Below are 144,179 nucleotides of genomic sequence, written 5' to 3' on the forward strand. Positions count from 1 at the left end.
TTTTGATATATCACCAGTCTTCAAGACATCTTTCAGATTCACCAGAGGGAAAAGGGGATTGCCATGACTACTTACATGTTAAAACTTCTGGGATTTATTATAATATTTCTGCTACTATTTCTAGAAAGTTCCAAATGTATTATGATAAAAACTTAGAAATATGTCTTTTTGGGTGGTTCTTACTGCCAAAGTGTAATTATTCCCTTCCATATGGAGCTCCAAAACATAGTAACAGGGAGCATTTTACTGACATCTGGCTTTATTTTTGCTTGTTACATCTTCCAGACCCCACCCTTGGTGACTTCACATAATATACATTACACATATCTTACTATACTGTGAGAAGATTCAGAAAAATTGCTGTGACAACTAATTAGTATTTACTTAGCGGATAGTACAACATTAGCATTTACTTAATTCAAGAGTAGTCTTGTTTAATTTAAGGCTGCACATCCTATAATTATTATGGGCTTTTAAATTTAGGTACTTATTGAAATTTAAGTTTAAATTGCAATATCGTCATGTTTTCACATGAATTTTAAACATCTTTCTACATGTAATGAATACCATATTTAACAGTTTTACCCAGGTTTTTTTTCAGATTTTAAAGTTTGTGGTTAAATAAACATAATCCAATAATTTATTTCCAATAAACTCTTAGGATTTGTTGCATGATTTGGTGGTCTATGTACACTGATAGGTTTCATAGATGATGGCAGAGCACTTGTAACTATATTGAATAGAAACTGTCAACACAAACTTATGCTTGTAGTATGGTCCTTGTCAAAGCTGCTGCCTTTGGGATTTTTGCTAATCATTAATGCAAAAGGATCTTGTTTTTGCCTTCAGAGGAGATCAGTGCAAAGTTAATGCAGAACATCTTACCGACTGTGGGAGCAGAGGGTGGTTTTAAACTACTGCAGGGGAAGAAGCCAGTTGCCTAGTTGAAGGGTAACACTGTTTATAATGCATGTGGTTGCTGTTGTGATAAGCCTCCAAAGAATGTGTGGAGGAAGGATAATGCAGGCCAACTCTGATTGCTTTTGGAATGTGGCAATTTGTCCTTGGTTATCGTTGGTATTTAACATGTTTTGATAGAATCGCTTTAGATCTATCTGAAAACTGCCAGTGATCTGAGAAAACCCTATAGCCTACCACAGTTGGTTAGCCCACCCTTTCAGTGTAGACTCCTACTCACTTACTCCCTGCCTGTCTACACTCATTCTGTCAAATTCACATTGTCACATGTTCATGTTCACATACCTTTAAGGAATGTGAATCTTTATCTTTCTCCTCTTTATCTCTCTCTCTGTCATGAGTGCACGATAGAGACAGACATACAGGCACACACAAACATACACACACACACACACACACACACACTCTCTTAGCTTTTCTTCCAAGGCATCCAAGATTCTTCTCTAGTTAGATGACACTTCTTGTATGTTTGTGAAGAACCATAGTCCTATAAAAATATTCTAATTAAATTATTTTTTCAAGGGCCTAACTTGATGAAGAACCTAAGGCTATCAAGAAACCATTATCTCTGCCTATAAGTGAGAGCTGAAATCTTTTTTTTTTTTTATTATACTTTAAGTTTTAGGGTACATGTGCACAATGTGCAGGTTAGTTACATACGTATACATGTGCCATGCTGGTGTGCTGCACCCATTAACTCATCATTTAGCATTAGGTATATCTCCTAATGCTATCCCTCCCCACTCCCCCCACCCCACAAGAGTCCCCAGAGTGTGATGTTCCCCTTCCTGTGTCCATGTGTTCTCATTGTTCAATTCCCATCTGTGAGTGAGAACATGCAGTGTTTGGTTTTTTGTCCTTGTGATAGTTTACTGAGAATGATGATTTCCAATTTCATCCATGTCCCTACAAAAGACATGAACTCATCATTTTTTATGGCTGCATAGTATTCCATGGTGTATATGTGCCACATTTTCTTAATCCAGTCTATCATTGTTGGACATTTGCCTTGGTTCCAAGTCTTTGCTATTGTGAATAGTGCCGCGATAAACATATGTGTGCATGTGTCTTTATAGCAACATGATTTATAGTCCTTTGGGGATATACCCAGTAATGGGATGGCTGGGTCAAATGGAATTTCTAGTTCTAGATCCCTGAGGAATCGCCACACTGACTTCCACAAGGGTTGAACTAGTTTACAGTCCCACCAACAGTGTAAAAGTGTTCCTATTTCTCCACATCCTCTCCAGCACCTGTTGTTTCCTGACTTTTTAATGATCACCATTCTAACTGGTGTGAGATGATATCTCATTGTGGTTTTGATTTGCATTTCTCTGATGGCCAGTGATGATGAGCATTTTTTTATGTGTCTTTTGGCTGCATACATGTCTTCTTTTGAGAAGTGTCTGTTCATATCCTTTGCCCACTTTTTGATGGGGTTGTTTGTTTCTTTCTTGTAAATTTGTTGGAGTTCATTGTAGATTCTGGATATTAGCCCTTTTCTTACAGCATGTGTTAAAACCTATGATAAAACTACAGGTAAATGACAAGCTTCTTGTGTGGTAAGAGATTATTAATTTAGAAATATCCTGATTAATCAAGGATGGTCAATGAGATTTTTTCAGTCAAGAAATCTAGTCAGAATGTAGGAAATATTCTGCATCTGTGTTTTTCAGTTTTGCTTCTTGGGAAAAGTGAAGACTATTAATTGTGACCTTACAAAAGACAAGTGCGCATTTTCCTAGATAAGTTGTGTGAAGGTCATTGAGACCTTCCTGCTGAAGAAGAAAGAGGCTTAAACAGATAGTACTGAGAACCACTGATTCTCTTTGAAGCCTCAAAGTAAAATCAATTTCAAGTTTTGTTTTGTTCATTAAAGTTAAGAGAACGATCAATTTTAGACTGAGCCAAGAATGAAAACATTAAAATACTAGCTATTGTGTAACTTAACTGGGATGGGAGAGTAGACACAGAATAGTTCCCAGATTTGTCTTAATCCAGTGGTTTCTGAACAGTGTGCCAAGGCACCCCGGGGTGCTGCAGCAAACTCACAGGAGGGCTGCGGGACGTTTTACATTTTCCAGCAAAAGACAGCAACCCTCGATAACTTTTGGTCATAATGAAGCTTGAGATAGTTCACAGTTTCCTCACTGATCATGCTACGTTGTTTTTGCTCATATCGTATCTTTATAAAGCTGAGTTTTTGGTGATTTCTAACTAGTTAATAAATATAATTATTAGACATTTCTTTTGGTCTAGGAGTGCTTTGAAAAAATTACTGAAATAATAAGGGTACCATAGACCAAAAAGTTGGGAACTTTTGCTTTTACTCTGTGTGTGTATGTGTGTGTATGCAAACAAATTTTGTTAGTGATAATTAATATTTATGTATTTATTCTAATACATAGTTTTATAGAAACATTATTGGTAATTTGGGATACTAGACTGTATTTTCCTTGAATCTATAAATTATGTTTATAGGAAGTCATTCTGATTAGATTATAAGAATTTAAATAAGTAATACCATTTACCAGGTGGCAGCTTAGCCAAAGTACATACTATATCCAGTGCTTTGGTTGTAGAGCATTTCTCAGCATCATGGCTCAGAAGCGAGACCATATCTGCATTCCTCTGATTTTCTCACCCAGTTCTTGAGATTAAAAGAAGCTTAAATTTGCCCATTTGAATAGAATGCTCTGTTTTCAGTAAGCCCCATTGAGGGCTACTCTACCTTGGGATCTCGTATCTTTATTGCCTCTGTGAAGTAGACAAGAGTTAGGTTAATGGGCTAAAAACCAAAGATGAAGAGAGAGCTTAGAGGATGAAATTTAGGGAGATCCCAAAATTGTGTTTACTCAGAGTATCAATTTTGTAATTATTTTCCAAAATTTCTGAGTCCTAGGGCTGGCCAGTGAGTTAACAATTTCACATACTTTAATCTAATTAAAGTATCTTGTTTGCTCCCAATTCTACCAACTATTCCAATTCCTTTGGTGTGCCTAAAAGGGGAAATTTATAACCTAATTTCTATTTCTTTGTGTGTTATGGCATTTGGACAGAGGCCATGGTTTGCAGACCTGTCAAGATGATAATAACTTTCATCTCTGCATTGGGAGAATGTTTGGAGCTCAATGTACACCTACCAGTTTCACATTGCTTTCAATGAGAATCACCTCTAAGGATTTGCTCAGCTCTTCTTCTACCTGCATGGCCCATTACCCTCTTCTCAGCACCCCGTTTGCTTACTCAATTATGGCTGTCACATGTGATCTGAGCACTGCTGAAAAGCGGCATCCTTTTCTTCATGACGCCTATTAAGTCTGTGTAGGTGGGGAGCAGCTTCTGAAAACCTCAAGGTGGGATGCTCCCCACAAGCCAGAGATTGCAAGCACTGGTGTAACTGTGTTCTTGTCTTGACATTGCTAATATCTGTATCCAGTTGTCATTCCTCAGCTCTCTAGAATTCTCTACAAAGACATTTATTTCATTTAAAATATATTTTTTTTCTCCTTGAATTTCCTATACACAAGACTCATGCTACATTTGAGGCATCCCTTTCTGTAATTGGATCTTAATTGACAGCTAGTGCTAGATGTGACTTATGGAAATAACTTACAGAAGTTACCCAATCCTTCCAAGTCGAATAGTTTTTAAATGAGATTTTGTACAGCTCAAACTTATAAAGTAGACAAATGCAAAGTTGGCCTGCCTCCAATCAGAGCATGCGCCTAAAGCCTCCCTCACTGACAATCCCCCTCATTTTCTTTTCCAAAAATCTCTCTCCTTCACCTAACAAAGCTAGGCCTTAGGGAACACCTTTAGAATGAATTGATTAACATGATATTGGTAAATTTAGAAACAGAACTCATCTTTTGATTTTCAGGAAAATGTTCCATTTATTAAATGCATACACCATCCCATTCTTAGCAGCTAAACTGATAATTCAGAGTTAGGCATAGAGCAGAGGTTGACAAACTGTAACAGCAGGCCAAACCCAACCCATCACTTGATTTTGTCAATAAAGTTATATCAGAATATGCACATTTATTTATGTAACATTTATGGATGCTTTCATGCTACAAAGGCAGAGTTTAGGAGAGACTAGATACCCCACAGAGCCTAAAACATTTATTTTCTGACAATTCAAACAAAAAGTTTGCCAGAAAAATATTTCCTGGGAGTCATGTGCTCAGCACTCTACGAGCAAACAGTTTATGATAACCTACAACTTATGAATCACAAATCAGTAATTTAAGATATCCAGATAACTGGTATGGTTTAAATCCAGTTTTTCACTGTTTACTCTTTTAGAATACATTGACATTTAAAGTTGATATTAAACTTTATTTTAATTTTATTCCTTTTTTCATCTAATAAAATTTCCGCATTTTCAGTTTACACATCAAAAAAGGTGAAAATTTTCCTCTGACATTCTCAATTTAAAAAGAGTTTTCAGATTTTGAATGCGTCCATATGATGTGAAAGCTACTCTGTACCAAGGAAGGAAATTCTCTCTTCCCCAACTCAGGCTTTGAATAACTTCAGATCAATGTATGAGCAATGTCCTTGCTTTTATCTAATATGAAGAAAGCCAGTGTGCTCATGGCCTCTGAAAAGCTTTCCCAGTTGGCCCAAGATGAAATAAACTCTCCTTAAAGTAAAATAAATGGCACCCCACAAAGCTATTATACAACACATGCCATCAACACTGTCTTCCCATTTTTAATAATACATCATAGCAGAGAAAGAAGCTAGTAGAAGAATCAACTTCTCCTAGGGAGAAAGATCTGAAAGTGATTTTACTCCTATTTCTCTTTTAAAGGAGTTCTCCCCTTGGGCCCTATTCTTTAAGAAATACAAGTAATAACAATCTAAGAAAAGGTGAAATCATTTATTGGCCTTCTTCAAAGAATACTGCTTATTTAGTTGACTTAGCAAAATATTTTAAATTGACTAAGGTCTTGAACAAATGTTTAATTTTTTTGGTGGGGGAAGGGGGATCTCAATGATAATTTCCATTCCGTAATCTTCAGCATGTAAAAACTGTCAAGTCATAAAATATTATAAAAATCCGGACTTACCTTTTTTTTAACATTGTATGGCCTAAAAGAAACTATAGGAGATAATAGGAAATTAGAAGGCAAGAAAATAAAAGAATGCTGCCAAAATAGAAATAAATAGGTTATTTGGTGGATAGGTATTACTAGAGAAAATTCAAACATTATGTTGTTGTTAATCAGTTATGCTTGTTGAATAAACAACTCTGCATAGTACTCTGTTAGCTATGTTAGCGCAATATTCAGAGGGGGGTGTGTGTGTGTGCACGTATATGTATGTGTGAATTAAGAGACATGTAATGTGTATTGTTCACATGTTTGACACACTCAGTGACTATAGCCACAGCCATGATTTTAGGCTATTTGGAGATTTACCTTTATCCCACTCAAGAAAATATATCTAGAAAGTAAGAGTGACTTTACTATAATAGTAGCCTCGGTGTATTCTAGCATATCATCCCTGTGGTAAGAGGACTTTTCTCAGTTGCACCTGGTAGAAATCTAATGCCAAGAGAAAATTTATTGCCCCCATATAATATTAAGTTGGTACAAAACTGCAATTACTTTTGCATCAACCTAATAGAAAAGCACAGACGTAAAACTGAGTACCTTCTATTTCCCTTCCTCTGTCAACTCTTCTTTCCTCAGTGTTGGTTTTATTCTCAAGTATGCTTTTTCCACTTGGTGGCAAAAAATGGCTCTGGTAGACCCAGGCTTGTACAGTCTTTGGTACCAATGATCTAAAAGGAAAAGAAGTCCCTCCAATCACAGCATTTAGTTTAATACTGAAAGTGACTCTAATTGATCTTGTGTAGCCAGTTTCTCACCCTTGGACTGATGAATGTGCCTGGGGGTCTGAAGTAGCCCATCACATGCCCACCGCTGCAGGTGCGGAGGACAAGTCCTTTTATTGATAGCAGACTCAAAAAAATGGAGGAGTTTACAAGATGAAAAGGATTTTGTGCTAGAAGAGCAGGGAGAGATGGTGGCAGGCAGAAAGCACAGATTATTTCTTCAATTTTTGTACTCGAACTACTGTTAGAAATAAAATCTTCATGGCACCTCTCGTAAGTGACCATGGCACATCAGTTTGTCTTGACATGACAGCCGGGCATAGTTATTTTAGTGAGCTTTAAAACAAGGGCAAGACAGTCCCTGCCCATAAAGGTCATTGGTCAATTCTTAGAACAAATCTCTAGTAGTTCGTATGCTTCTTCGTTGACTTAAAAATGTCAGGGAGGGAAAAATAATTTAGATAGTAAATGGAATCCAAAACTCCCTGAGATTTAGACTGCAACATTTAAATTGCAGGATGTCTCATATGCAGCTTTAGTAAATACTGATTTTTTTTATGAAGACTGAAGAAATCACTAACTTGACCTCATTTGTTTTTTGTTTTCTCTATACTATCTAAACTACAAGAATGACTGCGGTATAATTTCTTAATGTTCTTCTTCATGTTTTTGGAAGAGATTTTCCTAAAGATGTAATATGTTGGATGCTTTTATGTAGATGTTATCCTATTGAACTGTTTGTACAAGCATGTGGACCAGTTTAGCCTACAATGACTCAAAAACATTTTCAAGACCTTACATATAATTTATACTTATATTGAAATGAGTATAATTTATATTATACAATTTATATCCTCATAAAATTCAGAAATCCAAAAAACAATGAAGATCCATGCTTTATAGGGAAAGAAAAAAGTGACTAAATTATTTCCAATTTGGTTAAATCAGGAGCCTCCAATTCATTTTAATTATGTATCTATGTAAGTAAAAATATTACATATCTAAATGAGTAAAAACATTATGGCTATGTATCTCAATATAATCACTTTAAAATTTATGAATTATAGAAATACATATTTTAAATATAAGTAAAGCTTGATTTCTTTCTTATGTTTTAAGATTAAAAATAAATATAAGCAGATGTTCTTTTTCACCCTTGTAGATGACCATGCATACTCTGTTTTAGACACCACTGATTTGAACAACTACAAAATAAGAAGAGAAATAGATGCTATATACTTTCACGTGAATTTTGGCAACATGGTAAATTTACTTTGCTTTGGCAGAAAAATTATAGATTTTGATGGGCTGACTTGGTTTCTGGGCTCAGTGTGGTTACTTCATGGAATTAGCCTTCAAAGACTTGTCAATACAGGACATGACTCTATGTGTGTATCTACATGAATTTGTGCTTTTTTTCTTGGTTTTCCTGATTTTAATCCTGAAATTGGGAATTGTATAGGAAAATTTTGAGTACCTCACCCTCAGAAATATTTCTGAATACTCCAAATATTAGAAAGCAAGTTCTAAGGCTGGGTCCTAAGAAGTGTGAAGAAATTGACTTCATTCTCTTTCACGTCGGCAGCCCTCTTCTCATAGGCGTTTCCCGTTTGAAACTCACTACTGTTGAGTCCTTCAATCAGTTGGCTGCCTATTAGAGTATTTTGGAAACACAACCTACCTTCCAGGTTATGTTATATTTGGAATATGAAACCTAGAATGCCTGAGTAACTTCAAGATTTAAAAACAATGATGATGGGAATTGATACATTTCATTACAATCATCTTCTATTTTTCCTTAAGTCTTCACTGGAATTAAGTCATTTGGAACACGTGAAAATTTTCAAATTTTGGGTTAGGGATAAGGGAGGGAGTTTGTACAGACACAGAAAGGACAAAATATCCCCCCCGAGACTTGGTTTTAGCACATATTGTGTCTTTTAAATCTTCTCACTGCCCAGGTCTGACCTATATGTCACAAATGATTTGAGAGATTAATGCTGAATAAATATCTATTCAAGCTATAACTTGGCTTGTCTTTCAGATTTACATCATTTTATAAGTTCCTAAATGTTAAAAAAATCTTCCTTGTTTAGAGTTAAGTATGAACATGCATTGTCCTTCTGAAGAAATCATTTTCGTGAATTTAAACTTATTGAAAATAGAATACTTTTTGTCTGACTTACTAATAATAGATTTGCCTAGAATTGTTTTTCTCTGCTTTAACTAAGGTCTTGATAACACAAATTCTCATAAGATTATAAAATTAGAGAATTAAATAAGTTAGGAATGACCTTGAAGAGTAATTTTATCTGCTCTAGGCAAGAATATACTCAAACCCTTTCAGAAAAGGTGAAGATACAGTCTGTTTTTAAATTCCATCACCTCTTAATTCCAGCAAATTGGGAGGCCAAAGCAGTAGGATTATCTGAGGCCAGAAGTTTGAGATGAGCCTGTGCAGCATAGGGAGACCTCATCTCTACAAAAATAAAAAAATAAAAGTTTTTATCACCTTGTAGTGGGTTAAATGGTGGCCCTCAAAAGGATATGTCCACGTCCTAATCCCTGAAATGTGTTACTGTTACCTTACTTGAAAAAAAGAACCTTTTCAGATAAACTTATTAAAGACCTCCAGATGAGGTCATTATCCCAGGTTATCTGGGTGGGCCTAAATCCCATGACAAGTGTCCTTGTAAGAGACAGAATAGGAAACGGTATAGACACACAGAGAAGAAGGCAATATGAAATAAAAACAATACAACTTCAGTTCTGTCTCCCAGCATCCATTTAACATTCATTTAGTGTACTGGGTAGAATTGGGTACTCCAAAAAGATGTGTTTAATTCCTAACTCCTAGTCCCCGTAAATGTGACATTATGCTTATGTGGAAATAGGATAGGATTTTTACAGATGTCATCAAGTTAAGATGAGGTCATACTGCATTGGGGTAGGCCTTAATCCAATGACTAATGTTCCTTTTTTTTTTTTTTTGAGACCGAGTCTTGCTCTGTCATCCAAGCTGGAGTGCAGTGGCTCAATCTTGGCTCACTGCAACCTCTGCCTCCAGGGTTCAAGTGATCCTCCCACCTCAGCCTCCTGAATAGCTGAGATTACAAGTGTGCACCACTGTGCCAGACCCAGTGACTAATATTCTTATAAGAAGGAGGAAATTTGGACAGAGAGAGGAGGATGACATGTGAAGATGAGACACACCCGGGAGAGTGCCACAGGAAGAGAGAGGCAGAGATTGAGTGGTGCATCCTCAAGCCAGAGAACACCAACGATGACTGGCAACCAGCAGAAACTAGTGAGAGCCATGGAACGTATTCTTCCCCAGAGTCTCTGGAGAGGGCACCGCCCTGTCGACATTGTGATTTTGGACTCCTGGCCTCAGAACTGCGAGATGATGAAGTTCTGTTGTCTTAAGCCACCCAGTTTGTGGTGATTTGTTATGGCAGGCACAGGACACTAACGCAACCTCTCCATTACTTATTTAGGAAAACTTATTATTTCCCAGTTTTGCCTAAGAGTAGCTCTGGGTTATTGTTAGTTTTAAAGCTGTCCCAACATGAAAAAGAACACATAAGCAAAGTGACTTTGACTGTGGAAGAATCTTGGTAAACTGAGATAATGTTCTGTTAACAAACGAATCAACTTCTTTTACTTCCTGCCTCTCCTTTTTGTTCTAAGACAGAATGAAGAAAGGGACGTTAGAAAAGAGAAACTTCATTCTAGCTTCCTTATTTTTCAACAGTTCTTGTTTGTTTGTTTGCTAAATTTGCCTCCTGTTTTCTAAAAGTTAAGCTGATTCTTCCTTTATTCTCATGCTCAAAATTAATCATGGCCTTGCACTTCACATTTCTCTAAAATATTAGTTACCACAAAATGCTATTCACATCCCAAAGGTTTCAAACTATGGTGTAAATAAGAATCACTTGGGTGTTATTATAAAATGTGAATTGTTTGAGCCCAATATCCATGAATATTTATTCATTGAGTCTAATGTGAGGCTCAGAAATTGGTTTCTTTTTTTTCCACTCTGTTTTTTTTTTTTTTGTTTTTTGTTTTTTGTTTTTTAAATCAACTCCATGAGTCTAATGCTGGGGGGATGGGTCGCACTTTGGGAAACACACTTTAGTCCATCCTGGCTCGACTGATGGCAGGAGTCCTGAGGAAAAATCAAAGCATCCACGTTTTATGTCTTAATTTCTAATTCATTTTTTCTTCAATTTCATTTCTATAGGAAAGAACTTTTCTTCTTCTGTGACTCTGAAAAGCAATGTTGATTTCTAAAGTTTTCAAGATTCCTTAGCTTTTTGTTCTGTTTGCTTGACAGTTTTACTCATCTGCCCTTCTAAAGAGTTGAGGGGGAGTGGGTGGAGACTGCCCCTCCCTGTCCCTAGACCTCCCAATGATCTGCACAACTCCCAATTCCTCTATCGCCTCTCCTCTCTCTTGCATTTCCTACAGCTCATTCTTCCGAGCAACCCATGACCACGGTATGTGAAACTCACAAGTAATAACCAAATAATCACTAGGCACTTTTGCTATTGTTAGCTCAATTTATAGTAATCAGAAAGGTTAGCTATTATATCTAGCATTTTATTTACTTTTTAATTCTCAGTGTTCTAGGAACTGTACAGATACCTTCTGGCAATAGGCAGGTTCAGAGATTCATAAATACTTGCAGTTTCTTGACCCTTATTGGGAATCCTAAACCCCATTTTGACTTCCAATTTTTAAAGGAAGATGAATTTTTTATTTAGATGCACTAGGATATATTGTTTCAGCTGGCTAACATCTGGATGCTTTCTCAGCACATGCTGAAGCCGACATTTCTAGCATTGAGTAGTTTGTTTCAGGAACACGAAGAGCTCGTTATTTACCATTGCTATTTTCTTTGACTCTAGAGAAAAGTCAGTGCTACAAAAGTATAAACTCAAAGGGAGAAATGAATTAAAGCTGATAGAGTTCAAAATGTTGATATTCTGATTATTATCTCCTGGATTCACCCTAAAATAATTGTTTCTTTTTTGGAAAAGCATAAAAGAAAGATGAAGTTAGATTAATTTTATTTCTATTTATATAGACCATATATATTCTAAATTTTCCATTTTTTAAAAACCTCTTGGAATCATAGAATGCATCACTTGACCTTGAAGAGACCTTGGAGGTTATGGAGTTCTGCCTCCCACACAGCTCAGAAACATCCTCTGCTCAATCTTTGGCAGGTGGTCCTTCAGGCTGTCTGCTTAATGGCCCCTATTTGCAGAATGCTCTCCCTGGACAAAAACCAGCCCTTCTTTGAGTTAGTTCAAAATTAAGTTATTAAACACCATTAATAAGATGAAAAAAAGGGTGCAATTAATCATTCATCTGTTCATTCATTCACTTTTCCACCTGGTTCCAAAGGAGATTTAGTATACTTTATGCTGGAAATGGTAAAGGATGGCGGGCTTTGGAGTCAGACAGACCTGGGCTTGATTCCTGACTCACAAACTTGTTTCATGACATTAAGCTAGTTGGTTATATTTCTAAGCCAAATTTTCCTCATCTGTTAATGGAGATTTTCATAATTGTACTGACTTCATTGAGTGATTGTGAGGATTGAATGCATGTTGGGAAATTAGTAAATAATTCATGTTAATCACTATTATGATTTAATAGTTTTTAATAACTTACTCTAGCAGAAAGAAAACATGCCAGACCTTAACAATATACAGGGTCTGCGCGTGGTGGCTCACACCTGTAATCCCAGCATTTTGGGAGGACAAGGTGAGGGGATCACTTGAGGCCAAGAGCTTGAGACCACTCTGGACAACATAGCAGGACTCAGTCCCTACAAAAATAAAAAATTAACCGGGTGACCGGGTGTGGTGGCCTACACTGTCATCCTAGCTACTCTGGAGGCTGAGGCAAGAGGATCACTTGAACCCTGGAGTTTGTGGTTATAGTGTGCCATGGCTGCTTCACTGCACTCCAACGTGAGCAAGACCCTGTCTCTAAAACAACCACCACCACCACCAACAACAACAAAACACACACACAAAATATACAGAGATGGTAGCAAGATTCATTTGCTAATTTGGGTGCCATATTAATTTGTTCATGCAAAGGAAATCTATGATGCTAGTCCACCTTTGGTGAGGAAGCAGATTTCAGAGAATGAGGATGCACAGGAGCCGTGGCCTATAGGATAGGCAGGCATTACTGAAGGAAAGCCTGGAGCAGCAGGTTTGTGTAAGACGAAGAAATAACACAAAAGAGGCCAAGTAACTCCTTCCTCCTCACATTCCTTCACCTTTTGGATTTTATTAAAATACCCATTGATACTCATATTTATACTGCAGTGAGGGAAAGAAAATGATAATCCCAGAATACTGGAGAACATGTGAATATTATAATTTATCATTGATATTACTATATTATTATTGTTACTATTATTTTGAAACGGAGTCTCCTCTGTCACCCAGGCTGCAGTGCAATGGCGTCATCTCGGCTCAGTGCAACCTCCGCCTTTTGGGTTCAAGACATTCTCCTGCATCAGCTTCCTGAGTAGCTGGGATTACAGGAACCCGCCATTATGCTGGGCCAATTTTTGTGTTTTTGTAGCAACGAGGTTTCACCATGTTGGCCAGGCTGGTCTTGAACTCCTGATCTCAGGTGATCCACCCGCCTTGGCTCCCAAAGTGCTGGGATTATAGGCGTGAGCCACCACACCCGGTCTAATTTATTATTAGATATTATATATGATACAGAATAACGAAAATGAAACATAATTTAGCTATTCATTCAGCAAATATTTATTAAGCTCCTATCTGTTGTAGTTCCTGGAAATGCTCTGGAAAAGAAAAATAAAAGAAAGAAAATCTATTTTTCACAGAGTTTACATTCTAGCAAGAGAGTAACAGAAAATAAATAACTACGTCATAGGCAAGTAGTACGTGCAGTGTCAGGGGATAGTGATGAAGGGTGGGACAGGACAGAGGTCTTTTTAATTAAGTGAGCAGAAACCCAAAAGTTGTGGGAGTGAGCTAGAGAAGATGAAGGGGTGTGCATTCCAGGCAAAGGGAAAAGGAAGTCCACAAGCGCCAAGGTAGGATTCCACCAGAATGACTGGAGTGGGGCACGAGGCTAGGAGTATGGAGGAAAGGAGTTCAAAGGGGCAGCCTGGGGCACTGAGAAAGAAAAGGGAAAATAAGGCTAGGAACAGAAATTGAAGCAGAAAATGATGCATTGTATATGGTGAAGAGACATTGGACTAAAGTCTGTGAGGCTTCTTTTAGGGAACTCTCATGACATAGTATCCAGATGTCAGATGATGAAGGTCAGGTCTGGGGTGCCATCAGTGAGAATGAAGACAAAGTAATGGATCAGAAACTATTCAGAAAAAGAATGAAGGGCCTGGAAAGTTGGACCTAGAGGATGAAGGAGAGGGCTAATCCAAAGACCTTCCTAAAGTCTCAAGTCTTAGTGATCGGGAGAATTCTGTCATGGTACCACTAACCAAGAGAAGAAAGCTAGGAAGGCAACCAGAATATTGAGCATGAGCATGGATATGATTGGCATAAGCTGGTGGCAGCAATTCCTGGGGAAATTTCCAATTAAAAGTTAGTCCTGTTTTGTGGTGAAAAGGGAACGCTTATACACTGTTGGTGGAAATGCAAATTAGTTTAACCTCTATGGAAAACAGCATGAGATTTCTTAAAGAACCAAAAGTAGATCTACTATTCAATCCAGCAACTCCACTACTGGATATCTACCCAAAGGGAAATAAGTCCTTATATCAAAAAGACACCTATATGCATCTGTTTATTACAGCACAATTGCAAAGACATGGAACCAATCTAAGTACCCATCAACCAACAAGCGGATAAAGAAAATGTGGTATATATACTACATGGAATTCTACTCAGCCATTAAAAAAGAATGAAATGTCCTTTTCAGTAACTTGGGTGGAACTGGAGGCCATTATTCTAAGTGAAGTAACTCAGGAATGGAAAACCAAATACCGTATGTTCTCACTTATAAGTGGGAGCTAAGTTAGGGGTATGTGGAGGCAGACAGAGCAATATAATGGACTTTGTAGACTCAGACAGTGGGCAGTGGGAGTGAGGGATGAAAAACTACATATTGGGTCCAATGTACACTACTCAGGTGATGGGCATATCAAAATCTCCGACTTCACCAATAAACAATCCATCCTTGTAATCAAAAACTACTTGTACCTCAAAAGCTATTGAAATAAAAAATATATTTAAAAAAGTTAGGGTACCTATTCAAAGATCCTGGCAATGAAAGGAGAGAAGGCACATGGTACATAGACAAGACAGTAGACAGTAGCATCACACTTCTCAGGTTGGGGTGGATGCAGTAGAGGGTCATGAAAAGGACTTAGAGGTGCTATTAGAGGTGGATAAATGTATGGCTGGGCGCAGTGGCTCACGCCTGTAATCCCTACACTTTGGAAGGCTGAGGCGGTTGGATCACTTGCGGTCAGGATTTCAAGACTATCCTGGCCAACATGGTGAAACCCCATCTCTACTAGAAATACAAAAAATTAGCCGGGCTTGGTGGTGCAGGCCTGTAGTCCCAGCTACTCCGGAGGCTGAGGCATGAGAATCACTTGAACCTGGGAGTCGGAGGTTGCAGTGAGCTGAAATCGCACCCTGGGCTGGGTGACAGAGCAAGACTCTAATTAAAAAAAATAAAAAAATAAAAATAAAAATGTAAGTGCAAGGCCTTTTGGAATTTGGCAAATAATAAAATCTAGAATTCTGTAATGTGAATGGGTGGCTTAATCATTTTAAATAAGGTCAATTTTGCTAAGAGGACCTAGGTTTTTTTTAGATGAGTTCATTATTTTGAATAGTTGACAAATATTAATCCAAAACCACAAATTCCTTTGTGTTTAATTTCAGGAGCTCAGGGAAGTAGAAATAGTATTTGTTGATAATTAGTTGTATTTCCATAAATATGAGTCAGAGAACAAATAATCTTACAAAAGCAAACTAAAAGGTAGAGGTGGTGAAAGGACTGGAGTAATATAGGGAAGATAAAGGAGATGACAGGCTACACAAGGCTCTGTGAGTTTCTGAGATCCAACTTCGTTTATTTCTTTGCTCAACAAATACTTGTTAATCATGTTATGATGTAATGGTCACTGTGCAGGGTTTTAAAGATTCTGAGGAAAAAGTAGAGAAATATAGCCCTGCTCTCATGAAGCTTCAGTCTAAAGAGGAGAGCAGATATTAAACAAATAATTAAACAATTAAGACTGAATATGTTAGCACATGGAGAAGTAGAGCATGAAAAAGGCAATCTCTATATTCAGTTTCATAACCTTTCTACGTAATGGTGAGAGTGAGATCCTCATGTACATTATCTGAGATTGTAATTTTTTTTTAAAGGACGTTACCAACTCCATCAGTGTTTTACACGTATGGTAACTATATACAACATCATTCAAACCAGTTCACTGGTGTTAATCATTATGCCAGATAATGGCACAAAACAGGACCAAAACTCACTTTCTTTAAAGGGGCAATGAGGAGAGGAATCAAAGCAAATAAAATGATGACAGAGACAACGATACATTTGTTCAAGAAGTAAACAGTATTTTTCCTATGATGAGATAAATAAATCAAGGCGTAAAGGAAAGAACTATTTAGAGAAGTCCAATAGAATGTAATTAAGACTAGTAGCATGAACCTAAACAGAGGAAAAACTGAGCTAAGTAAAGTACCAGCAACAATTTTCTAACAGCTAAGACAGATTATAAAAATCCTCTCAAGGGAAGGCACTTCAGCTAATGTGAACTGAAATATTAAAAATTAAAATGGAGAACATCCATGATATATATACTAGAAGAACTACGCCTTCACCATTAAAAGATAATTGAACAAAGACATCTTTTCTAGCTCTAATTCTTAATATTCTTGAAAACTTTCAAAGTTTTCATTTTTTTTTTCTTAAGGCAAAGAGCCCTTCTTTGTGATTGTGGTCTCTCATCTCACTTGAGGTACTTAAAACCCCAAGACCAAACATTGGCACAGCTCAGATCATATCCTGGTTTTAATCTGTTCACTTAGTTTCTGTCTTAAAAACAACAACAACAACAACAAGTCCATGGCTGAAAGGTCCAAGAGTTCTTTCCTAAAAGTTTCATTGACAAAAGACACAATTTAAATGAATATCTTCATTGAGCACCACAGAGGGCCAATCTGAGATACCCTATCTCCAAAGTGACTACGTCAAAAAGGCAACGGAACTGGCTCTGTCTGGGATAAGAAAGTGGACAAGGCAGAATTCTAGCTTCCATAAATATTATATGATTCTTTTAATTTGTAGAGAATCAAAATTCATTTGGCCTAAAATATTTGGATGCGTGTCTCAATTACTCTGTTAGTGTAAGCCCGACCTCCTTTCTGCTAGCAGAAAGAATTGGCAGATAAAGTACATGCTGGTGACTCAGTGTGAGGTGTTCTCTCCACCTTGGGGGGAAGAAGGGGGAGCAGAGAACACTGAAGCCAGAGGCACTGACTTAAAATGGAGCATCTGATCCTTAAAGATCCCCTGGTATTTGTTGTCAGAGATGTCAGCTGTATTTCAGTTCAGATAATTACATTTTGCTTGTCTAATGCCCCTAGCAATTTCCAGTGGGATCTTCATTTCCCATCAGAAATTGCTCTGCATGTGATGCTGTGCTTCATTAAACAACTGCCGCGTACTAGCTCACAGGTGGTGTTTGTTTCAGTGGTCACTGAAGTGATCTGTCCGCAGGCCCATGCCAGCCATACTGCCCAGACTTGAATTCTCTCCAGAGAAGTTTCTCATCCAAGATCCCCAGTAAAGAAAGTCAGTCAATCTTTAAGAAAGGGGAGTGTAGAAACGAATGACTACAGAGTGGGTTTCAAGAGGGTATGTTTTAAGAGGCTGAATTTCGACATGGCTCTTCAATATGTACTCCAGTGGACCAATTTAATCTGGGCTGTCTAAGTTTTCTCCTTTTTACAGGGATCTTAGGATCGATTAGTCCTGATAGAAAAAGTGAAATGATGGTAAGGTCTATAGCAATGAACTTTCATTTCAAGGATTCGGGAGAACTTGGATAATTAAACTGTCAGGGAATCCTTACACATGTTTTCTTTGTTTTACATTTTCTCAAAATAGCCTCAGCTAAAACATTTAATTTGATGGGAATTAAGGTGGAGAATCCAGATATAAACTACCCAAGGAAAGCACTGTGCTGAACCAAAGGCTGATAGCACACTTCAGGACTCTTCTATTGTTGTTGTAAATGCGTTTTAACTATAAAGTTTTCCATGGGCATGTCATAATCCAACCATAGAAAAATTTATAATTAAAAAAATTACTTTCATATTCTTTAACACAAGTAGGATGAGTTCTTTATAGGGTATATACAGTGGGGAACCCCACTGTTGTGATGGACACGATATATTGTTCAACGCTACATTAAAATGCCAACTTTTTATAAATGAAAATGACAGAGAAGATATTAATTGTGATTGTCAAAAAGATGGAACATTACAATTTTGTGATTTCACCTATTTTTAGAAATATAATAAATGCGGTAAAGAGGGAAAAATCTGGTAAATTACGGAGTTTATTTCTGTACTGGTTCATACAGATGTATTATCCTTTCACAATTTTAATAATAGTACTGTAGTGTATATGGAAGACAAGCCTATAATCATTGGTAATTTGTTTTGTCTTGTTGTAATATGAATATTGACAATTAAAGTAAGTTCATATTATATTGAATATTTAAAATATCAAATGATTATATATATTTTTATTGAATACACCAGTACATCAGTTGTTTTTACACAGGAGAAATCCTTCTTTCTTCCCATTTGCCAGGGACTACTGAAGGAAAAAGGAAAGAAAATAGAGCTTCTTTCGTCTTTATTCTGGGGTTTTCTGCAATTTTTTTAAAGAGAAAGGTAATGCATGTATTCAACTACATGTCTAGCTAAAATATACACTCTAATATAAAGTTTTAGAAGAGAAAAAAGAAACATACATTATTTATCTGTTTTATGAACTGAAAGAAAAAAAATCAGAAAATAGTAGCAGCAACATGTTCTCTTATCAGCTACGCAAATCCCCACCACCGATCTCTATTTTTATGCTTTCCAGACAACTTTAGAAGAAAAGTTAAAGTTGGTATTTCCAACTTGTTGCTGATGTGGTGAAGCTCGTTAGTGAAAAACCAAAATCCTAGTGTCTGAGAAAAGCATCACATCAGCAATGTCATAGGTCAGTCTCTCGGAATAAGTTATCACTTTGACACTTGTGATTTAACCACCATGCGAGTTATCTGAAACAATTTTTCACCATAGGGTGATGTCTTTTCTGGAATATCTTTCACATTTCTAAACTCTTATCATCCAGTTTTGCTTATTCTTTCATACATTTATCTCCTTTTAGCGCTAGAGAACCGTTAAGATGGCTTATATGAATACACAAAATAAGACAAGATTAAACGAAAACCAAATTACATGAATAAAGAAAATGGGCTCACAGTTAGAATGAGAATAGGAACAAAATCATGAAGTCAGGAATACGCTGCCAGGTAAATGCTGAAGGTTTCTTCCCTGCTGAAAGGGGGTCATGAATTTCATTTACACTTTTAGTAAGCAATACAAGGATAAAAGGAATTATTTGCTCAGGAGAATCCCAATTATTCTTGGTACTGAAACTGACAGTGGCCTCTCCCAAGAGTCCTCATAAAAGGGAAACTGCGATTTAATGAGTAATATCCTTGTAGCATGCTTACATTTTATGGAGAGAGTGTGGTCCAGTTTAGGAGCTACCTAGTTAGACCTAGATTTGAACAGGCTCTGTACTTTCATCATTGGCTCTGTAACCTCAGGAAATTAATTTAACTTATGAAGTCCCAGTTTGAGCATTTGTAAAGTGTGTCCACCTCATATGAGGTGAGGATTAAATGAGACAATGCACATGAGATGCCCAGCAAAACCCTGGTACCTGGTGAGTGCTCGATAAATGTTAGCTTTTACTAATCTGTGGTTACTTGGGGAGTGCAAAGGCACTTCAGTGTTAGCTCAAATAACTATGCATACAGAAGTAATTTGATGTGAAAACAAATAATATGAAGCATTGCGAAGTCCTGAATGTATATATTTGAGCTTACCCACGTGTGTGCACACATACAGAATGTTGATTTTTGTCTATTCCTTGGCCCTCTATTATATATATAGTAACTTTAACCTAGGCATCTAGTGTATGTTGAAGAAAGTTTAGCATTTATGTTTTACCAACTCCCAGGTTGGTTATGAGAACAAAATTTTGCAAAATAGGTGCCTTTTTCAAGTGCTGAGAACGGACTTGAGTTCCTAGAGTCAGCAAAGATGTGGATTAGGAGATAATTCAGACCAGCTAAGTAGACAATAAATGAATCCTATTATTGTTTTTTTTCCCCTTTCTACAAATCATTTCCTCATTTTAAGTAAAGAAGGAAATAGAAGGCTGAGAACTTTGGCTGGACATGGTTTTTTCAAAGCATTTCTCACAAGTGAGAAAAGGAACCGGGGTTGCCAGCTTCTGTAGGAAGAACTAAGTATCCACCACACAGAGATGAAAGAGGCACATTTTCCTAAGTATTTTTCTGTGATTGGAGTTTCAAAGAGTGATGAATTTGAAAGGTCAGCAGTTGATGCTTGTTTTTTAGTGTAGTTCTGGCTGGGAAATGGTATGATCAGAGAATGGAACTCTGACAAGTGAATTCTAAGTCTTCCACAGAAAGAACTTCAATAATAGCAAAAAAATTGGGCAGACGAGATGGTAGATCCACTAAATTTACTGAACAATCAATTTGGTATGCCAAAATCTGCCGATCCATTTTTGGTTTTAAGTCCTGAAACAGTATAACATGAGAAATTTCGTTAATATTCGTTTTCTTTTGTTTTCTTAGAGCATGAAGTAGCATAAAGATTATTCTGTATATTTCTCTTCTCTTTATCTTGCCTATGCCAGAAGTTTTACTGGACACGTTATTTACTTTAGGCATTTCCTTTAGGCCTTCTTTGCACAGTTTTAATAGTTTTCTGCTTTAAGAGGCTCCTATCCTGATTTCCTTCCTTTTGTATAAAGAGGAGAACATGATACAGAGAAAAAACCACTGTCTTGTGTTAGGGGACCTTAGGTTCTTATTCTAGCTGTGCCTCTAGCTGCTGGTATGATATTGTTCTCTTCCAATAACTTGTCTTTGATTGTTTCACATTTCTGCTTCTAGACAAACTTAGTGGTTATGCTTCTTAAAGTTTCTTTTTTTCAAATCAGCAGAAACATTTTTTGAAGTAAAAATTTTCCTCAGAAGCCCAATATGTAAATTAGATGAAAGCCAAATCCCCTTGTTGAAATGAGATGTCTTACTGTTCTAAGAGCTTCTCCATCCCTAAGCTCTGGCAGTAACCCCCTAGGGCAGTTTCTCAAAGCATAGTCCACGGAACACTGGTGGCCCCTGATGATCTATGAGTGGTTCATAGGTGTTTTAGTCATTTTAGACCGAAATGTTTTCTCACATACATTTCTTAAATTTGAAGTATAAGAATAATAATGATTTTTTGCAGAAATGTCTTTATGTTCTGAATAATTATGTTTTCAAGGATTGTATATGTGCTACAAGCTCTTATTCATTAATTTGTCTAAATAATTTATGTTCACATATTTCTGTATTATTGTTTTTGCTTACTGGTAATCCTGTTTTTGTTGTTGCTGTGATCATAGTGCTGTATATATTCCAAATTTGCAAAGTGGATCAAGGACTCAAAATACAGTTCACCAAAACATTAAAATAATAGTAAAATATTAGTGCAAATGCTAAATACAAAATAGTTTTTTAAGTACTAAGAATAAAGAAGATTTCAGTTTGATTATGCAATATGAATCTTTTGCTGCAGGGACAAGTGGAAATGTAAGTATGAGGAATTTATGAGAATAATCAGAAAGCAAAAGCTTGAGTCAGAGACAGGTTGATGAACGTTTAAAAACCAAATGTTATTAGCCCTGTGGGCCATTTGAACCTCGTCCTTAGTGTGTTGTGTGTTACAGAACTTTTCCAAATAGTGAAAGGAAACCATAGAAGGTTTTATGTTGTTCTCATAATTACGCAGTAAAATCTGACAAATCAGTTGTTTTCATAATGAGAAAAAAAAGTAACAAAGAGTATTGTCACCAAAATGAAGACTAAAGATAGATTCAAATTTTTAGTTCTTATATTAAAACCACATACAAGTTACATTCTAGCCAAAAGGTTTATGAAATCATTCTCAGAATTAGTGATAATATCATACTTGGAAAGAAGGCACAGTAAACATTTTAAATATTATTTTATCTCACAAGGTCACGGCATGTTCTGAAAGAGAAAGTACTACTATATGAGCATGAAAGTAGGTATTTAAATTGGATACAGGAGGGAGGAGCCAAGATGGCCGAATAGGAACAGCTCCGGTCTACAGCTCCCAGCGCGAGCGACGCAGAAGACGGGTGATTTCTGCATTTCCATCTGAGGTACCGTGTTCATCTCACTAGGGAGTGCCAGACAGTGGGCACAGGTCAGTGGGTGAGCGCACCGTGCGCCAGCCGAAGCAGGGGCGAGGCATTGCCTCACTCGGGAAGCGCAAGGGGTCAGGGAGTTCCCCTTCCAGAGGTGACAGACGGCACCTGGAAAATTGGGCCACTCCCACCCGAATACTGTGCTTTTCCGACGGGCTTAGGAAACGGTGCCCCAGGAGAGTATAGCCCGCACCTGGCTCAGAGGGTCCTACGCCCACGGAGTCTCGCTGATTGCTAGCACAGCAGTCTGAGATCAAGCAGCAAGTCGGCAGCCAGGCTGGGGGAGGGGCGCCCGCCATTGCCCAGGCTCGCTTAGGTAAACAAAGCAGCCTGGAAGCTTGAACTGGGTGGAGCCCACCACAGCTCAAGGAGGCCTGCCTGCCTCTGTAGGCTCCACCTCTGGGGGCAGGGCACAGACAAACAAAAAGACAGCAGTAACCTCTGCAGACTTAAATGTCCCTGTCTGACAGCTGTGAGGAGAGCAGTGGTTCTCCCAGCACGCAGCTGGAGATCTGAGAACGGGCTGACTGCCTCCTCAAGTGGGTCCCTGACCCCTGACCCCCGAGCAGCCTAACTGGGAGGCACCCCCCAGCAGGGGCAGACTGACACCTCACACGGCCGGCCAGGTACTCCAACAGACCTGCAGCTGAGGGTTCTGTCTGTTAGAAGGAAAACTAACAGAAAGGACATCCACACCAAAAACCCATCTGTACATCACCATCATCAAAGACCAAAAGTAGATAAAACCACAAAGATGGGGAAAAAACAGAGCAGAAAAACTGGAAACTCTAAAAACCAGAGTACCTCTCCTCCTCCAAAGGAACGCAGTTCCTCACCAGCAACGGAACAAAGCTGGATGGAGAATGACTTTGACGAGCTGAGAGAAGAAGGCTTCAGACGATCAAATTACTCCGAGCTACGGGAGGATATTCAATCCAAAGGCAAAGAAGTTGAAAACTTTGAAAAAAATTTAGAAGAATGTATAACTAGAATAACCAATACAGAGAAGTGCTTAAAGGAGCTGATGGAGCTGAAAACCAAGGCTCGAGAACTACGTGAAGAATGCAGAAGCCTCAGGAGCCGATGCGATCAAATGGAAGAAAGGGTATCAGCCCTGGAAGATGAAATGAATGAAATGAAGCGAGAAGGGAAGTTTAGAGAAAAAAGAATAAAAAGAAACGAGCAAAGCCTCCAAGAAATGTGGGACTATGTGAAAAGACCAAATCTACGTCTGATTGGTGTACCTGAAAGTGATGGGGAGAATGGAAACAAGTTGGAAAACACTCTGCAGGATATTATCCAGGAGAACTTCCCCAATCTAGCAAGGCACGCCAACATTCAGATTCAGGAAATACAGAGAACGCCACAAAGATACTCTTCGAGAAGAGCAACTCCAAGACACATAATTGTCAGATTCACCAAAGTTGAAATGAAGGAAAAAATGTTAAGGGCAGCCAGAGAGAAAGGACGGGTTACCATCAAAGGGAAGCCCATCAGACTAACAGCAGATCTCTCGGCAGAAACCCTACAAGCCAGAAGAGAGTGGGGGCCAATATTCAACATTCTTAAAGAAAAGAATTTTCAACCCAGAATTTCATATCCTGCCAAACTAAGCTTCATAAGTGAAGGAGAAATAAAATACTTTACAGACAAGCAAATGCTGAGAGATTTTGTCACCACCAGGCCTGCCCTAAAAGAGCTCTTGAAGGAAGCGCTAAACATGGAAAGGCACAACCGGTACCAGCCACTGCAAAATCATACCGAAATGTAAAGACCATTGAGACTAGGAAGAGACTGCATCAACTAATGAGCAAAACATCGAGCTAACATCATAATGACAGGATCAAATTCACACATAACAATATTAACTTTAAATGTAAATGGACTAAATGCTCCAATTAAAAGACACAGACTGGCAAATTGGATAAAGACTCAAGACCCATCAGTGTGCTGTATTCAGGAAACCCATCTCACATGCAGAGACACACATAGGCTCAAAATAAAAGGATGGAGGAAGATCTACCAAGCAAATGGAAAACAAAAAAAGGCAGGGGTTGCAATCCTAGTCTCTGATAAAACAGACTTTAAACCAACAAAGATCAAAAGAGACAAAGAAGGCCATTACATAATGGTAAAGGGATTAATTCAACAAGAAGAGCTAACTATCCTAAATATATATGCACCCAATACAGGAGCACCCAGATTCATAAAGCAAGTCCTGAGTGACCTACAAAGAGACTTAGACTCCCACACATTAATAATGGGAGACTTTAACACCCCACTGTCAACATTAGACAGATCAACGAGACAGAAAGTCAACAAGGATACCCAGGAATTGAACTCAGCTCTGCACCAAGCAGACCTAATAGACATCTACAGAACTCTCCACCCCAAATCAACAAAATATACATTTTTTTCAGCACCACACCACACCTATTCCAAAATTGACCATATCCTTGGAAGTAAAGCTCTCCTCAATAAATGTAAAAGAACAGAAATTGTAACAAACTGTCTCTCAGATCACAGTGCAATCAAGCTAGAACTCAGGATTAAGAATCTCACTCAAAACCGCTCAACTACGTGGAAACTGAACAACCTGCTCCTGAATGACTACTGGGTACATAACGAAATGAAGGCAGAAATAAAGATGTTCTTTGAAACCAACGAGAACCAAGACACAACATACCAGAATCTCTGGGATGCATTCAAAGCAGTGTGTAGAGGGAAATTTATAGCACTAAATGCCCAGAAGAGAAAGCAGGAAAGATCCAAAATTGACACCCTAACATCACAATTAAAAGAACTAGAAAAGCAAGAGCAAACACATTCAAAAGCTAGCAGAAGGCAAGAAATAACTAAAATCAGAGCAGAACTGAAGGAAATAGAGACACAAAAAACCCTTCAAAAAATTAATGAATCCAGGAGCTGGTTTTTTGAAAGGATCAACAAAATCGATAGACCGCTAGCAAGATTAATAAAGAAAAAAAGAGAGAAGAATCAAATAGATGCAATAAAAAATGATAAAGGGGATATCACCACCGATCCCACAGAAATACAAACTACCATCAGAGAATATTACAAACACCTCTATGCAAATAAATTAGAAAATCTAGAAGAAATGGATAAATTCCTCAACACATACACCCTCCCAAGACTAAACCAAGAAGAAGTTCAATCTCTGAATAGACCAATAACAGGAGCTGAAATTATGGCAATAATCAATAGCTTACCAACCAAAAAAAGTCCAGGACCAGATGGGTTCACAGCCGAATTCTACCAGAGGTACAAGGAGGAGCTGGTACCATTCCTTCTGAAACTATTCCAATCAATAGAAAAAGAGGGAATCCTCCCTAACTCATTTTATGAGGCCAGCATCATCCTGATACCAAAGCCTGGCAGAGACACAACAAAAAAAGAGAATTTTAGACCAATATCCTTGATGAACATTGATGCAAAAATCCTCAATAAAATACTGGCAAACAGAATCCAGCAGCACATCAAAAAGCTTATCCACCATGATCAAGTGGGCTTCATCCCTGGGATGCAAGGCTGGTTCAATATACGCAAATCAATAAATGTAATCCAGCATATAAACAGAACCAAAGACAAAAACCACATGATCATCTCAATAGATGCAGAAAAGGCCTTTGACAAAATTCAACAACCCTTCATGCTAAAAACTCAATAAATTAGGAATTGATGGGACATATCTCAAAATAATAAGAGCTATTTATGACAAACCCACAGCCAATATCATACTGAATGGGCAAAAACTGGAAGCATTCCCTTTGAAAACTGGCACAAGACAGGGATGCCCTCTCTCGCCACTTCTATTCAACATAGTGTTGGAAGTTCTGGCCAGGGCAATTAGGCAGGAGAAGGAAATCAAGGGTATTCAATTAGGAAAAGAGGAAGTCAAATTGTCCCTGTTTGCAGATGACATGATAGTATATCTAGAAAACCCCATTGTCTCAGCCCAAAATCTCCTTAAGCTGATAAGCAACTTCAGCAAAGTCTCAGGATACAAAATCAATGTGCAAAAATCACAAGCATTCTTATACATCAATAACAGACAAACAGAGAGCCAAATCATGAGTGAACTCCCATTCACAATTGCTTCAAAGAGAATAAAATACCTAGGAATCCAACTTACAAGGGATGTGAAAGACCTCTTCAAGGAGAACTACAAACCACTGCTCAAGGAAATAAAAGAGGATACAAACAAATGGAAGAACATTCCATGCTCATGGGTAGGAAGAATCAATATCATGAAAATGGCCATCCTTCCCAAGGTAATTTACAGATTCAATGCCATCCCCATCAAGCTACCAATGACTTTCTTCACAGAATTGGAAAAAACTACTTTAAAGTTCATATGGAACCAGAAAAGAGCCCGCATCGCCAAGTCAATCCTAAGCCAAAAGAACAAAGCTGGAGGCATCACGCTACCTGACTTCAAACTATACTACAAGGCTACAGTAACCAAAACAGCATGGTACTGGTACCAAAACAGAGATATAGATCAATGGAACAGAACAGAGCCGTCAGAAATAATGCCACATATCTACAACCATCTGATCTTTGACAAACCTGACAAAAACAAGAAATGGGGAAAGGATTCCCTATTTAATAAATGGTGCTGGGAAAACTGGCTAGCCATATGTAGAAAGCTGAAACTGGATCCCTTCCTTACACCTTATACAAAAATCAATTCAAGATGGATTAAAGACTTAAATGTTAGACCTAAAACCATAAAAACCCTAGAAGAAAACCTAGGCAATACCATTCAGGACATAGGCATGGGCAAGGACTTCATGTCTAAAACACCAAAAGCAATAGCAACAAAAGCCAAAATTGACAAATGGGATCTAATTAAACTAAAGAGCTTCTGCACAGCAAAGGAAACTACCATCAGAGTGAACAGGCAACCTACAAAATGGGAGAAAATTTTCGCAACCTACTCATCTGACAAAGGGCTAATATCCAGAATCTACAATGAACTCCAACAAATTTACAAGAAAAAAACAAACAACCCCATCAAAAAGTGGGCAAAGGACATGAACAGACACTTCTCAAAAGAAGACATTTATGCAGCCAAAAGACACATGAAAAAATGCTCACCATCACTGGCCATCAGAGAAATGCAAATCAAAACCACAATGAGATACCATCTCACACCAGTTAGAATGGCAATCATTAAAAAGTCAGGAAACAACAGGTGCTGGAGAGGATGTGGAGAAATAGGAACACTTTTACACTGTTGGTGGGACTGTAAACTAGTTCAACCATTGTGGAAGTCAGTGTGGCGATTCCTCAGGGATCTAGAACTAGAAATTCCATTCGACCCAGCCATCCCATTACTGGGTATATACCCAAAGGACTATAAATCATGCTGCTATAAAGACACATGCACACGTATGTTTATTGCGGCATTATTCACAATAGCAAAGACTTGGAACCAACCCAAATGTCCAACAATGATAGACTGGATTAAGAAAATGTGGCACATCTACACCATGGAATACTATGCAGCCATAAGAAATGATGAGTTCATGTCCTTTGTAGGGACATGGATGAAATTGGAAATCATCATTCTCAGTAAACTATCGCAAGAACAAAAAACCAAACACCGCATATTCTCACTCATAGGTGGGAATTGAACAATGAGAACACATGGACACAGGAAGGAGAACATCACACTTCAGGGACTGTTGTGGGTTGGGGGGAGGGGGGAGGGATAACATTGGGAGATATACCTAATGCTAGATGACGAGTTGGTGGGTGCAGTGCACCAGCATGGCACATGTATACATATGTAACTAACTGCACATTGGGCACATGTACCATAAAACCTAAAGTATAATAATAATAATAATAATAATTACAATAAAAGAAAAAAAAAAATGAAAAAAAAATAAATAAATAAATTGGATACAATCATTAAAATGCAGATTAAGAATCCTTGTTTGCTCTATATGTGGCATGCGTATGAGGGAGAAATGTTTGATTATCTTTTTTTTGTTTGTCATTGAAACTTCTTGGTACTCAAAAACAATTCTTTTTCTTCAATTGGTTAACAGCTATTTTATGAGCTGCTTTCCAAATAGCAGCATTTTTCAATCAGTGACTCTCTTGATTCTTCGTTTTCTTCCTGACACAGCAGCCAGAGTAATCCTCTTTTTTTTTTTTTTTGAGACGGAGTCTCACTCTGTCACCCAGGCTGGAGTGCAGTGGCGTGATCTCGGCTCACTGCAAGCTCCGCCTCCTGGGTTCACGCCATTCTCCTGCCTCAGCCTCCCAAGTAGCTGGGACTACAGGCGCCCGCCACCATGCCCAGCTAATTTTTTGTATTTTTAGTAGAGACGGAGTTTCACCATGTTAGCCAGGATGGTCTCGATCTCCTGACCTCGTGATCCGCCCGCCTCGGCCTCCCAAAGTGCTGGGATTACAGGCATGAGCCATCACACCCAGCCTCAGAGTAATCCTCTTAAAAAGTGATTCAGATCGTGGCATGCCTATGCTCAAAACTCATCAATGGCTCTCATGTCACTCAGAGTAAAAGCCGAAAGTCCTTTTCATGACCCACAAGGCCCTACAGAACCTTCTTCCCACCCTGGCCTGTTTCCTCTCTCACCACAACTCCTCCTAATCTCCCTTTCTCCACCCTGCTCCAGCCACATGGACTTGTGTGTCATACTTTTTTTTTTGACATGGAATCTCGCTCTGTCACCCAGGCTGGAGTGCAGTGGCGTGATCTTGGCTCACTGAACGCTCTGCCTCCCGGGTTCAAGAGATTCTTCTGCCTCAGCCTCCCACGTAGCTGGGACTATAGGTGGGCACCACCACACCTGGCTAATTTTTGTATTTTTTTTTTTTTAGTGGATACGGGGTTTCACCATATTGGCCAGGCTAGTCTCGATCTCCTGACCTTGTGATCCACCCACCTCAGCCTCCCAAAGTGCTGGGATTATAGGCGTGAGCCATTGCACCCGGCGTGTGTCATCCTTAACAAGCTTCCTCCTCACTCAGCACCTCTGGCCTTGTTCTCTGTGACAGTGATGTTCCCCAGATCCATGTGGTTTCTTCTCCACTTCTTTGCTGGTTTTTAACCAATGTCCTTGAGGCTTTGAGTCAAGTAAAGTTTTTCTTGGTTGCACTATCTAAAATTGCAAAATCCACCAGCAAAACAGCTCTTCCCTGCTTTGTTTTTACGTTTTTTGTTTTTTTCTCCCCCGCCTTAGCATTTCTCACTGTCTAATAGACAACTCATTTTAATTGATCTTGTTGAGAGTCTCTCACACTAGAATGTAATCTATGGCAACACAGAGCTTATGTATCGCAGCACCAAAATAAGGCCTAACACACTGAAGATGTTCAATACGTATTTATTAAACAGGTGAATTAATAAATGCTTTCAAAATTAAAAAAGAAAACTTTGTAAGCTGCTTTTTACTTTGATATGCTAGATTCTGTGGGTTCTGGTCTCAAAGCCATATCACTATTGTCTTGATTCTGCGAGTCAGTATGTAACATGGGCTCTACTTATGAATACACATCACATCACTTCGCACACAGAAAAACCTTTACTTCTCCAGACAGGGAAATAAAAGGTGTTTTAGATGTGCTTCAAAGGACTATCAGTTAATATACATTTTAGCTTAATTATTTGATCTTTTCAAATTCTGTCTCTGTGAAAATGGTATAATTAATATGAAATCTAAAAAATTAAGCTAAATTTCTAGAGAGCACTTAGCAGTGTTCTCTGTTAAGCAGAAGTTGAGTATGGCTTACTAAACTGAGAGAAAGGAGCAGAGAGGTGGAATAAAAAGTGTAGTTTCCATATGTGGTTAACCTATTTCTCATTTACATTTCAACAGCTGCATGTGTCATTACAATTCTCCACATGAGGTCCCAGCCAAAAATAATGTTATTCCCTGATAGCAAAGTTTTTCTGTACATGGGAAGTAATAAAAAAAAAAAATCTCAATGATGCCACCTAGATCTTTGAGCATAACATACTTAAAAAAAAAAAAGAACCTAAAGTTACTATATTAGATTACAATTAGCCAAATTCTACCTTAATAACAGATGTAGATATATTAGTTTTCAGACTAAATTGGTAAATTAAGAGTTGCAGGGTGTTTTATTCTTCTAAAGTATATTTTAGTTCTTAATCTAGCTACTCAGTTTCTGTTGTCTTTAATAACATACTTTTTGAGTGAAACTCAATACAGTTGGTTCATTATTTTCCTATTCTTTATTTTAGGCCAAGTGTATTTGATAGTAGTAGTTTCAGTCATTAAGAGAATAATGAACATTAGTGAGACATTTTTCTGTTGAATTTCAAGGTAGACATTTGCACAGTCAGGGTAGTACCAAAAAACCACTCTGGCTATTCCATAGATGCCTTGTGGGGTGGGACTATCTGGGTAATTTGTAATGATCTAGACCTTGACCTCCAGCCTTCTAGGCACAGTGGCCTGGTTTTCTGACTCTCTAAAAGTGTTTTTTCCTCTCAGAAAAAGATTTAAACTGCAAGCTCAAAACCCTGATGTGTAAATCAGAATGGCCAATTTATTAACCTACAGCAGCACATAAAAACATCAAATGTACAATGTATCATTTACATCTGATCAGTATTTATCTCCTTATAGGTAAGCTGCATAAAAAGCAGTTTGTTTGGTGAGAATGGTGGAGTGAGGCTCATGATTTGAGTGTTTCAAGATGTCAACTAAGGGCACCTCAACCAAATGCACCTCATGCCCATTGACTCAACAGGTCGAGACCTTAAGGAAATGCAGCATTCCTTTGCATAATGCTTCAGTAAGTACTCACTATTTTTGTCTTTCAAAATCTCTCTTTTTTCTTTTTTTTGCTTTAGGGCTACTATTTTCTTTCTTTAGATATGTTATTGCATTTAAATATGATTTTTACACTACTTTCACTTTAAATCATGATGGTTTAAACTCAACACTTATTGTCCATAGGACACTATTATTTCTCTCATTTTCAAGTTCTTGTAGGCAGAAGGTGTATATCTATAGTAAATAAGATATTTTGCTATATCCAATTTTTAAAAATATAAGCCAGAAACATTGCTTCTCTATTAATTAACTGATGGGTCTGGTTTACTAACAGTCTAGTATCCTGAAGGGTTTTAGAGATGTTGCCTTCTAGATTATTTGTCAAAATTAAGTGATTTCGGGGTGTGGGGGTCCTAGATGATCATTCATTTTCTATTTTCCTAGAGATGACCCTGCTGCTCTTTCAGAGTTTATTTTTATCTGGAAGTGGGCTGAGAGAAGAGGTAGCTATATACAGTCACGCCCTGCATAATGACATTTTGGTCAACAACAGAGCACATATACAACAGCGGTCCCATCTGTTATAAGGGATCTGAAAAATTCCTATCACCTAATGACAGCAAAGCCATTGTTGTATCTTAGTGCAACTTATTACTCATGTGTTTGTGGTGACACTGGTGTAAGCAAACCTACTACGCTGCCAGTCATATAAAAGGGTAGCATATACAATTATGTACAGTACATAATACTTGATAATAAATGAATATGTTACTGGTTTATGTATTTACTATACTACACTTTCATTGTTCTTTTAGAGTGTACTCCTCCTACTTATAGGCACTATTCACAATAGCAAAGACTTGGAACCAATCCAAATGTCCAACAATGATAGACTGGATTAAAAAATTGTGGCACAAATACGCCATGGAATACTATGCAGCCATAAAAAATGATGAGTTCATGTCCTTTGTAGGGACATGGATGAAGCTGGAAACCATCATTCTCAGCAGACTATCGCAAGGACAAAAAACCAAACACCGCATGTTCTCACTCATAGGTGGGAATTGAACAATGAGAACACATGGACACAGGAAGGGGAACATCACACACTGGGGCCTGCTGTGGGGTGGGGGGAGGGGGAAGGGATAGCATTAGGAGATATACCTAATGCTAAATGATGAGTTAATGGGTGCAGCACATCAACATGGCACATGTATACATATGCAACAAACCTGCACGTTGTGCACATGTACTCTAAAACTTAAAGTATAATAATAATAAAATTAAAAAAAAATTAACTGTAAAACATCCTCGGGTCCTTCAGGAAGTATTCCAGAAGAAGGCATCGTTATCATAGGAGATGATAGCACCATGCATGTTATTGTCCCTAAACACCTTCCAATGGGACAAGAAGTGGAGGTGGAAGACAGTGATATTGATGATCCTCACCCTGTGTAGGCCTAGGCTAATGCATGCATTTGTGTCTTTGTTTTTAACAAAGCACATTAAAAAAGTAAAAAAAATTAGAAAATTAAAACTGGAAAAAAGCTTATAGAATAAGAATGTAAAAAAAGAAATTATTTTTGTACAGCTATACAGTGTGTGTTTTAAGCTAAATGGTATTACAAAAGAGGCAAAAAGTTTTAAGAAATTAAAAAGCTTATAGAGTAAAAAGTTTATGGTAAGCTACGGTTAATTTATTAACGAGGAAAGATAAGTTTTTAAAAATAAATTTAGTGTAGCCTAAGTGTGCAGAGTTTATGAAGTCTGCGGTAGTATACAGCAATGTCCTAGGCCTTCACATTCGCTCATCACTCACTCACTGACTCACCCAAAGCAACTTCCAGTCCTGCAAGCTCTGTTCATGGTTAGTGCCCTATATAGGTATAGCATTTTTTATCTTTTATACTATGTATACATTTTTTGAGATGGAGTCTCACTCTTGTTGCCCAGGCTGTAGTGCAGTGGCACGATCTCGGCTCACTGCAACCTCTGCCTTCTGGGTTCAAGCGATTCTCCTGCCTCAGACTCCCAAGTAGCTGGGATTACAGGTGCCTGCCACCAAGCCTGGCTAATCTGTTTGTATTTTTAGTAGAGGTGGAGTTTCGCTACATTTTCACTGTGCCTTTTCTATGTTTAGATGTATTGAGGTACACAAATACCATTGTGTTACAGTTACCCACAGTATTCAAAACAGTACCATGCTGCACAGGTTTGTAGCCTGGCAGCAATACACTATATCATACAGCCTGAGTGTGTAGTAGGCTGTACCATCTAGGTTTGTGCATGTGCACTCTATGATGAAATCACCTAAAAACACATTTACAGAAAAGTATCACTGCCATTAAGTGACATGTGACTGTACTCTTAAGGTGAACATTACTAAAGTAGCTCCAGAAAAATGTCTCCATGCACCCACTCTATGGCTCTCCTTTGACTTTACTGAATGCTAACAAGACTCACCACTCATGCTGATTACTTTATATGTAGGCCCTCTGCCAACTGCCTGGACTTCTTCTAGTCTCAGCCTGTGGAGGGCATATGGTCCTTTGATCTTTAAATAAAAATGGCTTGAAGTTCCAATGTGTCCCCACAAAATATGTGGCACTTTCTCGTGGTCACTTTTTCTTCTAAATTCCTTTTTCCATTCAAGTTTCTATTTTTCTTGAGCCTTTCCACTACCAATTGGGGACTCCTTTCTTCTCCAGGTCAAAGGAATCCAGCCACTTTTTTATTTCCTCAAATGCCACTCATATACTTTAGTGATAGGTTTATTAGGAATGATCTGTAGCTCATTTGACAAGGTTGGGGGAGCTACATTGAAGAACAGTTATCATCTCCTTAGATGTTTAAGTCGTACAGCCTAGCCCAACATTAAGAAGAAAAAAAAACTTATTTGAAAAAATATTACACTAAATACTAAACATTTGGTTTATAAGATTCTACCAGTCATTCCTTCTTCCTGGCACTGCTCTCAGAATGTTCTTTTTTCTTAGGTCCCAGGCCCCTGCCCTTGTGTTCTGTCTGGGCTGGCTTCTCCCCCACTTTCTTCCTCTGCACCCCTCTGTCCTCTCTCTATTCCTGCTCGAATACCTTCCCCCTTGGGCCGCTGTTGGAAACCCAAATTTATGTTAGGATGTAAAATTTAATTAATTTCTCAATTGTCAACTACCCTATCAATGTGCTGAGGGTTTTCTTTTTACAACCAAAGTCAGCGGTCAAGTTGATTTGCTTCTAAAAGATAATTCTCTTTCAGAATAATTCTCCTATCAGCTTTTATTTTTTGTGCCCTTTATGTGCCCCAAATCATGACAACAGGTATGCTAAACCCAAAACTGGGGATGTTCAACCGTGGTGCTTGTTAACCCATCCTGATGTGCCTTGATTCCTAGGCTTTTGCATCAGCATGAGTGGTGAGTCTTGTTAGCATTCAGTAAAGTCAAAGGAGAGCCATAGAGTGGGTGCATGGAGCCATTTTTCTGGAGCTACTTTAGTAATGTTCACCTTAAGAGTACAGTCACGTGTCACTTAATGATGGTGATACTTTTCTGTAAATGTGTTGTTAGGCGATTTCATCATAGAGTGCACATGCACAAACCTAGATGGTATAGCCTACTACACACTCAGGCTGTATGGTATAGCGTATTGCTCCCAGGCTACAAACCTGTGCAACATGGTACTAATTGAATGAGTACATTTGCCCAGCTTTCTTAATAAATACATGCAAAAACATTCACACTTTTTTCCCCTTTGCTTTACACAACAGTCTGTAGCGTATTGTTCTTTAAAGTCTTACTCGAAATACTCTTACTTATTTTCTATAAGATCCATATAGGGTTTTTGATATGTTTGTAAGGATGGTAAAAACCAGAAAACAGTCCTAAACAGCTGTTTGTTCCTATTCTTTAAAGCCTCTGGTTATTTTTTGACCTAATTTTCTGCCAAGAAATAAAATAATTTGAATAATAAAGTCTTAAGTTCACCACGATCACCATCTTTAAATAGTGGGGCCGAATTTTCTCTGCACATCCAAGAGATCTAGAAACACTATTTATGTTTCTGAGCTAAGGGGAAAATAAAGACAAAAAGAAATATTTTTCTCCTGGTTTTTTATGGCATGGGAAACTGAAAAAAGAAAATGTTCTCTAAAGCTGGATAGTACTTGCTAGCAAAACATGCATTTCATTACTGGTGGGAGTTTCACAGTGTTCAGCAGAGGATTGCTCGTTATCCAGTGGATTATAGATGGGCTCTATTCTCAAATTGCTGGGCAGCTTAATTGTGAACCTTAGGGAAGTAAGGGGTTAAGATACCATGATGTGATTGCGGAACTAGACACCATCAGAGCTTGAACATATTATAGAAAGAAATAACATGATTCCTAGGAAAAGATCTAGGGAAAAATTAAGTTTTTATTTTGGGCCAGTGTAATCTCACATTCAAAGGAAACTTCCCTGCATTCATTCAGATGTTGGTCTCAGGGAGCCACTTAGATAACAAGGAGGTTGGAACAGAAAAAGTAATTTCAACATTGGCAACTAAAAAAGGTTAATTTTTGTTCTTGGGTTTTGGCTATAACTTTGCGGGGGGCAGTTGAGGGGCCTCTGTAATGAGTCAAATTATAAAACTTTTAGATAAAATGTGTGCAAAGTACTTAGAATGATTGAGTTATTCTTTTCCAAGAGATTTTCCTGCAAATTTCAGTCATGCACATTTGGTTCATTGACATACCTTGGGCTAGATTACAAACAGTTTTTATTAAAAACCAATTTTCAGGCTTTTATCAATCTGGAACCTTGTGCATTTGAACTTGCGTTTTTCCATAGGTAAGTAACCCAATTATAATAATTACATTATGGAAAATTTAGGACCTTCTCCTTTGCTACTCAGAATTTATTTTACCTGCTCAGAGTAAATTGTTGAGAGTCAGAGAATCACAATAATCGCTGAGAGTGGCCCGAAAGTATTTTCCAATCCCATTGCTATGTGGGCGTGGGATGCTTCAGAATATAAATTATCATCCATTTTAAAATCATCTAGCCAACACGCCAAATTCTACAAAGGTATTATTAGAATGAAAAAATTATAAATACTTAAAACAGAAAAATAAGAAGAGGACTTTTTTGGCATCTATTTCTTTGTTGTTCACTTAAGTCATTTTTCTTATTGTCAACTGAAGTCCCCTTCCTTTATTTCTGCCTAAAAGTGAGTTATTAGTAAGATAAGAAAGTAAAAACTGGGACATAAACTATATTCAGGTATAAAATATTCCAATAAGAAAGTAAAAGTTTACTACTCCCTAGAAGTAAAACATGGCCAGGGTTGTTGAACTATGGAATGCTAAGTGTCCCCAGGCGACTTTGCAACAGTCAAGAAGGGTGAATGTGCAAATCTGGCTCATCTTCGCAAGAAGGATTTTGTTCAATATTTTGATATGCTTCATTCTACAAAATTAAGTTAATTTGGAGGGATTAGTCACAGTTAGTCGTGATGCTTAGAAGAAACATAAACTGTCAAAAGCAGCTGTGCTCTCAGTTTTATTATCATTTGAATAGTTTTCTAAACACTTAAAAGCCCTAAGCCCTTAAAACTAAAATTAAATCCTAATGCCTGTTATTTTTGAAGAGATGACTTCCATTGCATACCTTGGGTATCTATGAGTCTTTCACATTTCATAAAATTAGGAGCTCACAGTGATGAACTGGCAATATCCTATTTAGTCTTTACAACTGCAGAAAACTGAATTCGTAAACTTAGCACTGTGGAGATCTGCGCTCGTGGGAGAGAAAGGATCGTTTACTCAGTTGGCATGCGCCAAACACTACACCACATTGGTAAATAATTACTTTAACTCTAAACATCTCTGTTTGTTGTCTGTGATTAATTAATTCTATACACGTATATCTATTCTCCCCCTCTATCTATCTATCATTATTTATATCTATATGTGAACACATGTATGTGTAGCTTATGCATGTATCCACACATAAAGATGTATACATATATATCTATATATACATGTGGGTATGTGTTCCTTTCCTTCTTTTAACATTTAACGTATTTCACAAGCTTAACAAAGACTATTGCATACCACTAAGAAAATTGTGTGACTCATTCACTAAAATTATTTTTAATAGTGTGAGGCACATAAGTTGTTCAATTTATCATGAGCACAATTGATTGATGCATACCCCAAATGGATACTATGCAGAATATTATAGGCTTCCCTGTCTCTCCTTGGGCTATGATTTATAACTTTCTGACAAATTTATTTGAATCCGTGAAAAGATGATTGAATGATTTCAGCCTATATTTAAGTGTTATTGGAGGTAATAAATCATACTTTGAAAGACTTATGGTACTAGAGAATTGCTCTTCACAAGTTGACAGAATTCACGTTTAAGTGGCTTCATCCAGCACTGTGGTGGTCCTTGTAAATAAAGGAACTAATCCCTACTCACTCATGGAATTTAATAGTGTATAATTGGACTGTTGGCCTTAATATCTCAACACAGTTACCAGAGACTTTTTTTTTTTTTTAATGTGGCTCTTGGAATGTCACCTGCTTTTCCTTACCTTCCATTTAGGAAGAGAATGAGATGTCTATCTGACATATCTATTTGAGTGCCTTAGAATTATGGGAAGCAGGCCATGGATTTAAAAAAATGTGCCTCATAGTTGTGTAAATGAAATGTGTATTTCCATGAATAGACAGTGGGAAAACCTTATGAGAGAAACACAGAACGAAAGCACATTTAGAAAGAGGAGAGATTTTCCAATATCGATGAGGGATTTAAATGATGACCAATACTAACAGATTTCATAGTTTTTGGAGAGTAAGAGAAGCACAGGAATTAATGGGCAGAACACAGCAGTCAGAATGTGCATTGCAGTAATGCCTTGTATCAATATCTATGTTGTTTTATATCATAACTGAATAATGACAACATAATGCTAGAAATTGGAAATGGGTTGAAAGAAAAGCTCAAAGCCTAAGTAATTCTGGCAAACAGAATTACTTCAAAATAATTTCTGCTTTTTTCTTTTTACACTTTAAGTGTGTGCAGTACTCAATCGATGCATTCCTTTCAGTTTTAATCTGAAAGTAACTGCTCTGAACAAGTCGGGATAGAATGGCCTTTGTGGAGAATAAACGTAGCCAGTAACTGCCCCAGTCCTCTCCCCGTGATTCCAAGGAAAGTCTGATTTATGGCTTCATCTCTGCTGTTGGACAGAGGCCTCAGCCCATTGGAAATCTCCAGAGCTGTGCGAGAGGGGCGAGGCTGTGGTCCACCACAGTTGAGGATTTTCAAGGCCTCGTTTTCTTTTGGCCAAGTCCAAATAAATGGTAACAGTGTGTTACGGCCTGACTTACTGACTCTAGCTGGGCTAGGAAACTATAGATTCTAAATGGCATCTCTGCCATTTAAGACAGTATAAATAATCAGCTTTCTTTTTTAAAATTTGCCAGTTACATATGAATGTTTCATGGAAAATAAGTCAATTGTAGCGTTCCCCGTTTTTCAAAAAAGCAAAGGATTTATTTTTCTTTTACAATATGGGTAGGAAATGGAGCATAATGGGAAGCCAAATTGATCAATTGTTGCTTCTAAGTAGAGTGATTTTAAGATTTGATTTGGGAAGAACTGTTTCAATTTACTCTGCTGTCCAGCCATATTTTTAATAATGCCCCCCTTTCAATCTCAAAAGTGTTCAAGCTTAGGCAACAAATTCTAAGATCATCCTATTTTTACATATATAGATACCTTTTGATTTTCAGGTAGGCATAATATTTTTAAATGGTAGCATACCGAAAACAGGTTAGGATTTTAAAAGATGTAGAAATTTGCTTTTTGAAACTCTTCCCACCAAATGAAAATCATCCCCAGTACCCTAGAAAAGCTCACCCAGACACTTCTACAGTTTTAGGAACTAATTTATGAAATAAAGACTCTACCAAGGAAATTCTTGCGTGCTCATATTTTACTCCTAAATTATTTCAATGAGAATGCTTATTTTTTTTTTCTACAAGAGCAGGACAAGTGAATTTCCCTTTTCTATACATTTTTTATCCATATATGAATTGAGGAGCCTCTTGAAAACGTGATTTTCAATGTGCAATAAGAGGTCATTTCAACCTACTGAAATACAGAAGTGGTTAAAGTAGAAGAGGAAGGATGATCAGAAGAAGAAGTGAGATTAAGAGCACTCTGACTATAGAGCTGACCTGCAGGTGGGATCAGTAGCATTTTTGTCCCAGATCTATGCTTTTTTCATTTAATCTTCATGCAAAGTTGGGATCATGGTTTCCAGATTTCACTGTTAGTTTTTAGTTTAAAAGCAATTGTAAGCCAGTTTTACCTTCAAATAAAAGTAGAAGGTCGAGCATGGTTCATGCCTGTAATCCCAGTGCTTTGGGAGGCCAAGGCATAAGGATTGCTTTAGGCCAGGAGATCAAGACCAACCTGGGCACCATAGTGAAGCCCTGTCTCTTCAAAAATAACAACTAAAAACAAAACAAAACAAACAAAAAAACACAAAACACACTTGGGTGTTGTGGCATGATCCTGCAGTCCTAGCTACTTGGGAGGCTGAGGTGAGAGAATCGCTTGAGCAGTAGTTTGACGTTACAGTGAACAATAATCATGCTACTACGCTCCATCCTGGGCAACAGAGAAAAAGACCCTATCTCTAAAAATAATAATAATTTTAAAAAGTAGATTTTCAGTTACAGCAGAAGTATAGCTGTATAAAACCCACTGTAATCTAACTTACTTGATTAAACTATACTACAGTTACTATACTCAACATCTTAATTATAAGAACTAAAACCAGATTAAACTACATCAGTATTTTGGGGTAGGACTATAGTGGGCATCTATAGTTTTGTCTATTCACCTTGCTGTCCTTCCATCTGTGGGACCAGCCCTGCCACTTGGAGGCTAGAGGAAGACCTGCCCCAAGTGCCAGCAAGATATCCTCTTTCTGTCCTAATTGGTTGGTTGAAGTACAGACACCTGACCCAAACTGAGCCAACCTGAGACCTCCTTTGGGATTCCTTATACTGTAACTGAAAAAGAATTAGTATCTATCATGTGGAGAGACTATGAGATATGAAATGTGTGAGCTGCCACTGTCATGTGACAGCAATTGTCTATAAGCCTCAAGAATGAAGCTAGAACACAGAAAGAAATAGAATCAAACTGGAGGGAGGATAAAACAGGATTTTCTCACTGGTTCCAGGTTTTCTGACGAACAGCTGTTCCTCTGTCCATGCCACTTTCTCACTCTTTTTTTTTTTTTTTTTTTTGAGACGGAGTTTCACTCTGTCATCCAGGCTGGAGTGCAGTGGCACAATCTTGGCTCACTGCAACCTCCGCCTCTGGGGTGTGGTGGCTCATGCCTGTAATCCCAGCACTTTGGAAGGTTGAGGCGGGCAGATCACTTGAGGTCAGGTATTTGAGACCAGCCTGGCCAACATGGTGAAACACCTTCTAATTCTTTAGCTCTTTCTTGAACTCAGTGATCCAGTAAACTCCCTCCCTTGGCCTAAATGAGTTTGAGTTTGAGTTTGAGTTTGAATCCTGATGCATAAAGGACCAGTATGATCTCAGCTGCAGTTGTACTGTCTTTAAAAAATACCTACTATTAGACAGAATAGTGGCAGAGGCAACTTTTTAATGTTAGTATCTGGTAGCTACAGAACAGCCAAGTGTAAGTTCTGGAGAAGAGAAAAAAATTATAGTAAGAGAGAAAGAATAAAAATTCAGGAACAGTCATTGACTGCCAGCACAAAGACAAGAGATTGCTATTTTGAGGTTTGGTGCTAAGAGGAAGGCTCTTAAAAATAAATGGAGGTAAATGGATTTGTTATAAAAAGTAGCAGGGAATGTAATTAGAGAAGGAATTTCAGGGAATTTGTTTTGAGTGCACCAAAGCACCCATCAAACATTTTTGATATTATAGTAATTAAAAGAAAAGGCTGCATTTTAAGTGTGTGATAGAATTGGGGCCCAGTTAGATTTAAAATACAGTCATGCATCCCTTGACGATGGGGATACTTTCTGAGAACTGCATTGCATTAGACAGTTTCATCATGCAAACATCATAGAGTGTACTTACACAAACCTAGATGGGTTTGTGTAAGTAATACACACCTGCGCTAATTGGTATAGCCTAGTGCTCCTAAGCTGCAAACCTTTTCAGTATGTTACTATACTGAATACTGTAGGCAATTGTAACACAATCATAAGAAGCTGTGTATCTAAACTTATCTACACATAGAAAAGGTACAGTAAAAATACAGTATTATAAGCTTTTGGGACCACTGTCATATATGTGGTCTGTCATTGACTGAAAAGTCGTTATGCAGCATGCCTGTGCAAAATGTTTTGGCCATGATAGGTTAGATCTGGCTCCATAATATACAATTACAATGTCTCAGAGACTCAAGAAAACAAACATTTAGTTCTTTCTGTGGGCCCAGGACAGATGCATATCAACATATGCTGGAGAAGGGAACGCTAGAGAGTCTTGCGCCGTCAATTAAACGCTTTTGCTAAGATGTGACATCACTTCCATGGACATATAGTTGCTGAAACAAGTTACATGGCCATGCCAAGCTTTGAAAGCGATGGGAAGTATAAACTTTCCATGTCCCTGAAGGAGATAGCCATTAGTGGCACGAATGTCTGCCACAATTGAATTATGAACAGAAAACCTGGAACACTAGGTCATAATACCAAATTTTCCACTTCTTATCTCTCAATCCACTGGGCTCCCCACTGGGAAAGTTTTGCTTTGATTTGAAAGTGACATAACACCTCTAGTCTATGTGAATTCTCTAAGCCCTGTTCCTCCACCTGTAGTAAGGAGGTAATCATGCTTCTCAGATATTACTGCTGTAAGGATTAAAAGCAACTTGAAAACACTATTCAAATATAAAATAGGTAATAGTGTTAATATTTGGGTTTTTTCATTCCCCAACCTCCAATTTCTCATAAAACACTATTTTTAGATTGATTATTCATATGGTGCTACTTTAACATGTAAAAACGTCCTGTTAATAAGAAGATACATTAAGTAACAAATGACCTTAAATAATATTTAAAGCCATAACATTTCTTCATTACTTATGATGTCTTACATCAAATATGTTTTTGCTTCCCACTCAAGCAGCTTAGAAATTGTGACCTTCTTCATAAACTTGGGTTATTAAAGAGGCTCACTTCCACCAATTAAAAAGCATTAACTACATCATTAGAGTTTTTGTATGCTGGTTTACCTTTTCTAAATGCACACATTTCTTCTTTAATCCCAATTTCACAATAGGAAGAAAGTTAGTTCATTTTCTTAGAAAGATGTTTTGCTGGTTTCCTTAAGATACTTAAGTATACATTCCTCGGTGCCACAAATGTCAAAATGCAAAATGTAAGTATTGTTTACCTAACATATATATAAATCTTAGATTGTTCTTTCAAAGTTTATTTTAATTATGATAGAGATATAAATGAGGCAAACTATTATGTCTCCTTTGAATTCTCATTGGAAACTTTTGCTCAGTTTCAGGCAGTTGTATTTCGCTGTGAATCATTAAGAAAATTTCCACTGATCTGTGACATAATATTTTAATCTCCTGGGGCTTTATAACTTGATTTATAATGTTGAGGTTGAAAGACTAATTTCAAATAAAGCATTAAAATTACACATAAATGTTCTTTTAATTAAAAAAATAAGTAGACAACTTTATAACATGCACTTTGTCATACAAGAGAAATTAGGTAAGGGAAGTGGGCTTTTTGTAGATGATTTAGATAAATCCAGAGAATTAGATTATGTGGATAATGGCTTCAGAAAAGATGTCTTCTATATCCCCAGAGTATTTCTCCTGTTCTATCATTTTCACTTAAAAAAAAAATCACTCCTGATGCTTGACTGAAGTATATTTTTTCATTGCCTCTTTTCTTCTAATTTCTAAATCAGATTACCCATCTTAACCGTTTTGCTTTTTCCATTCTTTTTTTTTTTTTTTTTTTTGAAATGAAATCTTGCTTTGTCACCCAGCCTGGAGTGCAGTGGAGCAAAATTTCTTTGAGTGAAATTTTGATTGCTCACTGCAATCTCCAACCCCCAGGTTCAAGCGATTCTCCTGCCTCAGCCTCTCAAGTAGCTGGGATTACAGGTGCCAGGCACCTCACTGGCTAATTTTTTGTGTTTTTAGTAGAGACAAATTTCACCATGTTGGCCAAGCTGGTCTGGAACTCCTGACCTCAGGTGAACTCCTGACCTCAGGTGATCCGCCTGCCTCAGCCTCCCAAAGTGCTGGGATTACAGGCGTGAGTCACTGCGCCTGGCCTCCAGCGTTTCTGATCTCTTCTCGTGACTACTCCTTCTTGACTAACGCTGTGTTTCATTGATTTTCCTCTCTCCAAATGTTTTCAAAGGTAAATACCCTAAGGCATTTTTTAATTCAAATAATTTCATTTTTAACTATTTAAAATTATATCTATAATGTGATCAGTGTCACATTATAGATTTTTCTAGTCCTCCGTCATCTTCTGAGTGGCATTTATATCTAATTTCAAGATAATTTATGGCAGTTCACAATTACTCATGTGGAAGTACCTGGAAATCACAGTGGCAAAGTACAGTCTTCTTAATTTTGATATTAATTCCTTTGGTGCTGGCCTGTAGAACTTTCTGCAATGACATAAATGTTCTATACCTGCTCTGTCCAATATGGTAGCCATTGGCCATATATGGCTATTGAGCACTTGAAATTTAGCTAGTGCTACTGAAACACTGAATTTTTAACTTATTTTCATTTTAATTACTTTGAATACAAGTAGCCATATGCTGCTAGTGGCCGCCATATTGGACATCGCCGGTAGATGATTAGGAAGGATTCATGTGCTTTCCTGCTTAAACATAACTCAATCCCTATCAAGTAGCGTTGATTCTGTTACCCAACATTGCACTATATTGATGGAGGCCACATTCTGTTTTCATCCATCTTTCCATGAGGAAACCTCCAGAAAGACCTGGAAAGGAAAGTGAAAAGGTTTATGAATAGGTCGATTAGTGAATTACCCAGTTTAAAAAGTGCCATCTCCCCGATGAAGCCACTGCCCACCCTTCCAGAATTCCCTCCCCTGGGCCTCCTGCTGGGATCTCTTTCCTTTTCTCAATCCCATGGCAGTTTATGCCACTCTCATAGTTCTTGTCAAATTCTACCCTATATTACTGTTGTTTGTGTACCTGGCTTATCCTTTTCTAGACACTTTGAGGGTAGAATTCAGAACAGAAGGCTGGCTGATTTGGGCATTCCTCAGAGCACCTAGTGTAGTGGCTTAAACAATAAATACTGGCTGGATGCATGAAATGTCTGTCTTCCTGTGGAGGTGAACATTCTAAAGGTAACCATCAGTTGGAGGTCTCCCAAAGTCTCCACTGTGTGGCCAGAGCTCAGATACAATGCATGGCCTCAGCCTGGAAAGGTTACCTTTGATTTCTATCCACAAGTGGCTTTGGTGAACTCTGACTTCATACTCATTTGACATGGCCTTCTACCGTGACCAGCTTGAATATTTCTTTTACTTTGTTCTACTTCCTCCTTTTGCCATTTTTGCCTCTAAAACTCACAGCACTGTGATGAGTCTTTGGCTTCTAAAGCAAATCACTTTTGTTGCAAGGGCCGTTGTCTTTTAATTCATATTTTTACAAAGTGTTACAGTAAGCTAGCAGTGACCACTAGGACTTATTAGAGGAAACACTATTATAGTCTCTTCATTATTCAATCTTCAGTGACTTTCTTTCCAGACTAAATCTTCAGTGTCTAAAAAGCAACCTGTAGCAGTCATGATTTGGGGAAGCTGTGGTGTAGTTAGAAAAACAATGACATGGTCAACTGAAATGTTGCAGGCCAGAGTAGACAGGTGAACACACATAGTTGCACTGCTTCTCTTTGTTAATGGCCACAGCACGCGGGGATTACAAATGCAGTAATATTTCCATGCTGGTCTCTGCGTTGTCTCTGTTGAACATCTGTGTGCTGAGAATTATCCATGCTATGTCCCTTTGACCTGTTTCATGTGAACTGTTCTGGATGTAAATTTTTTTTTCAGCCATTAAATCTAAGTGCAGGGTGTGAATCACAGCTGGGCGATGATAGGTAATTGGACAGGGAACTTACTAGGGGCATGAGAGCATCAGAGATCTCAAGTTCTCAAAGGAAAGACTTTTTTCAATAAAAGCAATGTAATATTGGGAGGGGATTTTTTTTTTAATTTTCCTGGAGAAAGCAAGTAGATTTTTCAAAGAAATTTTGTTTCAAAAACAGGCCAAACGTTTTAACAAAGTGCCAAAGATTCTGAAGCCAAATAGTAAATCTTAATATTTTCCCAACACCTAAATTAAGGGATCTTTTAAAAACTTATGTTATGGGAATTGGATATATATATATAGATATCTGTCCTTCACTATGGGATACTTTGCTGTGATGGAGACCACAGCACTTAGTAGCTACAGGTCTTTCATGTATAATGACGCAATATAATTTTTGAAACTGAAATTGGAAAACTGACATTTTCCGACACCACAGCACTGTCTTTTAGAGCGAATACTTTTATGTTTATAGGTGTAATATGCAATCTCCTTTGTGAAAAGATAATATTTTGGCCTAATTATAGAAAGAAGATTCTTTTCCCATGCATATTATCTAAGTGTTTGCATTTAAAAAACAAAACACAGGTAAAATGTATAATTGCCCCACAATGAGCACTCTCCAAACATGGAATGAAGTGAAAAGAAATTAGAGATTGAGTCTGGGCGCAGTGGCTCCCACCTGTAATCCCAGCACTTTGGGAGGCTGAGGCAGGCGGATCATGAGGTCAGGAGTTCGAGACCAGCCTGGCCAACATGGTGAAACCTCATCTCTACTAAAAGCACAAAAATTAGCCGGGTGTGGTGGCACGCACCTGTAATCCCAGCTACTCAGGAGCTGAGGCAGAAAAATTGCTTGAACCTGGGAGGTGGAGGTTGCAGCAAGCCAAGGTCGTACCATTGCACTCCAGCCTGGGTGACAGAGTGAAACTTCATCTCAAAAAAAAAAAAAAGAAAGAAAGAAATTAGAAATTGCTAAAGGAATTTTAATACACAGTAGACAGAAAGTACTCTCTTAGATTTATTCAACAACTTGTCCATTCTTGGCCCTGGTCCTGGTATAGCAGTGTTGAACCAAGCAAAATAAACACTGAATTGGTAAATGGAAGATACCAAAGTGCTTCACATATATTTCAGTTCTCTTAGTAAAAATTTGTGTAACTTTTTAATAAAATTATTGATACGGATCATTTAGGAAGTAAATATTTCTAGCCCTATTAGCAATTGATTTATCATACATACTGTAATGTCAGACAGAATTCAAATTACCCCAGAGAATACCATATCACTCCGCTTTATGATGTTTTCAAATGAAAAAGAAAAATTGCCTTACAAACAGAGAATTTCAAATGGAAATGTGTTTCTCCAAAATTTTCTGAGTCTTGCCTAGACTAGCTAATTCCTTCTCAGTCCTTACACCTCCTTCCCTATTGGTTTGCTAGTAGAAGAAATAGCATTTGGTTTAAAAGCAAATAGTTTGGTAAGTAATTGACCTAAGGATTTCATTTGGCTCTAAGCTTAAAATGAATCAACAGTGACACAGATGTTGAAAAAAAAATGGAATCTTACATAGTATTAACAGAAGTATCATCTCCAGATGTTCTGACAATACTCTGGAAATAGAAAAATAACCTTGACAAAATAATGAGCTTCCACAGGAGGGGTGACCAAAAGAGTGAGGGATTTGTAAAACTCATACAAGTAATGATTGATAGACCTGGGAATATGGAGCTCAGGAAAATATAAATCTAGGTGATTATAGTTTCTTTCTTCATCTGTCTCTATCTTATGAACGAGAGCTTAGATTTACTTTATGTGGTCTCAACAGGCAAAATAAGACCAATGGTTGGAAGACAGAGGTAAGCGGATTCCAACTTTATATACGGTTGACCTTTGAATAAGGGTTGACCTCTTGAATAAGGGTTTAACTGTGAGGGTCCACTTATATGCAGATTTGCTTCTGCTTCTGCCACTCCTGAGACAGCAAGACCAACCCTCTTCTTCCTCCTCCTCTTCCTCATCCTACACAATGTGAAGACGAAGAGGATGAAGATCTTTCCAATGATCCATTTTCACTTAATGAACATATTCATTAATACATGTTCTCTTCTTTATGATTTTTTAAATTTAACTTTTAAGTTCAGCGATACGAATTTAACTTTTAAGTGCAGGTTTGTTACCTAGGTGAACTTGTGTCTTGGGGGTTTGTTGTACAGATTATTTCATCACCTGGTACTCATTAGTATTTTTCCTGATTCTCTCCCTCCTTCCACACTCTGATAGGCCCCAGTGTCTGTTGTTCCCCTCTTTGTGTTCATGTGTTCTCACCATTTGTCTCCCACTTAAAAGTGAGAATCTGTGGTATTTGAGTTTCTGTTCCTGCATTAGTCTGCTAAAGATAATGGCCTTCATTTTATTTTCTCTAGCTTCCTTTATTGTAAGAATACAGTATATAATAAATATGCAACCTACAGAATATGTGTTAATTGACTGTTTATGTCATCAGCAAGGCTTCCAGTTAACAGAAGGCAATTAAGTAGTTAAGTTTTTAAGGAGTCAAAAGTTATACTTGTATTTCTAACATTGCAGGGAGTCAGTTCCCTTAACTCTTGCATTGTTCAAGGGTCAGCTGTAGCTGAGGTTATCTACATGTCAAGGGTGATAAATGGATAAAAGGTGATAAAAAATTTTTTTGTTTGTTCATTTTTTTTTTTTATAGTTTAGCTGTCAGTGAGAGAGTCCTGGTGAAAATTGTCCGTGATTTCATAGGTGTTCATAAATTGGGAGACAGGTCATATTTTATAGCCCCCATTCTCCTAATTCTAATATTCTATCAGATTTTTAAATAGTTTTATATTTATTATTAGTTTTCATTCATTTTATTAAGCTGAAAGACAAAAAAAATCTAGGCAGATATCATTAAAACAGAGGCAGAGAATATTTGGCAAAACATTCCAAAACAACTGGAATCATTTCTCAGTATGAGTAGGAAAAAGAAGGTAAAAGCTAACCATATTTCTGTCTTTAAGTGGTCATAATTCAAATGGTACCATTAAAAATTTACTTTGTACAAGTATATTTTTTATCTCAGAGCCATTTTAGTTATTTGTACCAGATCCCTGAAGAGCTCTAGATTTGGGGTGTTGGCTAAGAAATTACAGATGACAGAGCCAGATGTGAGCAAAGCAGGGGTCTTGGTTAAATGTGGTCAGAAGTATGCAGAAGTCAGGCAGGCAAGCAGCAGCTAAGCAAAACTATCAGAGACTGGTACAAGGAGATCGCCTCGATGTCCCCAAGCCACAAAGCAATCCTTTGCCTCAGTGAAGAACATTTCTGCTGGGACCCACAAGTGGAAGCAGAGAGCGCAAGAGTAGGGCAGGGGCAACCCTGGGGCTCCAGTCCCACCACTGCTCCAGCTGTGCTGGCTGCCAGGTATTTGGCACATTGTTTAATACAAGGAATTCACAGGCCTGCATTATTATTAAAATATTTCACAATACCAAAGTCCTGCTGAGGATAGTTTTCCACAAGCAGCTGAGGATCATATCTTCCTATGGTTTTCTATGACTGATTTTTCCCTTAAATCTCCCACATTGCAATTGACGCCAGGCTTTGACCATGAACCCTGCAGATAACTATAGTCCCATGATGTCAAAGGAGGCAACCTCTGCTCCTAAATAGGGTGGTGTGCTGCACTTTACTTGAACCTCGGATAACTTTTCACCCAGTGTTTTCTCAGTATGTAGAATCAGACAGAAAACCAAAATCTTGGGATTAAGGAAAAGGAAACTTAAGACTTCACTGGTCTCTCATTAACTGATTTCATTCAGTGCTCCAATTCAGAACTCATCAGTACTAGCATAGTTTGCTTGCCCTCGACTATGTTCAGAGCCTCTTCCTCAATCTTCTCCTTTCAATCACCCTTTATGCTACCCTAAGTTGCTAAAACTCATCCGAGGTTCCTCCCTATTTAGGATCAGCTTAGGCTTCTTAGTAAAGCAGTCAAACAGCATTTTTCTGCCACTCACCTATACTTCAGTCACTCCAGACTTTACTCATGTTATACAAATACACAAATACACAAATACCAGCACACAGGCTAACACTTCTGTGTTTGTTTGTTTATTTTGTTCTTGCTGGTTTCTATTCTTGGAATACCTTTACCTTTTGGCCTTCTTCCCTCTATCATTCTCCCCCACCTTTCTGCTGGATGACATATACCTTCTCCTTCCCAACAGAACAAAAATTTACATTTTCCAGGAGACTGTCACTAACTTTTAAAACATTAATTATTAACTCCTTCATGCTCCTGTGTCTGTATCTCTGTTGGTGAGCTTGGTCATATTGTAGTTTAATTTTGTTCTGTATGAATTTTTCTTCCTTCTATACTGTGAGCTCTCTAAGGGTGGGGCCAATTATGTCAACTTTTGTAGTTTCAAGATCTGGGACTTAGTAGACATACAATAATACAATACAATTCTGGCACATAATATATACTAAGTAACTTTTGGATATTATTGAATTTTATCTGTTGGATATTATCATTTCCCAGGTCCCTTTTGACTCTAAAATTCTATGATTCTTAGTGGTACTATGGGGATTATAAACATTATTATACAATTCAGATGGAAGTGACTTCGCTGAACTCTCCTAAGTGGCAAGTTAAATTGCCTTGTGGCTTGCTAAATAGGAGAGCCAAGTCCAGAAACTACACGATTCTGGGTCAGCCTAACATTTATCGGCTTTCAAAGTCTATGTGGCTTTTGGTTGTTTAAAGGAACTACTGGTTTGTCCATCTAGGATTCAGTTATGGTTTTTCTGGGGCATCTTGATAGAAACAGTCATGGGAGCATATAAGGAAAGAGAGTATGCATGTGTTTTGTGAGATTTTCCCGCTTGCAGCTTTCCTGCCACATACCAGTAATGATGAAAACTCAGTATAAGCATGGGAGGCCTAGGAGATTATTTGTCCCCTCTAGCAAAATCAGTTCCCCCTGAGTGGATATAGTGTCACAATTACACTAATTGAGCTTGACTAATGTTTATAAACATCTGCTTGATGTTTTATTATTTCATATATTTGTTATTTTTAAAAGCATTCTTAATACTAGAATAACTCTGGATAGCAGCCTGGAAATGAATGTCACCATTAAAGTAAATATCAGCAAAAGATGATCTCGTGTCAGTTTTGAACGGCCAAGGAAAATAAGATCCATTCTGATAGTCAAGGTATATACATTGATTCTCAAACACTTAGGCATATACTCTTTCCTCCATCCATGTTCCCTCAAAACAATGGCAAACTCATATCTGACATCAAGTGTTTCCTCTTGGGTTTTGCCTAAGCTCCAGCTTATTATTTCTGGCACCTCTCTCATCAGTGCCTAGCGGTTTTAGCAGCAAGATTTGGCCAATAATGGCTCTGGCCAATGGGTGTAACTGGAATTTAGGCACATATGGAAGGGTTCATCTGTTTATCACAGCAGCACCCAGCGGTGGGTCTGTGAGCATTTTCCTTTCAAAACTGTTTTCCTGAGAGGTTTGAAGTTTGATCTTTAATTTCCTATTGGCTTAAAATTCATCAACAGACATTTGGCTTTTTAATTAAAATCTTGACTGGTCCAAACTTTCAGAAATACTGTTTAGTGAATTTTTTTTCCCACTGGTTTCAGGGAAAAAAAGAAATAAGATTTACTAAGACTTCATGTTTCTTCCCAGTCTTGTGTGATTCAAGTTATTAAGTTCACAAACATTTAGTCATTGTGTCACTTGGAGGGGATGAGCAGTGACCCAAAGGCTCTTGTAAGTTTTCTTAAAAGGTTTTTCTACCAAAGCCACTCTGCGCTCTGCTGAATAAGCATTTTCTAATATACTCCTGTTTATAATCTTGACTACACAACTCTAAATTGACAACAGATCCACTCCTCATTGCCTAAGGACCAGGACTTTTAGGAGGCCAACTGTTCTCATGGACCTGAAAAAAGATTCATATCAGTATTTCCCATTAAATACTATAGGAATTTGGCAGACACATCCCACTGCATGAGAGTGTAAGAGTCCTGATGTGTTCCTCTCCACCAAAATTCACCATTGTGGCTTTAGTTCCACAAAAAGAATGTAAGATCCTTTAAAAAAAAGCAGCCTATATTCTAAATGCCTAGGCCTACCAAGGAGTTCCTGGGCCTCCTGGAAGCCTCTAAAAATCCTCCTTTTTTTTTTCTTTAACCACCCAGATCTTATATTTCCTTATGACCTTTTATAAGAATAGCCTACTCGTGTATCTCACACTATGAAATAAAAAAGTTCCTAAAATAATTAAATTTTTAAAAATGAGAGCTACCATGTATTGAACACTCACATTCTCACTGCACTTAAAAAAAATTAAAATTTTAAGTTTACTTATTTTAAATGGAGAAATAATATTGTATGTTTTCATCACATACAACATGATGTTTTAAAGTATATATACACTGTGGAGTCATTAAATCTAGCTAATTAGCAAATGAATTACCTCACATAGTTATCATTTTTGTGGTAAGAGTACATAACATTCACTCTAAATTTTTCAAGAATGCACTATATTATCATTAACTATAGTCACCTTGCTGTACAGTATAAATTTTACCTTGCTGTAAGTAAATTTCTCTTGAAATTTATTCCTCCCATCTAACTGTAGTTGTGTATCCTTTGACCAACGTCTCCCCATCCTCCCTAAGCCTTAATCATTTCAGCCCCTGCTAACTACCATTCAACTCTCTCCTTCCATTTGATCAGCTTTTGTAGATTCCACATATGCATGAGGTCAGGCAGTATTAGCCTGTGTGAAAAACAGTATGGAGTTTCCTCAAAAAACTAAAAATTGAACAACCAAATGTTTCAGCAACCTCACTATTGGGTTTATCTCCAAGGAAGTTGAAATCAATTTGTGAAAAGAGATATCTGCACGCCCATGTTTATTGCAGCACTATTCACAATAGCCAAGATATGGACTCAACAGCTAATGTGGTACATACACACAGTGAAATATTATTCAGACATAAAAATGAATGAAATCCTGCTATTTGTGACAGCATAGATGAACCTAGAGGACATTATATTATGTGAAATGAGGCAAAGACATTTTATTTTTATTACTTCATTTCATCCTCATATCAGCCCTACATGATGGGGATGTTATCCACTTATCTAGCAGATAAGTAACATGAAAGAATCAGAAACTTCATAAATGATCCAAGATCACAGAGGCAGGATGCTGAGTGATTACAATTGGAGTGTTTGACCTCAGGTCCTGTTTTTCACCTGCAGCAGCTTCCACACATTTCACACATCAAGGACCGTTTTTGAGATCCAAATCACCATGTGATTTTTGGCCTGAAACTAAGAAGGACTTTCGAGATTTGAGGGACATTCATGTAACTAAATTATTTTCATTTCTATTTATTAACAACTTTTTTTCAGTAGAGCCTGTCTCATGCTGGCAATAGATAATATTTATCCTTGAATATATAACTAATTTTAATAGGCCGTTCATTGTATTCAAAGATGCATTTCTAAAACATGCATTTTATAATGAATAATCATTTTTACCTTACTAATATATTTATGTTGTTGGATCAGTTGTCTAATAACAGTACTAATAACTCAATCCAGAAAAATTTTTTTTTAAAACTTAGACCACTATAATCATAGAAAATTTTAAAACTCTCTAATTTCAATTTTTGTACCTATTCTATTACAGAGAAATGTAATTAGATGAACAAAAGCAGACTTTCAAGCTTAAAATGTTATATCTGAACAAAATCCTATGATAGATTGTCAAAAGGAAATACGAGCTCAGAAAGAAAGTGGGATAATGTAAATTTTGGATCTATGAAAGAAGAGATTGTTCTGCATTTTTCAAGTGGATAATGGTTGGTGGATATCAAATATTTTTGGTATCAGTTTCAATTGAATACATTTAAAGGAGTGACAGAATAGTACTAAGTAAAATGTTCATTTTTATAATACACTGTTCCCTACAGCCAGTGGGATGGATGGTAAATTTACAACAAGCTCCCCAGGGCGTTAATGCCCTAATTTGTAGCACTTCCTGATTTTCGTAATGTGAATACTTTCACCCTAGCTGATTTCAAGCTACCAATAGTTTAACAACTGAATGACAAAATCTCCAAAAATTTAACAACCGGCTCTCACAATGTCTACAAGCCAGAACCAGTGCATTACCTATTATATCATGTAATATTGAATGTCGAAATAAAAATATGTGAAGGCTACATTATTTTCAAGTTCCTTCCTTTGAAAGCCCTTGCTAAAATTTTATGAGAACTTCTCTGAAATATAGATAAATCTTCAGTCCTATGTGAACCCTAAACTTCTACTTAAAGCATTCACAATGATCTTGTCTTTTCCTTCTGTCATAATTTCTCAAATTAGCTATTCCTAAGAATTACATATGAAACTTTGGGAAAAATGTAGATGTTAGGGCCCACCTCATACCGATTAAATAAGAATCCTGGCCGGGCACGGTGGCTCATGCCTGTAATTCCAACACTTTGGAAGGCCGAAGCAGGCAGATCACCTGAGGTAGGGAGTTCGAGACCAGCCTGACCAACGTGGCAAAACCCCGTCTCTACTGAAAATACTAAATTAGCCAGGCGTGGTGGCATGCGCCTGTAATCCCAGCTACTCAGGAGGCTGAGGCAGGAGAATCACGTGAATATGTGAGGCGACTGCGGTGAGCTGAGATCGCACCATTGTACTCCAGCCTGGGCAACAAGAGTGAAACTTGGTCTCAAAAAAAAAAAAAAAAAAAGAAACCCTAGCAATAGGACCCATCCATGTTTATTTTAACAAGCATCATAGATGATCCTGAGACAGCCAGCCTAGCACTTCTGCTGTCCTGGAAGATACTGCTCTATAAGGCTGAATTGAGAATAAGAATTGAGATAGAAGCCTTTTCTCACTCTTTCAATGTGAAACAATTAGAAAACCTCAGTGGGCTGGTTTTATGCTCTTTTTTACTAGAGAGCTGGAAAAAAGCTGTGAGACTGTTTTTTCTGTACTAGATGAATAATTAGTTCCTGAGTTAAGTTTTGAAGCAACACTTGGTTATGGACAAAGAAACAAGACAAGCCATTTTCTGGGATGACTGTGGGGAAAGAATGGTAGTACCTGAGATCTTGACCTGAAGCCAAGGAATGTGCCTGTGAAGCTTTCCAGCCTCTAAAAATTCTGTTTCTCTACCTTACCCTAGAGCCTCTGCTATGGACTAAATGTGTCCCCCAAAATTCATATGTTGGAAGCTTAATCCCCAATGCAACAGCGTTGGGAGGTGGAGCCTTTTGAGAAGTGTCTAGGTCGTGAGGACAGCACCTTCATGAATGAATTAATGCTGTTATTAAAAGGGCTTACAGGAATGACTTCTCTCTCTTCTGCTCTTCTGCCATGTGAGGACGCAGCATATCCTCTCCTGCCTTCCTCCTTCCACCCTATGAGGACGTGGGAAGAACCACACCAGGAGCTAGCACTTTGATCTTGGACTTCCCAGCCTCCAGAACTATGAGAAAATGAAATTCTGTTCCTTTTAAATTACCCAGTCTCAGGTATTCTGTTATAGCAGCAAAACTAGGCTAAGAATGCCCCATTTCTGCCTCTTATCAACTTTTGTGACTTTCCCCCACAATCCAAAATCAGCGAAACTAGGAGGTTGTAAGCATCTAATGAATCGTGTATTTGAAAGTGCTTTATAAAAGTTAAGGGTTCTAGTTTACATATTAAGAGAACAAAGCCCTATTTTAATCCCAAATTGATATAAAAGAACAGCAGCCAATGTCCTCCCATAGAAGTGTATCTCTGAGTTCCAGGCTCAGCATTCTCTGGGACCCACAGTGTGATCATTCGTTGTTTGGCAAGAGCAGAGCTGTTCTGTGGGAAAGTCAGCTCTGAAGATGACTAACCATGAGGTCCTTGGGATTCTTTTTCCATGGCTGCACAGAACTCCACCACTGTAACTAGATGTCAAGGTTCAGTCCTGGGCTGTCCTGGGCTTTTCTAGGTGTTAGGACCTCACCTGTGATGTCCACCCATCATATAGGACCTTAGTTGTGTGTGTTCTCACTATTGTCTGTGTCTGTGGATGATAACAACTCCCTCAAACTTACTATTATTAGAAGAGAAATGTTTCAAATTTTGAAGAAGTGCACTGCCTTCTCCCACTCCCACTCTTTTCAATTATCCCTGGTCCCTCGAGTAGGCTTTCCAGTAGGCAGTCCCAATAATGAATCCAAATACAGGACCAAAGATGGTCTAAATCCTTCCTGAGAGTGTGAGAATTGTTCCTCCACTACTGCTCAGAGTAGCAGATTGCCTCAGGGGACCAGGAGCTGCCAGTTGGATGGGGCTTTCCACTTGAATTTCCTTTGTTACTCCCAAGAGGCCCTTGGAATATAAAGTGTGCACTCAAAATCATTATAGGAGGTTATATTCTTGTTCAGGGCATATTAAAGCATTTGTGTGAGCAATTACTATTAGACATTTCCTGCTGAGATATTCCCAGGTGCTAGAGAAGTTGACTTATTTGCTATGAGAAAACACATTACTCACTTTAATAAGTCCAGCGTCTTCTGTCAAGCCAAATTTCTCATGAAGTGTTAAAAACATACAGAAAATCACAGATAATATAATATAACTAACATCCACTATGCTACAGATACAATAAAATGTTACAGATACAATAAAGCATTTCAGATTTAATTGAAAGGCCTGGATAGCTCTTGTTGGTCCTGTTTACTTCTCACTGTCTCAGAAGGAGCCATTCCTCTAAAGTTGGACTGTTTCTTTGTTATGCATGAATTTGTATTTTTACTGTATGCATGTATTTCCATAAATAATATGAAAAGATGCATGTTTTGAAATTTCATATATGAGGAATCTGCACTTTTAAAATATGTGTCAGTCTGCACTTCTTCCATGATGCTTTTTTTTTTTTTTTTTTTTTTGAGACAGAGTCTCACCCTGTCGCCCAGGCTGGAGTAGTGCGGTGTCATGATCTCGGCTCACTGCAACCTCCACCTCCTGGGTTCAAGCGATTCTCCTGCCTCAGCCTCCTGAGTAGCTGGGATTACAAGTGCATGCCACCACACCCAGCTAATTTTTGTATATTTTTTAGTAGAGACAGGGTTTCACCATGTTGGCCAGATGGTATTGTTCTCTTGACCTCATGATCCGCCCACCTTGGCCGGCCTCCCAAAGTGTTGGGATTACAGGCGTGAGCCACCACACCCGGCCCCATGATGCTTTTAAAAACAATATGTACAGTATATAATTTTATATAATTCAATTTTATTTATTCTTCTTTTCACTTTAAGTATGTATATACCTCAATTTCTTTATTTTAGCTTTTTTCCTAGTTTTTACTGTCATAAGAAATATTAGCCTTTTTGGTACATACCTTCTTGTATATGTAGGGTGGAAATTCCTCTAGTTTTTTGTTTTGTTTTGTTTTGTTTTACCTAAAAATGAAATTGCTTGGTCAAAGCTCATCGTTGTCAGGTCAGCTTTACTCTCATGATCTTACAGTGTGTTGTCTTCCAAAAGCTTCAAAGTCAGCCTTGCACAGTTAGAGTTTTAATCCATCTAAAATTAATTTTCTGTTTTGTGTGAGGTAAGAATCATTATTAACATGCAAAATCATTTGTCCTAACAAAACTGATTGACTAGCTCATCCTTTCCCCAATGATTTTACTCCACTCCTGTTGTGTACTAAATTTCCAAATTTCTGAGTTCCCTATTCTTTTCCACTGTTCATCTGCTTCTGTACCAATACCACGTGGTGTTAATTACTCTGATTGTATAACAGATTGAATATATTATAGGTAACTTATTCTTCTTCAGCACTCTCTTAATTATTCTTGGTTCTTTACTCTTCCATATGAATTTTATCATCATCTTTTGAAGTTTTACAGATTTCTTACTAAGATTTTTATTGGAATTTCAGTGAACTACAGATCAATTTTAGGAGACTTAATACCTTCCAATAGTGGAATTTCCTATGTATGTGGGGCTTCTATTATATATTTCAATATTATTTTATTATATCTTGCACCGTAGTTTGTGGATTTATTCTTATGTATCTCAAAGTTATTGTCTCTTTCCCCATCATCGGAATTTATTTCACTGCTCAGAATTCAATGAATCCTTTCAATCTGAGCCTTGTGTCATTCTTCAATTTAGAGAAATTTTATTTTATTATTCCTTGTTTTTTTTTGTCTTGGTTCTCTCTTTTGGAAATTTCTTTTAGACAGGTGTTGAAATTCCTTTTTTTTTTTTTCTGTTTTCTGAGACAGATTCTCGCTCTGTGGTCCGGGCTGGAGTGCAGTGGCAAGATCTCTGCTCACTGCAACCTCCGCCTCCCGGGTTCAAGCAATTCTCTTGCCTCAGCTTCCCAAATAGCTGGGACTACAGGCACGAGCCACCATGCCCGGCTAATTTTGTATTTTTGTTAGAGACAGGGGTTTCACCATGTTGGGTGGGCTGATCTTGAACTCCTGACCTTGAGTCATACCGCCTGCCTCAACCTCGCAAAGTGCTGAGATTGCAGGTGTGAGCCACTGCGCCCGGCGCAGATGCTGAACTTCTTATGCTAACACTTCATGTCTCAGTTTTTCAAGCTTTTTGTGGTTTTGTTCTATGTTTTAAAAGACTTTCTTAATTTCATTTTCCAAATTACTAATGTAATCCTCAGCTATGTCCTTTCGAGAATTTGGTCCATCTTTGGATGTTTTTATTTCAGTAGTTATACATTTCATTTCAGAGAACTCTTTCTCCTACTCTGATTGCAAACTTTTCTTGTTTTATGTGTTAAATATTCTCTTCTACTCCTGCGGGTACTATTCAGAATATTTTAAAAGTTCTCTTATGTTCTTTGTATAATTTATTTTTCTTATCATCAGATATTGTTTGTTAATCTTGGTTTTTACCCCTTCCGGATTGATTTTTCTCAAATAGCTGTTGTCCCTTTGTATGAAAAGCTAGCCTGACTGGGATAGGTAGTGACTATGGATTTTTTCCAGTTGTTGGAATATAGGACTGGACTAAACACTACCTCATCCAATTTCCAAAATAAAAAGGTCCATGCAGTACAGCATTTCATTCACTTTCCTCCTGGGTCCAGTTGTGTTTTTTTCCCCATCTTTCTATGATCGCTATTGAGATCTAAGTGGTATACTGGCTAAAAACACAGACCTACACAGCTCCCTGAGCATATATCACAGCTACACTGTGCATTAGCTGTGTGACCTTGGGCAAGTCACTTGACATCTCTGTTTCTCATTCAAATGAGGAAAGTAGCAGAATCCACACTATAGGGTTATCATGAAGATTAAATAAATCAGTGCTTGGAAACTGCTTGAAACAGGGCCCAACACATAATAGGTGCTTTATAAGTATTAGTACTGCTTGTAAACTATGTTTTTATATTCATAATAGCATAAATTAGAACTCAGCATTTTTTTTCTTTTTTTTTTTTTTTGACAGAGTCTTGCTCTGTTGCCAGGCTGGAGTGCAATGGCACAATCTCAGCTCACTGCAACCTCTGCCTCCAGGGTTCAAGCGATTCTCCTGCCTCAGCCTCCTGAGTAGCTGGGACTACGGGCATGCACCACTGCACCCAGCTAATTTTTGTATTTTTGGTAGAGATGGGGTTTCACCATGTTGGTCAGGATTGTCTCAATCTCTTGACCTCATAATCCACCAGCCTCTGCCTCCCATAGTGTAGGGATTACAGGCGTCAGCCACCGCGCCAGATCAGAACTCAGCATTCTTAAAAGAAGACTTCCCTAACAGGATTACCTCCTCTTTTTAGAGAGCAATTTTAAGGTTATTGACCTATTTGAAAATAGTGCTGTTCAGCTCAGTGGGAGAGTGGAAAGTGGCAATAGAGACAAAACTGTTATGAACACCTTTAATTTTTTACTTTGAAGTATCACTGAAAACTTTGGTAGTTTTCTTCTGTGTGGTATTGTGGTCCCCAGTTTCTCCATTCTTATTCTTTTTTAATCTATCAATTTGCTGTTAATATTTTAGTAATTTTTCAAATTTTCTGCTATATTGATTTTAGCCTTCCTCATTTCTTAGTAAAGTTGTAGATTTATCCTTTATTAAAAATCCTTATATCATCTCAAGAATTATGTTGCAGAAAGTGAGATCCAAAATTATGTTTGCTCCATAATCTGGATCCAAATGGCACCTTCCGGATTTTGCAAAGAGAAAATTGTGAGTGACCTTGGCGATAGCAGGTTTAATGGATTGATGGAAAGAATGTAAATTTTAGTGAGTTGAAGAGTAAGTAGTAGATGTTGAAGCCACTGTAGCAAGTATGGACAATGGCCTGGACAATAGGAACATTTTCAAATTGTACTATCATTTGAGATATTTGGCATGTGATATGTATATCCATATAATAGATATAGTGGAAATATCATGTAATACTTCAGAGGAACAGATAGTGTGGAATGTAGCATGTGTTTCATAACTGTGAAAATGCATATCTCATATACAGAGAGTATAGGACTCAAGAAGCTGGAGGCTCTAGTTCCAACAGCTGTTCAAACAGATTTGTTAACTTGCCTTGAGTAAATTACTTAACCTTGCCAATAGATTATTTTTTCCTGTCTCATCCCTTGCTCACTGGAGTTACTCTATGAGGACATATAAGCAAAGCACTCACATTTTTAATAGATAAATATGCATTTTATATATATATATATACACACACACACACATATATGCATACACACACACATATAAAATCTTTCAAGGCTGTGCACTGATAGATCTCCAATTGCTCATTTCCCCTCTGAAGACATATTCTCTACTCCAGTGTTTCTGTAAGATCCATGGCCCACCTACTTTATAATAACTTGGGTTTCACTGTTAAAAAGATTTCTGAGGTGCAGCCCAAACCTACTGAGTCACAATTTCTATGGATGGGCCTAATAATCAGCATTTTTCAAGTTCATGAGTGAATATTATCCACACCAAGGTTGAAGAACCACCAATTTAGTGTGGGATGCTCTCTATATGACCGTCAACAAAAAAGCAGACTCATGTTCCTGTCAGGTTACATGTATTTCTATGTCAAAGGACAACTACTGTTTAAAAGAAGAAACTGATATTTTAAAGAGCATAATTAGGATGCTCCTCAATGACAGCAACCAAAATTTGAGGAGGAAAATTGGCTTGGTCTATAGCATACATTTGTGGATGATCACATCAAAATGTGGGAGATTGTTTTACATTTCTTTCACCTTCATTTTGGAATTTGTTGCTATCACCTCAAACAGAGTTCTCAGGGCAAAATTTGAGAGTTTGGGGCATTATTAAGCCCTCTTGTTTTCCCTGATCTCCTTTTGCAGAGGGGACTAAGAAGAAACTTAAGAAGGTCTCCAGGTCCTTCCATATGTCATTGTAGACAAATGATAGAAAAGAGGAAAACCACTCCGGCCAAGCAAAACTTGTGTAAGAGGCCCAGCCTTAGAAACCTTTTCAGGAACTGCCAACAATTCTAATGGGGCTTTTTAGTTAAAGAAGCCTGGAGACTGGAACTACATAGACACAGAGGAAATCTTGTTAACTGTCACCAGGTTAATCATTCGGCCCAGCGTTCTTTAAGTGAGAGCTGCTTTGCCACTCTCCTCTTCTGCGTGCCACAGTGCCTGAGTCCACTCCCAGCCGAGTGCCTTCCTGGGGACGACTAGAAGCACCAGCAGATGCTCCAAGGTCCTCCTTTCCCTCTTCCCTGCCCCTGTTCCCTAACTGATGTGTGAAACACTCTAACTACTTGACCCATGGTATGAAGGTCTTTCAGTCTTAACATTGAAGGAAAAGCAATAAATTGAATATCTGTATGTCTTGGTGAAAACTTTCTCTGTCTTTGATGTCCCAATTTTAGTTCTAAAACAATTGATTTTACTATATCAAATAACTGAAAAGTCTTATTTTTACTAAATGAGTAGTTTCTTTGAAATAATTATACTTAATTTATTGTTTTTTCTTTTTGAAATTCTCATATAATTTGCATTCCACTAACTGTTGTACTTAAATTTTCTTTCAATAGAAGGATGAATACAGTCTTGATAGAAGATAACTTTGTACCTCTTACTTCTTTAGCCTCTTGTCAAAATTCTTAAGGAAAATGCTAATGAGATAATGAATACATTAAACATCTCTGTCTGAATCAAAGCCAAACAGTTCCCTACATGATCATCATTATAATAGGAAATAATTACCAAGCATGTTGAGCTGTGGAACACTGCAGGTCTTATTCCTTTAAGGTATCTACTAGAGATAGATGAGGAAAATACCTAAACACACTGAAAATGTTTCAGAGAGTGCCTTGTTACTATAAACAAATGTCGAATGAATTTCTCAGTCATCTGGGAGCTTCTATATTAGGTCTTAATCTGAGAACACATCATTTAGCTGAAGAGCTAAATGTCCATTAAGTATGAACTTTGATTTTGTTTCCAATAGTTAGAACAAATATTAGCTAACAGGGATTTGATTTCAGTATTTTCCCAGGAGTTATTCAGAAGAAGTAATGAAGAAAGCAGGTACTTTTATTCAAAGCAAAGCATAGAGTTGAAGAGTCGGTTATTTCAGTGCTGAATACTAATCTGCAATAATTAGCAAAATTTAACATCTGAATGAATCACATCTTTGTTTTTATTTTTCAGTAAAGGCAATGAGACCTTAATGAGTCTCTGTGTATAAATGAGGTAGTCAGTCCCCCGATCTCTCCCAAGCTTTTACTCTCCTCTTCAGCTTTTCAGTAAAGGTTTTGGGTTTTTCCACTGTTCATGTGTAATGTCTATCAGATAATGGGCAACTGAGAGGGAAAAAGTCACAAATTCAATAAAATTGTCAGGATGCTTGCCAAGTCAGTGGGGAAACACCCAGTGTTTACCTGGCTATTTCTGTAACAAATTGCATTACAGTGTATGTATTTCACAACAACACTGCTAACATTTTAACTCCTTCATGATTTTATGAACTGTGAGGTCCTTCAAGATGCAAACCAAATTACATTTTCTGCTATTTCCATACAGACTTGCTTCATGCTTGGCACATAGAAAGTAATCCATTAACACCTTCTTAATTAAATGAGGTTTTGCCACCCCTTGTTTTGTAATTCACTCAAGTACACAATTTGCAAGTTTAAATGCTACAGATGAGGGTGAATATAACCTTTGTGGAACAATATAAAAGTGAGTTTTCTTCATGAATCAATTGTTCATGGTCTGAGTTCCCAGTGACTCAGAGAGTGCCGTCTTTCAATGCTTTAATACACTAAGGAGAGAAAGTCAGTAGATGATTGGTAATTCTAAGAATCTTTAGACCCCAGACCAGGAATTTGAGGCTATACGGCTTGAGATAATGCACAGATAAAAGATATGTTTTGCTGAAAACAAAATATTTTTATAATAGGGAATTTTGCATTAAAAATATCTAGAGTTCCAACTTCTCTGGATTTCAGGAGGTTGAGCAACCCTTGGCAATAATCCTTTGGAGCTGATGAGGGGCTGCTTTCTTATAATCTCAGTTCTCCTGTGTCATGTTTCCCTTAACTTGTATTGTTTTACTTTGGACCCTTAGATATTTTAATTTGTAACCTCTTTCCTCCCCATCCCCCCATTATAGAGGATTAAGACTTAAAATTAACCAGGATATGTTGAATATTTTTTGGCAATTCTGAAATGCTGCAGAAAATTTGCTGTGAATTAAATTTCTACTTTCGTGTTCTATCCATTTCTGGAAATTGCTAGAACTCCATCAGGAGTTCCATGTGTCTCTCAAGGTCCTACTAGGACATCCATTTCCAACAGTTAACTGGACTGTCACTCAAGAGCATATAGTAAATGGCCCTCATGATAATAGAAGAGCCAGTGAATAATTCAACATTGTGTGATAAGCCCTGGGGGCCCACCTTCTAACGTCCCTAGCTTAGAAGATCCTGGTCCTTGGTCTCAACTGATATCATGAAGGATATTGGTAAGACGTGATGAGAGTGCTGCATGACATGACTCTCTGCCATCCTGACCCACACCAAGTCTTTGCCTGCTTCTATGACCCATATTGAGGCAATTCTTCAAAAATGGCCAAATTATCTTTATGTTAATTTTAATTGTGCGGTTAACATTTTAGCATTGTTTGTGAGTCATTCAAAAGATCCTTGGAATACAGTAATTTATAATTGTGCTGGGTCAAGTATTGCATCAAGCATGGTGGGAGACTGGTGGTTAGAACATTAATGACTTCACTAGTTAATGAGGCTCACAGACCGCACACACACATGTCTCCATGTGGCGTTGTTGCCACATTTTTATTTTTAAGTCTGTATTTTATGGTAGTGTATATATGTAACACTGTAATTGTAGTCTCAAAACAGGAAAATATCATGGATTTACTCTAATGATAACTATGCAATTTAAATAGGCCCTCCGTTTACTCCAAGTGCAGATTTAAAATACTTTTTTTCAGATTTGGAAATGATTTTCAGTAATAAATCATAGGACATGTTGGCAGAAACATTTCTCTAGGCTCTGTCTTTAATTTTGGATGTTGCTAGTATATTTCTTTTGCTCCATCACAGGTCTGCTTCTCTAAGTTCTATGAGGTTAGTAATAGCTTTATGCAGAATCACAATAGCCCTATGTCATTCATCCCAGTAACATGCATGAGCTGAAAAGTTGGCTTGTCTTACAAATGCTAAGAAAAATGCTTCATGCCAAACTTCTTAACAGTGGCCCCTTCCTAGAGAATAAATCATTCTATGTTTTCTTTAAGTTTCATTGCCAACGTTTAAATATTTATAACTTCAGATGAAGCAGGAATCCTGGTTTTGAAGTCCTGGAGCATGAGCTAAAGTCTTAAGCTCTATAATTAATAATAAGCTACATGTTTGTACAGATACAACAGGTGTGTAGAAGATCTGTGTTACCTATTTGACAAGGAGAAGTGAAAATTGAATTTTCAACATGCAGGCTGATTTTTTTGTTAGCAGAATAGAAAAGGGGGCTATTTTTTATCAGTTGAACAATTTAATCTCACTGTGTAGTGGTGTCTGTCACAATGATTTGAGGGAAAAAAGTCAAGAGGCAGGCCAAGAAAAGCAGGGCAGACCAAATACAAGCATCAGAACAGTCATGCTGCAATGGCCTGGTAAATGACCAAGTCTGAGAAGTCACGAAGAGTATGGAGCAAGACCAAAGGTCCAAAGTCCCTGCAAGTGGTTTCTAACCATGGCATCTATGGGAAAGGAGAGAGCTAGGGCAAGCAACACAATTGAAGAACATGGATGCAGCACCAAAAGTTGAGAAAGGGCTTGGAACAATTAGTTTTCCTAACCTCAACTTCCTTTCCTCATTCTCCCTGGTTATTGTCAACTCCAGTAGAAGTTGACAATAGGAGTACAGGTGATGCTAACTAAAAACAACTGGAGGAGAGTGTGGACAGGGTCAGGGAAAAGTCACTGTTCTTTACAACAATTCAAAAAAAAAAAAAAAAAAAAAGGAAGTATCATTCTTGAATTCCTCCCTTAAGTCAATTTATTTCCAGTCTAGGAGGCAATGTGTCTCTGTGCTTTATGGCCAATAGCCAAGAATCTCTCGTTCGTTATAAAGAAACTTTCATAAGGATGCAGAATGGGAATCAGAGAGCAAATGGAGAATGAAAAAGTTGTGGGACTAGCAACCACTCCTGGCCTAGTATTAAACCAGTCCCAAAGCCCCACGCCACTCACCAAGTTCAGCCTCCCTGACCCCCTCCATGTGAGGCTGGCAGCCTTTAGAGAAGGAGTTGCTTCTCTTTGACAACTCTGGTTATAATCCAATCATCTCTTCTACTCTCCTCATTCCCTTGAAATGTTAGCTTTCTCTGCTCTTGCTCTCAGATACAGTTTAAGTTTGGAATCTTCATTCTTAAAGGATCAGCCCTGGTTCTTCACGAGAATAGTAGTTAGAATGATTGTGATCTCTTCCATCAACTCTATCCAGACCTGTCAGCTCAGATTGCCCTGAGAGACTAGTAGAAGTTAGATGTGCCGATTTTTAACCCTGATGTCTGGTGGAAAGCCAGAGTGAATTCTAAAGATGTAAAGCAAATGTCTCTATTATTTAGAAAGAAATTATGGCCTGTTTAGAAACTCTTGACATAGTCTGGTAGGTATTGTATTAACTACCACTCACTCTTCAGTAAAAAGTTGTCAATTAGTTAACTCCTTCTGGGCCATAATGAGCTAATAATGTAGATTGGTGTTGTCTAATTAGCATATAATGTGAGCCACAAATGTGAACTACACATACAATGTTAAATTTTCTACTAGCCACATTGAAAACAAAGGAAAAAACAGAAAAACAACCCCCCACCCGTGAAATTAATTTTAATAATACAATTTATTTATCCCAATACATCCAAAGCATGATCATTTCAACATGTAATCAATATAAAACTTATTCATGTAATATCTTACACGTTTTTGTACTAAATATTTGAAATTCATACACTTACAGCATATTTCTATTTGGACCAGCTACATTCCAAGTGTTTAATGATCACTTTCACCAGTGGCTACCAGTCTTAAATAGAGGGCCTGGTGAGGTGGTTTTTCTTTCTCAGATTTACTGAGATTCCTTTGAGCCACTGTATGAGTCAGGGTTCTCTAAAGGAACAGAACTAATAAAATAGATGAATATATAAAGGGGAATTTATTAGGAGAATTGACTCACATGATCACAAGGTGAAGTCCCACAATAGGCATCTGCAAGCTGAGGAGCTGGGAAGCCAGTCTGAGTCCCAGAACCTCAAAAGTAGGGAAGCCAATAGTGCAGCTTTCAGTTTGTGGCCAAAGGCCCCAGAGCCCCTAGCAAGTCACTGGTGTAGGTCTAAGAGTCCAAAAGCTGAAGAACTTGGAGTCTGATGTTTCAGGGCAGGAAGCATCCAGCACGGGAGAAAGATGGAGGCCAGGAGACTTAGCCAGTGTAGTTCTTCCATGTTCCTCTGCCTGCTTTTATCCTAGCTGCCCTGGCAGCTGATTAGATGGTGCCCACCCAGACTGAGGGTGGGTCTGCCTCTCCCAGTCCACTGACTCAAATATTAATCTCCTTTGGCAACACCCTGACAGGCACACTCAGGAACAATACTTTGCATCCTTCAGTCCAATCAGGTTGATACTCAATATTAACCATCACAGTCACACAGTTCTCTAAAACAATTATTTCTTAAGCTCTCTGTAATTTATCTTTACGATTTTAAAATGTATATTTCAGATAAGTTCAGACTCTTTTTCATTGATTGCAATTCAGATTCCTTCAAATTTCTTCCTTTCTCCAAGTAGATGGCTATCTTTGTTTCTCTACTCTATTCCACCTCCCCACTCCCACTCTCTCCCAGAGAAGAATTTTTCATAAATTTAAAGGGCCACACATTTTTCCCAAGGTGCTAAGATTTGCTCCAGACAGATCATTAGGGCTTTCTGCAACTTATCCTACAACCTGACCCCAGCCCACACCATCCTCATTAGAAGGCAGCCTACAGACCATCAGCAAAAAAAGCTGAATTTTTTCAAGGAGAATGCCCTTCCATAGGACAGAGACAACAGAATAAGAATCTAAGGACTATGGGTCACACTTTCTAAAACTCAGCAGATCTGTCTGGAATCAATGTAGTAGACTTGAAAAATCAATTTTTCTTGTTATGCAAATGAGTTTAACTGGCTTTATTTTAAATAGAGAAGATTGACAGTGTTGGATCAGTCCTCTTTATTCCGATCAAATGCGGAGTAATATAAACACAGTATGAGCAGAAGAAAGTTGGGTAGAAAATTTATCTAATGTACACTATATAAGAGTTCTCCTATGAGTGCAATTCCTTCTGCAGAAGGTTGCCCTGTTAGTCTTCTTTTCTTCTGGGTCTGTTGTAGTGCCTGGCACCTAGTAGGTCTCAATAAATATTTGTTGGATTAATAAACAAGATATCCAACTTTAAAAATTTCCATTGTGTGTACTATATGAATAATATTGAAAGGTACTCAATTAGTACAGGGTGAAGAATGCATGGTCCAGCTACATTGCTGTTAGCCGAATAATTGTTAAATTACTGTAATTTAAAAGAAGTTGGAAAACAATTCCCCACCACCAGCAGCCCTGCCCCCACTGCTCAGTCCCTCCCTCATTATCCCACCTCCCAAAATCTACTCACTGAAGAACGAGGGCCTGGCACCTTCACTGGCCATCAGTTCTAATTGGGCACATTCTGGCTGGCAATGTCTGGATGAAAATATTTTGAATATAATTCTCAAGTGTGTGTTGAACCAAACCCTTTGGAAAAGCATAAGAAGTAAAGTGCCTTAAGTTATATTTATTGTCCATGAAAAAACATTCCTGATAGAAATTTTTAAAAGTTTTTTATTGTGGATATGTTTTCATAAGACTCTGGAATACACTGTGAAAGAAACTAATTGTACATAGGGATCCTTTTGTGAAAATAAATTTCATTCTGATTTAATATGAACCCATTAAAACATCTCATTTATCTCTCTTACAATTGATTTTGTTGTGTTGTTAAAAGGTTTTCTGTAGAAATTTGGCATTGCAGAAGTATGTTTCAAATAGGATGGGAAAAACAAATTATCAGAGTTTATCACGGGTGGGGAATATTTACAAATCCTCAACTAAACTTGTAGTGTTTGGTCACACGAAGGCAAAAACATGAAAGAATACCTGAGAAAAATACTTGAGACAAAGAGAGAAGAAATAAAGCTGTTAGTCATGGACACTTCTGATGCATTTTGTACAGGTATAACTTTCTATACTACAGTGTATTATTATTTACCTTGCAGATAAATCCTCCCTTCCATTTTGAGTATTGAAAGGGGAAAAATAGACAAATTATGAGAGGACGAAATATATTCAAAGAGCTCTCATAACCCGATTATGTGTTCTTAAGCTCTCTCTGAAGTTTTGATATAATCAAGTGAATAAATAATTTTAAAAAATCTTATGTAATACATTTGTAAGAGCATATCTTATCGCAGTTAATTTTTTTACAAAATTATGCTTCAATACATGACAGGAAACAGAATTTTATTAGACAACTAAAACCATAAATAAACAAGGTGAGACTGTTTTTACTGAATTCGGAGATAGAGATCTTGTGAAGGTTTTATTAGCAACTATCAGCTAGGCCCAACAAATGATTATGGCGAAGCTTGGAAAGACAGTAGTCCATCTTAACATAGTCAAAAAGCTTTCAATACCAATAAGTGTCAGGGTTCAAACAAACATATATATCCAAAATTGCTTTGCCTTGGGATAAATCCTGTCTTCGTACCACTAGTCTCATGAATTTCAATCTTCCACAGTAAGTTTGTAGTAAGACAAAAGATAAATAAAGACATAGGGCATCCAGTAAAGTCATGGAGCTCTGTGAAGTCTTTACCCTGAGGATTAAAGAAGCAGGTGGTAGAATAATCAGATCTTATTTGTGGGCCCGGTTTTCTCAAATACAGTTTGTGCTTTATCAAATGTTTTCTCCAATTTTCTATACTTTTTCAAATCTGTTTTTTCTCTCTCTTCAAAATCTTTATTAGACTCTCCCTTAAAAATATTGTTTTTTTAAATAATTCAGAGTATTGACGATCTAATAGATTCTTAAATATGCAACATAAAAATAGTTGGATGTGCCAAATAAATTCCTGTATTAAGGTACTATAATTTTATTTTTCACCATATAAAGAGAGCATCATCTGAGAAAGATATTTGGGAAGTAATTACCAAACAAGCTTCCACATAAAAAATGAGGATAGTTGCTGGTCAATCCATTCCCTATTTCAAAATCATTGTGTAATGGATTATAAAACAATTTTTATAGCCTATCTTTAAGAATCACAGTGGACTAATTTACACTCCACCAACAGTGTAAAAGCATTCCTATTTCTTCACAGCCTCACCAGCATCTGTTGTTTCCTGACTTTTTATTAATAATCGCCATTCTAACTGGTGTGCGATGGTATCTCATGGTTTTGATTTGCATTTCTCTAATGACTAGTGATGCTGAACTTTTTTTTCATATGTTTATTGGCCGCACGACTGTCTTCATCTGAAATGTGTCTGTGTATATCCTTTGCCCACTTTTTGATGGGGTTGTTTGTTTTTTTCTTGTAAATTTTTTTTAAGTTTATTGTAGATTCTGGATATTAGCCCTTTGTCAGGTGGATAAGATTGCAAAAATTTTCTCCCATTCTGTAAGTTGCCTGTTTACCCTGATGCTAGTTTCTTTTGCTATGCAGAAGCTCTTTAGTTCATTTGGATCCCATTTGTCAATTTTGGCTTTCCTCAAGGATCTAGAACCAGAAATACAATTTGACCCAGCAATCCCATTACTGGGTATATACTCAAAGGATTATAAATCATTCTACTATAAAGACACATGCACACGTATGTTTATTGCAGCACTATTCACAATAGCAAACACTTAGAACCAACCCTAATGCCCATCAATGATCAACTAGATAAAGAAAATGTGGCACTTATACACCATGGAATACTATGCAGCCAGAAAAAAGAATGGGATCATGTCTTTTGCAGGGACATGGGTGAAGCTGGAAGCTCAGCAAACTAACACAGGAACAGAAAACCAAACACCACATGTTCTCACTCATAAGTAGGAGTTGAACAATGAGAACACATGGAGACAGGGAGTAGAACATCACACACCAGGGCCTGTCGGTGGGTGAGAGGCCAGGGGAGAGAGAACATTAGGACAAATATCTAATGCATGCGGGGTTTAAAACCTAGATGATGGGTTGATAGGTGCAGAAAACCACCATGGTGCATGTATACCTATGTAACAAACCTGCATATTCTGCACATGTATCCTGGTACTTATAATAAAATAAAAATAAATTAATTAATTAAGAAAAAGAATCACAGTGGAATGAGGGGGCCTTAATTCTTGGAGTTGGGAAAGACATTAGAAATAATCTAGTCTGTGTTCTTCATTTTATAAATGAGGGAACTGAGGCCTGCAAAGGTCCAATCACTTTTACAAGATTATACATCTAGGTAACGGCAAAGCTAAAACTCCTCCCTGGGACTCCTGCTCTCTATTCCAGCACTGTGTGCATTATACCATTCAACATCTTCTGTAGTAGTAAAAATACAGGTATCACTGCAGAACATTCCACTTTTGAACGATACACATTCAAATCCCACTATCCAGTATGCATATACAGCCTTAAATGAGAGTCTAGCTTAGAACACAGCAATTGGCAATGTGTTGTTTTCTCAGTTACTTCAATTTCTCTCTATGGAGTCTCCATCTGTCCAGAAAAACATATGTATTTTGATGAAAACCTTAAACTTCTAAGGAAAAATCACTTGATGGCTAATGTTAGATACATTTAAAAAAAAGCAAATAAACTTTTGTCAATAAGCAAGGGAAAGGATTATAGAATAACCTCTCCAAAGAATAGGCTATTTGGTTCCAACCCCTCTCTGAGGTATGTTAGATACATTTTAAAAAAAGCAAATAAACTTTTGTCAATAAGTAAGGAAAAGAATTATAGAGTAAGCTCTCCAAAGAATAGACTATTCGGTTCCAACCTCTCTCTGAGGTGTGTTGAGGTTCCTCTCACTCACGGGGCATTAGACAGTTGGTTCTTTTTCTTCTAGTGCATCACGTGCATAGAGTAGTATTAAAAATTGGTTTGTACACAGGAGTCCATCTTAAAGCGGATCATGTGTGACCTTGCACATTGTTCCCACAGTTAGGTAAACTCCTTCCTCTTCTCTTCCAATCCCTGTGCCAAAGCCCTCTGAAAATCCCATGTGTTATTGCTTTGTGAAACTCAAATCCTGTACATTTGTCCTTGAATATGACAGTAATGTATAGTTTATTTTCCAGATGGAGAAAGTCTTTGTCATAAAAATCAATAACTTTAAAATATATATATTAGTTAACAGTAACTTGGAAGTGATTCAAAGGAAAAATAAAGCTATTTTCACCATTAGTAAGTCCAAGGGACTCATAAAACTTTCAGTGGTGTTTGAATCAAAATACAGGCTGCTCTCTCTTCAATTAATGGAAGTTGCATAGGAATGTAAGATGGTCTTAATTTATGTAAGTTCTTAAAATTTTTAATATTTTTATTATGTATTGCCTTTAGTTTAAATTTCTACATAAAACTAAATGACTGAGGCATATTTTTGAATCTACATATTCAAACAACATTTCTCTCAAAATATTAAGAGCAAAGTATATTAATTTCAGATACCCCAAACTTGAAAATATGTTAAGGTTATGTATATTACTAGTTTTTCTATATAACTCTCATGCTAAACTAACTGATATTTAACTAAAAATATTATTATATTTTAGGTCACAATTTGGCTCCTTAAAATCTAAAAAGAAAAACATTTTTAAAACCTAATAGAAAGATTTCTGAGAATTTTAATGAAAGTTAAAGTGGACTAAAACCATTAAGCTGTACAGGAAAGTAGATTTCACTGCCTGGATTAAATTAAGAGCTGCCTTAAAAATACATATTTTGATATATAAAATATTTTTTCAGAACGTTAAATACATGTCTATAATAACATTGCTTTAAAAGTGAAACCAATTAATTTTGTTTCATTATTCAAACTGGGAAAAATACTAGAACAAAAAAAAAGTAATAAAATAAAATACATAGGTGGTGGCTGATTTATGTCTTTTTTAGTCTTTTAGCTATTTTATATGACTTTCAGTTTAATAATTTAGTATAGTATTACAAGCAAAAATTAAACTTTCTCTCTGTGTATCCGATTTCTTTCTGACCATGCCACTTCCATGTGTTCTCTCAGATATGAGTTAACAAGACAAATGAGCAGAGAAACTATGACTCTCCATGCTGCAGAAGGAAAATGCTCCTAGCGAACATCTGCTTCGGGTAAAGTAATTTAATTGCAAAGATCACGGTGGTATGTTGAGATTTATTTCAAGGGAAGAGCAAGGAAGCAAAAGAGGGCAGTGGGAACCCTTGACACCCTCCTTCCTTATGGAATTTTATCATCAGCGGTGAAGGGGCCAAGAAAAATCTGTCTTCTTTTGCTTTCCTTTGTATCAATTTCCTCTTCTGAAATAAGGAAGTCTAAACAAAATAGTCTGGACTTTGAAATATTTTATATATGTATGAAATATTTTATGTATATCTTTCTCTGTACACACATGTGCAAAACATACACACACACATACACACACACACACACAGTCTAGCCCTTGCCATATTTAGATGTGTTCTCTGGACAGTAAAATCCACCTTAGCTTATAGAGGCTGCCAATTTTCCTGAGATTTCCAAGCCTATTTAAATCTATAGAACGAGCGAATGTCATTAAATGAATCTGTAGGCTCAGGATAAGTGGTTCACCTATATACCTCCAAGACCAACAATAAAAAGCATTCTAACCAAGGCTTATCTTGAGGCAATGCTCATTTAGGAAGTAACATGGGACTAGACTGTGATTTATGGAGAAATGATGGCATAGATACATGTAGGGAGATAGATAAGTTGATTGACTACAGCAGAAATCTGCTGTTGTACAATCTGTTCAGATATCTGGCATCATTAAAACATTTATGGAATAATGTCTATTGTGTAAGTCATTACCATAATTTTTACAGATAGTGGTTGAGATAGTAAATATTCAGAATTTAGGGCATTCATCGGATCTACTAAGACGGACAGGCAGGGAGCACACAGTGGTGTTATAGATGTCAGTAGATTCCTAGGGTGCCCTGGTTAGGTCTTCTCTTTCTCTTCAACTATTCCAGTTGCCTCTCAGATACATACATGAACTAAGAACAACCCTTTCCACTTAGAGAAGTGGAAGGAAGCAAGGAGAGTCTTATGATATCATTTTGAATGAAATAAAAAATGTGGACTCCATGACAAGTCAAGCAGATTCAAAACATGCAAATGAATAGATTGAAGTAGATGCTAAGTGACGTCTCCCAAAACATACTTCAAGGCTGACCAGTGAGTTGTGAGGCTCATCCATGGAGGCTCAAAATGGATCTTGACATGCAATTCCTTTCCTTCATTCCTACATGTGGGTGGTCTGAATGTTCTTGGACCACTTCTATGTTCTTGTATCATTGGAGGTCACTCAATAAAACTGAAGTGCATTGTTGATAGTTGCTAACATTTGGTATGCATAAACTAAAATTAGCATGATACTTAAGTTTGCTAAAGACTTTAATTCCATAATCTTAATATATTTCCAGTGATTGAACAATATTATACAGCTCCTCTTGTACAGGAGCTAATAAATGGTAAAAGTCAAGACTAGAAGCATTTCTCACACTAGCACAGTGCTCTTAGTAGTCCATTCAGCTAAATAATGGGTTGGATCACAAAAACAGAATTTTACATACCTTCATAGTCCAGAACAGGAGGTCAAATCTAAGAAGAAGAAACTTGCATAGGAGTAGAAATTGTACACTTTTAGACTTCATTTTGAAATACCAGATGCAAAGTACAGGATTACAGAGTCTTTGCTTTATATATATTCATGATAAACAACATCACATTTTAGTAGGAATATTGATGAGCTTGACTTTGTGCAGGGAAGGATGAATGGTCTGGGAAACATACAGTTGAAAGAACTGAATATGGAGAAAGGATTTAGAGTAAGTAGTTGTCAGATGGAAAAGAGATTCATTATTCCGTAGGGTTCTGTGGCTTCATTTGTGAAAATGCAGAGATGTGTTAGACAATTCCATAAAAGGGGATGCTTTCTTCTGCATCTCAGTTTCCTACTCTGAAAGAGGATAATTTTATTAATCCTTGGACCAGAAACAATGAGGAAACATCTACTTAGCATCTAAAATCTTTAGAACATGTAGGGAATGATGTGCTGTTCCCAGTTCCCCTGTTTGAATGAGGGACTAGTTTTCCTAATTACTGGAAGTGCTGCTGACTGACAGCTCTCAGGTATCACAAGGCTGTGGAGTGGTACATCCAGAATCAGACACACATAAGGCTGGGACACACAAATAAGCTGCAGGTAGTCCGGATCTTAGAAGCCCCCTGATACCTATCATTGATGCCCCAGTGCCTCTTTCTCCACTTATTCCTGTTATAATATCAAGGACACTCACTTTATAGCGAAAGAAATGAGGCAGTGGGTAGAGGTCCATGGAATCAAGGGTGAGTGTCCCATACCACACCCCCAGAAGTTGCAGGGTTGACCAACCTAATCATTTAGGATGCTGTGTACTCTCTAAATTGATAGCTTTATGATGTTGTGCCCCTAGTGGATAGAATGAATGGGCTTGAGAACCGTCATTCTTTTGTCCTCTTGGAGAAATTTTGCTTCCCTTCCCCAAATCTCTGGGGTTCTGTGCATTTAAATGTCTTGGTTCCCAAAAAGAGAGTGTTTCTAGCAGGTGGCCCAGTATGCATCCCACTGAACCTAAAGCTACACTGCTACCTACACACTTCAGAATCCTCAGGCCAAGGTGCCAGCAGGCAAGATGAAGAGTTACCATCATGGCAGACATAACTGACCATGATCGTCAGAGGGAGGCACAGGTGATGATGACATACAACAGGGGCAGGGAGGAATGTGCTTGGCAAGCAGGTGATCCATTTGGGCATCCCTTGCCCAATTTTGATGGCAAATGGATGTGTGCTGCCAGCTGAGAAGAACATGAGGACAAGAAGTTCACATAACTCAGGGATGAAAGTCTAGGTCATGCCAGCCTGGCGCAGTGGCTCACGCCTGTAATCCCAGCACTTTGGGAGGCCAAGGCGGGAGGATCGCAAGGTCAGGAGATCAAGACCATCCTGGCTAACACGGTGAAACCCCGTCTCTACTAAAAATACTAAAAATTAGCCGGGCGTGGTGGGGAGAGCCTATAGTTCCAGCTACTTGGGAGGCTGAGGCAGGAGAATGGTGTGAACCCAGGAGGCGGAGCTTGCAGTGAGCTGAGATCGTGCCATTGCACTCCAGCCTGGGCGACAGAGCGAGACTCCATCTCATAAAAAAAATAAAATAAAAAAAAAAGAAAGTCTAGGTCATGCCACCAGGTAAACTGCCCAGAAAAGGAGAAGTGAGAGTTGAGGGTGAGCAGTGCCTGGAAGAACTGAAGAAGACAATGAGTATTGGTGGTGGCCTTGAGACCAGTAATGTGGGCTATAGTTTGTCCCATCCTTTTCCTTTTATCAGTTTTTCTCAGGAAAAGAGCTCCATCAGAATCATGGAGGAACTGGTCTCAGAACTTCAATCCCTCCTCAGGCTCCAATGCCACCTGCTATTCCAAGTCACTAACATCTTTCACCTGAAACAGTGTCTTGTCTCATAGGCCTGCCATTATCCACCACATCACAGCTAGAGGGAACTGTCAGCAACAGAAGTCAGATCATGTTATTTTTCCGCTAAAAACAGCCCCAATGGTTTTCCATTGCCCTTAAAATCAACTTGAACTTCATGGCGCCAGGCTGCTCCACAGACCTCATCTCCTAGTAGCTCTCCCTCCTGCTCACGTGGGGCAGCCATATTGGCTTCACTCTCTCATGAGTATACCAAACTCCTTTCATATCAGGAGCTTGCTCTACCCTTCTGTGCCTGGGATGCACTTTCTTCTGATCTTCACACAGCTGGTGGTGTCACTTCCTTTATGTCTCTGCCCAGATGTCACTTCCTCAGAGGGGTCTTTCTAGACACTATATCTAAAATACCCTATGTCATCTACAACCTAACTGATTAGTTGGCTTTATTTTTTTTCATTGTACATGTAACAATTTCTAATGAGATTGTTGTTTTGTTATTAACATGTGATTTAGGTATTACATATTATTTAGGTATTACTGTGAGAATCCCTCATTCAGTGTAAGCTACATGTTTATCTTTATATCTCTAGCACCAAGAATAATGCCTGCCATGTGCTAATTCCTCAGTAATTATTTATTGAATTAATGAATGATGCATATATAATATTTATTAAAGATTGACCAATGAGTGCCTTCAGTGAATTTGTTGCCATCATTTGCAGTGGATTTGCTTGCTTTTCCTTTTAAAGAACAAGCCCAAACTAGAGACCACTCTTAAGAATATTATGAATGAAAAATCTGTATATTTATCATATTTTTTAAAACGATGGTTATTACATGACTAGGGTATATAGTATATTACCCTGAAAAAACTTCCACTCTCCAGCTTACTTTGGTAAGAGTATTTAATATGCCTGAGCCAGATTTTAGTTACAAACTTCCAAATGAGTCATTCTTTCTTTGGGAACATTTATCCTACCTGCTTCCACCACTTCCTCTGGGGAGGTTAATCTAAATTCTGATAATACCAAGAAAGGCAGAACTTAAGTTTTGTTCTTATTATTAACAAGTTTAAATGAGTTCTTTTGAACTTTTCCTTTTATTTGAAACACATAATTGTGACTTTCTAAATTGAAGTCAGCCATTAATATATAATTCAGAGCCTACTGGATGACTTTTCTTTGTGGATACTGACGTCATTGTTCTCTTTCTCAATGGTACAAACAAAAACACTTCAGAAAGTAAACGCTTGTCTATTGTTACAGTAAGGTGCACAAGTATTCAAGCCTAATATTTTCAAGGTAACCTTTTAGGTAATTATAGACACTGTCCTGCCATTTTATGGAGGAGAACTTATTGATTTATATTTTTTTAAAAAACAAAAGGATTTGATGAAATGTTCAGCTAGCCAACCTGAAAACTCTTTTATTTTTGTTTTGTAAGAAGTCAAGCTTCTTACAAATTACAATTTAGATGTTAAATGACATCTCTTAGGAACATTCAGAAATAGAGATAATTAGACAAATAAATTTGGAAATTAGCTTGCAGGGCCCTTGGTTAGGGATCTTTGGGCAGGCATAGTGAGCCATCTCTTTAAAGAAAAATGATGTACTATCTTTAAGAGAACTGAAGTTACCTGGACCAAATCACAGCATGGCTTATCTGCTTCCTCCCTCCCTCCCTCAATGGTAAAATCCTCTCTGAGACACAGAAGTATCTGGTTAAATTTTATCTCAAGATAGCCTACTTGGGACAACATGCATTCACCTACTGTGGTAGACAGAACAATGCTTCCTGGAAGATGTCCATGTCCTTCTTCCTAGAACCTGTGAATATGTTAACTTATATGGCAACAGGCACTCTGCGGATGTGATTAACAACCTTAAGGTGGAGAAGCTAGCCTGGGTTATCCAAGCAGGCCCTATGTAATCACAAGGGTCCTGGTAGGAGGTCAGAAGAGCCAGTGATGTGACAACAGACACAGGTCAGAGTTATGTGGCCATAAGCCAGGGAGTGTCGGCTGCCTCTAGAAGCTAGAAAAGGCAAGGAACAGACTTTCTCTTGAAGCTTCCAGAAGAAACTGGCTGTGCAAATACTCCATAGGACTCATTTTGGCCTTCTTATCTCCAGAGCTGGTAGGAGAATGAATTTGTGTTGTTAAAGCCACTAGGATTGTGATGATTTATTACAACAGCAATAGAAAATGAATACACCTACATTACCTTGACCACAATTTCAGGTGAAGACACTAGTTAAATATTTTCCTGAAGCTCACTCTCTACATTTGGGCATAAGAAAAGCTCTTCAGACTGTGGTTTTGAGGCAAAATGATACAAGGGAGTACAGACCCTCTTCAGCATGTAAGTTTAGTTTAAGCTTAAGCATACTTTATATCTTAAATTTTTTAATGTATCTGCTCAAATCTAGTCTAAATCTAGTGTAGTGACTCTGAGCAAAAGGCATAATTCTAATGAAAGAATAGAAAAAATCTCAAGGATTATATGTGTAGTTTGAGTAAGGCATGGCTTTGTTTCAAATGAAATGAAATCAGATCATGAGATTTAAGATTGAGAAACGCTGACTTAGAGGCACTGAGACTTGTCTACGTTTCCCGGGAAATTCTTCTTATACTTTATTTTTCCTCTTCACTATCATTATGACAGTTTCCTATTGTATTACATTTATTTAGTTCCTTAACTACACCATTGATTCCTCTATGATTAGGATCATGCCTTAATCATTTATGTAATTCACACTTAGCACAGGGATAATGATTTAGTTTATGCTCAATATGTGTTTAATAAATTTGAATTCTTATTCTGGGATTTTAGGATCTTTTGCTGAATATCTATAATTTTAAGATCCTTTGCCAAATATTGTATAATTTTTACCATGCAGATAAAATGATAAGCATTTGGTACTGCTGATCAAAAAATAATTGTTTGGCTCTATTAAAAACTACACACTTGTATCCTGTGTCCAATTTTTATCTCCCAATTATTTGATAAATCTTCATTGATTGTTTTATTTAAAAATTATTTTTTCTAGAATGTTAATGACAGAGCCTTTAGAAATAGTTAAGTTATATTATAACAAGATTAATGTTTTATTTTGTTGGTTGACCTCTCAGGGCTTTTTTCCATTTTGGCCTTCAGAAGTCAACAAATTAAATTATGAAACTATTTCTTCCCTTGTTCTTTCACATCTTTGCTCCCTATTTTTTTCTTTTGCCTCATCCAAGTGGGGATTCTCCTGCCTGGATTTTAACTGTCTTGATTTGTAGCTGGCTCTTTTCTATAATGTACTTATGTCTTATTTTATCTGTAAACTATTATGTTAATCTGAACCCTAAAATCTTTTAAGCAACATAATCACTTACAATGTTATCAATATCTCCTTCAGAAAATATTATTTTGATCTGAGAGTTTCAATCTAATTCATCCTGGAATTGTAAATTTATCTGAGTTACTAACTTTAGCTACCACCACTCCTATCCCTCAATGTCCCTGTTCAGATAGAACAGGGGCCAGAAAGAGTTCTTTTTTTTTTTTGAGACAGAGTCTCACTCTGTCGCCCAGGCTGTAGTGCAATGGCATGATCTTGGCTCACTGCAAGCTCTGCTTCCCGGGTTCACGCCATTCTCCTGCATCAGCCTCCCGAGTAGCTGGGACTACAGGCACCCACCACCACGCCCGGCTAATTTTTTGTATTTTTAGTAGAGAAAGGGTTTCATCGTGTTAGCCAAAATGGTCTCAATCTCCTGACCTCGTGATCCGCCCACCTTGGCCTCCCAAAGTGCTGGGATTACTGGCGTGAGCCACCGCGCCTGGCCCAGAAAGAGTTCTTAATTTCTTCCTTATATATATCAAAAATGAAAATCAAAAGCTTCATTGGTAAAGGTTACTACCCCATTGGAGTTTTAATTCAAGTGGTTGTAATTTTAAAAAATTAAATTTTGTGCATTCTTTATAGACTAAGTTTTGTCTGAAAGTAGGTAACTTTGAGGTAGAGCAAACCAATGCCTCGAAAAGGGATTTCCTTTATTACCAGCTAAAGAGTATTTTTGATATTGATAACAGCTAATAATTTCTGAGAATGCATTTACTTTTTAGAATATTAACTATTTTGATCATACAGAATTTTTTTTCTGCACTGAGAAAGAGAAATCTCTATTCTTCCTATAGTGAAAGTGCATGGCACATAACAGTCCAATAATTTTATCACTTGCATTCATAAAATAACTGCAGAGTGGGAAAAGGCATCCTACCAAAGAGAAAAAAAAAGTAAGGAGAAAACCTATGTTAAATAATGAAATATCTAACTGTAGAAATGTTTTTAAAAGTAACATTGTCCCTTTAAATTTAATGCTGACCACAATGCTTTGTAATTTTCCTTACGAAAACTGGATTTTCCCAGCATGACACCCAGTGCTGGCATCAATATCAGACGCTTAAAAATACTCATGCCAAGGAGTTAACAGGAAATATCTTGGCAAATTCAGAGTCAAAAGGAAAGCACAAAATTGTCAGAACGCATATCGTGTTTCTCAGAATTATCTGTATCATGTTGGAAGTTTTTATACGGAAGTGTGTGTTGACACAAATGATTAAGGCCAGGATTCCTACAATTGACAGGAAAATGACCTATAAATAATGACCTCTGATGGACTTGTCATGCAGTCATTAAGTGAAATATTCTAGTACCAGTTTCCTCTCTTTGGTATCCCAGTTTCCGGCTTCTGTGAAGTACTTTTCCTTTGCGAAGATCACTCATTTTACCTGAGACCATCAGATTTTCTCTGGGCTTTATGAAATGATAATTTCATTTACTCTCTTAGCAGACAGCAATATCAATTGAGTTTCACAGCCTTTTTGGGGCACATTTTTGCTTACATGAAAATTTTTTCTGAAGAACCTCTTATATCTATTGCTACCTAAAATGCAAAGTAAACTACTTGAAATATTGAAAGTTTAGGATTTTTTCAAGTTTAAGATAAAGTTAATTTTTAAAGTCATTAAGCAACTAGTTTGCCTGTTATTTTATATAATGTATTATCAATTTTTCATTAAATTAATACATTTCAATATAATTCCTTGGGAAATGGTATTCAGAAACTTGCAAATGAGATATATTTCAATTATCTCACTATATATGTGTATCATAAATGAAAGATAAATTTCTAGAAAACTAATTTTATTAACCAAACTGAGGACAGTGAATGAAATCACAGTTCACTTTTAATTTTCATAGGGCCCATTCAGGTTTTCTTCTCTTTTGTCATTTCTCCTTCTAACCCAAAAACACCCTATGAACCAGTGGTCTATCTTCTTTCCTTCTTCTTTCCCTTTTTCCCTTCCTTCCTTCATGTCTGTGGGTAAGAGATTGCAGAGGAAAAGTAATAGGTGATAAGCCCTGTCTTCTAAACCCACAAGCAAGATGCATGGATTTAAGCACTTAAAGGAAAAGAAAAATAAAGAATTTGAAACCATGTCACAGTATCACCATATTATATTACATCAGTAAGTAACATCATGGAAGCAAACATATAATTGAGCCTGAGAAACACTTACAGGAATCAAAAGCTGAGGGCTGCACCACCAAAGAGAGAATCAGTACCCTATAAATTCTACATTTCATGACTTATGTTGTTCATTCTAAATGCTAATCTTGGGATAACATTTTTTAGGAGCACTTTTTTAAAGTTTAATTTTAATTTTAATTAATTTATTTTTTGAGGCAGAAGTTCGCTCTTGTTCTCCAGGCTGGAGTGCAGTGGCACGATCTCAGCTAACTGCAACCTCCCCATCCTGGGTTCAAGCAACTCTCCTGCCTCAGCCTCCTGAGTAGCTGGGATTACAGACATGCGCCACCATGCCCAGCTAATTTTTTTGTATTTTTACTAGACAGGGTTTCACCATGTTGGTCCGGCTGGTCTCAAAGTCCTGACCTCAGGTGATCCTCAGGTCTAGGTCTCCCAAAATGCTGGGATTACAGCCTGGCCTTAGGAGCACTTTTAAAATGACCGTTTTTAAAACTCCCACATAAACAATCTCACATTAAAAGATATGTAAGAAAAATAATATATTGATCCTGTAACAAGGTATAGCAATTCAAAATGAGAAGGACCTTAGAATTATTTCATTTAAACTTCTGATTTTAGAGCCAATGAAAGTGAACTTGAGAGAACTTGGGGCCAGTGCGACTTGCCTACATCCACAGAGTCAAAAATAAAACTGGTCTCTAATCAATCAGAATCTGATAGAACATGTTGTATGTTCTCAAAGCCAATTCTAATCATGAGCCTTGGATTAATCAAAGTCCCTGGAACTTGCAATTTCTGCTGTCTCCCTCTGCCTCCTCATACATTCGCTTTGGATGGCACGTGTACCAATCAACATTGCTGTGCGGTTTACACTAGAGGCTGGAGACTATGAGAAGAGGAATAAGACCCAACACCTACTTTTATAAAAGACTCACAATCAGCTGGGCGCAGTGGCTCACGCCTGTAATCCCAGCACTTTGGGAGGCCAAGGCGGGCAGATCACGAGGTCAGGAGATCGAGACCATCCTGGCTAACACGGTGAAACCCTGTCTCTACTAAAAATACAAAAAAAGTTAGCTGGGCGTGGTAGTGGGCGCCTGTAGTCCCAGCTACTCGGGAGGCTCACACATGAGAATGGCATGAACCAAGAAAGCGGAGCTTGCAGTGAGCTGAGATCGTGCCGCTGCACTCCAGCCTGCGCGGCAGGGCGAGACTCTGTCTCAAAAAAAATATAAAAATAAAAATAAAAATAAATAAAAATTAAAAAAGGACTCACAATCGTGAAGGAGAGATAAGACATGCACACATAAAATAAAAGAAAAGGAGAAATTCAATACTTAACAGTGAAGTCTGGTGCCATCCAGCGGACTCTAATTGGAGTCTCTTGAGCTAATATCTTTGCCCCTTGAACTGCTTTGATCAAGGCTTCATGAATAACCTTTCCAGAGCACCTCTTTGACTCTACTCTTTTCCTACTTGAAATCATCAATGGGTGGCCGAATCAGAAAAAAAAATCTAGTCAGCACTTAATACAATATGAACTCTCCTTCCACCCTTCCTCCAGATCTTTTCCTAGGGTTAGGTCTCATTAGCCACCTAAAATGGAAGTGATCTCCAGCCAAATGGCACAGCCCACTATTGCCTGACACACTATTTTTTTAAAAATTTGCCTCTTTTCTCCTGTTTGTGACATGCTATGTGGTATGCCTTCTCTTCATTCTTGTCTATCAAAATTCTACCATCGTTCATAGCGCAGCTTGAGGGCTGCCTTTGTCATAAAGCCTTTCTTGCCCGATCAGGAGTAATCTTCCCATGCCCAGAACAGCTTTGGAAATAAGGCTATATTGGTTTGTAGGCACTTAACACATTTGCCCCTTAACTATACTTCCACTTTTTTTTTCTAGTATAGTGTATGTTCATTGAGAACTAGGAATATCAACCTCAGAGAAACCATAAAATTTAGAAAAATAGCAGTATAGCTTTCTAATAGAAAATCTCAGGAACTAATTTTTAAAATGCTAGTTAAGAAGGAATTTAACATTTACTTGGCCTAACTTGTCTCTCAATAAAGAAAGAAACAAAAAGAGCTCAATATTTTATGAGAGAGTAGGTTTCATTTTTAAACAATTATAATGGAAGAAAATCTTTGATGCATTAGAATAAGCCAAGATTTCTTAGGACAATAAAAGCACAAACCATATAAAAAATTTTTTTTAGTTGGACTTAATTAAAAGTAAAAAGTTTGGCTCTACAAAAGGCACTACTAAGAAAATGAAAAGTCAAGTCATAGAAAAAATAATTCACAATACATATATTTGATAAAGGCGTTGAATTTAGAATATAGAAAGAAATCTCATAATTCAACAATAAAAAGGCAAAAAAAGAGAAAAATATTTGAACAAATACCTCACAAAAAGACATACAAATAGCTAATAAGATTAGAAACAGATGCTGAACTTCATTAGTCATCAGGGAAATGCAAATTAAAACCACCATAAGATACTACTACATATCTGCTAGACTAGCTAAACTTGTAAAAACTTGACAGCATCATCTGTATTGAATACATATAGCAAATAGGACTCTCATACACTATTACTGTGGTGTAAAATAGTAAGCCACTTTGGAAAACAGGTTAGGCAATTTCTTATAGTTAAATATGTACTTTTAAAAATGGACCCAGTAGCTCACTTCTAGGTATTTACCCAAGAAAATATGAAAACATATACTCACAAAAATATTTATACATGAATGCTTATAGCAAACTTACTTGACCTGGAAACAGCTGAAATGCTCTTAGGTAAATGATAAATTGTGAAATACCACATAACGAAGTACTACTCAACAATAAAAAAAATTACTACTATACGTGCAACAGGATGAATGAATCTCCAAATTGTACTGAGTGTAAGAAGCCAGACTGCAAGAAATCCACAGTGCACGGTTCCATTCCATAGTGGCAGAAATCGTTCCCATGTTGAGGGTGGAAAGGGGATTATCTGCAAAAAGGCTTCAAGAAGCTTTTGGTGTGATGGGGGTGTGCTGTATCCTGATCATTCAACTCTTATGACTGCACAGTGTACAAGAGAAAAGATTGTATTTACTTCTACAAAGGGTGAATGTCCCCCTTCCCTGGAAGGCTACTTATTTTTACAGTAATAGATTAACTATGGAATATATACTATTATTTCAAACTAATTGAAATATATCTATTCAGTGAACTATCACAATCTTTTCGAAGTGAATCATACTGAAAATTCACTCATGGTAGCTTTTCTTTAATTGCAACACAGCAGAAAATGAAAGAGAGATATTCCAAAATTCATTTCCCAAAATTCTTGGGGCTAGATATGCTCTGGTATTCAGAATTATTTGGATTTTAGAATAATAATGTGGTGCATGTATTATACCCCATCTGTAGCAACCCTTAATTAATATATTAATACTTTTGTTGTGAAACACATGAAAATTCATACAAAGTAAGTTAAATTAAGACTATTTATAGCCTCATGTCAGTTCAGAGCATGTTTTTTAGCCAAATAAGTTCTAATAACACAGTTACCCAAATCTTCAGTTTGGATTTGGGAATTGCAAGTAAGGAAATGTGGACCTGTTTTAAACAATCAATTTATCATTGATTATTAAAATGGTTCAATAGAGAACATGCTTGCCATGTTCCAAGGTTATATACATGGTTGTGATGAACTGGAACTGTTGTCAAGCATAGGAATCTTGGCTCATACTAAATTCATGGCATTATTCTTTGAGCGGGGAAATTTAATCCCAGACGAAGACAGAGTTTTTGGTTTCAGTGGACTTACAATGAGGATAAAGTAACATTTCTTTGACTTGAATGAAACATCCTTTTACTTTTATTTTCATTTTAAAATGTATACCCATAACACAAAACTATATGAAATGATGGATCTCTTTATACAAAATACAGTTTTCCCATTAAAATGAAAAATCGAAAAGTTTAACATGGAACTGAAGACTAAATTTTAGTCTTAAATATTACATTTTTTCACTTGAATCATTGCTTAGTTCTCATTCAACCAGGCCTGATAACTTCTATGTCCTGGCCATGCTTATAGGCACAGGTGTGTGTATGGACATCTGTCTCCATGTCCTAAGGAAACTCTGATAGACATGGTATAAAATGGAGGTAATGTGATACAGTACAAAGAGCATGAAGATGGGGGTTAGTCTCAGATTCTAAGTTCTCTCTTAAAAACCTATGACTGCAAATAATTCAGCTGTTCTGAACCTAAGTTTTGCCAACTATAATTGAGATCTGTAAATAAAACTTTTTAGAATTGTTTTTAAGATTTCATAAGATACTGTCAAGCATTAAATACAGAGTAGGCACTTGATAAGTGGTAATTATAGTGAGTTTATTTTAGTGTTAATAAACTTTAACAGACAAATCTATGGTTAAAAAGAGAAGTATATAATTGTGTTAGAGATTGGCTTAAACTTCATCTTATGAAAATGTTATTCATTTCTACCTATAAAACTATTACAAATTTCCACCACTGGAATTTGGCAAGAGATATGTTTGATAGTGTTTGATGAAACTACACACGACCAACTGACTTACAACATCCCTTATAAAACCCATGGTCAGGAATCACAATCCAACTAGTGTAAAGAAAGCTCAGAATTATAGAAGAAAAAAATTACAGGAGAAAAAAATGCATTCAATAGGAAAGATGTAAACTGTAACCAGTGATGCTCAAAAATTGAAGCTCTGATTCAATTTTGACATAGCGAATGAAGTTGGACTCATTTTATGAAAGCTTGGCTATATTATCTGATGAGGCAAATGAGGAAAGAAGGTGTTTTATTGCAAAAACATTAACTGTAAACAATCAACCAGAATCCATTAAGCTGTTTATTCTTGAAATCATTCTTTCAGATTGATTACTTAAGTATCAAATGCAATAAAGCAACCAACTTTTTCTTCTTTTATTTATTTGTTTTTTTACTACTTAGTTCTTATGGGAAATTCTATCCAGGTCATCATAACACAATTGAAAACAACTGATAATGAAAAGAATGCTAATTGGTTTCCTCTCTCTCTTATCACTGATCCGTACACAGTAAGTAATTCTTCCACATTCTTCCTCCTGTTTGTATCCAACTTTTCTATATATCTAGACGTTAACATTTTTTTGGAAGAAATCATGAACCAACAAAGCAATGCACGGCATTGATAAGCTATGTTAAATAGTAGACAGTGCAATGGAATAGAAATAGTGTGTTTAAAGTCATTAGACCAAATATTTATTGGGCAAGCACTAACACAAGAGCCAAGGTTAAAAAAATGATACCCAGGCTTTGGCTTTGGGAACCCAGAGTCTAGTAGGGGAGATATATAAATACACAAATACAGCACAGAACAATACATGTAATAACAGACTGTAGCCAAAGTAATAAACATTTAGACAAATAATAAACAGGCTGGCCCACAGAGACAGGGCCATTACGCTACTCAAAGCCTTGTGTTCTGCTCTGCAACTTCTGTGACTAAATCAAATCATCTTAAGTTGGGTCAGCCAAAAGCTGTCTACCATTCCAGTCCTTCACTCCCACCTCCTTCAAAAAGACTACTGGTAGGACTACATTCCTGAATTCTCAGGCCTTTAATTCCTGTTTAATCCAGCCAATATCCAAAGTTTCAGTGACCTCCTTTTTAAAAAAAAATAGTATTAATATAATCTATGTGCCACATTTTCTTTATCCAGCCTATCATTGATGGGCATTTGGTTTGGTTCCAAGTCTTTGCTATTGTAAATAGCGCTGCAATAAACGTACATGACCATGACCAAACCATAACCGTAACCATGATTATAACCATTACGATAACCATGACCATAACCATGACCATAACCATAACCATAACCATAACCATAACCATAACCATAACCATAACCATAATGCTTCTTATCTTTACTGCCCTCCTCTTCAGCTTGGATTCCACGGTCCATTTTTTCAATTACTCTTTTCTTTCCTCTGAACTCCAATTTCCTCTGCCTTTTCATTGCCTTTATTTAGCAAAACTAAACACTAAAGCAATCAATTTTCTGTATTTTAGAATGACACTTAAGGAAATAATAGCAGGACAAAGTAACACTATAAATTTATCATTATCGTCTAGGTCATTAGCAGTGCCTGCATAGCCCAGTATATTTCTCACTCACTAGCCTCAATTATTCACACTTTTCTCAACTTTTTCTCACCCTCAATTTACACCATGCCAGACCCACCATTTTTCAGACCCAGATGAATTCACTTTCTAAAAGAGAGAAATAGAAGGTATCATATGGATATACTCTTAATTCCCTTAATTGGATAGCATTTGCACTCATCCTGTTATTCTCTTGTTCAAAGAGGAGAAACATTGTCCCCTCTCCTGTTTAAGATCAGTCCTTTCACAACTGCCCTAAATTCAATTCCTTCCCACCCTCCCAGGGAGCATGCAAAGTCAATTGTCTCTTTTCTCTCCTGTGTAATTAATCCCCTTCTTTCTCAAATGGCTTCTTTCTGTGAACATTTAAAAACTTCTTTTCATTTTTAAAACAAAACAATATAAATGCAACTTTCCTTGAACCCAATTTTACCCCTATCATCTTCTGTTTCTTGACTGTGACAGTCAAATTTCTTGAGTATCCAAAGTACATCTGTCCTCTTTTTAACTCCGCATTCTCTCCTCATCAGACTCTAGTCTGCCTTATGAACTTAAGTACTATGTACTTACATGCTCCACTGACAAATCTCTTACTACCATCAACAATGACCTCCCTGCCACTCAATCCAAAAAGCAGTTTTCTATTCCTTGGCCTGGTTTTCTCTGAGTAGTGCTGATCCTTTTGGGTTAGAAGTTAATATAAAGTAGTAGTTAAAACTGGACTCTGGAGTCAGATGGACGGGGATGCTTGCTGGATCTGCCAAGTACTAGCTGGGATCTCAAGCAATTAATTAAAATTTCTTTGTCCCTCTGTTTTCTTCCATGTAAAAGAGAAATACCTGTAATAATAGTATCTTTTCCTATGACTGACATAAGAATACAATAAATATTTGTGAATTTCTTTGAACATAGCCTGATACCTACTACATTCTCAATAATGTCACTTTAATTTTATTGACACACTCCTTCCCTCTTGAATAACTCTATTCTTAGTTTCCCAAACTTCACACTCTGTTCGTTTTGGTAGAATGACTATTTATGACTGCACTGGAGACCATACAAAAGGAAAACAATATGCTCAGGAGTTTAACAATGTCAACTAAAATAGAAAGCCTCTCTGTGATCCTAAAAAATCTCTTGCTTTTGTACATATGAATTTATTTTTGTTTGTATGTACCAGGGTAGATATGGCTAAAAATTAAACTCAACATTTAAGTATCTGCGTTAGTATAGAATCACCCTGTAAGAGGTATTCACAGACTTTCCAAGTTTCGTAAGTGGAAAATTAGGGCATTGATTATGAAGAGATAGAAATATTTAGGTACGCATGCATAAAAGTGAAAATTGTGAATCTACTTTAAGCATTCTTTCAGGGGGCTGCTTATTTTCTTTAAGGCCTATTCCTATCACCCTTATTGTGTCTAGACCTATAGCTAGAGAAATCTGAGTCCATTTCAAGAGAGACAAGTGAATAATCCAAGCTAGGAAGAAACAGGTTATACTCCAAAGATAGCAATATTATTCTAAATTATATTGGCATAAACCTAGGGGAGCTACATGGGAATAAATTAGTAGGGTGTTAAACCAAGGAGCATAACACACAACATTGGATCAGGCCAAATTAATCAACGCAGGTGCACTTATTCCAGATTTAATATGGTAGGTTGGACAGATAAGAGTGTTCTCTTTGTGACTTCTTTCTTTCTACATGTCTTAAGGTCCAGCCCTGCTTCCTATTAGCACCCTAGACAATATTACCAATACTTGGTTTTATATACTATTTATTTTCCAATAACCTCAAATATATATATCCCACTGCTGTTTTTTTCTCTGAGTCCTAGACCTTTAGATTTCAAAGAATCTTCTCAAAATCTCCATTTGGATATTTGAGAGAGAGAAATTTTAAAATCCATACATCCAAAAATAAACTCATCATTCCTCTCCTAAAGATGGACATCCTAGAGTGCTCCTCTCCTACAAATGGCTAGACTATCCACCCATTCACGTAAGTGAGAAAACTAGGATTGACTCTTGTCACTTCCTTCATCTTCACTGCCAATAACCAACCACCAAGTCTTGCTGTTTTACCTACTAACAGCTTTCTAAGTCATTCACTGTTCTTATTTTCACATTTCCTCATTCCTCAAAGATTTCAGCACCTGAAACACTATCACTCTTTTCAACATGTGATATCTGTGTAGATTATCTGTCGATATCTTGGACTCTAAATTCCTTGGCAGTCTGTCTCCCAGTGATCTTTCTTGTACCCTATCCCAGATGCTAACATTCAGGGTCATGCTGTCATCTTTGTCAATGGCAGCCATGAAGTTCCTCCAAATTTTCAATTTCAAGCATCACATTCTCCAACTAACACCTCCTGCTTTGCCTGCCAATGCTTACTAGAATGGAACTCAAATAATTATTTCACCAATCTGGTGCCCCAGCACATCAATCCTAATAACTCTTTTCTCTCCTCATGTCCTCTCCTTTCTCCTTACCCAGCTTAAATTCATGGCCAGTCCTTCTAATTATTCTTTGAACCTGCTCTGAACCCCTTTGCCTTTCTCTCACTTTTGTGGTACTTTTCGCAAAGCAACAACCTTTTTAAATTATTTGCCTAGTCTCTGCTTGCATCAACACAGATTCTCTCTCCTTTTCACAGAGATTGGCTAAAACAGTTCACCAAACCTATTTTCCTTTCCTTTTTGGTACAAGGCTAAACGATGTTTCCTGGCTTCTGTTCACCTAAGGTGCAGCCGTGACATTGAATTTTAGCCAAGACAATGTGAGTAGAAATGATGCATACTACTTCTAGGACTGGCATAAAAAAAATTTATTGAAATCTTGCATTTTCTCCCATCCTCAATTTTCCAACTGGGTATCATCAATTCCCAGGACAAACTTGAAAAACACATGTTGAGTTTCTATTGGCCAAGATCACTGAAAGACTCAGTTGTATAATCTAGGAGTTCATCCTCACTATGTCCCATTACCTATTAGGCTTTATGTTACTAGAATAGAAATTTCTGTTGTATTAGGTTACTAAGATTTCAGGATTTATCTGTCACAGCAGCTAGCATTACCTTAACAAAACCACTGTAGAGCTAAGCACACTCAGCTGCTAGTTGGTCTAACTTTTAAATTCATAATCACTGATCTTAATTGTTTCCCAGCATGAACACTAGAGTCTTCTAATCAGTCTCCTACTCTCCTAGATAAGAGTTCATACTTTTTACTCTTTCCTTGAAACTCACATCTGAATGTCTACAAATCCCATCATTAATACCTTCAAAATATATACAGAATGTAACCACTTCTTTACCCCCATCTATTTTGATTGAAATAGCCTCCTAGCTGGTCGGTCCCTCAGTCAATTCCAACACAACAGCCAGGGTGATGCTACCAGAATGCAAGAAAAATCTTTTGAGACCCCAAAACCCTCCATGACTTCGTATCAGTTAGAGTCTAGCTGGGAAAATAGGAGCCACACTGGATATCTCAATCTAAGAGGTTTTTTCCATAGATGTTGGGTGCCTGAAAGAGAAAAAGGGTAACACAGAGATTTAAAAACTCAGGCAACAGCTGATACTGCTGGTTGTTGAAACAAAAGGGAAGGGGTGGGGTTACCAGAATCTAGGAGCTTAGAAGAGGGGCTCTGCAGAGCTGGTTCTATACTTCTAGGAAAATAGCCACTGCCCCAGAGCTGCTGATTCCTCCGAGAGTGTGCCGCAGCGCTGTGCTGGAAATGCCACAACTCATGGGAGGCTGGATCTAGCAATGCCATCAAAGACAGGAAAAACAGGAAGGAAGTTCCTTCTGCTCTTCTCTCTATGCATCCTGCAGATGGAACCTAAAAGGAAGCCTGCTGGCAAGGGTAACTGGAAAATGTAATTTTCAGAGTCCTCCCAGCATCACAGAGTCACCTTCTTTGGTTTCTCAGCACTCCTAATCACTCCTCTCCATGTATTTTAACTTCCATGCAACAACAGTTAACAACTTCATGCTTCCACCTAGCAGGATCCAACTCTTTTTTATATAAATGAAGTCATTCGTACTTTCTTCCATATATAAGAGACTCAAAGTCCTAACATTTATTATGCCCCGTCTGGGAGTGGTGATGAATCCTCTTACTCAGTTGCAATCACACCGACAATCCTTACATGAAGTAATAGGGATGAAATAAAGGATGAAAAAAATCCGTGATTCCTATGGTTTCACATAGACTCACTGGTGAGTCCATGGTCAGCTGCTGGGCTGACTGCGCTGGTCTTTGGATTCTCTCACATGTTTGGGGCCTTGGCTGTAACAGCTTGTCTCTATTCCACGTGGTTTTTCCTTCTCTAGATGGTGAGCACGGGCTTTTCTCCATGGAAGTTGCAGGGTTGCAAGAGAGAGAGAAGGAGGCTAGAAAATCTCTTGAGAAGCAAGCTTAGAACTCACAAGATGTCACTTATATTCTACTGGCTAAAGCAAATCACAAAGGCATCCAAATTCAAGACATTGAAAAAGAGATTACACCTCTTGAAGGGAGGCACTGCAAAGATTGCTATTTTGCAATAAGCTGCATGTATACATAAGCAAGAAAGAAGACATACATAGCTTTCCTCTTTCCACTACATTTTACCCTTCAATTGACCACTGTGATATGGATTTTTACTTGATTCCATAGGTACCCACTTTTTGAGCAGTGATCCAAAATGATTTTTGAGTCCCTAGAAGCATTGATTTGGTCTAGTGTACAGCCACCTATCAAATGCAGGCAGGCATGTCTCAGGAAGATCTAGAAAACTTTTACAGTATTCAGTTGTGGCAGTGTTGAAGAGTACTTTCTCAAAAGGACCCAGTCTTCCTTTTGATCAAAGATCTCCAAGTCTGTGAATGCCTTTAGGTTCAGGAAGTAGATGAGAAATTGTGAATACTTAAGTCAGATTTCTGCCCATCAAACATAGAGTTCTCCTATTATGCTGATTAAGTAACACTTTAGAAATCTGCTTATCTATTTTCCTCCTAAGTCATTTCATTTCTAAGGAATTAAGTGAGCATAGACAAAGGTCTCTGCAGGTCAATTCTGATTTCTAATTCTTCCTAGCTGTCTTCACAGAAATTACATAACTCTTACTTCTTGAAGTGAGTATTGCTTCTTGACTTCACTACTCTGCGATCCCATGATACACATTGAAATCAGGGATCCTTTTTCAATAATAGCATCTGCCCTTGCCATCTTTACCCTTCAGAGGATGACTGCCATTGAGCTTTACAAAGATACTGGCACATGTCCTAGAAAAAGGGATGTCTTCTGAGCCCTCTAAACAAATAGAGAGGGGTGGTGGGTGTGCAAGTTTCACAAGTAAAGTCCACTCTAACATTCCTACATCCCTAAGCCATTTTTGACACCAGGCCAGGAAAATTCTCATCCAACCTTCCTTCAAGAAGGCCACCATTGAATCCAATAAATTAAACAATTGTTAGAACAATTTTAGTCTGCTCAACCTATCATATTAAATCTGAAAGAAGTATACCTATGTTGAGAAATTTTATGTGATACAATATCACGTTCCATCCTCCTTGGTCTAACATGATATTACTATACATATGCTATAATCACATATCTCCCCTAGGTTCATGTCAATATAATTTAGAAAAATACAGCAATTCTTTTGGAGTATAACTTATTTCTTCTTACAGTGGATTTTTCACTTGGCCCTGTTACTTAGATTGCTTTAGCAGTATAGGCCTAGACACAGTAGAGGTGGTAAGTCTTGAGGAGAATAAGCAACTCATCGAAAGGAATGCTCAGAGTGGATTCAAGGTTTTCAACTTTATGTTCCATCAGATATCCCTATTTCTTTCCAATCAGTCTTAATTTTCACTTAGGACACTTGCAAAGTCTGTGAATGCCCCTTTCATTGCAGTTCCATAACTGACCTAAATAGTTAAATGTTGAATTTGGTTTTCAGACATATTTGCCCTGCTATATACAAACTAAAATAAATACATTTGTACAAAATAAAAGATTCTTCTAGGATCACAAGAGAAGCTTTGAGATTATTAAATTATTGAGTCATTTTCCTTTTGTATAGTCTCCAGTGCTGTCAGAAATAGCCATTCTACCCAAAAGTCATCACAGTCATTATTACCACCATATTCATCATCTGCAGCAGTCATTTCATCCCCCAGGATACTCATTTACATAAGCGTTTTATCCCAAGCAATCCCAGGTGATGATTTAATTAAATATTGCATGCCATGTCAGCATCCTCATTTTCTACTGATAAAGAACTTAGCATTAAGTTCAAGGTCAAGGACATATCTTAAACATTTCCATAATCCCATCTTTGAGGGTTTTCTGGCATCGTTCCCAGTACCTGACACGGTAACCATCAGGAAAATAGAAACCACCTTAAGGATTTGGAACAAAGGGCATTTAAGCAGAGAATTGGTAACATAGGTGTTTTAGAGCTAAAGAACAAAAATGGAGTATTTCAGTAACCTGGATATTAAAAACTAAAGAGGCTGGCATCTCTACATCTTTAGGACCAAGGACAGAACCCAGAGGGCTAACAAAGAAGCACCATGGAGTTGGTACACAGACCTCTGAGAACGGGTCCTAAATGGCTACTGCTGCTACCTGGCATTTCACCAGAGAACTGGTCCTGGAAGCTGTCAAGGAAGGTTGAAGCTTTTAGCTGCTACTGACCAATAGAGGAAAAACAGAAATGTGTAAGTCCCTTCTCTCTTTTCCTTGCCTTCTGTCGGCAAAACTTAACAGGAAACCATTTGACTGATGGGAAAATGTAGTTTACAGAGTCATCATAAAGAAGAGTACTGAAGGGTGCTTTGGAACCAAGAGCTAATAGGTCAGTAGCTGGCACAGACTCGCCCAGAATAAAAGCTAAAATCCTATAGTGATCTATAGTTACTACATAACCCAGTCCCTTGTCACTCTCAATTTCATCTCACTCCTCCTGCTTCTGCCACAGAGATGCCTTGATCCTTCTTGAACACACTAGGCATGTTCTCATCTCACACCCTTCACACTCAGTGTTCATTCTGCCTGAAACGCTCTTCCCTGAGATCTTCATGGCTTACTCCCTCATTTCCTTCCATTCAATCATTACTTTCTCAGCGAGGCCTTCCTTAGATTTTCCTCCTACAATTTCGCCTCACAGTGGCATTTTATTTCCCTTTTCCCTGCTTTCTTTTTTCCATATGTACTTATCACCCTATAATATACTATATATATGCATATATTTATATTTATTTTATTTTATCATTTTTATTTTTTATATATATATATATTTTTTTTTTCTTTTTTTAAGACAGAGTCTTGCTCTGTTGCCCAGGCAGGAGTGCAATGGTGCGATCTCGGCTCACTGCAACCTCTGCTTCCTGGTTTCAAGTGATTCTCCTGTCTCAGCCTCCTGAGCAGCTGGAACTACAGGTGCCCGCCACCATGGCTGGCTAATTTTTGTATTTTTCGTAGAGATGGAGTTTCACCATATTCATCAGGCTCATCTTGAACTCCTCACCTCAGGTGATCCGCCCACCTCGGCCTCCCAAAGTGCTGGGATTACAGGTGTGAGCCACAGTGATTGCCCTAATTTTCGTATTTTTAGTAGAGACGGGGTTTCGCCATGTTGGCCAGGCTGATCTCGAACTCCTGGCCTCAGCTAATCTGCCCACCTCAGCCTACCAAAGTTCTGGGATTACAGGCATGAGCCACCGCACTGGGCCAATATACTACATATTTTATATATTGATCTTATTGTATGTCTTCTCCAGTAGAATGTGAGTTCCACAAGATAGAGACTTTTGTTTTGCTCATGGAGGAATTCCAGTGACAGAACAGTGCCTGGCAAATATTTGAAATTCAACAAATATTTTTTGAATTAGTGAATATACTAACACAACCCTCATCCTAGACAACTCTCACCTGGACACATCCGGAGTCTACTAACTGCTCTCCCTTCATTCATTCTTGTCTCTGCCTATCCATTTTCAATGCTGCTGCTATAGTGATTTAAATAAAATAATTATACATTAGACTACATTCTGTCCCTGCCTCTTCACCTCAGTCATGGCTCTATAGCTAATATTGACTTATTTAAGTAAACTCTATTCATTCAGGGTTTCCTTAATCATTTAGGTGAGGATTTCTACCTATGACAGTTTTTCAACAGTTTTTCACTTGACTTGTGTTTTCAGTGATCTTTTAAAGAAATCTTTGTAAAGTCTCTCATTACCTAATTTGGCTTTAGATACTATAAAAATCAAGTGGATCATTTAAAATCTGATCTTTTGTATGTAGACACAAGATGAAAATATGCCTATCTTAACACAAAAGTTATGCTTTTAAAATGTTGCCTGTGAATCGATATATATGTTAAAGTCTAGGTTTTTATTTCAAAGTTTATAATAAATTGAATATTCATTCTTTTGGAAAATTCTTTGGGAATAAGACATAATAAAATCTCACTTAAGCATTCGCGAAAACAAAAGTTGCCTAAATCGTAAAATATAGATGTATATTTTATATTTTGCATAGTAGATTAAAAGCCTAAAGGGGATCATTGTTTAACAAAATTTCCATCAACCCTTGTCTTACCTCCAAAATAGAATAATATGTCCCCTTTTTTGTCTGTCCAAAACCTATTTCTTTGCTCCCTGTAAAAGCTGTATACTTGTAGAAATGAACAGATTGATCTAGTCTGATGGAACAATAAGATGCAGTAGGAATCCGGGCAACAATTAAGCCTGCCTGCCTGGTTGTTTTTCTTTACTCTGAACTACCGTATCACTTGAGCTTTGCTTATGCCAAGCTAGTGGTTGTATGTGTGTGCCTTCTCTTAGTGAATTGTAACAGCCTGGAGGTTAAGGTTGTACTTACTTTGTGCCCAACAGAGGGCTTTGCATGGGGTAGGTACGGAAATTGTTTGTTATAATTAGTTTAAAAATTGGACACAGAAAAAAGTATATGAAGCAGCTCTATCAACACATCTATGGAAATTTTAAAGCTAAATGCAAGTCTTCAGATTCAATGCAAAGAATGAACACGCAGAACACCCGGATTTATCAATTATGTCAAATTTGGTGTTCTATACTATGAATTGGGCTGATAGCCATAGACATTTGAGTGTGTGCATGTGTGTAACGTTTCAAGCTAAGTTGAAGGGAAGGGTTTTGATAATTCTCAAAACAAGGTTGGATTTTTTTTTTTACAACATAGAAATTACTGTCTTGCTTCAAATAATACATTTGAATATAAATGCATGCATGTTCGTTTCCTACCTTCAGCTTCTCCCTTGCAGGTCTGGGGTCCTAAAACATTGCACGACTGTGTTTTCTTCCAGCTCAGGCTTCTCTACCTTTCTTCCTTTGGAGCATCTGTTATGCAACGTATTGAAAAGCAAATTGCCTGTTTTGGAAAGGGTGATTTCCTTTTGAGGCCATCTTAATCTCCAAGGAAAATGTAGAGGCACACAAAAATATGCACAAACAGCTGGAGTACAGGTTGATGTTGGTGAAACCAAACCTTTTTTAAAAATATATTCAGAAATGTGAGTGAAGTCACTTTTTATAAAACTTCCCTGCTGTTCTGACAGCACAGCATGCAGCCCTGTGAGGCTGAATATGCTTTATTTTCACACAAATTTTTCTTAACATGGGTCAGTATTGATAGCGTAATCTTTACAAAATATGCCTCTGATGAAGAAAATAAATCCTCGACTTCTAATAGCGGGGTTGTAAAAAAAAAATACAGCACAAGGCAACTTGTTTGAAATACCATGCTGCCGAAACATGTAAGAATATACTTACTCTTTAATCTCAGAATGACTTTCACTGGTTTATCTTTAATGTAATTATTTTTAGCCCTTATGATTTAACTTTGGCTTCATGTGATCCATCTGGTTGGATAAGAGCCAATACTTATATGTTCCTCTCAGGTTTACTGAGTGCTTACATAAATATTATCTGGCAAAGTAGGTATTTCTCTTATCCCCATTTCACAAACATTTGGTGATTGCTTTTGCAGATGTTACCCAAAGATGTTACGGTAAACTCTAAAAATTCAAAAAGCTTAGTCTATCTAATTGTTCTTTTTTATGAAGTGTCAGACATTTGTTTATGGTAAATTTATTCCATTGTATTTTTGTAAACCAGTTAAAGTGGAGTGACAAAATGATAATAAATCTAGTTTATGTCTAAACATGTGACAATACTCTTTCATCATTGAAGAGATGTTGTTAAGAATTATATTTGGCTACCAGTAGTTATAGCCTAAACAACAGACATGTAGCTTTGTCTCATGTTAAAGAAATCTGAAAGCAGGCAGCTCATGTTGAGGAAACCATGCTATATATATTATATATATTGTGTATATACTATTTCTTAGGGAACTACACGTTCCTTTTCTGCTCTGCCATTCCCAGCACACACATGGTTTCCATTTTCAGGGCCCAGGGTAGTTTTCAGAGCTCCAGCCATCGTGACGTTATTTTCTATTAGGATGCAGAAGAAAGGGAAAGAAAAGTGAAAAGGTTTTTTCAGAAGTCCCACCCAATAATTGTTCTGTCTACATTTCACTGGACATCCTAGTTCCAGGGGACAGGGCAACAGTAGACTCCGGGTTGGCTCATCATTGCAGGGCTGAGACTGGGGATTTGTTATTGAAGAAGAAAGGATGAATGGATTGGGCAACAAAACTTGCTGTTTTTGTCACTCTTCCATAAAGGGGTTCTCTACTTTTAAGAAAAGAATCTATTGAACCCTCCAAACTATTACCCCACATATGTTTTTAAAAAGTCCCACTAATGGTTTAAAGAGTATCCTTGGTTGAATAAAAATGTAATAGAGAAAACAAAATTAAGATAAAGTGAAGGTGACAGTTGAAAATCGAAAAGTATCCACCCCAGATCAGAGACTATATAATAGCAGTGAAAAATGAACTAGAATTTAGTAAAAATCTATGTTATTCCTCTATAGGAATCACTTCCTGTAAGTATCTTGAGACTGTTAAGGAAGCATGCTTAAATTATGACTATTGCTCTATGGGGTTCTGAGAGCTAGAAGGAATGAAAACATCCAGAGTCTTACACATTCCCATCATGAACATGACTTAAAGTCTAAAATCATTATACTATTGACATCGAACATTAGAATAACAGTGAATTATTGAAAATAAAATTAACTCCTAATCTCAAAATTTACATTATAAACATAAAAATGTGCTAGAGCACGTTAGCAATTCAGTGCTACTAAATTAAACAAAAGCAAGATAGGATTTAAAATACAATTTTATTAAGAACTGACTGATTGTGAAAAATCATATAAACATTCCCTTATACTACTTGGAGAAAATGAGTGGCAAAAACATTTAGAAAAGCTAAATAATGCGTGTTAGGCATATGTGTGTCGTATATAAATATATAGAAAAAGTAATAAAGCAGCCACACTCTCTAACCGGGTAATTCTACTTCTGGGAATCTCTTTTTGAAAAAGATGGATCCTAAACCCTGAAAAAAAGGTTTCATGCACAATCTTCACAGCAGCAGGATTTAGAAGTAAAAAATTTAAAATAGCTAGCTGTTCAACAACAGGATAATAACTTAGATAACTGGTGATATGTTCACTTACTGAAAACAGTATTGTTAATCAAGTAACTGAACAGGTAAGAAAAAGTCACAAGAGAACTCTAAGGTATCACAGAGGTACCGACTGCAGGGAGCTCCTGGGGCTGGGGGAGAAAAAGGAAGAGATTGAAGTTGAAATTTAGCACCTTCGTGGAGGATCCCTGTGGACCCGTAGCCCAGACCTCTGAAAAGTCAGCCCCTTGGCTGAGGCTGATGTTTCTGAGGTGTTGTGTGCTGAAGCTGGTTCTGTTAAGCGTGGGAACAACTGCAAACTGCATCCACCCACTGCTCTGGCAGGGCGCTGCCATTTGTAGGGTGAAAGAAGCATCTCTGGATGCTACGTAAGAAGTAGATAGAAAGCACAAAGGAAGGAGTTCAGTCCCTCCCTTTTCCTGTAGAGCTCCACTCTCCCTGAAGCATCCCCTCTAGGCAGAGCCTAACAGGGAACCAGCTGTCACAGCAGAAACTCCTGGCCCCTCCCTGCACTCTTAACAGCAGGTCTTTTCAGGCTGTGCTTGGCCCATCTGGGTGCCTACCTTCTCCTTCGCCAGCTCCTAGGGCTTCTGGAAAACCAAAAGTGGGTTAGGGCTGACGGGGAGCTCCCTGCTGCTGCAGGGCTGAATAGGAGCCTATGCCTTGCTCAGTGGGCAAGGGCCACCTTGGCTAAGGTGCCCCACAGAACAGGTACCCAGGACTGGTAGGGATGGGGGAGAATGTTCCCAGCCCTCCACAGGGCCTATGGGGCTTTGCCCACATGTGCCACTGCCTGCTGCAGGCTGGACGAGACACTGCCCACCATGGGGGCCTCCTGCTCACTGTCACCATCAACAATGGGCTTTCTCACTTTTAACTGTGCTGGATCCAGTGGTCTGCAGAGTCCCAGAGCCACCGCCGCAAAACTGAGTATAGAAGGCTGGTTTGGAGGTGAGAGACAATAACTTAACTGGCACAACCTTACTTATTGCCTGTCTCTAGCTAGAAAATAGACTCTTCAGGGACACAGTAGCTCCAGTTCTTAGAGCAGTGCCTGGCCCATGGCAGATGCTCCGTAGGTATTGTTGAATTAATGAAAAGAAACTCTCTGTTATTGAAGGAAGGGGTAAATTGTGGAAAAAAATTATGGCATCTTTATTTCTGCCTTTGGAGTTTTCCTAATTAAGAAATTCCTCTAACAAATGAAAGGTGCAAACCAAGAGAATGCCTCCCCTCTTTCCTGTTCTCCTTTTTCCTAACTATGTGTGACTTTAACAAGTTACTTAACCATAGGAACCTGAAGATAGAAATAGCATTTACTTTTTTTTTTTCCTCTTTTGAGATGGAGTCTCACTATGTCACCCAGGCTGGAGTGCAGTGGCATGATCTCGGCTCACTGCAACCTCCGCCGCCCAGGTTCAAGCAATCCTCCTGTCTCAGCCTCCTGAGTAGCTGGAACTACAGGCACCTGCCACCACGCCTGGCTAATTTTTGTATTTTTAGTAGAGACAGGGTTTCTCCATTTTGGCCAGGCTGGTCTCAAACTCCTGACTTCAGGTGATCCACCCACCTCGGCCTCCTAAAGTGCTGGGATTTCAGGCATGAGCCACTGCCTTCGGCTGGAAATAGCATTTACTTTAGAGTGTGATTGTAAAGGTTACTGTGATAATATGTACAGAACATCTTATATTCATGGAGGGCACATATTTGTTCAATGAATTGTACTGTTGAGATCACAAATCACATTTCCTCACCCTTCAACCACTGTGCATCCAACATCATTTCCAAGTAGGTATGATTTCTGAATCATAATAGAAACTAACACTTCTTGGGTATTTCTGTTTTGTGCCGAGCACCACTGTAAGTGTTTTACCTATATTAACTCAATTAATTCTCCCAAGAATTTATGAGGTAAATGCTTTTATTTTTCCAATTTTACCGAAGAGGAAATTAAGGCAGAGAAAGTTAAAAGAAAAAAAAAAAACACCTTATATTACATAGCTAGAAAGTGTCAGAGCTAGGGTTTGAACCCAAGCAATCTGGCTCCAGAGTCTTAGCCCCTGGTACAGTGATTCTTTAATAGGACTAGTAATAACTGTATTCTTATTGCTAACTATTCTGTAAGTCTCCTGGGTATTTACAGGACTGTCTTGTGTAATTATTAATAGGCACTTTACCCAATTCAGCCAAAATTCCTAAGGAGAATCATTGACTTAGAAAAACCACATCTGATTCAATTGAGCACGCCAAGAATGAGGAGAGATGGTGTCTCCTTTCACAAGGGTATCTGGACAGAGCTTAAAGTGTCAATCTAATTATAAACTGTTATTCTCCTATTATGGAAAAACCCTGTAATTGGATACTAGAAAATTCTCTGTAAAAGCTTGTCCCTCAGGCAAGGCTTAATACTGGTCTCAGAAGCCCAGTTAAGTATGTTTTAAAAAATTGGTTACCCTTTAAAATACTGAAGGGAAATACTTCCCATTAATGCAGTTGTCGTTGGATGGTAACATAATAGGTAATATTTTTTCTTTTTCTTTTTTAAAAGTCTTTTATTCAAAATTTTTCTTAAGAGGAAGAATTGTTATAAAAACAATGTATTTCTTAAGTATAAGAAAACATTTCTACAAAAAGTAGAAATTTTAGATAAGTAAAAATAAAATGAATTATACATAATTAATTACACCATTGCATGTTAAAAATCTGCTACATTTTCTAAATTTTTCTAATGTAAGGATACTCATAAATTGTGTGAGTCTGTATAAAAGATGGAATCATATTCTTCATGTTGCTTTCTATTCGGTTGTGCTTTTCACTTACAAGAATACTGTGAATATACTTCACTCTGAATAAATGCACATGTATGTCACATTTTGCAATATATTTACTGTTATTAACATATTATAATTTTTAACCATTCCCGTCTTATTGGATATTTAGGTGGGTTCCACTTTATAGCTATCATAGCTCTAAATTTATACATTTGTTTCTCACTTCTCTTATTAGTCTCTCAGGATAAATTCCAAGAGTGGAATTTCTAGGTCACAATGTTTTTAAACGTGTATTGACTAATTGTCCTCCAGTAAAGTTGCTGCAAATTATTCTTCTACCAGCAGTGTCTTAGAGTTACTGTTTCCTAGAGACATGCAATATTCTTTATTGTCTTTGTCAGTAAGTCAAGCTAAACAAATATTTAAGCTTTATTGTTTATTTCTTTGATAACTGCTTCATGTGCTCTTGTCATTTGTGCATCTTCTGTGAATTGCCTGTTTTTGTCTTTTGCCCATTTTATTTATTGAATTGCTTTTTTAAAAACTGATTTGTTCATGCCTGTAATCCCAGCACTTTGGGACTCCAAGGCGGATGGATCACGAGGTCAAGAGATCGAGACCATCCTGGCCAGCGTGGTGAAATACCATCTCTACTAAAAATACAAAACTTAGCTGGGTGTGGTGATGCGCACCTGTAGTCCCAGCTACTCAGGAGGCTGAGGTAGGAGAATCGCTTGAACCAGGGAGGCAGATGTTGCAGTGAGCCGAGATCACGCCACTGCACTCCAGCCTGGTGACAGAGTGAGACTCAGTCTCAAAAAAAAAAAAAAAAAAATCCCTGATTTGTAAGAGTTCTTTATCTTCAAATATTTTTAATATGTTTCAAAAGCTTTTACACCAGCTGATGAATTAATTATATTGAAATTCCTATTCATGTTTATTCCACACATTACATTTTAAAGGAGAAATCAAAGGCATATCCAGTCCTGGAGTGGACTCAATGTCTAAGCAGAGACAAGGGTAACTTGGCACCAACGTTACAGGAAAAGACAGTGCTGGGCTCATGTGAGACTCTCAGGAAGAAATGCCAAGAATTCAATCTGGGCGAGAACTATTCTCCTGGGCACAGTGAAAAGTTTTCTCCTAACCATAGTTTCTTCATGAAACAAAACTAAAGATTAATATCAAACTTCACAGTGTATCCTTCCCAGTTCCTCTCTGCCTGGTTAGGCTTATTCATCCCTTAGATCTCAGCTCAAGCACCATTTCCTCAAGGAAGTTTTCCCTGACCTTGCCTACTAGGTCAAACCTCCTTTTTATGTTCCCGAGACAGTGTAGTTTTTTGCAGTACTTCTCACCGTTGTGATTTTACATTTATTTACCTGATTGTTTGATTCATACTGCTCTCATTTATTTGAATGGATTCTCCCTGAGGGCAGAAACTGTCTGTTTTTGCAACTCTTCATCTCTCAGCCTGCCACAAAGGAAATGAATGACAAAGATTCGTTAGATAAATTGTATGTGAAAATGCACTTTAATTGTAATTAATATCCAAAAAGAGTGAGTTCAGCCATTCTACATGAATACTTTTGACATTATCATGAAGTGCTAATTTAAAGAGCCACTTCAGATACTATTACACAGAAAAATCTAAACTCAGGAGATCATAATTTAGCAGCAAAATAAACACTCCATTGCCCCAAGTGAACAGAACACATTTTTTCCACCTAAAATTCTCGGCAGACAAGTTCAGTTTAAATAGACCTTTCCATTAAATCCCTCATTATATAACTTTTTAAAATGCCATTGGTTTGAGCCATAGGGACATAAAGATTAAAAGAAAAAATCCTGTGTAACTGTGCAGTCCAATACAATAGCCACTAATACCTGTGACTTTTGGGCAGTTGAAAGGTTGTTAGTCCAAACCGAGATATGCTGTACTTATAAGATATACACCAGATTTCAAAGACATTATGAAAAAAATGAAAATGTCTCATTATTTTAAAATATATATGTTTAAATAATACTATTTTGGATTTATTTTTTATTTTTTATTTTTTGTTTTTAGGCAGAGTCTCGCTCTGTTACCCAGGCTGGAGTGCAGTGGTGCGATCTCCGCTGGCTGCAAGCTCCGCCTCCCGGGTTCACGCCATTCTCCTGCCTCAGCCTCCCAAATAGCTGGGACTACAGGCACCCGCCACCACACCAGGCTAATTTTTTTGTATTTTTAGTAGAGATTGGGTTTCACCGTGTTAGCCAGGATGGTCTCAATCTCCTGACCTCGTGATCCACCCTCCTCGGCCTCCCAAAGTGCTGGGATTACAGGTGTGAGCCACGACGCCCTGCCCTATTTTGGATTTATTGAGTTAAATAAAGTATATCATTAAGATTAATTCCGCCTGTTTCTTTTGACCTTTTTATTGTTTCTAGGAGAAAATTTACAGTTAATATTTGACTCACATTATATTTCCATTGGGTAACGCAGCTCTTTGGTCTAACTCAGACAGAAAAACCCCTACCTTGTTACAATTTGTTTTACACCACACTCACCTATTGAAAACCGGGAAAGCTGCCAAAGAGATATTTGAGTAACAGCAATCTGTTACAAGAATCTGAGTAAGAAAACTTACTCAATGGAAGTCCTCAAGTCTCCACAGCATTCATTTTCTCTTATTTCTACCCATAATTTAACACATTCATTTATTAACTTTCTAAAGTCAAAGAAAGAAACGAGAAATGTTGAGAAAGGTGACCAATAGCTTGCACACTTCTATCTGAGGATTCAGACTCTTAATCCTTCACATCTTATTAGATGGCGACCTTGATAACAAGATAATACAAATACTATGGAAAGATAGAACAACAAGTCTAAGCTGTTGGGGCCTGCATAATGTGCATAGTTCAGGAACAAGAGGGCTTTCAAATGTAGTTCAGAATAGTCATTGATATTGGAAAGAGTTAAGTGATTGATCATAGGACACACTTCACTTAAAAAAACAGGATAGTGACATTATATCATAGGAAGAGTTCTATCCAAAGTGGTGAAAATAAAATATTGAAATTCAGTAATTTTGTTTACTAAGAGTAGCTTATTCCCCCAAGGTAAAGGGGAAAATAGGGATAGATGGAGAGAGGTAATAGCAGATGAGAAAGAGGGTTTTGCTCTGGTTAGTCAAGGCTTTATTGTTAAAGGAGCTCCCTTGAAAAATTAGGCCTCTTTTATTGTACAACATATGCATTTTTAGGACAAGCATATGTTAGATTAACACAGTGCTGTAAAATAATGCCTTCATATTGATAGCAGCTATTGCAACACACTTATTAGTAGGAAAATGTTCTGCCCTGCCCCCTGAGTCAAATACCATCTTCCGTGAGCTTTTGTGACAAGATCTTAATGGAGCCTTTGGATTATTATACACTTTGGCCTAAGCGAGTGAATGACCGCTAGGTCTGTTCACTGACTTCAAATCACATGTTATCAGTGAAACCTTCACTGCTGGGTTTCCTTTCATTGTATCTCCAGGCTGACCGTTTCCTGTCAATGTCCTTAGAACGGAGAATATACTGAAAACTAGGGTCAGCCACTCAGCCGCTAACGCTCCACTCTGGCTTTGGAAGATAAAGTCATTTTTATTTTGTTTTGTTTCAAAATATTATTTTTTCTTTTTTTTTTAAAAACCCAACGTTAGATTTTTCTGTGATTTGTTTCTTGTTAAAAATCAGTAAGGTACATTTTAAACAATATATAGCATTGTCTAAAGATTTACCAATAAAAAAATTAGTTTCTTATTGTGCTCGTTATGCCTTATTCAAGAATTTGCATGCTCTGTCCAGCATACAGTCTTCGAGGCTGCACAGAGTAGCGGCAACTAAAATTTGAATATGAGCCTTGTAATATGATAACTCATGAAAAGCTACTAATTTATGTGTGATGATTAGTTAATGGAAACTGACTAACTTTTTTAAGTCCAAAGGGTATTTATTAGAACTATAATGCAATATCTTTCAGATTTTGTGTTCATAAGCTTGTTTTTTTCTTTCTTATTTGTCTTTTATTTTTGAAAACATAACTGAGTTATTATTTTGAGCACACTGGGGGAAAATAAGCATATCAATAAATGAAAGAAGGTAAACAAATCCCAAGACATAAATATCAAGAAAGGATGACATTAACCGTCCCAGGTCGGGAGAGAACAGTTAGCACAGCTGCTTGAAAGTGTGACGATCGTCCTCACCCTTCAGGCTCATCACATTATTAGAATTATTTAAAGGTCAAGGTGTGAAGGATTAAGATAACCAGCTCTCAGTAATTAGCAGTATACAACCTGTTTTGATTGGAATGACAGAAGGCAGTAGAAGCTTCTTAGACATGGGGGGAAATGGGATGAAGTAGGCAGTAGCAGAAATAAGTAACTGCTTATTTCTGAAAAGCTTTGTTATTGTGGTGGTGTCATTGCTACCACTTAAGTAAGCTCCAGACCATGTTTCCTGCTCCATGAGGAGAGAGCTGTTCTCATGAGCAAGGAAATCAACTGATAGCAGCAAAAAATTAAAAAAACAAAATCTAGAAAAAGGATCCAGTCATTTTATGCAGTCACATAGTAAAGAATATCCTTAATCAACAGCTCCAAATTAATTGGCAATAGGCAAAATCACAGTACTGGATTTGAGCACAGGTAGGTTAACATAATTTTGACAGGTGCAAGAAAGGGCTCTCCACAGAGAGACAGTGCCTGGGCTGGGGTCTCCGAACAAGCCTAACCCAGGGAAACTGTACTATAATATAAAAAGAAAAGAGAATAACTCACACTCGGTGGAGGTCTGAAGAAAACATTTCCTACTTTCCGTTTGAGTTCAGAATAAGCCCTGATCAGGACTAAGATAGGAGAGAAAATTGATCAGTTGCATAGTTGTCCTCAAATTAGTTTTGATATGATTATTTTATCTTTTTTGTTTATTTAATGTTTGGTTGGCTGATGTTTTAAATGGAGCAAGTCATTCTATTTCCTTACCGATTGAATGCCAGTTGAACTACTTTTGGCTTCTAGATGGAAATTTCTGATTCTCTTGCAATTATCCACACTAGTGTGATTTTTCTTTCTCTTTGGAAGTTCCAGGGTCCCTGACTCTCTGTTATATGCACTCCAGGGACAGATGGCAGAGGAAGACACCACCTGTCTGACAAAAGACATTACCTGGCTGGTGCTCTGAGTGTCATGCTGAGTAGAGCAGCCATCACTGAGAACGGCTCAGTTGTTATATAATTGTACATTCAGGCACCTAATTTTATTTAGTTTTGCCTTTAATCACTTATATTTTTTAATTTGCCTTATATTTTAAAATTTGATGTGTATGTCTCTGCAAACTGTCAACTCCTGGAAGACAGAGACAGTGTCATGCTTCTTTCAGAACCTCCAGATAACAAAAAACACAAGAGAATTAAATAAATATTTGATAAATTACATTCAACACTGGACTGTAATCTTCATGAGGGCAAGTGTTGCGACCATTTTGTTTACAGTGATATTTCTAATGCTTACAATTATTCCTGGTCCATTGCTAAGTGCTTCATGAATATTTGTTTAATAGATGAATAAATAACATTTTCAAATTGTAAGTTTTATTTTCAACTGAGGTTGAGGTTGCGGTGAGGAGAAAGAAGAGTGGAGGAGGGACATTTCCTGTTCCTGGGTCACATGAGCGCCATCTTTTCACAGTTGGTTTTCTCTACCTTATTGGCCTATGATCAAAAATAAGGGCAGATCCAGGAAGCTTGCATGAGATCTAGCTATGTTTCTAAATCCTCAGAGCTGGGATGTATGCCACCACTCACTGCCCCATTCCCAATTACCAATTATTTCATCAAAGGATAGACTTGGGCTAAACACCTCCCTTTGTTTTGGTTAGGAGGATCCGCTTATATTTTCTGGTCGAGTAATATGGTCCTTTATGAAATATAAAATGTACGATTTTGATCATTTTACACTTTCAGCATGAAGAAAAAAATACCCTGTCTCTGTAACATTCTTTGCAAGGATATTTACTGCTCATGAATACATAAGGACTTAGATTCATACACAAGGCACATAGGTTTCACCCACAATTTGTTAGTTCTACTATTTCCACATATATTTCATCTGATCCTATTTCCACACATATTAGATTAGAGATCAAAATCAAGTGTCATGCCTTAGACATTTTTATATCTCCTGCCTGGAACAACATGTGTTCATTAGTATTTGTTAAATGTGTGAATGAATGAATGGTCATTTTATCTTCTCTTACTATTACCATAATTTCCTTACCCCTTCAGAGGAGTTGCTATTTTTCTGAAAATATGCATTTCTCCTCTGATTCATATTCATGTCTTGTATTTTAAGACTTCATGCTGAGAAATTCTAATTGCCTATATCATAATGTTGATTTGGCTACTCAGAATTTTCTTAACCTTGGTTTGTTACAGCAAGTTCCCAGCATTCCCCTCAAGTTCCCAGATTCATGATTGCCTCATTAAAATCAGAACAAAATATATAGAGAGGACATTTTACACAGACCCCTTGTTTGGATTTATTTATTTTTTCAACTTTTCCTCTCTCTACCAACTAGTACTTGGAAACAAGTACTGTAGCTAGAAAGTTGGAAAAAAAAAAAAAAAAGCAAGCTGTTGAATGGTTATTTCAAATTACAATTTGACTTTTCCTGGAGATAAAAGTGAAAAAGAAAAAAACCTTAGTCTGACTGTGATCACCTAATATACTTAGAAATATATTTAGGAATTCATTTAGAAAATACAAATCAAAATAATGAATATTGATGCATTAAAAAAATAAATGGCCTTAACCTCTGAGTTTACAACTTAGATCTCTTATCACAATTATTTTTTGTTACCAGAAAGATAACATTTTAAATAACTGTGCCCTTTAAAACATTTATATTGTTTTTCTTCACAGTAGTTAAGATAAGGTAGTGCAGGAATTTCCCCTAATTTTTAGAAGTAATTAAAACCAATTAATTGATTTGGGAAGTTCTCAACAAGGTACTATTATTCTGATTCCAGTACTTTTCCCTCTAAGACTCCTAGATGCTCCTATGAAATCCTTGGAATTTTTTTTTTCAGAAACCTTATACTTTTCATCCTAATCTACAAATCTAACTTTTGAAGGTAGTTTTTGAATACATGCCTTTCTGTTTTCCAGTTATAACAATAGGAGATGAAATAATTCATCTTGGAATAAAAACACTGAGAACTTTCACAGAATTGCCACATAGGTGAAACTTGACCTTGGTGCCATTCCTAGACTTGTCCCTTCCATCTGGACCCCGTCCTCTAGATCTATCTCAAGCCAAAAGACCTCATTCTCTGAGCTCGTTCTTAAGTGACATGGAAAAGATGCTGGCTGGTAACTTAAATTGTATCGTCCTTAGTATCATTTTGTATCACAAAATTTATAGACCATATCCTTGAAAATTCAGAATAAATGACTGTTCATCATGGAATTTAGGGGGGCAATATTGCTAGCATCCTGCAATGACCACCTGCCCCAGACCCTCAGAACAAATACTTTAGGAAGTATTGGGCAGGTGACACGGTTGTCTTAAGCTTTCAGTTATAAGAAATACAAGTTCTGGGAATCTAATTTACAGCGTGGTGACTACACTTACTATCTTGAGTATTTGAAATTTCTAAGAGAGTAGATCTTAAGCATTCTCACACATGCAAAAGGTAACTGTGAGGTGATGAATGTGATAAAACTTATTGTGGTAATCATTTCTCTCTCTATATATGCATATGGAGATCAAATCATTACGTTGTACACATTTATTTATTTATTCATTTTTGAGAGAGTGTCACTCTGTCTCCCAGGCTGGAGTGCTGTGGTATGATCTTGGCTCACTGCAACCTCTGTCTCCTGGATTCAAGCGATTCTCTTGCTTCAGCCTCCAGAGTAGCTGGGATTACAGGTGTGAACCACCACACTTGGCTAATTTTTGTATTTTTTGTGGAGATGAGATTTCACCATGTTGGCCAGGCTGGTCTTGAACTCCTGACCTCAAGTGATTCACCTGCCTTGGCCTCCCAAAGTGCTGGGATTACAGGCGTGAGCCACCACACCTGGCCCTGTACACTTGAAATACATATTTTTATTTGTCAACTATACTTCAATAAAACTGGAAAAAAATTTTTTCACAGGAGTCACAATGTACAGGGACAACAACAACAACAAAACACCAAAAATCCTGCAAATTGCTTGCAAATACTTCTCAGGATCTTCGCTTGGTGGTTTTGTGTATATATAGGAACAGGGTGGATGGGTCATAAGGAAAGCAAGAATGAGGAAAGGATTTGGTGGTATTTGTATCCATCTACAGAAAGAAGTCAGCTATCAGACTCTAGAAACCCAAACAATTTTCTGATGAAGGAGAGGCGTGGTATGACAATTAGCCCTGAGCTCCGCACAAGCGATCACCAAGATTCACTGATTTTGCAGCTGTAGAATCAACTCCCAGACTAAGTTATCTAAGAATTAAACCTCAAATCTTCCACACTAAAATCACCTTTAAAAACATAAGCTCTTTAAAAAAAATCATATTAAGAGGTAAGTTTTCTAAAATATTTTGTATAAATATTTTATAATTTGTGTGTGTGTGTATGCACATTTGTAGATTTTTAATTTGTAGGTACTCTTTATTTGCATTTTTTCACAAAAAAAGCCTTCCCCTAATATTTATAAATAAATAAATGTAGTAAAGAAAAATGGTTATCAGTATGAACAATAAATACAATTTGTATGCAACTTAACTTTAAAGTATCTAACCTTTGGAATTCTGGGTTGTAATGTGGAGAAATAATTACATCTGATTTGCCTTCCCTGTCGTTCCATAAAATATTCTTGAAACCCAAAAAAGAGAAATAGTGACTCAACATTATTTTTATTCCCTCAGTTTAAAATTCTTCTTTAGGCTCCATTTAATCAGCTCTTACCACTTTTGCCTTTTAACTTTTTTCTTTCTTTCTTTTTTGACATAGGGTCTTGCCCTGTTTCCCAAGCTGGAGTGCAGTGGTGTGATCACAGCCCACTAGGCTCAAACCCATAGCCTTGAGCAATCCCCTCACCTCAGCCTCCTGAGTAGCTGGGACTACAGGTGTGTCACATCACACCTGGCTAATTTTTAAATTTTTTAATGGAGAAATGGGATCTCTCTATGTTGCCCAGGCTGGTCTCAAACTCCTAGTCTCAAGCAATCTTCCAGCCTAGGCCTCCCAAAGTACCAGGATTACGGGCATGAGCTACCTACCATGCCCAGCCTTCTTCTTTTTCATTTTTTTCACAATATTTTGTAAGTCCAAAACATACATGTGAAATAGATTTGATTTACAAGGCATATTGACAAAATGAACCAGCACATATCCAATACTCTACACTCTGTTCCTATCCGTTTTCCTTGCCCCAACTTCTAGGTATAGCCATTATTCTGAATGTTTGACATCCTCCCTACCAATTTTAGTTGTATTACATGTGTGTACAGCCCTGAATACCATATTGCGTATTCTTCCATTCTTTAAAAATGTTATCACACAGCCTTCTGGAATTTACTTTTTTCACTCAACATCATATCTTTGAGAGTCATCGTTGTTGTATGTAACTGACTTACAATGATTTGTTGTATGCATATGCTGTAATTTATTTATCCATTCTGCTACTGGCAGATATTTGAGATCACCCAGGTTTTTGATACTTGAACTGATTATGTGAATATTTTTTTATTTCTGATGCACATATACAAAACTGTCTTCTAAAGTAAGTCCCTGGAAGAATTGCAGAGTTATAGTTTATTAACACTTTTTTTTTTTTTTTTTGAGATGGCATCTGGTTCTGTCACCCAGGCTGGAGTGCAGTGGCGTGGTTTTGGCTCACTGCAGCCTCTGCTGCCAGGGTTCAAGCGATTCTCCTGCCTCAGCCTCCCGAGTAGCTGGGACTACAGGCCTGTGCCACCATTCCCAGCTTGTTGGCCAGGCTGATCTTGAACTGCTGACCTCAAGTAATCCACCCGCCTCGGCCTCCCAAAGTGCTGGATTACTGGTGTGAGCCACCGTGCCCGGCCTGAACACTTTCAATTTTAGTGGGAAATCTTCTCCTAAATCTGTTGCTTTTATATCTTCACCAATACTTGGTATTATTAAACTTCTTGATTTTTGTCTGTCTGGGGAAATAAAATAAAATATCATTCTGCTATTAATTTGCATTTTCCTGATTATTAATGATGTTAGATACCTTTTCACTATTCTTGTTTCCTCTTTGGAGAAATGCCTGTAGTTATTTTCTTCCTATTTTTTTCCTATGGCATTATCTGCATTTTACTGATTTATAGAAAATCAGTACATTTATACATTACTCATATATTCTGTGTACTGTTTATTGGTAGTGTGTTGTAAATAAATTCTTACGGATTGTGGCTTGTTTTTTCACCTCACTTATGCTGTCTTTCAGTGAATACAAAGTTTTAAAATAGTGTAGATTATCAGTCTTTACTTTTGTAGTAAGGTTTTTTGTGTTCTTGAGAAATTCTTCACTACTCTGAGAAGACTGGATTTTCCCATGACCATGTTTTCCTTCTTTTTTTTTCTCTAAAAGTTTTAAGTTTGATTTTCACAAATTCTTAATCTATCAGGAAATGATTTTCACATGTGTGGTGAGATTGGGATCCAATTTTATTTTTTCCACATGGACACTCAACTGTCCCTGTTTATTGAATAGCCTCCCTTTCCAGTTATTACATAGTATCCTTATCCCATAGAATACATGTCCAAATAATCATGGATCTGATTCTGGGTCATCTATTGTTTCACTGACCAATTTATCTATCATTGTGCCACCCCACAGCTTCCAACTTACTAGAGCTTTAAGTAAAACAGAATAGTTACAAGGCAGGTCCTCCCACCTTATTCTTCTTTCAGGAATGTTTTTTTGTTTTCTTGGCTATTTGCTTTTCACATAAACTATAAAATCACTTGTTATAGTCTACAAAAAGCTCTAGGGACTTTGATGAGAATTACATTAAATGGATAGATAAATTTGAGTGAGAATTAAAACTGTGATACCATGTTCCCACACAATAAAATTTATCTCCGGCACTTGTGTAGATCAACTTTGAAACCTCTCAAAAAAGTTTTATAATTTTTTCCATGAAAGATTTCCACAATGTTTGCTAGAATAAGCCTTAGGAAACAATATATTTTGTTTTTATTATAAATGGTAGCATTTTAAAAATCTGTTTTTAAAAAATTAGATATCTGATATTAATATAGAGAAAATAAAGAGTATTTTATTGCTAATCATATCACTAGCCACTTCACTAAATTCTTATAATAGTCTGTAAATTTGTATGGGAGTTTTTTGTGTGTGTGTGTGTGTGTAAAAAAATTACATCATTTGAGACTAATGACAATTTTGTTTTTTTTCTTCTCAGTTTATGTGACTTTTATGTCTTCTTCTTGCTTTACTATGCTGGCTAGGACTTCCAGTACCATGTTTAATGGAGTAGTTATATAATGTGTCAATGTGCTCATGATTTAAAAATGAATTTTTCTAATATTTTATTATTAACAATGATGTTTTCTTTAGAATTTTGGTGCAAACCTTATCAGGTTAAAAGAGTTTCCTTTTAGTTGTAGATATGTGGCATTATTTCTGACGGCTCTGTTCTGTTCCATTGATCTATATCTCTGTTTTGGTACCAGTACCATGCTGTTTTGGTTACTGTAGCCTTGTAGTGTAGTTTGAAGTCAGGTAGTGTGATGCCTCCAGCTTTGTTCTTTTGGCTTAGGATTGACTTGGCGATGCGGGCTCTTTTTTGGTTCCATATGAACTTTAAAGTAGTTTTTTCCAATTCTGTGAAGAAAGTCATTGGTAGCTTGATGGGGATGGCATTGAATCTGTAAATTACCTTGGGAAGGATGGCCATTTTCATGATATTGATTCTTCCTACCCATGAGCATGGAATGTTCTTCCATTTGTTTGTATCCTCTTTTATTTCCTTGAGCAGTGGTTTGTAGTTCTCCTTGAAGAGGTCTTTCACATCCCTTGTAAGTTGGATTCCTAGGTATTTTATTCTCTTTGAAGCAATTGTGAATGGGAGTTCACTCATGATTTGGCTCTCTGTTTGTCTGTTATTGATGTATAAGAATGCTTGTGATTTTTGCACATTGATTTTGTATCCTGAGACTTTGCTGAAGTTGCTTATCAGCTTAAGGAGATTTTGGGCTGAGACAATGGGGTTTTCTAGATATACTTTCATGTCATCTGCAAACAGGGACAATTTGACTTCCTCTTTTCCTAATTGAATACCCTTGATTTCCTTCTCCTGCCTAATTGCCCTGGCCAGAACTTCCAACACTATGTTGAATAGAAGTGGTGAGAGAGGGCATCCCTGTCTTGTGCCAGTTTTCAAAGGGAATGCTTCCAGTTTTTGCCCATTCAGTATGATATTGGCTGTGGGTTTGTCATAAATAGCTCTTATTATTTTGAGATACGTCCCATCAATTCCTAATTTATTGAGAGTTTTTAGCATGAAGGGTTGTTGAATTTTGTCAAAGGACTTTTCTGCATCTATTGAGATAATCATGTGGTTTTTGTCTTTGACCTGACAAAAACAAGAAATGGGGAAAGGATTCCCTATTTAATAAATGATGCTGGGAAAACTGGCTAGCCAGATGTAGAAAGCTGAAACTGGATCCCTTCCTTACACCTTATACAAAAATCAATTCAAGATGGATTAAAGACTTAAATGTTAGACCTAAAACCATAAAAACCCTAGAAGAAAACCTAGGCATTACCATTCAGGACATAGGCATGGGCAAGGACTTCATGTCTAAAACACCAAAAGCAATGGCAACAAAAGCCAAAATTGACAAATGGGATCTAATTAAACTCAAGAGCTTCTGCACAGCAAAAGAAACTACCATCAGAGTGAACAGGCAACCTACAAAATGGGAGAAAATTTTCACAACCTACTCATCTGACAAAGGGCTAATATCCAGAATCTACAATGAACTCCAACAAATTTACAAGAAAAAAACAAACAACCCCATCAAAAAGTGGGCGAAGGACATGAACAGACACTTCTCAAAAGAAGACATTTATGCAGCCAAAAAACACATGAAAAATTGCTCACCATCACTGGCCATCAGAGAAATGCAAATCAAAACCACAATGAGATACCATCTCACACCAGTTAGAATGGCAATCATTAAAAAGTCAGGAAACAACAGGTGCTGGAGAGGACGTGGAGAAATAGGAACACTTTTACACTGTTGGTGGGACTGTAAACTAGTTCAACCCTTGTGGAAGTCAGTGTGGCAATTCCTCAGGGATCTAGAACTAGAAATTCCATTCGACCCAGCCATCCCATTACTGGGTATATACCCAAAGGACTATAAATCATGCTGCTATAAAGACACATGCACACGTATGTTTATTGCGGCATTATTCACAATAGCAAAGACTTGGAACCAACCCAAATGTCCAACAATGATAGACTGGATTAAGAAAATGTGGCACATATACACCATGGAATACTATGCAGCCATAAAAAATGATGAGTTCATGTCCTTTGTAGGGACATGGATGAAATTGGAAATCATCATTCTCAGTAAACTATCGCAAGAACAAAAAACCAAACACTGCATATTCTCACTCATAGGTGGGAATTGAACAATGAGAACACATGGACACAGGAAGGGGAACATCACACTTCGGGGACTGTTGTGGGGTGGGGGGAGGGGGGAAGGATAGCATTGGGAGATATACCTAATGCTAGATGACGAGTTGGTGGGTGCAGCGCACCAGCATGGCACATGTATACATATGTAACTTACCTGCACATTGAGCACATGTACCATAAAACCTAAAGTATAATAATAATAATAATAATAATAATAATAAAGAAAAAAAAGAAAAAAAAAGAGTTTCCTTTTATTCCTTGTTTGCTAAAAAATTTTATCATTGACAGTGCTGAATTTTATCAAATTCTTGTTTTGCATGTACTTAATCTTTTAATGTGGTGAATGACATTTATAGTTGTTTAAATGTTAAACTACTCTTGCATTCCTGGGATAAACTCTTGGTCATTCATTAATTTTGCTTTTAATTCCCTGGTGTTTTCATTTGGGGCCTATTGCCTTCATTCAGGACTGAGACAGGACTATAATTTTCCTTTTTTTGTATAATCCTTGTCTGCTTCTAGTATTGAGGTTTTCTTAACTTCAAAGAAAGAGTTGGGGAGTATTTTCTCCTTTTTAACTATCTTTAAAAAAGGTATATAAGACCAAAACAATTGGTACTTTGAAAATTTCGTCCAATTTGTCTATGAAACTAGTTTGGCCTAATGTTTATTATATGCATATTTTAACTACTGATTCCCTTACTAGTTTATATTTAGTGTATTTCTCCTCTTTTGGATCAGTTTTGGAAGTGCTGATTTTTCTAAGAATTTGCTGATTTTATATATATTGTGAATAACATAAAGATCTTCTTGCTATTTTTAAAATTTCTTTTTATTATAGTTATATTTTTGTGTTGTCTTTAATGTCTATGATTTGATAGCTGGTTGTGCCTTCTCTTTTTTACTCTCTTCAGAGGTTTGTCTTTTGGCTTGGTTGATCCTCTGTAGGTAACTTATTTCTGTCATTAAAAAAAAATTATCTTCTAACTTCTACATTCTTTGGTTTTATTCTGTTGTTCTTCTGTTATTATGTTAGATAATTAACTCATTAATTTTATTTTCTTCTGAATATGACTTTTTCAGCTATATACAGATGTACTCCAAAGTACTGCTTTCACAGCAATTCACAGGATTTAATTTGTAGTATTTGTATAATTATTCAGTTCTAAGCATTTTAAAATTCTCATTATTGTCTTTTTAGTCCACAAATTATTTAAAATTGTGTTTTAAGATTACAAAATGTTGTTGTTTTTGTTATTGCATTTTAATTGCACAGTACTTGGAGAACACGGTCTCAGAAAATGATTTTTATACTACCTGAGACCTGATGTTGGCCTAACATTTGGTTAATTCTTATAAACGCTTCATGTATCCATTAGACATTGTATATTCTCTAATTGTTGCACATGGAAACCAAACTTACTAATCCTCTTGTTCAAATCTTCTTTATCTTCTTTAATTTTTGTTGTTTGACATGCCAGTAATTGAGTAAAATATGTTTAAATTTCTCCCATGGATGATGGATTGTCAATTCTTCCCTTTTGTATTCAATATGCTTTTGGTTCTTATATTTTAAGACTAATTTTTTCCACAGAGATCTGAGTTTAGATTGTTAGTTTTTTAATGAATTCAAGCTATTATCATTATTTAATGATTTTTTTTTCTAATCTTTAACAGTTATTTTGTCTTAAAATAAATTTTGCCTGGTATTAACCTAGCTACCCCAACTTTCTTTTGATAGTATTACCTTGGTGTATTTTGTCATAGCCAGTCTTCAAGATGGCCCGCAGTGATCCCCAACTTCTGGTGATCATATCTTTACATAGTCCTGTTCCACAATGAATAGGGCTGACTGCCTAATCAATAGAACATTGCATAAATGGCAGTACGGGGATTTGGGCTCAGGTAATAAGACAACTTGGCTTTCTGACTTTGAGGAAAGCCAGATGCCATGTTCTGAGGATACTAAGGCTGTAGACAGATTCTTCAGTCAAGCCTTGAGATCATGGGCATCTCTTGCGAGACCCTGAGTCAGAATCATTCAATTAAGCCTCTTCCTAATTCCCGATTCACAGGAAATGAAATTTTCAATTCACATTATGTCAATTCACAAACATAATGCATGTTTGTTTTAAGACAAAGTTTTGAACTAATCTGTTATGCAGCAATAAATAGATAGAGATCTTATTTTAAGGTAAGCATGTAATCCAATAATCTATCTATTAAATGGGGACTTTATTGGTTTATTGAAATTATTGTTATATTGTGATTTATCTCTACCATCTTATTTTTAAAATTGGTCTATTTTTGATGCTCCTTTTCTCTTTTTTTGCCATTTTATTTAATTGGTTTGTGTGTTTATTTCATTTTTTCCTTCTATGATGTTAACATTTATACTATATTACTTTTCATTCAGTGGTTATTATATCATAATCTGGACTTTATAATGTCTAGAAATATCTGTATCCTAAATATTAGAATACAGAACTCTCTTTCTGACTTACATCTTATTTTGCGCAGTATTTTAGAGTTGCCTTTTAAAATAAAACTACAGACAATTTTTTATGCAGACATATTTGTTTAGATTAAAATGTACATTTACCATTTTCTTTTTCATTATATTTTGTACCTCAGTTTATACTTCTGTTATTATTTTCCACCTTGTTGAAATACATCTTTTAGAAGTTCCTGAAGTAAAGAATTGTTGGCGGCAAACTCCATTTTTGTTTATCTGAAAATGACTGCATTTCACTCTGAATTTTGAAAAATAATTTTTCCAGGTTAAAAAAAGTTCAATTATAGTTATATCAGCCCAGCATCTGCTGTTGATAATTCTTCAATTGGTCTTATTTTTAGCCTTTATCAGGTGATAGTTTTTTGTGGGGTTTTTTTTTTGGTGCTTTTAAGAGTTTCTCTGATTTTGGTGTTCTCCAATTTTACCAAAACACATCCAAGTGTGGACTTTATTTAACAAAAATTATACTGCATAAGATTCATTATGTTTCCTGGATCTGTGAATTCAATTTTTTTTTTTTTAAAAACTTTTCAGTCACTATCTTTTCACATATTTTCTTCCTTCCATTATTTCTATTTTCTCCTTTTGGCTTTCAACTACACATATCCTAGAGCTACTCATTATCTTCTACATGTTTTAACTTCTGTTCTATATTTTCTATTTATTTATTTTTGTCCCTCTACATTACATTCTGGACAATTTCATCAGATGCATATTCAGTTCACTAATTATTTCTTCAACTATATCTAAAAATCTATTTACCTCATTTATGGAGACTTCTTATTTCAAAAGTTGTATATTTTATTTCAAGAAATTCCATCCTATTTTAAAGTCTTTCTGATCATTACCAACGGTTGTGTATTACTTATTCATATTTGTGGTTCTGTATTTTATTTTCTTAAGCATTTAAGATACAGCTTGTAGTAGGCAGAATAATGCTCTCCACAAAGGCATCTCTGTCCTAATTCCCAGAACTTGTGCATATGTTGACATACATGGCAAAGGGGAATTAGGCTTGCAGATGGAATTATGATTTTAATCAGCAGATAAGAAGATTATCCTGGATTTTCCATGTGGGCCCCAATATGATCACAAGAATCATTAAAAGTGGGAAAGGGAGACAGAAGAAGTGGGTTAGAGAAAGAGATATGACCAAAAAACAAAAAGGCAGGTCAGGGAGATACAGCATTGCTAGATTTGAAGACCAATAAAGGGCATCAGATCCAAGGAACATGTGTCCTTAAGAAGCTGGAAAAGGCAAGGTAACAGACCCATTCCTTAAGTTCTAGAAAGGAACATGGCCCTGATTTTAAAATATGTGACCCCAATAACTCTAATAAATTTGTGTTGTTTCAAACCACTAAGTTTGTGGTAATTAGTTACAGCAGCAATAAAAATGAATACATAGGTATTATATATTTGGTATCTGACTATGTTAGTATCTGCAGTCTTTAAGGGTCTTCTGGCTATTGCTCTTATGACTTACTTATGCTTGGTAATACTACTTTTAAAATTTTTTAATTGACACATAGTAATTATAGATGTGGTGTATACAGGGAATAATGATATTGGAGTACATATATAGTGATCAGATCAGGGTAATTAGCATCTCTCTCATCTCAAACATCATTTCCTCGTGTTCAGAATATTCAACAACCTCCTTCATGCTTTTTAAAACTGTATATTACTGCTTACTATGGTCATCCTACAGTGCTATAGAACACCAGAATGCATTCCTTCTATCTAGCTATAATTTTGTATACTTTAACAAATCTTGCCCTATCCCCCTACCTCATTCCCTTCCCAGCCTCTGGTATCCTCTATTTTACTTTGTATTTCTATGATATCATCTTTTTTTTTTTCTTCCACATTTGAGTGATAACATTTTGAACTTATATTTTTCTTGATCTTAACTTGTAGGACTTTTGTAAGGCCTTATTGAGGATATTTTCCTCTTAGGCCACAGGAGCAATAAAACGCTGAAAATTGATCTAATTCTCTGAATAATTTACTTTTATATGCAGATACAGCTTTCTTTTTTAATTTAAAGGAAAAATAATACACAGTTACATAATTTGGGGAAAAATACTTTTTATTCCTCAATTCCTGCTCCTGATTTCCACATTGTAATGTTCAGAGGTAAAAACAACAATAAAAACCTTTATATTTTTAAATTGAAATGTGCATGCAAATGAGATTCTGGATTGCATTGTGTTTCATATGCCAAAAGGAAAGCTTGAATGAATTAGAAAATCAGAAAATTTTGACTGTATAACCAATTGAGGGAGCTCGTATTTGCTTATAAATATTTCTAGTCAGGGCTTAATTCTATAGGATTTGGTTATCTAAATTATAGACATCTGTTTATTTAAATTTAGCCAGTTCTTTTTATTTGTACCTCCATGAGATTTACAGAATGGAAAGCAAAACCACAAAACTGAATATGATTCAGTAAGTTTTGCCATCATAAACTTGGGTGAAAGTCTTGGAAGGTAAGACTTGAAAGCCAGTGATGGAAATCTGATTTTATATTACTTGTGTCTTTCACCAATCCAAGTCCAACATACATCTTTTTCTTCACAATAATGTAGAATTCTTTGTATTTCTTTCTTTCTTTTTTTTTTTAGACAGAGTCTCACTCTGTTGCCCAGGCTGGAGTGCTCTCTGCAACCTTCGCCTCCCAGGTTCAAGCGGTTCTCCTGCCTCAGCCTCCCAAGTAGCTGGGACTACAGACGTGTGCCACCACGCCCGGCTAATTTTTGTATTTTTAGTAGAGACGGGGTTTTGCCATATTGGCCAGGCTGGTCTCAAACTCCTGGCCTCAAGTGATCTGCCAGCCTCAGCCTCCCAAAGTGCTGGGATTGCAGGCGTGAGCCACAGCGGAATTATTTGTATATCATATCAACTGATTGGCTATTATGTGTAGCTCTATTTAATTGCTCTGCGGGAAATTCATTAAAGTTCTCTGCACCATCCTTGTTACTTAGGCTATGATCTGTGGTGAATGCAAATCGTGGGCACCTCTGGGATATCATTTGCAAGAGTTTAAGCTAGAATTTATTTTGTTTTAAAGTACATGAATTTACACTTTTGGAATTAAATCATCCTGTCCATCTTCCTTCATTTTAAGATTACATATACAATTTAACTTGTCTCCTATTTTATACATCACAGTACATGTGAACATGACAGATCTTTCAGTAACCAAATCAGAGACAAAATATATATATAGATTTGTGTTGTGTGTACATGTCAGTATCAGTGTTATCAGATGGAATTATGTTTTAGATATCCAGTGTTGATTTTGATTTGTTGATTGATAGTTTTGAGCGTATTCTTGCATCTCTGCCTGCCTTGCATCAGCTAGAATGCTTTCTCCCAGAAGTATCCTGAAGTCCACTTAAACTGGCTAAACAATAAGGAAATGCACTAACTTTTATATAACAGGACTTCAAAAGGCGAGGCACCTTTCCAGTTTGATTCAGTGCTCCCCAAGGTCATTAAAGACCCAAGTTCTTTCCACTGCTTGCGTCTGACACCCTCACTTTTAGCTTCTCCTAAAGTGCCGGGAAGCTGTCCGTATCTGTTCCAGGTATCACTTATGCACATGAAAATGTCAGGAGGAAGGAAAGGAATGACTTTTAATATGACTCTCTTCTAACAGAGAAAGAATGTTTCTCAGGAGTCAGATATTCTTCTTGTCTCATTGGCAGAATGGAGCAAACTGCCCACTCCTGAATCAATCATTGGCAATGAGGTCGGAGTCATTCTTAGAACAGTCAGTCCTGCTCTCAGAGCAGGGAGTGTGATTGGTCTCCACGGAAGCACGCAGATGACTGTGGGGAGATTCTATTAGGAAAAGAAAGGGAGGAATTGATAATGGGTAGGCAAACAAGTGTCAACTACATCATTAAAATATTTGATTTATTTCTTTAGACACCAGATTGTTATAGGGAACACATATAATCTCAAAATTAAAATTTCTAATGTATATTCTTAATACATATTTTGAGACGGACAGTACCTGAACTGCTAACTTTCTTGCTATATGATTGGAAAGGAGTTTTAGGACTTAAAGAAAGCATTATTGGTCACTCAAAGAATTTCACAGTAAATCAAATCATGGGAGTGAAACACCAAAAATATATTAGCACTTCTGAGCATTGCTTTCACTTTCCAGGCAAGTGTTCAACCAAAACTAAAAACCTTATTTTGTAAATAGAGTATTAATGCTTCAGGAGGAGAGATAAGGCAGCCATTATTAAAGGTGTGGTCACAGTTGTTTCAGGTCATTAACATTCCACAAAGCTTGCATTAGAAAATAGTTTAGAAAATGTGTCCTAATCTTCTGGATGACAATATATTAACAATAACAACAACAACAGCAAAGCAGAAAAGTCAAGGGAAAGTAAATATATATATCCAGATAATGGAATAATGTATGTGTATATATACAAACACATTACCTATACACCTCCAGACAATGGAATAAAGTACAGCCTTCAAAATCACATTTTAAAGAATACCAAACGACATAGAGGAAAATGTACAATGTAGTATTAATTAAAAAGCAGGATCAAAAGAAAACTCATGATCTCATCAGTAAACTAATTAGAAAGATGCAAAATATTTTAATTTTTTTCTCTGTGCATGGTATGGCTTCTAAAATTTTAACAGTTGTGATAGATTGTATTGTTACCATGTGTTCTCTGCCCTCCATGTCACATAATTGTACTTTTGCACTCTATCTCTCAGGTAGGTGACTTGCTTTGCTCAATTGTGAGTGAAGTGATTTCTGCCATGTCTGAGTAAAAGCTCAAGAACCACCCTGAGGCTCTGTTCTTGCTTCTCTTCTAACGGCTATGAGCTCAGTGTGTCCAGAAAGGGGTCATTCATGACTATGGACCCCCGAATTAACAACACACATGGAGATCACATGCAATGTAGACAAGAAATAAACCATGGTTGTTAGAAGCCATTGGCTTTTATTGTTGTTAGAAGCCATTGGCTATTTCCTACCTCAGCATAACCTAGCAAAAGTTGCATAATAAGGAAATTTATAAACTTTTGCGTTCAATTCGGAAAATAATAAATAATATAAATATCACACCACGCAAATCAATTTTATTTAAAAATCACATCACAAACACTTTCAGGAGGAGGAACATGAATATGCGGTGCCCTCTGGAGCTCAGGTAGAGTAAAAGGAAGAGGACTTGTTCTAAGCCCCTTTGCACACTTTTACTGTGCAGTGCTGGAGTTTTCTTTTTGGGATTAGCGTCCTTGATTCATCTGGTTCTGCTCTTCCTTGTGAATGCTTCCACTGTCCACAATCAATTATAGATAATCCAGCAAAATACTTAGATAACTTCTATATTTACTTCCTCACTTGGCATCCCTCCTTCTCCTCTTCTACCCACTTTATTGTCTAACCATCAAAGGTTTTTGATAATGTCCTGTCAGGTCAAATGGTCATATTTAGTCCTCATCTTTTTGGCTTCTTTTAGCCCTTGAGTCAGGTGTGCACCCCTGTTTTTATTGAAACTTTTCCTCACTGGGTCCATGTGGCACCATGATATTTTGTCTCTTCCTATGTTGCTGGGACCAATCCTCTTTGTCTGTTCGCCTGGCATTTCCTTATTTTCGCTTCCCTTACACTCATGTGTGCTTTTTGCTTTTTTCTTTCTCCTTCTTTTCTTTTATTTTTCTGACAATAGCTTCTTTGCCACACTTATCCATTCATTTCAGAGATGCATAGAGGAATGAGCCATATATTTGTGAGTTGCTTTCATCTATTTTACTGGGAAACAGTGGCATAGCTATTGGTACATAAATCCCTCAGAAGGCTGTATTGCATGTCTAAGATTAGTATAACATTACACCACTGGAATTAAATCAGTCTTCATTCACTAGTGAACAATCTTCTCATGGGTGAAATTATTCTAAAAATGATCCCATGACAGTTTTAATATCTAATCTTATTTTCTGGGTTCTTTGCACCTATGATATACAATTGCTATTTCTTATAAACAAACTACTCAATAAGAAACATTACTGATCTTGGCAAGATATAATAAGTTATGTAACTGCTTGGGATTCCAAATATGAATTCATGGACTGTTATATCCACGTAGAAAGAGAGCCAAAATTGAAACTAATGATTTTATAGGGGCCACAACAACAACAACACATATGCTGAGAGATACTTCTTTTGAGTGAAGCAATGAAAGCTCCTGTAAAACTGCCTTTTCCCAGTCACTCTATTGGAACCTAATTAATGGTTTTTTCCATCTTAATCATTTTTGAAGAAATAACATCTTTACTTATAGTCAGAAAAATTCATATTCTCATTGAAATTATTTATTGTGATTATCCATCTTCACATACAACTCTGCCCTTGAGAGATGAAATGTATCATGCTTTTAAAGACCTCTAGAGAAAAAGATTTCAGAGCTTTCTTTTGGTGACTTATTCCAATGACTAAATCCCTTCAGGAAATTATTTTTCATCTAACCTCAGTATTTCACAATATGCTTAAATGTTTCCTTTTACTATGTCCTCGCTGAAAATGTCTATAAAATAACTGTAAACTGGAAATCCATTTTAAAAAATTACTCCTTACCCACTTTCTTTAATCCAACTCGTCTTGAAAAAAAAAAAAAGTCCTAAATCATTTCTGAGATACTCTGAATGCTTTCCAAATAAGGTGCCCATTTTATCTTTAGTTTTAAAAATTTTGCACTATACAAATTTATTTTTTTTACAGTTTTATGGTTCAGAGTGTTTGATATTGTTTTAAATAGAATATATACTATTATAAGATATAAGCATTTAATTAGACTTTAAAAATGCTTTTTTAACAACTGAACCTCCCGTCAAGTTTACACCAATAACTGTCAAAACAAAAAGATGGCCTAAGACTCTTTTTGCGCTGTTAATTCTTTTTAACTTCCTGACTTTTGTGGCTGTTGTTACTCTTAGGCAGGATTATCACAGTGTAACATAAATAAGAGATTAACTTTACAGTCACTCTCCATTCACTATAAAACTCCTTGACCTACTCAAGTCCAGTAGGGTCAGCGTTTTCTTTGGCCAGCTTGGGTGGTTGGCTTTGGGACTGTGGGGCTCACGCCATGGAATACTGTCAGCACAAGGGATATCCTTTGGAAAATAATAAAAACTCACTCTCTCACTTTTTTTTTTCTTTTGCCTACAAACCCAGGGAAACTCTCATTCCTCAATTTATTAATGACAAAGAGTCTAAAGAAGTTTGTAAGGACAAAGAAAAGGTCTGCTAATTAACCATTGTAATGTAATCATAATCAAGATTTACTAAGTACTTTTTGTGCCAGGTAGCACATAGATTGCACAAAAGACAGTTTCTGCTGACAAGTTTTCTGCCAACCCTGGGTCTCAAGCCTCAACAGTTTGATGATTTGTGCCAAAGACTTCTGATTAATTAGGAAAATTCAACAAGCGTTTATGAAAATACCACCCCCCCCAACCCAAGTCATTTAGATATAAGGTAGTGTTTTCCTGTTATATTTCCAGTAAACAAAAGGATATTGGTTGATTGTTGGAGGGGAGTTGATTGTAACCTTTTGGCTCTAAATAAATAATAAGACTGTGTCTTAATTTCATTTAATGGCTTGGAATTCCTAAGCTATGGAGTTCGTGAGGGAAGCAGAGGAAGTACACACATTAAAAAAAAAAAACAAAAAAAAAACAGGGAAAGAGACCTGTTGAACCCCAAGTGGCTTCCTTTTCCCAGCATTAATTTGCAGGTGGACTAAATCCACAGCCGCTCCTCATGACAAACAGATGAACTGAATAATTTCCAGTTGTCTCTCATGCTATCTTTGAGCCTGGGAGCAGGTTGTACATACCATCAACTGAATCGACGAGGGGAGCAGTGTTGAGGGGCTTTGGACTAAACCAGATTAGAATTACTGAGAAGCTGATAGAGACGGATGTTTTCAGTTACAATTTTAACTAGACATAATGGCTTCCCCACAGGAAAGTTCATGGATCCATAAACCTAGTCCAGTGCTCCCTTACAGGAAAGGAGCTGTTTATTAGTGTGGTCCATGCCACCTGCTCAGCTATCAAGTGCACATTTGTTCTCTTGGGAACAGTAGGGTGGAGTAGTTACTAGAAACAGGGCTGGGAGCCAGCAGTATTCCACTTCCAAATTCTGGCTGACTCCTCTAGTGACCTCCGTCTAGTCCCTTCAATAAAGCTAACCACTGCTTATTTCAAACTGAAGCCAGATGGGTAGCGTCTTGGGAAATATCCACACTTCACTGGGATTTCTTTGCCACAGGATTCATTCAAAATTATCCTTGTAATCAACAAATATTTATTGAATATCTTCTATTAACATGCATTAATAAACGAGTCAAAGGGGTACGCTATACCTGGATTTACATGATGTGCTTCTAAAAACCAATTTCTTTTTAGAAAGATTGCTGTGTACGCTGTTTTGTAAAGCATGGGACCTTTGAGGAAGAATTTATGTAAATTCATCGATCTATCTAAGATTTCTATAAATTGAATTAGCCCTGTAGTAGTTGATTATTAGGTGTGGTCTATAGCATACAAAATTAATTTTAAAGATAAACATCAGTGACAAAACAGAGCACAATTTTTTTCCCCTACAAAGAATCAGGATGCTAACATACAAATTCTTTTTTATTGTTGCTATTAGAACAGAGGGAAAAAAAGGTCCCTGACCTTGGAACCCTATGTTTGTGCAATTAGAATCATGCGGGTGAACAATAACAAAATATTCTCCCCACCCTCTGAAGGGGGTGACAGCTCCTGGGCACAGTGATACTCCATAAACAGCCCAAGTGGCAGAACATCCCTAGCAGCGGAATCCACTGGCAGCTTCCCAATCTGAATGTTTTTGTACTATCCTTGACTTCTACAGTTGGCAGAGAGAGGGAAAAAAATTGTTTCAGAAAGTAGAGATGTTGAAGGGATGGATGTCCAGAAATGGAAGATGGGGAAAGAGAAATGTTTCCCTCACACTTTGTGATGCACTGGAAACAATAAAGTGGTCACTTTAGAGATCCCAAATGTTTTAGAAGTGCAGAAGGTAACAAAAACCTCCTGATATTTTAAAACACAAATCACCCAGCTTCATCTCTTTTTAAGAACCTTCACATTACTGTAGGGTACAAGATAGAGAAACAAGCCCGATTACAGTCCCAGCGAAACATACTCAGACTCTCATAAAAACTCCACTCGTGAAAACAGTTACTCGAAGAAGCCAAGTTAATCCTGTGCCTGAGTCCTCCGAGTCCTGCTAAGACAGCTCTGGCCAGTGACTTTCACCCATTGTGCATTCCTCTTGGCCCACCTGCTGCCGTAGGATCCTAGTTTTTCCAGCCCCCAATGAAGTAAAGAGATAGAGTTGAAGATGGAAGGCAACCTACAGCTAGAAGCACAAAACATGAGCATATACTGTTGGCCGGAGTCTTTCAGCAGCTGGTTTTTCTATGACTCAGTTCCCCATTCTAAGAACGAGTCTACCAGAAATATTTTCTTATCACAAATATCTTATTGGCAGCCTCAGGCAAAGCAAATGAGAAATAAGCCAGAAAGAAATAGGTCTGAATTGATCCCAAAGAGAAACTAGCCTTTTCCAGTCATGTATCAGGGATTTGCATGGTAGATGTAGGTCATCTGAGAGGGCTCTAAGCTCTGCCCTATGAACACAATGCTTTCTTTTCCTGGTTTTGCACATGTAACATCATTGTCCTCAGAAGTCATCAAGTCCCCATTAGCTTGATGGGGATGTAGTAATCAGCTGGGGTTGCCATAACAAAATAAAAGCCACCCAAACTGGGTGGCTTTAATGACAGAAATTTAGTTTCTCAAAGTTCAGGAAGCTAAAAGTCCAAGATGAAGGTATCAGTACGACGGGGTTCTTGTAAGCTCTCTCTTCTTGGCTTGCAGATAGCTGCCTTCTTGTCTCTGTAGTCTCTGAAAGAGAGATATCTGGTGTCTCTCCTTTTTCTCAGAAGGACATCAATCCTATTGGATCAGAGTCCATTCTTAAGACTTAATTTACTCTTAATGATCTCTTTAAAGGTCTTATCTCTAACCTGGCTGTGGTAGTGCACACCTATAATCCCAGAGGCTGAGGCAGAAAAATTGCTTAAGCCTAGGAATTTGAGACCGGTCTGGGCAATAAGCAAGACCCCATCTCAAAAACAAAATGAAAGTTTTAAAAGGCCCTATTTCCAAATAGTTTCATTGAAGGTTAGAGCTTCAAAATATGGGTTTTGGGGGGACACAATTCAACCCAAAGCAAATGATAAATATTGATTAGTGATTATTAACCAGGCATATGCACAGGACACTCATATTGTCCAATTAAATTACTAATACTAGCTAATAATTGTATAGATTAACTGAATTAATAAAATAAGCCAATTGAAACTTAGCAGAAAACATCTTATTTTATGCCATAGGCAAATAAAACAGGAGATACTTTACAGTATTTTTTGGAGCCAGATAGATTAGTTTGAAATCCCAGTTCTGCCACTCATTAGCTATAAGGACTTGGGCAAATAGCTTAACCATTTTGAACCCCAGATCTTCTTTATGGGTTAGTTAAGGATTGAAATAAAGTACTTTATATTAAGTGTTCAGTGCCTGACATACATTATACACTCAGTAAATGGAAATTAATATTATGAATTATCATTTCTATTATGCCAATGTAAATATCAAAAATGAACTAACTTCATTAGCAAGTGGACATTTGTCAGAATTCTACGGTACATTAAGTGTTTTGTATTCTTCATACTTCCAAGTAGAAATTTTCCTGGTGTGCATTGGGGTTATAATTCAATGTCAATGTTTTTCTCTCTGGTGATAACCAAAGCTCTCAAAGAGCTTAGTAACTTGCCTCAGGCACAGAGACAGGCAAAGGGCACATTCCCCGCATAGTCCCAGGTGTCTTCTTGAGAAAAAAGTGCCAGTCAGTGGTTACCACAGAGTAAGTGATTTTGATGGGTCTTTGATTATGATACCTTATATCATCTTGGTTATACACCAGGAGCATGAGTATCATTCTTAGGTCGCAAATACTACCTCAAACCGCAGAGCAGTATTTGCTTGCAAATATGAGTGAAGATGGAAGTTTTGTTTTCAGATATGAACCTTCCACTTCTTGGCCACACTGTCTTCAGTGTATTTTGGGCCTTACGAGCAAAGCAGTAGAAGATTTTGTTGTGATTATTTTTTAAATTACTACTCCTTACAGAGCTTTTGACATTTATAAGCAATTCAGTTCTTTCCTAAACCTGATTTTATAGACTTTTCTAGGTTTGGCACGGCCCTTGCTTCTTGGCACAGCAGTATGTTACTATTTTTAAAGATGAGCATTACAGTGTAGATACTGAAATGGAAACGTAGAGCCAAAACAAAGTTTGGATTCAACTGGAAGAACCAAGAGGTTGACATTCAAATGTCAATGGATTCCCCTAACTCATCTTTCATGTGCTTGTTTATTTGCATTTTAAGATTTACTTTAAAGTCTGGGTTGCTATCACATTAAGCAATATCAATTTAATTTCTATCACAGTGAATATTAACAAGTGCTTTTATTTTAATTTCAGTTGCCTCCTAATGATTTTATTCTCGAAAGTAGCTTTTATTTTACACTGTTCAAGTACTTATCTCCAGTCATCCTTCCTCTTCATAAAACACTTAAGAACAGGAGAGATTGTAAAACCTTTTATTAGATAAGAGGATGGTAGCTGTTATTACATAAAATTCAAGAAAATATTTTAATTTCTAATTTGCTGTCACAGTCTTGATATCCATATTTGATTTTTCTGAAGTTAAACTTCGTCTCAGCTTAATCCCTCCAAGTGGCATAATTATTTTAATACCTTCCTGGATAATACTCCCATAGCCATATTTTTCCTCTCCTAAACCCGAAAAGGTTAACAGTTGTATCTGAAGGTTTACGTGTTTCACACTCAGGGAATTTAGTTTCTAAAAAGAGAGAATTAACTATCAGATCCTTTGGAAATGTATGCAGTACAATTTTGGCTGGTCATTTTTGAGAGACCAAGAAAAATGCTGTCAGCCATAATGCTAAATTTGGAAGTGCAATGTCGTGCCAGCAAGTATTTTAGCAAGGCTGATGCTATACTTGGGAATTTGTCAAGTACATCAGTAATATTTCATAGCACATTTGGCTGTGTGCAAAGTAGATACAGAATTCACTCTTCACTCTCACGATGAGAAATACCACACATTTATAAATGTATTAGGGTGACTTCCTTCATTCTGTTCTTCTGTTTATTTTTAGGGTGCTTATTAAGGAAGTACCTAAGCTTCTTTTAAAATGTCATATCTTCACTAATGACGTGTGATTTTATTCACCCACAGAAACTTAAGTTGTATTCGGATAACTAACGGAAAAAAAATAATTTAATCTGGACACTTGGACAGCTAATCTTGTTGGGTAACCCAGCTATAGTCTGGTGCAATGAAGATATTCTCCAGTTGGCTATCTGTGAAACCCACTCAGCTCCCTCTCTCCTGTCACCAGCTATTACTCTTCTAGAGCCTTCGGTGAGGACAATGGCAAATGTGCAAGGCTAATTGATTATGTCTGTGGTGAAAATACACCCACTGGGGAAGACCTTCTACTGCTTGTAAAGACTCAAAATTCTGGAGCTCAGAAGGACCTTGGAAAAACAATTCCGACTTCTTGGAGAAATTCTTGCAGCAAAAGGCACTGAGTCTCAGAAGAGTCAAGACTTGACTTGCCAGACACAACCCTTATCTAGGAACCCCAACAAGTCAAGTCTCAGACTGACTGAGGCATGACCTAGTTGTCATGTGTTGCCATTGCATCCTGGTACCTCTTGCCCCAAACAGGTTATTTTTATTCCTACATTGATAAAGTGCTATGATAATTTGTGGGTATTTGTTGATGCTTAGCCTTTTGTGTTCTGACACTAACGACTGAAAAGAGAAGAGTGGTAGTCCAAGCTGCCTTCCACAGATGAAGAGACTTCAGTTTTGGAGAAGAGATTATCTTTTAAGGGGAAGCCATTTTGTCCCCCTTAATAAACAAAAGTCTTAGATCAGAGGCCTCAGACACCACTCTCATTTAGGAACCCCAAAAATGACATCAGGACACTCCCTAACATGCTCAATTTGGATACCAGGAAAGCAGGATGGGGGGTCCTGACTGCCCAGTCCAAGAGTGGCAAGGAGGAGGTGACAGCATTCAGCTGTTGGCCTGGCAGCTAGGCCCTTCCAAGTCACTTTCACTACTAATATTGGTGATTAACATTTTTTGGTGCACTTTACACATTTTAAGCCCTAACATAACCCCATGATCATTGTCATTTTTATTTCACAGAGAACTGAATAACGTGTCCAAAGTCATACAGCATATAAAGACAGACATCAGAAATTGAAATGCAGGAAGCCCAATTTCTGAGCCCAAGCTTTTAACTGTTTCTCTACCCCTTGCCTCCTCCCTACAGAATTTAGTGGCATCAAAGGTCATGTTCTAAGTAACAGTGATGAATATCTTTATGTTTTGGCATCTCTCATAATAGGGAAAGAAGTCTTCCATATGTTTATTTCAAAATTATGAGAACATTTTTAACTAAACAAACTACTCCTTTTATAACTTTATAAAATTTAGGCAAATCCTCAGTTTACAGGACATCATAATCATTGGTCCATGTAGGAATCCATCTTTTACTTAACAAGTTTAAGATTCTATAATGACTATATGGGGGCCTATCACTCAATTTAAGAACTAGGATGTTACCACTAATTTATAACTACATGGGCCCAGCTAATTTTTACATTTTTTTGTAGAGGTGAGGTCTCACTGCGTTGCCCAGGCTGGTCTTGAAATCCTGGGCTCGGGCGGGAGGAGCCAAGATGGCCGAATAGGAACAGCTCCGGTCTACAGCTCCCAGCGCGAGCGACGCAGAAGACGGGTGATTTCTGCATTTCCATCTGAGGTACTGTGTTCATCTCACTAGGGAGTGCCAGACAGTGGGCGCAGGTCAGTGGGTGAGTGCACCGTGCGCCAGCCGAAGCAGGGGCGAGGCATTGCCTCACTTGGGAAGTGCAAGGGGTCAGGAAGTTCCCCTTCTAGGGGTGACAGACGGCACCTGGAAAATCGGGCCACTCCCACCCCAATACTGTGCTTTTCCGACGGGCTTAGGAAACGGTGCCCCAGGAGAGTATAGCCCGCACCTGGCTCAGAGGGTCCTATGCCCACGGAGTCTCGCTGATTGCTAGCACAGCAGTCTGAGATCAAACAGCAAGGGGGCAGCGAGGCTGGGGGAGGGGCGCCCGCCATTGCCCAGGCTCGCTTAGGTAAACAAAGCAGCCTGGAAGCTTGAACTAGGTGGAGCCCACCACAACTCAAGGAGGCCTGCCTGCCTCTGTAGGCTCCACCTCTGGGGGCAGGACACAGACAAACAAAAAGACAGCAGTAACCTCTGCAGACTTAAATGTCCCTGTCTGACAGCTGTGAGGAGAGCAGTGGTTCTCCCAGCACGCAGCTGGAGATCTGAGAACGGGCTGACTGCCTCCTCAAGTGGGTCCCTGACCCCTGACCCCCGAGCAGCCTAACTGGGAGGCACCCCCCAGCAGGGGCAGACTGACACCTCACACGGCCGGCCAGGTACTCCAACAGACCTGCAGCTGAGGGTTCTGTCTGTTAGAAGGAAAACTAACAGAAAGGACATCCACACCAAAAACCCATCTGTACATCACCATCATCAAAGACCAAAAGTAGATAAAACCACAAAGATGGGGAAAAAACAGAGCAGAAAAACTGGAAACTCTAAAAAGCAGAGTACCTCTCCTCCTCCAAAGGAACGCAGTTCCTCACCAGCAACGGAACAAAGCTGGACGGAGAATGACTTTGACGAGCTGAGAGAAGAAGGCTTCAGACGATCAAATTACTCCAAGCTACGGGAGGATATTCAAACCAAAGGCAAAGAAGTTGAAAACTTTGAAAAAAAATTTAGAAGAATGTACAACTAGAATAACCAATACAGAGAAGTGCTTAAAGGAGCTGATGGAGCTGAAAACCAAGGCTCGAGAACTACGTGAAGAATGCAGAAGCCTCAGGAGCCGATGCGATCAAATGGAAGAAAGGGTATCAGCCCTGGAAGATGAAATGAATGAAATGAAGCGAGAAGGGAAGTTTAGAGAAAAAAGAATAAAAAGAAACGAGCAAAGCCTCCAAGAAATGTGGGACTATGTGAAAAGACCAAATCTATGTCTGATTGGTGTACCTGAAAGTGACGGGGAGAATGGAACCAAGTTGGAAAACACTCTGCAGGATATTATCCAGGAGAACTTCCCCAATCTAGCAAGGCAGGCCAACATTCAGATTCAGGAAATACAGAGAACGCCACAAAGATACGCCTCAAGAACAGCAACTCCAAGACACATAATTGTCAGATTCACCAAAGTTGAAATGAAGGAAAAAATGTTAAGGGCAGCCAGAGAGAAAGGTCGGGTTACCATCAAAGGGAAGCCCATCAGACTAACAGCGGATCTCTCGGCAGAAACCCTACAAGCCAGAAGAGAGTGGGGGCCAATATTCAACATTCTTAAAGAAAAGAATTTTCAACCCAGAATTTCATATCCTGCCAAACTAAGCTTCATAAGTGAAGGAGAAATAAAATACTTTACAGACAAGCAAATGCTGAGAGATTTTGTCACCACCAGGCCTGCCCTAAAAGAGCTCCTGAAGGAAGCGCTAAACATGGAAAGGCACAACCGGTACCAGCCACTGCAAAATCACACCGAAATGTAAAGAACATCGAGACTAGGAAGAGACTGCATCAACTAACGAGCAAAATATCCAGCTAACATCATAATGACAGGATCAAATTCACATATAACAATATTAACTTTAAATGTAAATGGACTAAATGCTCCAATTAAAAGACACAGACTGGCAAACTGGATAAAGACTCAAGACCCATCAGTGTGCTGTATTCAGGAAACTCATCTCACGTGCAGAGACACACATAGGCTCAAAATAAAAGGATGGAGGAAGATCTACCAAGCAAATGGAAAACAAAAAAAGGCAGGGGTTGCAATCCTAGTCTCTGATAAAACAGACTTTAAACCAACAAAGATCAAAAGAGACAAAGAAGGCCATTACATAATGGTAAAGGGATTAATTCAACAAGAAGAGCTAACTATCCTAAATATATATGCACCCAATACAGGAGCACCCAGATTCATAAAGCAAGTCCTGAGTGACCTACAAAGAGACTTAGACTCCCACACATTAATAATGGGAGACTTTAACACCCCACTATCAACATTAGACAGATCAACGAGACAGAAAGTCAACAAGGATACCCAGGAATTGAACTCAGCTCTGCACCAAGCGGACCTAATAGACATCTACAGAACTCTCCACCCCAAATCAACAGAATATACATTTTTTTCAGCACCACACCACACCTATTCCAAAATTGACCATATACTTGGAAGTAAAGCTCTCCTCAATAAATGTAAAAGAACAGAAATTGTAACAAACTGTCTCTCAGATCACAGTGCAATCAAGCTAGAACTCAGGATTAAGAATCTCACTCAAAACCGCTCGACTACATGGAAACTGAACAACCTGCTCCTGAATGACTACTGGGTACATAACGAAATGAAGACAGAAATAAAGATGTTCTTTGAAACCAATGAGAACCAAGACACAACATACCAGAATCTCTGGGATGCATTCAAAGCAGTGTGTAGAGGGAAATTTATAGCACTAAATGCCCACAAGAGAAAGCAGGAAAGATCCAAAATTGACACCCTAACATCACAATTAAAAGAACTAGAAAAGCAAGAGCAAACACATTCAAAAGCTAGCAGAAGGCAAGAAATAACTAAAATCAGAGCAGAACTGAAGGAAATAGAGACACAAAAAACCCTTCAAAAAATAAATGAATCCAGGAGCTGGTTTTTTGAAAGGATCAACAAAATTGATAGACTGCTAGCAAGATTAATAAAGAAAAAAAGAGAGAAGAATCAAATAGATGCAATAAAAAATGATAAAGGGGATATCACCACCGATCCCACAGAAATACAAACTACCATCAGAGAATATTACAAACACCTCTATGCAAATAAACTAGAAAATCTGGAAGAAATGGATAAATTCCTCAACACATACACCCTCCCAAGACTAAACCAGGAAGAAGTCGAATCTCTGAATAGACCAATAACAGGAGCTGAAATTGTGACAATAATCAATAGCTTAGCAACCAAAAAAAGTCCAGGACCAGATGGGTTCACAGCCGAATTCTACCAGAGGTACAAGGAGGAGCTGGTACCATTCCTTCTGAAACTATTCCAATCAATAGAAAAAGAGGGAATCCTCCCTAACTCATTTTATGAGGCCAGCATCATCCTGATACCAAAGCCTGGCAGAGACACAACAAAAAAAGAGAATTTTAGACCAATATCCTTGATGAACATTGATGCAAAAATCCTCAATAAAATACTGGCAAACAGAATCCAGCAGCACATCAAAAAGCTTATCCACCATGATCAAGTGGGCTTCATCCCTGGGATGCAAGGCTGGTTCAATATACGCAAATCAATAAATGTAATCCAGCATATAAACAGAACGAAAGACAAAAACCACATGATTATCTCAATAGATGCAGAAAAGGCCTTTGACAAAATTCAACAACCCTTCATGCTAAAAACTCTCAATAAATTAGGAATTGATGGGACGTATCTCAAAATAATAAGAGCTATTTATGACAAACCCACAGCCAATATCATACTGAATGGGCAAAAACTGGAAGCATTCCCTTTGAAAACTGGCACAAGACAGGGATGCCCTCTCTCACCACTTCTATTCAACATAGTGTTGGAAGTTCTGGCCAGGGCAATTAGGCAGGAGAAGGAAATCAAGGGTATTCAATTAGGAAAAGAGGAAGTCAAATTGTCCCTGTTTGCAGATGACATGATAGTATATCTAGAAAACCCCATTGTCTCAGCCCAAAATCTCCTTAAGCTGATAAGCAACTTCAGCAAAGTCTCAGGATACAAAATCAATGTGCAAAAATCACAAGCATTCTTATACATCAATAACAGACAAACAGAGAGCCAAATCATGAGTGAACTCCCATTCACAATTGCTTCAAAGAGAATAAAATACCTAGGAATCCAACTTACAAGGGATGTGAAAGACCTCTTCAAGGAGAACTACAAACCACTGCTCAAGGAAATAAAAGAGGATACAAACAAATGGAAGAACATTCCATGCTCATGGGTAGGAAGAATCAATATCATGAAAATGGCCATCCTTCCCAAGGTAATTTACAGATTCAATGCCATCCCCATCAAGCTACCAATTACTTTCTTCACAGAATTGGAAAAAACTACTCTAAAGTTCATATGGAACCAAAAAAGAGCCCGCATCGCCAAGTCAATCCTAAGCCAAAAGAACAAAGCTGGAGGCATCACATTACCTGACTTCAAACTATACTACAAGGCTACAGTAACTAAAACAGCATGGTACTGGTACCAAAACAGAGATATAGATCAATGGAACAGAACAGAGCCGTCAGAAATAATGCCACATATCTACAACTATCTGATCTTTGACAAACCTGACAAAAACAAGAAATGGGGAAAGGATTCCCTATTTAATAAATGGTGCTGGGAAAACTGGCTAGCCATATGTAGAAAGCTGAAACTGGATCCCTTCCTTACACCTTATACAAAAATCAATTCAAGATGGATTAAAGACTTAAATGTTAGACCTAAAAGCATAAAAACCCTAGAAGAAAACCTAGGCATTACCATTCAGGACATAGGCATGGGCAAGGACTTCATGTCTAAAACACCAAAAGCAATGGCAACAAAAGCCAAAATTGACAAATGGGATCTAATTAAACTCAAGAGCTTCTGCACAGCAAAAGAAACTACCATCAGAGTGAACAGGCAACCTACAAAATGGGAGAAAATTTTCGCAACCTACTCATCTGACAAAGGGCTAATATCCAGAATCTACAATGAACTCCAACAAATTTACAAGAAAAAAACAAACAACCCCATCAAAAAGTGGGCGAAGGACATGAACAGACACTTCTCAAAAGAAGACATTTATGCAGCCAAAAAACACATGAAAAAATGCTCACCATCACTGGCCATCAGAGAAATGGAAATCAAAACCACAATGAGATACCATCTCACACCAGTTAGAATGGCAATCATTAAAAAGTCAGGAAACAACAGGTGCTGGAGAGGATGTGGAGAAATAGGAACACTTTTACACTGTTGGTGGGACTGTAAACTAGTTCAACCCTTGTGGAAGTCAGTGTGGCGATTCCTCAGGGATCTAGAACTACAAATTCCATTCGACCCAGCCATCCCATTACTGGGTATATACCCAAAGGACTATAAATCATGCTGCTATAAAGACACATGCACACGTATGTTTATTGCAGCATTATTCACAATAGCAAAGACTTGGAACCAACCCAAATGTCCAACAATGATAGACTGGATTAAGAAAATGTGGCACATATACACCATGGAATACTATGCAGCCATAAAAAATGATGAGTTCACGTCCTTTGTAGGGACATGGATGAAATTGGAAATCATCATTCTCAGTAAACTATTGCAAGAACAAAAAACCAAACACCGCATATTCTCACTCATAGGTGGGAATTGAACAATGAGAACACATGGACACAGGAAGGGGAACATCACACTCTGGGGACTGTTGTGGGGTGGGGGGAGGGGGGAGGGATAGCATTGGGAGATATACCTAATGCGAGATGACGAGTTGGTGGGTGCAGCGCACCAGCATGGCACATGTATACATATGTAACTTACCTGCACATTGGGCACATGTACCATAAAACCTAAAGTATAATAATAATAATAATAATAATAAAAGAAAAAAAAAAAAAAAGAAACATAAAAAAAAAAAAAAAAAGAAATCCTGGGCTCAAGCAATCCTCCTGCCTTGGCCTCCCAAAGTGTGGGATTACAGGCCTGAGCCATCGGGCCCCTCAGAGAGTAATAATCTCTACCTCGAATGTTATCTATTTTGTTTTTAGAAAGTGTTTTTATCATATATATGATAAAATATTTTAAATCTTACATCTTTTTGAGGTTTAAATAGTATATTGTGTGTAATCTTACCGTAATGGATGTATGGATATAGCTGTAGTTCATTCATTTTTACTTCTAAAAAAATTTAATTCTAAACATACTAAAATTTATTTATCTGCTCTAATGATGGATATCTGGGTTATTTCCAGGTTTTAGTGTTTTACTAATATGGTGGTATAAATATCCTTGCAGTCTTCTGGTGCACATATGTCTCCCTAGGTATAAACCTAGTAGAACAGGCACTGCTAGGTTGAGAATATGCAAATATTAAAATTTACAAGATAATGCCACATGTGTTTTCAAAGTGGTTGTACCAATTTATACTCACACTAATATATAATTAATGCTAACGATTAAATGGTAGATCATTAAGCTTAATTTAAATTTCTTTAATTTCTAATATTGGTTCTATGCATTTACTTTTAGAATAAATATTCTGATCTTTCCCATTCTTCTACTTTTTTTTCTTTTTGCCTTTTTTCTTATTCATTTGTAGGAATTCAGTATATAGTCTATAGCAGTTATCCTTTGATGGTTATTTGTATTGCAAAATTATTATAAATATTGTTGTATTGCCTTTTTGAACATTTCTTTCGTTGAACAGATATTCTTAGTTTTCATGTAGTTTAATTTGTCCATCATTAAAGACGTATTTGAAGTATATTGCAGGTTCAATTTCACACCACCACAATAAAGCAAATGTCACAATAAAGTGAGTTACATAAATGTTTTCATTTCCTAGTACATTTAAACGTTATGTTTACACTATTTTGTAGTCTATTAAGTGTGGATAGCATTATGTCTAAAAAATATGTGCATTTGTTAATTACCAAATATTTTATTGCTAAAACATGCTAATGATCATCTGAGATTTTGGAGAGTCATAATCTTTTTGCTAATGGAGTGTCTTGTCTTGATGTTGATAGCTGTTGACTGATAACGGTGGTGGTTGCTGAAGGTTGGGGTGGCTGTGGCAATTGCTTGAATTAAGACAACAGTGAAGTTTGCTGCATCAAGTGACTCTTCCTTTCATGAAAAATTTCTCTATAGCATGTGATGTTTAAAAACATTTTACTCACAGCAGATCTTCTTTCAAAATTGGAGTCAATTCTTTCAAGCCCTGTGGCTGCTTTATCAATTAAGTGCAGGTAAAAATCTTAAGGTGTCATTTCAACAGTATTCACAGCATCTTCACCAGGAGCAGATTTCATTTCAAGAGATCACTTTCTTTGCTCATTTATAGGAAGCAACTCCTCGTCCACTCAAATTTTATCATGAGATTGCAGCAATTCAGTCACATCTTCAGTCTTCAATTTCACTTCACACTTGCAGCATGTCTTTAATTATGATCTTTAATTCTAGTTCTTTTGCTATTTCTACCATATCTGCAGTTACTTCCTCCATGAAAAATCTTGAACCCCTCAAAGTAATCCATTTGAGTTGGAATCAACGTCTTTCAAACTCCTGTTAGTGTTGATATTTTGATCTGCTCCCATGAGTCACAATGTTCTTAGTGGCATCTGGAATGGTAAATTCTTTTCAAAAGGTTTACGATGTACTTTGCTCAGGTCGAAATCCATCAGAAGAATCACTATCTATGGCAGTCATAGCCACACAAAACGTATTTCTTAACTAATAAGACTTGAAAGTTGAAATGATGCCTTGATCCACGGGCTGCAGAATAAATATTGTGTTAGCAAGCATGGAAACAAAATAAATCACCTTGTACATTTCTTTCAGAGTTCTCGAGTGCCCAGATACATTGTCAATGAGCAGTAATATTTTGAGAAAAAATATTTTTTTCTCAGCAGTAGATGCCAACAGTGGGCTTAAAATAGCTCATAAACCATGGTGTATACAGATACACTGTTATTGAGATTTGTTTGTTCCATTTATAGAACACAGGCAGAGTAGATTTAGCATAATTCCTAAGGGCCTTAGAATTTTTAGAATGGTAAATGAACAAGGCTTCAACTTAAAATCATCAGCTACATTAGTTCCTAACAAGAGAGTCAGTCTGTCTTTTGAAGCTTTGAAGTCAGGCATTGTCTTCTGCTCTATAGCTATGAAAGTCCTGGATGGCATCTTCTTCCAACAGAAGGCTGCTTCATTGATGCTGAAAATCTGTTGTTTGGTGTAGCCAACACTGTCAATTGTCTTAGCTAGATTTTTTGGATAACTTACTGCAGCTTCTACATCAGCACTTACTGTTTTCACTTTGTACTTTTATGTTATAGAGATGCTTTTTTCCCTTAATCCTCATGAACCAACTACCTCGGCTAGCTTCAGATTATTATTCTGCAGCTTCGTCACCTACCTCAGCTTTCATAGAATTGAATAAAATTGGGGCTTTGCTCTGTATTTGGAATTAAAATTTTTTTTTTTATTTTTAGTGTATTGGGTTTTGACTTAAGGAAATGTTGTGGCCAGTTTGATCTTCTATCCAGGCCACTAAGACTTTCTCCAACTCAGCAATAGGGCTACTTTGGTTTCTTATCATTTATATGTTCACTGGAGTTGCACTTTTAATTTCCTTCAAGAATTTTTCCTTTGCATTCACAAGCTAACTATTTGGCACAAGAGTTAGCTTTTGGCCTGTTTCAGTTTTGGCATGCCTTCCTTACTAAGTTTTATCATTTCTAGCTTTTGATTTCAAATGACAGATGTGCAACTCTTCTTTTCACTTGAACATTTAGAGACCATTGTAGGATTCTTAGTTGGCCTAATTTTAATATTGTTGTGTCTCAAGGAATAGGGAGGCCTGAGGAGAGGGAGAGAGATGGAGGAATGGCCAGTCAATGGAGCAGTTAGGACACAAACAACATTTATTGGTTAAGTTCACTGTCTATATGGGCGTGGTTCATGATGTCCTAAAGCCATTACAACAGTAACATCAAAGATTACTGATCACAGATCATCATAACAGATATAATAATAATGAAAAAGTTTCAAATATTGTGAGAATTACCAAAATGTGACACAGAGACATGGAGTGAGCACATGCTGTTAGAAAAACGGTGCAGTTAGACTTGTTTGACTCAGGGTTACCATAAACCTTCAATTTGTAAAAGCCATAATATCTGCGAAACACAAAGTGAAATTCAATAAAATGAGGTATGCTTTTATTTTTATTCAGAAATTTTACATGAATTTTTATAGCTTATTTAAGGTTGGATTTAAGATCTGATGTGTATTCTTTAAAAAATTTTTAAGGTTTTGATTTTGATATGTATTTAACTCTTTTATCCATCTGGAGTTAATTTTATGTAAGCTATGTGGTAAGGATATAATTTCACTTGCTTCCTCTTACCACTAACTACTTTTCCTAGTTTGTATTTACTATATTGATTTACCATGATACCTCTGACCTGACAATATTAATATTCCTTTTGTATGTGGGTCTGTTTGGGGGTCTCTAGTCTCTTGCGCTGATAAGTTTCTCTGTCTCTACATCTATTGTACAATAACTTAATTACTATCATTTTACTATAAGGCTTACTGTATTGTAGGAAGTCCCTATTTCATTTATTTAAATAAACATAGATTGGCAATATTTAGCTATTTGCTTTTCCTTATAATTTTAGAAACAACATAGCAAATTTTATGAAAATTACTACTGCAATTTTAATTGCAGTTACAGCAAATTTATGAGTCAACTAGGGAGAATTGACATTTGTTACATATCACTTTCCTCTGCATGAATATGCATTATCTCTGCACTTATATAGGTCTTAGGTAACTTCTCTTGGTAAAATTTATCATTTTCTTCAAGATTGTGCATCTTTTTTTTCAGATATATTCTTTGATACTTCGTTATTTTTGTTAACAATGTATGTGGCATTATTTTAAATTGTATTATGTGTGTTTTTCTTGTTGTATAAAAATATACTTGACCTTTATATGTTGATTTTATTTCCAGAAATCTTGCTGACATATATTATTATGTATAAGGATTTCTGAAGTTTCTTCTGAATTTTCTGTTTAAATAGTATATTATCTGCAAGAAATTACATTTATATTTAAATTTCTTCATATTTTCTTTTGCTAAATAGGCTGTATAACAAAATATGTATTAGAAGTGATGATAACTGGCCTACTTGTATTCTAACATTTCCCCTAAAAACATGCCCATTGTGATAGTTGGTTTTTTTTTCCCCCAAAAGCACGATTCCAGAGAGCAGTATGCTCATAGAGAATTTTAGTGCACAATCAGCAAAACCACATGTGATAGTCCTATATATTCCTTATGAGGTCAAAGAATTACCCTTCTATTTTTATTTATTTAAATATATATATACGTATATATATGTGGGTGTTAAATTATTTGCATTCATTTAATAAAAAATTCTTTTATATTTAATCTGTTAATCTGGTGAAGAACATTTACTGATTTTCTAAAATTAAACTATCCTTGCATTCTGGGTTTATTAAACTAAGTTAGTCCTGGTTTATTAACCTTCTTCCCCCAACTCTCCATCTCTCCCCACACACATACTGCTGATTTCAGATTGCCATTATTTTGTTAGGCGTTTTATTTTCTTTTTAACCAATTTGAATAAGTAAAATGGGCTTGCAAATTTCCTTTTCAGTTCTCAACTCAGAGAATAATTGAGAAATAGTCCTAGTTTGTTCTCTAGAAAAGCCTATAGAAGATTGGAATAACATGTTTTTTGAAAAGTTAGTAAAATGATTTTACAAAATGGTCTTATCTTGGTGTTTTCTTTATAGGAAGATTTTAATTACTGCCTCAAATGCATTAATAATTATAGCATTATTTAGGTTTTCTATGTATTCTTGGGTTAGTTTTTGATGTTAAATTTTTCTGTTAATTTAACCACTTCATGTAAACTTTCAAGTATATTTGCCCAGAATTGTTGATCATAATATTGTCTTTTTGTTCTCTTATATCAGCATGTTCCTTTTTTAATCATGCTATTATTAATTTATGCTTTCTCTATCTTTCTTGACTGGTCTGATACAGATTTATTTTTTAAATATACATGTTTTTTGTCAGTCTTTTCTAATGTATTATTGTTGTCTATTTCATTCATTTCTGATTATATACTTTTCCTTTTATCAAATTCCTTCATATTTATTATTTTTCTCCCCTTCTTGAACTGGACAGATTATTATTAGTCTTTCTTTTTTTTAATTACTACCAGCACTTAAGACTATAATTTTCCTTTGTATCTCAATTTGCATTACATCTCCTGTTTTTATATATAATCTTTTCTTATTCATTCAGTTATAAGTATGTGTAAACATTCATTATGACATTTTCTGTAACACATGGGTTATTTAGAAATGTGCTTTCTAATTTTCAAGCATTGAGGAATTTAAAGTTTTTATCTTTTTTATGACTTCCTAACACAATTGCTTTGTGGTCAGAGTATGGAATCTTTTGAAATCTATTTTTCTGATATTTATTGAGACTATACTTGTGTTCATCTACTTGGTCAATTTCAGGCAATTTCCATGAGTGCTTAAAAAGAATATGTATTTTTACTTAAATGTATGCAGAATTTTAAATATACCTATTAGATAAGTTATTTTATTTGTGTTACTTCTTAAATCTTCCCTATCTTTGTTGATTTGCTTGTATGCTTAACTCATCAATAATTGAGCGTTGTATTGATTTTCTCAATATGCTGGTAGTTCTATTGATTTTTCCCAGTAGTCTTACCAATTTTTGTTTTACATATTTTAAGTCTCTTGTATTAAGTGTAAAAGTGTTTAGAATTGTATTTTTCTGGTGAATGGCATTTCTAGTATAATTAGTAAACATACCCAAACTTTTTTTGCCCTAAGATCTATTTTTCTCAGAACTAAAATGGATATGCCCAGATTTTGTTTTTTCTTAATATTTGCCTAATATATATCTTTTCAGTTTTTTCATTAAA

The 144,179-nt window shown here is 37.2% G+C and overlaps 2 long non-coding RNA genes across 2 annotated transcripts; one reads left to right on the forward strand and one right to left on the reverse strand.

The window, feature by feature from the left end:
- The first annotated feature begins 17,571 nt into the window (after positions 1-17,571).
- Positions 17,572-101,967, forward strand: LOC129035248 (uncharacterized). The gene is made up of 6 exons (XR_008502154.1): positions 17,572-17,686; positions 18,713-18,795; positions 31,087-31,255; positions 72,294-72,379; positions 94,031-94,216; positions 100,442-101,967. It is a non-coding gene; the product is annotated as an uncharacterized LOC129035248 (long non-coding RNA).
- On the reverse strand, positions 69,866-82,277 carry LOC129035249 (uncharacterized). Its single transcript, XR_008502155.1, has 4 exons — positions 82,225-82,277; positions 77,532-77,896; positions 73,865-74,095; positions 69,866-70,771 (listed from the first exon to the last, which is right to left on the reverse strand). It is a non-coding gene; the product is annotated as an uncharacterized LOC129035249 (long non-coding RNA).
- Positions 101,968-144,179: the final 42,212 nt, after the last annotated feature.

The sequence above is a fragment of the Pongo pygmaeus genome, chromosome 3 (assembly GCF_028885625.2).
Source record: "Pongo pygmaeus isolate AG05252 chromosome 3, NHGRI_mPonPyg2-v2.0_pri, whole genome shotgun sequence".
NCBI lineage: Eukaryota > Metazoa > Chordata > Mammalia > Primates > Hominidae > Pongo > Pongo pygmaeus.